Below are 124,998 nucleotides of genomic sequence, written 5' to 3' on the forward strand. Positions count from 1 at the left end.
TATATGTGTGTGTGTGTGTGTGTGTGTGTGTGTGTGTGTGTGTGTGTGTGTGTGTGTGTGTGAGAGGAAGAGCGAGGAAGAGAGAGGGAGGGAGGACTATTTGTCATCAGTCACGTATGACATGGCTCCACTCAGTGCTTGTTTGAGATTTATAGCTTTCTACCAGAGAGGCCATGTTGCCTTTGTTGCTCCGACTGAGCTGACTGACAGGGACTGAGCTGTCAATCAAACATCATCTGTCAGCGTTTACTAAAGCCAGCACAAAGTCCAGCACCAGAGCGGTGAAAAGAGCTGTTTATCCCGGACATTAGAGGGGAACAGTGACTTAGAGTTGGATTTACATAACTTTATGGGGCTTGTACACAGACACAGATTAAAAATGGATGGTCCAAAGTACCAACTGTAGTTCAGAGAGCCACAGAGGAACCCCATTTTTAGCTACCCTACTAACTAAACATAGCTTGGGAACATAGTGTTTCTCAACAGTCTGTCATAGGGTGAGCCTCAAGTTTAGATGAGTATGATTGTATTTCAAAAAACTAATCTTATTTAATATTTGTGTCCCAACAACCCAACAAGCCTCGAGTTTGGCATTTTGGTTGTCGCCATCTTGCTATTTTGGAGCCGGATGTGACCATATTTGGACAAGCAGGGGAGCAGCGAGCGGTGGATCTGACTCGATCTGATTGGAAACCTGAGGACACTACGCCCCGCCCCCACCAACAGCGGAAACCTGACTGCACCACAGGCCTGTCAATCAAACAGACACGTCCCCAAACATACAGGTCTTTGGGGCCCAGTATCTAATTAATGACAGGATTATTTTCAGATGGACCTCCAGAAAACCATGAAGAAGGAGTGACTTTAGCTAATAACAAGATCAAATATTTCATGAGAGAAGTTGAAGTTGGGAGTGTATGGAGACGGAGCCTTGTGGGAAGGCAATTCTCAATAGCTTCACTTTTCAGACCCGGAAGCTACGTCCACTTTACATACACTCTGTTGTTTGTTCCTGCTGTTAATTAACATCATTTACCATAACCTATATATGATACGTTTACACTATAACGCTTTTGGTGTAAAACGATTTCTGTCCACACGAGCAGTTACGCATTAATTTCAGAAATAACATCTGTCCAAACTGATGTGCCTGAAAATTTGTATCACATTGATGTACATCGAGAAGGCCACCCTTAACCAGACCGCCATGTCGGGCTGATAACACTCCTGGACACTGGCAACGTCCCAAATCACTCACACAGCTTGCCTCCTGCGCATCTAGACAGTTGTTGCTTTATGAAATGTGGGATTTAACTGAGCAACAGCTGCTTGCATAGATATCAAGGTCATCAACGGCTGTAATTTGTTGTTCATGTTCAATCAGCCCCTGGTAGACTAGACCGATGTAACTGGGTTTTTTTTCTGGTACAGGGTCATGTGTTTGCCGTGTGATGAATCGGGGAAGGACACATCATAACTGATGAGGCCCAATCAGGAAGGTGTCTCAGAAGTGACTAAAACACGATCGCACAGTTTTCAAACTAAAACGGGGCCAAATTGAACAAGCAAAGAGTTCTACTTAACATTATTACACATTGTTGAAATGAGAAGAGAAGCAGCAGCTGCCGTCTTCAATTGTCCGATGACTTGAACAAGTGATAAATATGAGAATCTCATTACTGTCCTTTATTACCTTCTCTCCCATGTGGCATGAACGAGGCACAAACATCCGGGCTTGACAGACGAGGCGAGTCCATGAGTGAGTGAGCGTGTTATTAACAGCAGGACAGAGAAGCGTTGGGGAAGTCACTCCTATTAGCTTAGAAACAGCTTAATAAATTAAGATCCAGAAACTATGACGGCTACATTTCCCATAATGCAACTCACAGAGGTTCCCAGCCTGGTAGACGCTAACATGTTTCATACGACAGTTTTGAACCCGTGTTTCTTTGAAAAAAAAAAAAAAAAAGTTTTTATATTGTAAAACATAACCTTGATGACATCATGTTTACAGTAACAGTCAGACTAATGACTGTGTGTAATGTGTGCGTCTCCTAGTGACAAACCCAGAGGGAATTATCGCCTGACTCTGTTGTTCCCATCAGCTTTACAGTCCATTTTATTGTCTTTCAGCTCATTGTTTTGGTTTCCTGGCACAAGTCTATTGTTTTGATTTACTCCTGTCAGTACTATTTTCCATAGCAAGCAGCTGTTTTGTGAAAAGGCTCTAAGAAATGCCTGCATGGCCTGCTAAGTACCAAACAGGCTCAAGAGCCGGAGATAAAGCAGTTCTAAATTGTAAATGGGTTTTTACTCAACAGTAAAGCCTATTAGTATAAATATTTGTTAATGATAACATAGTTTATAATCCATTTATTAAAAGTGAACCGCTGTGATTTGGCACATCAAACTCGCTTTATGGGTCTGTAAACAGCTTTTGTGGTTCAAGTGCATCAAGTGACTCTGATTCATGTGAAAATAAAAAATAAAAATATGGGGCTGCAGAGTTGGAAAGAAGTGACACCTCTATAACTACTCGTGGTTGAGCACTTGAGCTGTTTGTGGGTAATGTAGGAGGCAGACTTTGACATAGAAGAATAATGTGTGCAATAAATTAAACATAATCTCTGTTTCAGGATCATTTTGGCGCCTTGAAAGAAACAAAAACACGACGACCTGACCATTTCATAGGTGTACCCCAAACCTACATGTTACATTGAAAGCTGAGGTGTCAATCAAACCTCATCTGTTGCTGTTCACTAAAGCCTGCACAAGGTCCACCATCGCAGCTGTGAAAGGAGCTGTTTATGCCCTATCAGACACCCAGAATGAAAAAGTCTTCTTTGACCATACATCAGTCCGAAAGGCAAAATCAAAATCAAAACTGCCCATCCCTCCCACCCTCCCGCCCCTGCTGGATAGATGACTTTGATGGTAAAATGCTGTCAATCCCCATCAGATCAGTACGAGCAGGGCCTTACAGACAGACACACACACGGTGGCCTGAACGTCCAGAAAAATTGGAACGTTCTTTTTTTTTTTTTTTTTTTTTTTTTTTTTTTTATCCTTCTCTTTATCCTCAAGCTCACAATATCAAGGGAAAATAGGAAAACATTTTCACGCTAAAACACTCACTCACTCACTCACAAAGTGAGTGCTGACCACTGCAGGCTGAGAATAGATGTTCCAAGTTGGATGCAGTTGATGTAACTATTATTTCTCCTCTCTTTCTGCTCTCCTCTCCCTTGGTTCATGTTACACCTATCTCGTCTTCTCTCTATTCCCTCCTCCTCTGCTGCTGCTCTCTCTATTCATCTCCTCTCTCTCGCTCTCTCTCTCTCTCTCTCTCTCTCACTCTTCTTCCTCCCCTTTCCTCTCCTCTGACTAGGCTCAACTCACTCCAGTATTTTTAGTATTTGTGAGTAGGCGTCGCCAGGTCCTCATGAATTTTCATGGGTTTGTTTAGTGTGTAGGCTGACACGCTGCTCTCTCTCTCTCTCCCCCTCTTCTTCTATCCATCTCTCTTTCTCAAACACACACACACAAAAATCACAGCAGTGTAAGAACACGAGAGTACATGCAAACACACAAACACACGTGTTAAGTGTGTAGGCCGACTGCTGGTTAATGAGGATGTTTGGAGTCTTGGGAAGAGCCAACAGCCTACGGCGAGGCCTGTCAAAGTCAGCGCTATCACCCTCTCATCATCCTCCATCATCCTCTCCTCTCTGACTTACTCCTCTTGTTTTGCTTCTAACTCCTTTCCAGCCGGGGGGTTGCTCAGATGGAGACGTTCTTAATCCAGGAAATTAATTATCTTCATTTATCTGCTTCATCTCACACCCCTAGAGGGTGGCTATATGTAGCACTTGAGATTAGGTATCTGCAAGAGTATGCACATCAATTTGTGAGTGTGTAATATGTTGTATGTTACTGCAGGGGTACAAGGAACATGTATTATGCTCCTGTGTGTAACAGTAATTGCATTAAAGCCTGGCTTGCGGGGCAGCTCAATTCTATTAATTAAATAAGAGGCAGAGGCTTGTGTCTGAGTGTGCGTTGTTACTCCGTCCATTAGATGCGAGCATATGGATCACGTCAGGAAGAATTAGGCCGCTGTGGTCCTCACACCCCGTCTCAGAGGAGGCAACACACGGACGAGCGCGCGCGCGCGCACACACACACACACACACACACACACACACACACACACACTTATCCACACACTCGCACACACTGGTACGGAGCCGTACAGAGGCTCGGCGGTGAGGTTTGTTTTGTTTTCCATGTGAGCCATTTCAAAGAAAGTCTGGACGGCAGCAGCGGGACTCTGTGTGTCTTTGTTCTCCTCCTTCCTCCTTTTCCTCTGGCTGGAGCTGGTCTATGGCTTGTGACAGATCCTCCAGCCTCAGTGTGTGCTGATTTGCAGCATGTGTAAGTGTGTGTGTGTGTGTCTGTGTGCTCCTCTCTGCTCCCCTCTCCTGTCCCACTTCAGCCCAGATTAGAGCGTCCGTCTCCTGAGGGAGACAAAAATATAAAAATAAAGCTTTTTTACCAGAACACTGATCTAAACACACACACACGCACATGCTTATTGCACGCACGCACACACGCACGCACACACGCACGCACGCACGCACGCATGCACACACACACACACACACGCGCTAAGGGTGCATTATGAAAGCCTACAGAGAGCAGGGCAGAGAGCCCTTTTGCAGCAAAATCCAAAAAAGACCTTTTTCTCTGAGTAGACAGCAAACTGCAGAGATACAGACAGATAGACTCTGTCTGTATCTCTCGATAAAGTCTTTATAAATTGCATTAAACGACACCATAAATGAAAATTAACTTTCACCTTGTTAACATGTCCATGTTTTTTTTTTTTTACCTGCTAGAAGACATATCATGAGTGAAACAAGCAGTTAACGCCATGACTGAGCATTTCTGTTTAGCGTCATACTGAACACTCGGATTCAGACAGTCAGGTTTTCATACATCACAAACAGAAGGAACCAATCCTGTTGATTTGCCTGTGGGGCTTTCACATAGTCTGAAAGGTGGAGCCAATGAGGAAGTGCCACAAAGTGCAGCACCTCTGAGGGCTGATGGGGCTGGCTCAAAAAACCCTCTGGCTCCAATAGACTCGCATTCAAAAAGCATCAACTTCTCTCATGAAATAAAAAGGCAATACATTTTTTCCACAAGTCGTGGTGGTGTCATTAGCTCACTCACTTGTTCCGATCAGCGCTGTGGTGGTCCTTACTGAAATGAATACATCATTAATGATACATCAGGCCTCAGAGGGAGAAATGTTTGGAGCCGTTTCTAGTTTGATCAACATACGTGGGTTGCAGTCAGATTTCTGGTATAAGTAGGCCGACATAGAGTCCTCTGGTTCTCAGTCAGATACACTCCTCACTCCTCCCCCACTTAGGGAAATTAGGAGATGGATGGATGGATGGATGGATGGATGGATGGATAGATGGATGGATAGATGGATGGATGGATAGATAGATAATCAACAAGGTCCAGACAAGTAGAAAAATGTAACCTTTACTTATTTACAGATTGTACAGAGGTACTCAGTGACAAGGTATTATTTACAACACAACTAGTAGCTTAGAAACCCCTGAACTTATACACAAGTGAGATACACAGCAGGGAGACCCACAGGACTACACACCAACACACTCCCTCCACCCAGTACTGTGTATATGAATGTATGTGTATATGTGTGTGTGTGATCACCTGGGCCAAACTAAGATGTGTCCTTGACGGGGGGGGGGGGCTGGCGTTGTGCGGGAGCCAGCTGGGTGCTGACATCACAGGCCTGGAGCCAGGAAGTGTAATCGTCCAGGACGCGGTACACTGTGAGGGTGGAGGGTGTAACATGTTGGTGCATGTAGCCCGGTACAGGTCCAACTCAGGGAGAACTTAAGTGTTGCAGCAAAATAGGTACCACCAGAAACACGAGCACGTCATGCAAGTTAAAAAATCAAGTAAAACCAAAAAAGTCGGTGTAAAAATCTCTGTGATGGTGGACATACAAAACTCAGTCTACATGCTCTCCTAACCACAACAGTACAGACGCAACATGTGTGTGCGTTTGTGTGTGTGTGTGTGTGTGTGTGTGTGTGTGTGTGTGTGTGTGTGTGTGTGTGTGTGTAACTGTATTTGTGTTATATGAGTAAGAGCCAGGTCAAAATGTTGTGTGGGACGCAGGGAAGAGAGTACAGAAAAGCGCGCGCACACACACACACACACACACACACACACACACACACACACAAACCACAAGCAACCTCTAAATACACATATCCTCTGTCTTATATAAATGCCTGCACAGTGTAAAACACACACACACACACACACACACACACACACACACACACACACACACACACACACACACACTCGCTCACACTCAGAGGTGAAACAGCACAGACTCGTAGTGGAAGAGAACTATGTGGGTGGGAGGGGTTTTTTGTATTAACCACACATCCTGGACTATCATTATTCATTGAGTGTGATTCAGCTGAGAGTCCCAGCTACCTGCAGATAGTTAACTGGTTAGCTGACTGAGATCGTTAACTCAACCCAGCGGTGACGACTGTACAGTGAGGTCCCAACCAACAACACACCCGAAGGAAAAAATAAAATCTAAATAAAAAAAATCAAATAAAAGAAAAGAAAATCACAAGAATCTAAAACATGCCAGTCTTTTGTTTTTTCTAAAGAAGCAGAATAAAAAGCCACGTCGTTATTGAAATGAATTCAACACTTAATACCATTCAAATCAAACAAATGAAATCAGTTTCTAACATTTAAAACAAAGAGTTCTCTGTACAGAAGTATAATATTGCAACCTGATATTGTGCATATAACTCACACACCAAACCTGTTAAGATTACGCAAAAGAGGGGCAGCGGTCACCATTCAGAGGTGCGTTTTTTTTTTTTTTTTTTTTTTTTTTTTTTTTAGTTTCTAACGGTCTTGCATTCTTCACAGCCAAGATAGATAGATATATGTGTGTGCGTGTGTGTGTCTGTGTGTATGAGAATAGAGAATAGAAAGAATAGAGACAGATGCTCAGCGAATGGGATATCAAGTCCTTTTTCCATTAAAATCCTCGTGCTGAAAAATCAATGCCCTTACTGAGTAGATTATGGATTTCTAGAACACTCATACACACATTGCCAGCTTGTCGAGTGTGTGCGTGTGTGTATGTGTTGCCTCTGTAACGAGTCACTTTGCAAACTCTCAGCGTTGCCATGTGACTCTCTCTCTCTCTCTCGGGCTGAAACACAGCGCTGTGTTCTCGCCAACAGAGAGCCACACAAGTACCAGCTACTCTGACGTGCGTCCAGGAGTATTCATCTGATGAGTAAATCTGCAGCAGCGATGCACTCAGCCTCTTTATTAACGACGGAAACATAAAAAAAAAAAAAAAAAAAAAAAAAAAAAAAAACGGGCCGCCGGTTCTTTTGCTTCACCATAGAAAGTTTATAGAAAAGAAAAAAAAAAGTACCGTAACCTACGAGAGCCGGTGTTGAATCGGATGAGTTCTCACTACTACTGATATAAAGTGATTTCCAGCGATATGTTGAGTTTCGAAACACCACAGCTGAACTTTATTCTTCTGACACTCAGTCCAGTCTATAGAAAAAGAAGCAGGGAAAGAGCAAAAAAAAAAAGACGAATCGAGAGAGGAAACGAAACCTGACGAGGGGAGGAGGAGGAGGAGGCTCGAGATGAGGGATGAGCACAGTAGAAGGTAAATAAAAAGAGGGCTAAAGAGTTGGTGTTGTGTATACTGTATGTATGATGCTGTACCCATTATCTAACACTGTAAAAACGTCTGACCTCACAATGGAGACTGACAGAGCTGTGCCCCTGACAGTGCCCTAAAACCCAATGTCAAAGAGAAATAAGAGAAAAAAGAAAACATCTATCCAGCGAATGATCGAGAATATTCATATTTTTCAGTACAAAAGTGTTTTTGGTCAAACGTCTGTGTAGGTGGCAGGGTATAAAATCTACAAAGTGCACAAAGAGAAGCTATGTCATAGCCTCGACACACACCCACCCTAAACTAGTATCCTAGACTACTGCGTATGTGCGTATGTGTGTGTGTCATATGTGTGTGTGTGTGTGTGTGTGTGTGTGATTGTGTGTGTGTGTGTGTGTGTGTGTGTGCATATATGACCCTGTATAGGAGTTTAACTGGAACACAGGGCAGTAGGAAGCATGCAGTATGACCTGAAGGCTAGCTAAGAGAAGGAAGCGAGGATGCTCTACCGTACGTCTGTAGATCTATAAACACTCGAACACACACCCTCATCCTGAGAGGCTTCGACGGGTGGCCGGCGTTTGGTCCACTTTTAGTTTTTTGGAATGTTCAATTCGCTGACATCAACAATAACAAACAGTCTGTGTTTTTTTTTTTCTTCTTCTACATCCCCTTAACAACGGACACAGCGTGTGTGTGTGTGTGTGTGTGTGTGTGTGTGTGTGTGTGTGTGTGTGTTCCAGTGTTTATACATCTGCTGGCAGGACCTGACACACTTCTCAGACCTGTCTCCTGACCAGCTGCTCGCCTCCCAGTCTAGTCTATTACATAGATAGTAATTTCCATTCAAGTCAAGGAGTACTATAGTGTAGTTTACTACTCTTTAAGCCATGCTGGCAGTGCAGTTTGGAGACTCAGACAACATACGGGTTGACTGTAGAAATCATAGTGCAACAGGAGAGTCCTGGAGAGGGGCGGGTGTGTTTAGGAGAAATGTGTGTGTGTGTGTGTGTGTGATCTCAGAAAGAAAGGGGTTTTCTGTGTCCCCTTTATCTCCAAGAGGCTGGTGAGAGGGCGGGACAGGTTGGCTCGTCTTCCAAACACTCCATCGAATCTCCCGTCACGTCACACTGTTGGCGTTTTTAGCCCCCACGTACAGTGTCCCTCTTACTCCGCCAGGATTTCGATCTGTCTTGTCAGACGTATTTGTCAGTTCGTGCCTCGTAGCCCACAGCTTGAGGCTAGTACACACTAACATTCACACACTCTTCATCTCGTTTTGTGCCTCCAGGTGTCCCCGTGGCCACATCCCTGCCCTATAGAGGGTGTGATAAAGAAAACAATGATATATTTACTCAGCATCACTGTTAACCTTTTAGTCCCGAGCAGACCTTCCAAGTCTTTCACCCGTGTATGTGTGTATGTGTGTGTGTGTGTGTGTGTGTCTGTGTGTGTGTGTTTCTGTGTATGTGCTTAGAATCGGAGCTGCCTGGTCCGGTCACACACACCTCTTTCTTGCATGCGTGCGTGTTGGTGTGTTTTCGGTGAGAGTAAGTGTGTCGTGTGTGACTCTCAGACGTCAGACTCGATGCTGGGCATGCGGCGGTAGAGCCGGGGTCGGTTGCCGCCTGCGCTCGAGGCTCGTGGTGCTGTCACATAGCTCATTGGTTGAGAGGCAGCGGGTGGGACCATGTAGGCCACCACAGGAGGCTCCTGCTGAGGGTAGAACACCTGTTGGTCGACATGGCCGCCGTGCTGGTTGATGGAATGGCTGCCGTGGTTACCGAGGGTAAGCGACAGCGGCATTCGCTGCTTATAGAGCTCGTGGGCAGAACTTCTCTGTGGCATGCGTGTGACAGCCTGGGAGGCGGGATCTCGTTGTGTTGTGCCAGGGGCGGACTGGAGGAAAGGGTTGTGAGAGGGGCGGTCGGGCAGGAGACTCTTTGAGCGCCGAGGCAGAGGCATTGGGGCGTCCAGGCTGTGGTGGTGGGAGGGCGACGGAGAAGGCGGGCTGCGGCTGCTGAACGGACGGTCAGAGCGCATTGTGAGAACGTTGGCGTAGGCCCCCTCATCCAGGGTCAGCTCCCTATCCCTATCTCTGTCGGGCAGGCTCAGTCCCCGCAGGTGGGGGTGGGCCTGCGACTGCCGCTCGGGAATGCCGTCCGGAAGCATGTTCTCGTAGGAGTGCTGGCGACTCAGCTGGAGGTGCTGTACCGGCGAGGGAGTGGGCAGAGGAGAAGGGGAGGAAGGGGAGGGCTCGAAGTGGCTGACGAGCCCGTCCCCTTCGCCCACCAGGCCCAGCTCGCTCTGGGGAAGGTAGTGTGTAAACATGTCCCCGCTGTGTGGGTGAGTGTGTGCGTGGGAGTAGTGTGAGTGCAGGTGGTCTTCGCTGATGTCATACAGGTTTCCCAGGTGGGCGCAGGCATCACAGCGAGCTTGTGGTGAGCGAACAGTGTAGAGGCCGGAATAACCGCTCAGTTTAGTCAGGCAGGAGCGGCAGTGGCCGGGCCTGGCGGTTTGTGTACCCGAAGCTGCACCTGGAGCTTCGAATGAACCTCCAGCCTTCTCCTTCACACTGGAAGAAAAGAGGACGACACTGATTATACACAAAGAGACAATACAAGCACTTAACGCAGGCTTTTATTTGTGTTTAATGCTGAATACCCGCTGTGCGTGTAGGTGCTGTATTTCTTGTCCTTCAGGGAGTGCAGGTCGGCTTCAGCGCTGTGACTGTGGTGAAGAAGGCTGGCGCTCAGCTGCAGAATGGGTGCGTCCACTTGGTGGGAGAGTGTGTGTGAGTATGGGCTTTCAGGTGGAAACAGGTCAGGGGGGTAACTGAGGTCATCGCCTCCCCCCTGGCTGTCTCGCTGGTACGGGGGAGCAGAGTGGAGACTGGCCTGGTCTGAGTCAATGGAGTAGATCTTGGATGCTCCGCTGCCTCCCCCAGCCCCACCCCTCTTCCTCAGCTGATTGATGGGTTTAAATCCGCCCCTCGCCGCCATGGAGTCAGAATCTTTGTGTGATGCCGGCCGACTGGAGCACTCCGACATGTCAGAGTGTGGCGGCTCTTCAGGCATGTAGCGCTGGCTCTTCATTGTCGGAGGGCCGGACCCAGACGCCGGGGCGGGGCTCTGGCCTGGAGAAGTGACAGTCGGCTGAGTCTTCAGCGTCTCCACACTTTTCTTCCACAGGGCTCGAGGCTTTGATGCAGTGCAGGCCGGCCCGGGGAGGCGGGTCTTTCCGTTGTCGTTGGTGATTGACAGCTGGGGCTTGTTGGGGCTGGTCTGGTGAGCGGGGACTTTTTGTTGCACGGGAAATGGCGCAGCATTATTTAGGAGGTTTTTGTGTCGTCCGGACAATGACATGAAACCCTGCGGACCCGCAGCGTTGCTATAGAGACCAGGACCCTTCTGAGGCAGACTTTGCAGTGAGTTACCTAGGAGACAAGGAAAGATGCACCTCAGACAGCAGATACAATAGATGGATGTTTGGATGGATGCTCAGCCAGTTAGCTGATACATTATCTGCTGTCCTGGCACATAGTGTGTACCTTTTAATGCGTTTCCATATTCTATACATGACAGTCAATCCCATTACAGCCTGGGGACTATAACAAGGTGAAGGGAGTCACCTTTACTAAGGAATACACAGACTATATAGAAAAGGCAGGGAAAACTAAGTATGTGTGAACTATTCTATTACCCGATCTGGGCAAGTAGAATTGATAAATTTTGATTTAATGGCTACTGAAAATACAGATTGTATGCTGGACTCTATATAAAAGTATTCAAAGTACCTTTCCCCATCATGTCGAGGATGTTCGGCTGCAAGAGGACAGTATTGCGTTTGGGGGAGGACAATGCCATCGACTTGGCAGACTTGAGCAGGTGCAACATGTTGGCCTGAGGACTGAAGTCCAACTCTGGGGCCTTCTTCTTCATATCTATGTGGACGCCATGGATGCAGCTCCATATACCCTGAGAGGAGAAGGAGGAGGAGGAGGAGGATGAGGAGGAGGACGACGGGAGGTGGAGGAGAGGAGAGGAGAGGAGAGGAGAGGAGAGGAGAGGAGAGGAGAGGAGAGGAGAGGAGAGGAGAGGAAATTGCAAGAAAGAGATGAAAGGAAATGAGAGGGAAGGAGGAGGGAGATCAGGGAGAAAATAGTAGAGCAAGTGTAATTCGCAGCCCAGTGACTTCACAAAAAAAGTTCAGACATGCATGAGCCTAATTTCCTTGGGAGGTAAATTAGCAGAGACCTCTGTATCCTAGCTCAGCTGCGTTTCCTAACCTCATTCTGTTTTGTCATGTGGCTAGAAGAGATAATCGCCACTTTTTTAGATAAACTGCTTTCGGAGGCGCCCGGAAAATTTTATTTAGGTGATGATGTCACCGGAGGGGGGCCTCTGAGTGCAACGAGATGTTCTTCCTAGAGCCACTTAACCTCCAATATCGCGGCTCTTACGGCATGCGCTCGCCGAAAGACCGACCGACCGACCGACACACACGCACGCACACACACACACACACACACACACACACACACACATCGCACTCTTTTAGTAAAACACTTAATGTGTGAAATGCTGCTCGTCTGGAATAAAAGCCCTGCCTAACAGAGACATGACATATGAATAATGAAATAGTGGTCTGTCTGGTTGAGCCCATTTGTGTGTTGTGTGTGTATATTTAGGTTTGTGTGTGTGCATCTGTCTATTTGTCTGCATGTGTGTGTGGTCAAGTCTGTGGCTCACCTAGCTCCACAAGCAAATATTTGGGACCATTTTTAACTTTGTAAGACCTACTTTTGTGTGTGTGTGTGTGTGTGTGAGACAGAGGAAGAGAGAGCCTCATGTGTATGTATATGAGTGTGTGTCCACGTTCTCATCCTCTTAGCTGTTTGAGTCCATTATCCTGCCGTCCATATGTACAGCAGTAAATTCCTCTCTGCCCCAGCTTGCCTCGGTAATTACACCATCCCCCTTTTCCTCTTTTATCACACACACATACATACAAAGATTCCTTCTGTATCTCAAGTCACAGTTGTGTTTTTTCAGACATATGCATCACACACATACACATTCCTGTACATTTTCAGAAACAATCATGTGAATTTTAGACTCATCAGCCGTTCAACCAACTAAAAGTCCCATTAGCGTGTGCGGTTTTGCATTTCCTCTGCATTCGAAGAACCATGAAGATTAGGCAAATTAGACAGATAATGGATTCAAATTTGACTCCTTCGTTTGAGATGAAATGTTTGCCCAACAAGACAATAACAGAGAAGTTTTGTAATTTACTGTGATGTTTGAATTGATGTTGTTAAACCCCACAAAGGCTTGACGCCTGTCTTCAAAGTCGCAATAATGTGCTGAGTTGTTTTTTTCTGTCTATTTTCTTCTTCTGGGCATTTAACCACATTGAAACAATTTGTAAATTCAGTTCTGTTTGCTCCTCTTGCTGATTCTCTGTATTTAGCCCACTCTGCCTCTATCTCATGCTCTTTTAGAGTGGTGTGTGTCGGCTGTTCTGCTAAACATCAATAACATTACAAGAAATTCCCATCCGCGGCCCCTCATATTGATATTGCAACAACCAGCGCTTTTTTACAGTCTGGATCAATGCTGAACATCAGCGGTTGCACTCTGGAGGACTTTGTTTGATGAGTAAGTGGTGATCAACATTGCAAACTCGAAACATCCTAAAGTACTAAATGAGATGCAAGGGAGGCGAAAACTGTTACCCAGGAACCAAAACTGGGCGCACTTCCTGACCAAACTTCCTGCAGTGATGACGTTTTTATGAGATGTGTTTCTTTTTGCTCACCCTGCTGATAGTAAAGAGCAGACCCGGCCTTCCAGTGCAGACGCCGGTGAAGCAGTATCTCAGCCTCCAGTAGAAAAGGTGCTCTGAGATGAAGGTGAGGATGGAGAGGCCCATGGCCGTGGCCAGCATGTAGAAGACCCCCGCCATGTTGTCTACGTCGAGCTGGCTGGACATCACCTCGTTCTTCTCATTGTGGCAGATCCCAGTCAGCCACTGGGCCTCCAACTCCTCCATCTCACCTGTTGGAATCAGGAAAGTGAAGGTTTTCAGATGATGGCAGGAAAATAAGGGTGTGACGAATGAAGGAGAGCACAGAGAGAGAGACATAGAGAGAAAGAGAGAAAGGATGGGATGGGCGGCAGATGGTGAGTGAGATGTGTGGTGAGAAAAAGAGTGTATCATTATGAGGGAAGATGGAGAGGAGAAGGGAGGAGGGGCGAGAGGTGAAGTGGTAAATAGATCGTAATGGAAAGGAGACAGGAGGTGGAGTGAAAAAAAGCGGTTGTAGGAGGAGGGGGAAGAATTGATAGTGAAGGACTGATAAGGAAAGATGGGAGGAATTATTATCTGACTCAGTGGGCTTGTGTGTTGGAGTCCGTGTGTGCTTGCGCATGAGGGGTGTTTGCCCTGAATGAAAAAGGCCTGGATGTGAAGCGAAGCGCTTTAGTGGTTTCATCGGTTTGATTTGTGTCTGGCTCATTCTCTTTCTTCCATTCCCACCATCTCACAGCTTATTATACAGAACAATCTGGAGGAGTAAACATAACAGGACACGGTGGGCACACACACACACACACACACACACACACACACACACACACACACACACACACACACACACACACAGAGTAATGATGATGAAATGGTGTGTTAAGACTAGCCCCTGATAGCTTTCTGACAGTGGAAAGGGGGAGAGAGGGGGTGTTGGGGGAGGGATAGCTGAGCAATGGCACAACTGTTCTCATATTAAAACCCTGCAACAACTTAGAAACTTCACATTTTCACTGCAGTGTGACTGAGATGGTGCGGGACGCCTCACCGTCTCCGATGATGCCCAGTATGGCCAGATCGACATGGCGTTTCCAGTAGGATCCTTTCTGCAGGGCAATGCCGTAACCCGTGGTGGCGAAGATGTAGCCGCTGCCGATGGTCACCAGCTTACAGCCATCGTCCCTTCCCGCCATGTAGTTCAACACCGCGGCATCGTAGATGAAAGCATCCAGCTTTCTGTAAGAAAAGTAACAGAATAGGTCAACATGTCTGTCTTGCAGATGTCGGTTTTTCGATATGAAACTAAAACCAACTTCCTGAAGTCTTGGGTGTTTCTCAAACTCAAGGATGTGTCCTTGGCAAGACTGCTTCCCAGAACCCGGACAACATATAATAGAACAGTTTAGTTGTTAGCTAGTTTTAAATGATGAATTGCAGCCAGGTGGAGCATTATCGCTAACTACTGCGGTGTTATAGAGTCCTTATATGGTAGGGCTGCGTCTCTAATTAAGTATTAACTAATACTTGCTATTTTGAGTGAATAAAAGCGTTCAGACCGACAGGTATGGAAACATTGCACTATAAGTACCTGGATGATGGAGTCAAAACAGTCCACAAACAGAGTATGAAACGATGGACAGTTTTCACTCTCAACAGTCGCCATCATGTCTACGTAGCGTAAAAGGAAAAACCACAAACCTGTTTTCAAACTACAGTTGTTGCAGAAAGCTGCACATAAAAAAATACAAGTTGTACACATCCACTCCAAAGTGTTTCTTTCTTAGTGAAAGAAAGGAACGTGTTAATCAGATGTACATCAGGAGAGACGGCTGCTCTTATTGTAGTGAGAAGGAGACGCAGAGAAACCAAGGAATACGTAGAGAACGCGTTTCTCAAAACATGTTTGCGATGTCAGAGACAAAAATAATTCAGACACATCGTCTGTCCAGTGAAGACACTTTTGAGTTATCGAATGAACTGAATAATGACGAACAACAAGGAGGAGCCACACAAAACCAGCAACTCTCGCAACTCCCCATTTCCTTGCCTCTGGGTCATTCCAGCGTATCGCCACGGAGGTATCCCACCCAGTCCCGTTTTTCAGGTGCGCTGTCACAGGTCCTGAATGCCATGTCCCAGAGAAATCACAAGATAGGCAAACATAATGTTCCCACTGAATGAAACCAAGTTACCTGCTGATCACAGGAAGAGCTGAACCTGCTGCTCAGGCATCTCTTCCACCGGCCCTTCTGTCGTATTTGCCGACGTTTTATTATCAAGCCAATTTATCTTTTATTTTTCGCCTAATAGCTTGCCATCCTCTCTAAATTTCATCTTTTGATCTTTTTGTTTTTCCCACGGCATTGACTTTCTTGCTGATAATCTCCCATATAACATTTCTTCTTGTTATATTTATATCTATTTGCTGTAGCTCAGCAATGTGCTTATTGGCCTCCTCCACTAGCACCTTTGATTCAATGGGATCAAATTTCTTTTTCTTTTTGCGGTCATTCTGTTTTCCATCCAAACGGTCCATTGAAACATTTGAATAGAACCATTTGGACCTGATATCAATGATACAATTATATGCAATATAAATGTGCCAACTTGATGGAATAAACATGCAATTTAGTACCCGTTATTTGAGCTCTTAGTAAGTCAGGCCCCGAGTATACGAACATGTCCGTGTACTAACAGAAGCGTGAATTAAGACACAGCACAAGTGTGCGTCACTGAAAAGGCTCCCCCCTTGAACGTGAGCGCAAGATTGTAGGGGTTTTAAGGATGATACACCTGATACATCCTCGAAACCTCTCTGAACCAAGCACTGTGTCCTTGAGAGAATTTTGAAGGATCCCAGATATTAGAAGAGTGCTTCAGAGGATTTGATGACACAGCAGCCTATCAAGGCCTATCAACCCTTGAGATTGAGAAACACTTGTTGTCGCCGCAACCAGCAGAGAATCCAGGAAGTCACTGCAGCAGGCCGAGAAAATGTCCCACACAACTGTCATTTTTACACCTTGTTGTGGAACAACAGCTTAGTTTGAAGGACTAGTTCAACATTTTGGGAATCACACTTGTTTATTTCCTTGCTATGAGTTTAATGAGGTGAATGACACCACTTGGATGTCTGTTTCATTAAAAGCTGGAGATGAAAAACTTAACACACCACCACAACCACAGCTTGTTGTTTTTATGCTTTTCTTCTTTAGCTGAATAAACAGACCATAAAGGTTAATCAGACAGCTTTTGATGTGCTTCACTACAGATTTTGAAAGACGTAGACAGTCATTTATATTTTTTCTGCCTTTTCTATAATCCTTTGTTTATTTTCTTGTGAAATCTTGAAATACTTTTACCTCTTCAGGCCTGTAAAAATGTTTTCTGTACATGAAATCTGAGAAGGATAAATAATTCTGTGACATCTCACAGCTCATACTTTGAACAGGCCACAAACTGTAACATTGGGGCCATAAAATTACATTTTAAAAGGTGTCAAGACAGAAATACCAGAGCTTGTCCATTAAAATACACAGGACACCCAAAATTAAGGATGCAAATTGATCCTATGATCCCAAGTTTTTAAATTGCTCATTACAATGCCATTTCTTAAAAAACAAACAAACAAACAAACATTTCAAATAAAAATGATTATGAAAGAAAATGTCTGTAGCTTGTATTCACCTGATGGTAAAGCAGAACGAGATAAAATTTGACGCAGCAGGCTTCCACGCTGAAACCTAATGTAGGTATAGTGTTGTGACAGAAATACTGTTTTTTACATTCACAAACAGGCTTTTAGGATTACTCCCATCGCACAGTTTTCTTGGAGCTGATATATTTCATGCAAACCAGATTTGGACTCGGGCAGCGACGGAAATTACTCTCCCGTATTCATGCTAGCGCAGTAAATATTCACGCACGAGATGCCTTTGTTCACGCGTAGCTCTACTTCTTTACTCGCAGGTTTTTGTCATTATTCTGTCACGACAGGCCGCATTCAAACTAAGGAGCCACAATTTGTATCTGACACGGAAATGTCACGATGTGGGCTGAATACATGTGAGCTCAGCGAAAAAATAAGTCTGATGAATGGTTAAGAAAACACAATGTAGCACAGAGCCGCTACGACCCTCCTACATAACAGGAAAACCCTGTTTTTAACTTCATTATAAGGGAAATGGTTTTATATGATGGAATGAATAGACCCTGTGGCCCTCCACATTACATATGTATGCATAAATATAAGATAAGCACACAGTAAACAAATACATGGGCTCCATGTTGTTGCAAAACTTTGAATTTTGTTGTACTAATATTCAATAAGCATGTAACTTGTGTCAAAGAATATTTCCTGATTGGACTGAAAATTGCCTCAAACTCCAGAGTGTTTACATTTTCTTCTGTCAAAACAACCAATTTTGTGCCAAAGAATTCAGCTAAATACTGATGATTCGGCTAAAAACACTAATTATACAGTTGTATAAACAAAGCCTAATATATGAGATGTTAGAAACAAAGCCTATCTATTTGTTATGCTGTATCAATAAAGTAATTACTGCAGAAAGGGAAAAGCAACAAGTGAAATTATGTTTGGAGAAAATACCATAAAGATCAAAGCCCACAAAACTAATGAACAAATAAAAGCACCGCAGCCGTCCTTCTATTAGTGTGTGTTTAGGAAGAAGAACTGAAGGTAGCAAACTCCAGAACAAATTACACTCCCCTTGTTTTGGCAGCTCCCTCTGCAGCAGCAACAAGACTCCATAATGAGTCCTTGCAGACAGCGTCTGCATTTTACTGTCAGAGACAGAAACACTCAGCACAGTTACTGCAGCATTTTAGCATAAGCTACTGCTGGGCCACATGAGGTTGGGTTCCTGTGTGATGCATTGTCTTTTCCTATTCATTTTCACATGTTCTTAAGCATATATGCAGTTTGTAAAGAGAATTACGCCCCTCAAGTACAATAAATCTCAAGGGGATGTGAGCTGGCTCGACAAGTTTACAGTACCCGGTCTTGAGGGTGACCAGTGCATCCTGGACGCCGGTCTGATGGTATTTGGTCATGTACTGATGCATGTCTGGATAGTTCTTCCTGATGTTGCGCTCAGTGCTGCCGTTGGGAACCGTCCCGAAGCGGAATGGAGGGGAATAGGAGTATGGACTCTGGAACTGCAGGGGGGAAAATAAAGAAAGTAAATGAGAGACGTATAGTTTACAAGAGGGTGATGAACAGACGGGACATAAATACACAAAAAAGTAAAAAAAAAATAGAAACTTAAAGACAAAGTAGAAGTGCGAGACAGCAGGAAGAGACAACATAAGAAAGGGAGGGGAAGATGCAGAGTCCAAGAGGGAGTGGGAGCAAAAGTGTGAAAGAGAAGGAAAGACACAGGGGAAGGAGAGAGGAGGAAGAGTGGAGAGTGACAAGAGGAGACAAGGAGGAAAGAGGAGGGAGAGACACTGGAGTGGACTCATCAGTCATCATCATTGTGTGTCCAGTCTAGCGTAAGACTGGCTGGGGTTCTGCTGACACTACCAGCCTCTGCAAACCACACACACACACACACACACACACACACACACACACACACACACACACACACACACACACACACACACACACACACACACACACACACAAGTCCAAACACAAACACACACGTCTTTGATGTATGCATCCTGTGTGTGTGTGTGTGTGTGTGTGTGTGTGTGTGTGTGTGTGTGTGTGTGTGTGTGTGTGTGTGTGTGTGTGTGTGTGTGTGTGTGTGTGTGTGCCTGTAGGTCTGCTGTGCTGGCAGTGTTAGTGCGGTGACAGCTACGGCCAGAGGGTTTGGACTGTTGAGGCCTGAGGGCGCTCCCCAGCGAGTCCTGTCTGGCCGCAGGGCTGGCATCCATTACAAGAGCAACTGTGACTGTGAATGTGTTTAGTTTCTTCTGTGTGTGCGAGTGTGTGTCCGGATGTGTGTGATCCCACCTTCTTGTCAGACAGTCCAGTGACTTGGTCCACAAACTCTTCCTGAATCATGAAGGCAGCCAGGTTGGCAGTGTAGGAGGCCAGGAAGATGACAGCGAAGAAGGCCCACACTGAGACGATGAACTTGCTGGTGGTACCCTTCGGGTTCTGCACAGGCACAGAGTTGTTGAACACCAGACCCCACAGCAGCCATATGGCCTTACCGATGGTGAATGATGGACCATGTGGGTCTGACAGCGTGAGGAAGGGGAGTGGAGGGAGCAGTAAAAAAAAAAGGCAAAGTGAGAACAGATTAGAAGAACTGAGGGAGGTAAAGTTCACGAAACCTTAAATTTACATTTTCAGTTGTTGGTGAGGATGATTTTTGTACAAGACAAAATAAATTCTACTTTTTATTCCCTGAAAGTCGCACTTTAGTACCAACTAATTAAATGCTGAAAGGTTTTATCGTAGATATTCTATATTTTCACAAATCACCACATATGCTATAATATTTTCAACTACGAAAAAAAAAAATCCAAAGGAAAAATTTAAACGGAGAGTTTTATGATTCAGTTTGAGGCCATATTAGTTTTTGTATTTGATGTTTTTGTAATGTAACTCGTACTGTATAATGGGGACATTATCTGTAAATGGAGGAAGAGAAAGACTATTTAATATAATAGTACCAGAGGGGTGACATTGTAATATAATGTGACACAATTATTGGATTTCATTTATATTTATGCCGACAGCTCGCGCATTTTGTCATTGTGAACAACAGGCCATAGCTTCAGTTGGGAGAATAATAAGTGGGTGAAGACCAAAACTTCTCTTGGCCAAATTAAATCAAAGCCAGAAACAAATACAGTAAGACTGATCAGATTTAGAATTTGCAAGAACAACCAATCTAAAAGTGTTTTATAGACTCATATTGCAGAGAAAAAAAGAACAAAAATTACAAAACTGCTTGTAAGATTAAAGTGCCTGCAGATAGCTGCATGTTCAACATAACACAAGGATGAAATAAAAAACGCTCATAAACTGCACACTGTAATGTTTTTGATGCTGTGGTCGGAAAATCTTTATACTTGCAAATGTTTGCATGTGCAGTAAAGCCATGAGCTAACCACCGAAGGAACGGATACATGTATTTGCTGTTTTGCTGGAGATGAGAGGTAAGTAGATGAAGAAAAAAAATCCTATTGCTGTCATTTTATCGCTCGTTTACATGAATATGAAGTGAAAGCTGTTAACTTCTTAGCTTAGCTTAGCATAAAGAGTGCAAACAGGGGAAAATGGTTAGCCCAGCCGATTATGCGGCATAACACCACATTGTGTCGTTTGCTGATTCAGTTTTTGTGAACTAAATTTTTTTTTTTTTTTACCATTAGACAGAGCCAGGCATGTTGTTTCCCCCACTTCAAGTCTTTATGCTGAGCTAAGCTAATAGGCAGCTGGCTGTTCAGCACAGACATCAAAGAGGTATCAAATAAACATGTTTCCCAAAATGTCACACTTCTGTTTTAGGTCCTCAATGATAAGGGAATTAATGCTGAAAACAAATGTTAATTGTGTGTTGAGTACTTAAATGCTAATGACAGCAGCAAACCACTTTCTCCCAGAAAGTTAATAAGTTCATTGGAACAGTTCTCAGATACACTCAACTCCTTAATGGTGAGATTATGTGTAAAGTCGTTTTAAACTAGCTTTACATAGTTGAGCACTGTTGTTTCATCAGTGTGTAAAATTAAAAAACAGTAGACTAAACACATTGTACAGATTTATTGAACCGTGCTCAGAAGTGCTGAGAGGGAAATCAAAGAAAAAAAAACCATGCTGCTCCTGCTTTGCCCATGAGCTCATTTAAATGTTAAATGACTCTAAAATGTAATTTTGTGAGAATACAACTTTTACACAATTCAGAGCCAGCAGGGCAGCTCCAGGCTCTGGATTTTGATTACAGTTTTGGCAACTATAGCTTTGGGAGAAACATGAATGCTCTCTAACATTTCCTGGACTGAAGTCTGAACTATGAACACAGCAATAATAGGTCACTTCTTTTGCTTCAGGGGAAACTTGGATTTGTGCTCTCGGGAGAAACGATCGGTGTGATATTTCTGATTGTGTGTGTGTGTGTGTGTGTGTGTGTGTGTGTGTGTGTGTAACTCTACCTTTGCCTTGGGCCAAGTTGCGGTTGAAGCCCAGTGGACTCACAAACTCGAAGAGGAAGACGGCGATGGCTGTGACAATGAGCAGCATCACAAACATCATCACCCAGACCGATGCACTGAAGGGCTCTGAGAGGACAGAGAGAGAGAGAGAGAAGGGGGACAGAGTTAAAGAGAAATCGAGGACATGAGACAGAGAGACTGTATCGGAGACGCAGTAAAAACGACGGACGTAGAAGGAAAGCGGTAGACAGACTCGAGGAAATTAAAAAACAGAAGGGACGAGGGGGAGATAAAGCGAGGAAGGGATGATAGAGAAGACAGAGTGAGGGGAGACAGACAGACGGACTGAGGGAGGGAGGGAAGGAGGGAGAGTTAGTCACAGAGAGTTTGACGGAGCACATTTCCATATTTCTCATTATTCCCTTGGATGAGAGCTGAGAGAGGGAGAGGCCTGGGGCGGGGGAGATGGCGGAGGAAAGGGGGAGAGAGAAAGAGGGGGAGACAGACAGAGGGGGGAGAGAGAGAAGAATCAAACTCTGAGTGATCTGGTGTGCCCTGCTGTGGGCATGTGTGTGTGATCTATTTGTGTGTGTGAGTCTGCATGTGTTTGGTGTGGAGCAGGCAGGAGTTCAGATGAGTGCCACAGACGTTGAATCCAGACCAACTGTACATATGTGTGTGTGTGTGTGTGTGTGTGTGTGTGTGTGTGTGTGTGTGTGTGTGTGTGTGTGTGTATGTGTCACTGTATGTGTAAGTATGTAACTGCCAGGGTTACCCAACCCTGAGAGATTGTGCGCTGAGGTGCTTCTAATATGAGTGCAAGAGATACTGAACCGTCACTGATACCCTGGCCCAGGCTCAACACACACACACACACACACACACACACACACACACACACACACACACACACACACACACACACACACACACACAATCATACAATAAGTTCCATATAAATACGCACACAAAGCATTCACCCCTTAATATACGTACGGCCAAAGCACATTCATTCTCCACACATCCGTGACTCAGTACGTACACGTCCCAGTATATTTGTGCAGTATCACACACACTTTTTTTTGTTTTTTTTTGTTTTGCTTACACACACATACACATACTGACACATGGTCCAATACATTCCCTTGCTCCCCACTTCGCTCCAATGACAATACAAGACATTAGGCAAGCACAGAGGAGCGCTTCAGTTTCTAGTCATCTGAACAACTGGATGATGAGGTGGAGGAGGAGGAGGAGGAGGAGGAGGAGGATGAGCAGACGAGAAGAGGAGGAGGAGGAGGACAGGAGGTGAGTATCAGGAGTGCTTTGTCTGAGCTGATTTTTCAAAAAACAGCTGGCACGCTCCACTTGCTCTGCTCTGGTAGAAATATTAATGTGCTTAGGGTGTTGAGGCCCAGATAGAGTCAGAGTACAAGTGGAATGTGGCCAGCATATATTGTCTGAATAAAATATTGCATTTTATGTTCAGGATTTCGCCAACATGTAAGCACCTCTCCTTTATTCTGTCCCCAGTAGTCAGCTCACAGAGAGAGTGAGAGGGGGGGAGGCGGGGGGAGTGTAGTAGTAGTAGTAGGAAAAGAAGACACAAAAAAGAAGACAAAAAGAAGTAGACATTTACCGAGGAAGGCTGAAGGAGAGACGGTCCCATTGCTACGTGACACCATGACGCTGATGCCAGTCTCCACAAAGGGCACGGAGAAGTCAATGGCCTCTGACCTCTCCTCATTGATGGTCAACGAACCGACAGCCATCACCGCCTTCTTATACACCACCTGGCAAACACAGAGATGCACAGTTCAATTGAGTACATGACCTACTACCTACACTGACAGGAAATAAATACAGTGAAGCTCGGTAAATATTTGGACAGCATCGGACCATTTTTTATTGACTTGCTCCTCCGTTTTTATTTTGGATGTGAAATATCACAATGACTGAGGGTACAACACAGAATGTCAGCTGTAGTTGGAGGGCATTTCCAGCCATATCAGATAAAAAGTAAAAACACAGCTGTCTGTTTCAGAGTGCCACCATTTCTGTGTGTCTGAATGTATCCTGACAGACAGACATTCCTCTCGTAAAGATGTCATTTTGAGCATGTAGTCAAATGTTATGGTGTTTTGAGACATAATTGTCAGAAGGCCTCAAGCGGTCCGCTCCTTTAAACCTCACCACAATCTACGAATCACGTTGTCGGGCTCCGTTTATCAGATGGTTTACGTCTCAGTTTCAACCTTTAAGGATTTTACTGTGACAGCACTTAGCTTAAATTTTTATAAGCGACTGAATAAATCCTTTCCAGAGAAGAAAAACTATAGTGATGGAGTAAGCCTCAAGGTATCCTGCCTCTTTTTATAACCTCAACTCATGAAAGTGTACATTTAAGACTATTCAGTGATGTTTTACAGAATATTTAAAAAATAAATATTTGATACAGATGACAAATCAGCATTTTTGCGATGTTTTGCCACTAAACATATTTTAATTAAGCTCTGTTTTTGTTTTAATGTGTATTATAAAACCTAACAAATCAATTTAAAAGAGGATAGTATCAGTTTTGTGTTTTGAGGTTCGGTGATAAGATGACCCTAATCGTAAACATTTGGATCATTGATTGTAGCTCTTTAGAATAAAGCTGGTGATGATCCATACTTTCCACATTGTTAACAAACCCCATGAAACCAATAACAAATCAATTCCACTGATTGCATTGTTTGTGTAGCCGGAGCCTGATATATGTTATTCCTCTGTGCCACAGGGCTCCATCATTGTCCGAGCTGCATTAAAAAGACATCAATGATTGTTTATTACAATGAACACGGGGACTGTCGGTTATTTTCAGTCAATCTCATGGACACCACACTGGTGCACCAGATGTATATAATTCATAAAATAATTTAAACTACTGAGCCTTATTTTATAAAAATGAAATATTTGTGAGCCATTTGTAAAGAATGACTTCCTTAGTAGGAACACATAGGACACAAACAGGGCAAATATGTAGCCCTGTTCCCAAATCTTACACCTGGAAACATGCTACAAGGTAAAAAAAAAAAAAAAGGAAGGGCAGCGTTATGGAAAAGAAAGACATATCTAATGTGCTCCTTTAAATCAGCAGTTTAATGCTTGCACACAGAGTCAGACAGGCGCAGTAATACAATGATTTATTAACAGATATGTACCTCTCCAACCATGCCGTTCCAGATATTGTTGATCTTCTTCCCGTGCTTCCCGTTGGTGACCAGGTACAGGTCGTAAGTAAACTTGACGTTCCTGGCTATCTTCTTCAGAATGTCAATGCAGAAACCCTTGCAGCACTGCTTAATATAGGCACCTCCTGATGTGCTGTTACTGCAACGTACACACACACACACACACACACACACACACACACACACACACACACACACACACACACACATATACACAAACACAATGAGGTCATATCTTTTTTATATCGGAGGACATTTCAGTGTTATACGGATGGAGAGGGAGCGTCGATGCACAAGCTGCCGGCGCGCTCTGCATCTGGTGGTTCTGTCAAACTGTAAAACGAGAATTACGACAGTGCAGAGTAACCATAAATACTGCTAAAGGGCAGAGCGAGCTTGGACGGTGTGTGTCAGTGAGTGTGCGTTTCCCTTAGTGCCATCTAACCAAACCAGATGAAAACACAGGGGTACTGAGCAGATGCTGCCGGGCTTTAAATAGAGCTCGGCTCTACAGAACAACCAACCCACATGATTAAAATATCAGCTATCCTTTCCTCGTCTCTCTTCTGTGTCCTTTTCTCTCTGCTTCCTCTCTCTTTCTGTTTCTCTGCTCCGGCCTGAGAAGTGACTTCACCAAAACGTGCCGTATACCTACACACACCGCAGCCACACACAAAGGATGCACAGAATGGGAATCAATGTTTAAGTTAACGTTTCTGACAGCCGGCCCCCGAGGACTTCGGAGCAGTGAACTAAACTGAAATGTTGGATCAAATGATTCTCATAATCTATTAAACCCGACCAGCATTTTCAAAAGCATTTCTATGAAAACTTAATTCCGTTCCCATGTCAGCCATCTTTGATATAGCATATGTAGATTGGAACGGTAACTCTGCGACCTTTTCACTTGCTGTTTCAGCTCCAATTGAAGCAGAAGTTTATGAAGAACTGAGGGATTCACACACGCGGTACACAGAGAACGACTGTCAAAGATGTTATACATCAAAGGATTAAAAGATCTCTCAACAGCAGTCAACTGGTTCTGTGGCACAGCATAATATCTGCGTGAATATGTGTGCAAAAAGAGAGCTTAATATACAGTACACAAGTGTGTGTGAGTCGGAGTATCTACAGTATGTGCCCCAGGTGTTCTAATGCACACATACCATATACATTAGTTCTTCCCAGCTGAGCCCTCTTTGTGTCCTTATGTCACTATGTAAACACAAACGTGCGTGCGCACACACACACACACACACACACACACACACACACACACACACGTAGAGCAACTCTCTGCAGTGCACACTCAGTACATCTGTTTGATTCACGTTGTAACAACAAACACATACAAATGTAATGGATGTAGTGACTGAGTAAATGTAGCCCTTATGGATGGTTGGATGCGTGCACACAAAAACAAGCAAACGTAAATGAAGGGATAGAAGAGACCAGAGTTCCTTGAACTGTGACCGCTCAGATTTCTGCAGCAAATGCATCATCGTCCAATTGTCTGTGCTTACAAGGCTGCTGCCCTCAGCGGTTATAATGACACGTCTCTCTCTCTCTCACGGCTTCTTCTGTCCGTCTTCTTTATGTCCGTGTGACACAAAAGCTTTAAATATGGGGGATTCTGGCTGTTAAAAAACAAAATAAACCGTCGGAGGTGGTAATTACAGGTAAGTTTATCTGCACGTCCATTGTGGCTAACAATGAGAGCTCTGTCCTATCTTTACAATGGTACCGTGATGACTATTCTGAATTTGATTTCTTTTTTAAACAATTTTAAACCAATTTTCGAATGTCTGGATGGTATTTATTTGCGTCACGAGAACAAAAAGATGGATTTCAGTGAATTATCACTGTGTTGTGGCACAACCAGAAGCAAAATACAGAAACAGTACTGAGAAAGTGACAAATAAACCTCCATCAATTACGATTAATATTTATCTACTATCAACTGGCTGCATACCAATGAGCTCAGACGTGAGCTAAATTGTAGAAATTAGCACAGAGTAAAAAAAAAAAAGAAAAAAAAAGAAGCTGCCTTGTCTTGTCATGATCAGGCTCTTATTGAAGTGTCCATATGTTGAGACGATAATTGGAGCAATGTCACAGACTCCGAGCGAAGTTCCTTTGAGAAAGTTTCACTTCCACAGACTATCTGAGAAACATCTCTGCATTGTTTACACACTCTGAAAGGCCTGCCATATATTTCAGCCACTACAATAATGCCTTTTAAGTTCTTTCAAAAACAAGAGTCCATTGTATTGTTTGACGTGCTGCTGTTGAAAGAAGGCTCTAAAGCTTTCGGCTGGGCTGACTTAAAAGCATATGCTATACATGTAGAAAAACGCTGGACTGAAATATTAAGAATATATATGCAGGGATTAAAAAAAACATTACAACATTTTATTGTATAAACTGTATTTTAAATTAATCTATAAATGCTTAATTTGTGGCAAAATGAATGTTGTACATTCTGTATACAATGTTTAGTTTCATTGGTATGAGACAAATTTATGTTTGAATGATTTCAAATCCATTTGAAACTATTTAATTTGCACCCAAGGCGGATTTAAGGCATTCAGCCCACTACTGTTGTTGCAGTGAAAAAAACTGAAATATATGCAGCGAGGTGGTGAGTGGTGAAGTGGAAAAAAACCTGTATATATACATACAATTTATCATATTTGAAGAAGAAGCACCGCATAGTCCAAATGACAACATTTCCATTAGCTGATACTCTCATCAGGAGTGCTGATAAAATATCTCTGCAATGCAAAACAGATGTCAGGCATACACATGCTAAAAGTGAGAGGAAAAATCAAGGTAAATAGGTGAGGGATGTTTTTCAAATAGCAGCTTCTGAGCGAGGATACGGGAAAAAGGGATATTCAGGGCCAAGAGGTATTTTTTTTTACAATAGAAGATATGGAGTAATTCTGCTGTCCCGCCTGGAGTGGGAAGGACATTTCGCTATTGGGGAATAGCCGAAGAAAGGAGTCAAGGCCAGGTGAAACGATGATGAAGCTGCCGCAGGGAGCGGAGAGCTAAGAGGCCTGTTGTAGCAGAGCACAGAGCACAAGCTGCTGAGTACGGATAGACCATAGCCTGCAGATATGGCCGCACGACTCCCTGAGGAGCCCCGAATGCCAGGACCAGAATTTAGAATTTGATGTGAACAGCCACCGGCAGCCTGTGGGGAGGACGAGGGGCGCGGGGAGACCTAACAGGAGAGCATGGGGAGGTTGAAGACAGGGCAGGCTGCAGCCTTCTGGATGGTTTGAAGCTGCTGAACACAATACTTTCTGAGTCCGGCTTGGTGGGAGTTGCAGAAGTCCAGATGGGAGATGACAAAAGGTTGGGCAGCATCCCATATGAAACATCTTTTCATTTTCTGTCTCCAGGTAATTCACAGGCTGTTTTTTTTTTTTTTTTCCCCAGGATTACGTAAATTGAATTGAACTTGAACTGATAGAAATAACTGTAAATGCTCTAGAGATGGCCAAAAGGCTAGTTTTTATCGCTGGTACAAACACAAAGAATACTTGAAAAATGTTAACCTTATAAGCAAGAAATCAACTTTCACATGTCACGATGCATAATTGTGGTCAAGATGGTCTGCAACTAATGATTTTCAGTCTCTAATCTGCTGATTATTTATAACAATTATATAAAGATGAATTGTTTGGTCTAAAAAAACATCAGAGATGGGACAATGTTTTCGATTATTCAGAAAATATATTTAAAAAAAAAAATCCATTTGTATGTGCTACCATTGTTCTTCCTTATTTCCCCCGTTTTTACCAGCAACTTGTTGTAATACGTTACTCCTGTGAGAAGGTGGCCGTAATGCAACTAAAAAAAGCCTGTCAGGCTCCATTAAACAACTCAAAGTGAAGAAGAACACGCTGCTACCAGCTAAAACTGTTAATAGAAAAGTTGCAAGCAAATTTCGAACAGTATTGTTGCTTGAAATGCCCATCCCTCGTCAGAATATTAAACAAAGTACCCATCACAGTCCAAGGTGACGTCTTCTGTCCAAGCTATTGTCTAAAACCACAAAATATTCTATTTACTTGTAAATCCTCCCCACGGAGAAGCTGAAAATTATGAAGGGGATGTTTGTTGGTTTCTCTTAAAAGAATGAACGTTTTCTATGTATTTCTATATAGATCTTGATATGATGATGATGATCTTTAACTTGATAAATAAAAACTCATAACTTATAAGGTATATAATAGGTATAAAATGTATACAATATTGAAATAGGAAATGTACATAAACATGTATTACAGCGGAAAACAATAAGCAGCATTACCAATTAGTTATTGCAATATTTAAAACAAGCAACACGATCGGAGAATCTAAAAGAAAACACATCACACTGAACTAGTGGAACAATAAAACCACAGAGGCAATCACGTTAGTAGCAGAAACAAAAATCAAGTACACCGACACATTGGCATTAGCGGGCTGACAGCAACAAGGAGCAATCAATTATTAATGCAGACAGAACTGATTACCCATGAACCAAATGAGAACTACTCTGCTGGATTTGTGGGTTCTGTCTGACAGAAGAGTTTTACTTTTGTACAACATTGACAAAGAACACCAAATAGAAACTGATGAACACACTGAGCATGTATACATTGTCAGTTAAGCAATAAAATGGACCGTTGAGTGTGTGAGCTTAGTATGAAGCCGTGTTTCAGCACTGCGATGTGCAGTTACAGTATTACAGTGGATTTGGATTTTAGTCTCGAGGACCAACAGATGGTGAGTCATTATTATATAAAGTAAAAATGAGTGGGCCCAGTATAGATCCTGTAAAAGTGGAAGAGCAAAGGGCAGCTGATTGACAATTATGTTGTCAGACAGATTGAGACTGGTTAGAGAGGTGCGATTCAATTAAGTCAAGAAAATATTCAAAAACTGTAAATGCAGATAAATTACTGTAGAGTTAAGTGAGAGTCAAATACCCTCCTGAGATCAAGAATCAACTTTGATAACACCACCTTTATCCAACAGAGATTTTACTTTCTCAGAACAAATAAGCACCTGTCTCACCTCCTGTAACACCTCCACTTCAGGGCATGTGAACCTTTCCATGATACCTTTAAAAACAAAGGGGCTCCCAAACAGCTCTCCATTTCATGTGAATAGTCGTGGGTAGGTGGCTACATGTGGGTGTATTTGTTCACTAACACATTGAGTGTGTGGGTACTTACTCTTTGACATGTTTGCGGCAGGGAACAGAGTTTCTCATGCAGGTGCCGGTGAGAATGTCCACGTTGTCGACAATGACAAAAGGTTTCTCCTCCAGAGTGACGATGGAGAGGTGGTTTTCGTCAGCATCCTCGTCCCCGTAGGAGTTATACCGCGGCCACACTGGGAACATCAATGACAACGTCCCGTTCTCCCAGCGGCCCATCTGCGTGTGCACAGATACGCACACAAAATCAGGAACAGTCATCTTAATTAAGTGCTTTGATTTTTTAATTTCCTTGCTCCTTTGCAAAAACACTTCGTTCATTTGTTACCTTCTCCCACTTCCTTTCACTATTCAGGACGATGACAACCAATTTGGGGTTGGCCTGGTAACCATCTGGAGTAAAGGATAAATCCCGCCCTTCGTTCCACACATGCATCATGTGTCTGAAACACACGGGGAAAGATTAAGAAGAGAGTGTAGGATGCTGCCGTTCTGCATCTGTTTGAGTGTTTGTATGTGTGCACCGGAGCAGATACATTTGAAATAACAAGTTAAGCACTCTGTAATCACTGCAAGAGTATCCTCTTAAAATCAATGTTGTCTTCACCCACTGCGTGTGCATGCATGCCTGAGTGTGTGCGCGTGTGCGCATCAATTCTGGTGTGTAGGAGGGGGAAGAGTCAGAGGCCACATATCTCTCCCATCAACATTCTGCATTGATTTCTCCACAGATATACGCCTGAAAGACAAGTCACTGGTGCAACAAGGCTGCCCTCACTCTCTTACTCACTACAGCTACCCTGCATACGCAAACAGATCCTTTGCTGAAACATTTACACACTCGCTAAAGTGAAGCAATAGAGAGGAGTAAATGAACCAGTGTCACACACAGTGATATGGGATTAAGAATACACTCACTCCAGTAAAACAATTTTCAGTAGGCGAGGATGTTCTGAGTGTTAAGAGTGGGATAATAGCATGAATTCCCACCGGGGGAAAGAAGGGCTGTCTGAGGAAGTTTACTGGGAAGACCAAATCACAGGAGGGATAGCAGCGGCCCGGAACAGACAACACTTTTTCTTCAGTGCCTTGTGTTCGGTTTTATTAGAAATAGTTTGATTCAGTTTGACAGCATGTCAAACATGGTTTGACCGATGATGCTATATCACTAAACATCCCATGACTAAACCAGAATATTTCAAAAGCCAAACATCTGATTATAAACACTGTTGAAGATTCTACTTTCATATCTAAAGAGGAATATTATTGTCTTTACTATAGAGTCTTACTATCACATATCTAAACACCCATTTACTTATTATTCACAGATTCAAACGATCATTCGAAAAGAAGACTTTAAACAGAAAACTAAAACAACAACAACACAAATAGTTTTTATGTGAGCAGCACAGGGCGCGGGGCCATGGCAGATTCATGCATAAACTCAATTACTGCGACAGGAAGTCAAGATGCATAAAGGGAATCTTTTGAGTGCTTTTTAGGATGCGCCTGCAAGTGAGAACTATGATAATTATACCGCAGTTCAAACAGGTGGGATTTCATGTTGTCTCATCTGCAGGGGAGGCATTAGAGTCGACGCATATAAATATTGTTGTTGGATGGTGGATTAGACGGAGGTACAGTAATCATCTGTTTAGGCCTGTGCTCTCTCAGAGACGGTTCCACTCATGCTGAGGTAAGGCGTAGGGGAAGGTCCCTATGCAAGAATACTAAACAGCTCTGCATGCTGTGGGTACACCCTCTCAGTAAACACAAATAATTACATACAACCCTACTCAACTCTACACACGAGAAACACACCTCTGCTCAATAATCGAACCTGCCTTTGTCAACGTTGTTTTTTTGAACTATTAGTGTCATGTCAAGACAAATACATATTTTTGTGTTTAAAAAATCTTTATGGTGCAGCAGGTGATGCCCTTGTCACAGTGCATCGCCACGGCTGAACACATTTAGCGGGAAACACTGTTGCAGTCTATTTTGGGAAACTGCTGTCTCCTCCTATTTCATGTTTGTTACCATTTTTGGTCAAAGTTTTTGATGTTAACCGATGAGGCTAGTGGGTTTTTGGGGCATGCACAAAAGGCTAATTTATCTTTATATATTCATATCTATATGCATATGTATTGTCATGATATTTTGTGATCCCATGTGGTGATTTCAAAACAAAACGTACTTTACATTACTAAGGGCTTCGACGAGTTTTAAATAACAGTTTGAAAAATGATTTGCATTGAATAGAGATTCAGTGAAGGTTCATGCTCAGCTGCATCACACAAACATTAAATCTTTTCTGCTGTAAATGCTGTTTGTAAAATGTGGATCCTGCCACTACAATGTGGAGAACATTTTTCTATTAGCTGTTAGCTAAAATAGTTGGGCAGCCATTGTGCAAGTTTGTTTTTTTTTCTAAAAATGTGAATAAAGAAGAAAGAGAGGCCCTTCTCAAATTGTGTATTGTGGCAGAGAGCATCTTTTCAGAAAAAAAAAAAAAAAGCGACAGCTTAGGGGTTTGCATGGTACACTGGTTCCATCAAAAAGAATAACCTTTTGAAATTTACAACGAGGACAAACCTCAATAAGAAAAAAAAAAAAAACGTGTACCATTGTAGAAACGAAACACACTGAACCACAGTCTAAGATATTAATTCCTGTCAGGCAAGAATGACGGGGAATCCGACAGATTTGGTAGTGCCTTTTAAGTGCCAGATTATGTTGTCCTATTCCTCTCAACCTCACGTTGTTTATATGCACACTGCGGCAAGATTGTATCTAGACTAATGTATGCAGAATTCTGATCACAGCCTCACCACTTCCGAGTCAGGGCAGGGAAATCCAACCTGTCAGTTTATTATCACAAAAATTGGCTGCAGTTGTTTTGACAAATATTCAAATTCTATCTAATAAGTTAGGGAGACAAATGACGCACCGCTGACGGAGAGAATGAAGATTGCTGGGAAAAGGGTTTGAGTTCCCAGTGAGGTCTGAGTTATATTGGATCAACCTGTCAGCAACAGCAGTGTTGTATATACTTTGATATATACAGTAAGGGGCTAATAGGAGAGAGAAATGGGATAATAAAGCCATAATGGTAAAAATCCCACTTTGGCTCTCATTCTAATGAGGCAACTCATAAGTCATAATAGATTTGCAGAAACTAGCAACATGTCTTTCATGTTTATATAGACTTCTGAAATTATAATCATATTTTAGCCACTGTATGCCTCATATTCAAAATGCAGTCAGCATATCACACCAAGAAATAACTGCCAGGAAGCAGCACAGTCCTGCAGCTGTGTGTTTCTGCATGCATATGTGTCTGTGTTTGCCCCTTTGTCCTCCGCTCATCACAGAGACTTCAGAGAGGAGTACGTACACACACACACACACACACACACACACACACACACACACACACACACACACAAACCTGCTAAACATATATGGGCCACCCACAGAGCCATGCAACAAGAGGAAGACAGAATAAAGCTAGTCAAATCTGCTTTAATCCTGACTTAATGACAGAGTCCAGTCATGATGTGAAGCAAAGTGCACACACAGAAATACACATCAGACACAAATGAGGCTCTGGTTAACACTGGGCAGCAACAACACGGAGGTCTGTCTGAAGTTCAGCTCTTTGTCCTTCAGCTGAAAGACCGCTTACACTGAGCAGGCCTGTACACAACCGCTAATGGTGTTAAATGTCACAAAAAAATCACAGTGTTTAAACCTCCCGTCATCTCTGCTTCCTGTCTCCTCTCTACCCCCTCATTAGTACATTAAAAATAGTTATGTAAGACTGCTCAACACTCAGCTACAAAGGCAAACACAGTTATGCAAGTCCCTAGACCTTGATCTCCTCACTCTTATCACACACACACACACACACACACACACACACACACACACACACACACACACACACACACACACACACACACACACACACACACACACACACACACACACACACACACACACACACACACACACACACCTGCGCAGGGCACTTGGTGGGAGCTTCCCCGGGCTCCTGTCTGATGCTGTGCTGTAGCAGCTGCTCTGGGCTTCTGGCAGCTCTCCTTTCTCCCGCAGCATGGAGGTGGCTGCAGAGGAAATGATGCCCACCCCGTCCCGCACCCGCTGCTCCAGCGGGTACTCCCAGTCGTCGTAGGACACGGAGATCATACCGAGGGGAAACACCTGAGAGGAAAGCAGAGGAGAGCTAAGAAGTGGCACATATGGTGTGTAAGATCCAATTTGACTTTCTTATTTGATATTTTTACCCCAATTTTAAAAATCCATATGTATCTCTCAAAGATGTCAGGAGGATGATTTATTGGTTCCGCGTGCCATCCTGAAATAATTAATCACTGGCTATTAGATAAGAGTGAGCAGACTGTATGTCCACAAACTGAATTGCTCATTCAGGTTTCGCCTACATCTTGCAACTGTCAAAATAAAAAGAGTGAGCAAACATCCAAAAGTCCCAGCAATACTTTGTTTTTACATTTTGTCTTGGCTCTAACTGTCCAGGAGAGAAAAAAAACACTGAGGCATAAAACGTGATGACAAGAGAAGAAGGACTAAACGTTTGAGAGGATTTTGAGAAAAAGGTAAGCAAACTCTTAATATATTAACATGACGTGAGATGAACATTTGAGCTGCTTATTTTATTTATTAACATAATTGCCGTAAATGCTGTTTGGATAACTTCCTGCCCTACATTATACTGTTGAGTATGTCAGGTCGTTAAACAGCCTACTTCGGGGCTGCGCAAATGCTCAGGTAGAGAGGGTGTAAACAAAGCAGTTTTAAAGTGATTGCTGCTGGATTTATTAGGATAAGAATACGATACGATATGACTCATACTACACTAGTTGCCATGACAGCATGGTATCAGATGACTTGCAACTGCCTGGGATCAAACTCTCTGGTTGTCTTGTCAAACCACTCAAAAGTGGCCACCTGTGAGTACATAAGGAGTCGCGCTACCTCGGGGGTGAAGTCGGGGTTGCCGGTGGTGAGACTGGATACGATCCAGATGTAGCCAGCTCCTATCAGACCCAAGGACCGAGCTTCCTCCATTATATACCTGGAATATAAAGAGAAGAGACAGATCTATGGCTGAACTTAAGCAACGTATGATGAAGAGACAGAAGCGACACAGAAGACGCAAACACTCACAGAGCCTCATCCTTGGAGCAGTACAGCAGTATAACAGGACTCTGGATCCTCTTGAGGGCAATGTGTGATTTAGAGTTTGGATCGCCATCTACAGCATCCAGAGTCACCACACTCTGCATGTCCCAGCGCACAAAGCTGTAACAACACCAGGAAATAACACAAGGTACTTAATCTTGTCGGCTGGCATAATCAAAGGTTAAAGATGAAAACAATGTGTGTGTTTGTGTGTGTGTGTGTGTGTGTGTGTGTGTGTGGGAGTGCGTATTCATTACCTGTGATCCACAGTTACCCTCAGTGTGCTGATGAAATCCTGGTAACCGGGGAACTTGGAAGTGACGATGGAAAAAACATGCCAGTCGTACTCCTCCATGATAGAGAGCATGAGCAGAGCCTCCTGCTGCAGGGCCGCGCCGAACTGGAAGAACGTGGACTTTTCATCCTGTAACGACACACAGGCCAGCAGCACAGTCAGCAGATTTGTCTGAGGAACTGAATTAATTGCAGAAAAGAGAGAAGAAAGAAAAATAAAAAAAAAAACCCAAGAGCTGGAGTCTGTGAGCGCAAATCAAGACTCAAAAACCCGATAGATTAGGAACCATTTTCAATTTTGAAATCAGGGAGATGGACCAAGAAGGAGAGGCAGGGAGATAAGAGAGGGTGTAAGTGTTGGAGTAACGACAAGTAGAGAGGGAAAATAGAAAAGGGAGGAAGAGATACTGAGGGAGGGAGATTCAGTCAACAAGTGAGACTACACTGCAGGAGAGTGACTGCCAGCAACAGGGGGGGTCGAACGCTCGGCGATAACTGCCTCATAACTCACAGGTTTGACTCACTTCAACACTCAGGAGCCCATACAACAAACAGCCGTGCGTTGTCTTGAAAGGTAATTGAGCCAAATACTGGCGCTGTACCTGCTAACACATGTTGCATGGTGCTGTTGACTCAAAAAACATGAGTCATTATTGTTTCTGTGGTATACCAACTGCAAAAAAAAAAAAATATTTCATAGCCGTCTCATTTGAAATCATAAGACATCTTCGGAAAACTGTGGATCCAAATGTTCACAGTTTTGCAGCATTCAATCACAACGCCATGCACAGTTAAATCATTTAGTCTCAGCATCGGGAGGAAACTGAAGGCCAATGTGTGAGGCAGCGGTAGTCGTGAGAAAAAAACAAAGCAGCTATTAGACAAAATGAAACCCAAAGTGAGTGTGAAATAAGTTGCTAATGATTGCAGAATGTATGTTTGCATAAAGTGTAATCTGAGTTTCCCCCGTGGGACACAACAAATAGACAGCAGCTCTTCCACCAGAGAGAAGAGGGAGAGGAGGAGGAGGAGACAGGAGGGGGAAAGAAACGGCTGAAGGGGGGAGACTGAAAGGAAGAAAAAAAGATGTTCCAGTCTTCTGAGTGAGATTGAGATAACTGCTGCAGAAAAGAGGTGGAAAAGGACTCTTGGGAGACAAACTGAGAGAGATGCCAACATCCAGCCTGCTCACTGCCCCCCCCCCCCCCACCAAACACACACACACACACACACACACACACACACACACACACACACACACACTCTCTTTTTTCAGTGAGAACACGTACACACATATATGCTCTAACACCCCTTCAGCAGAGGGCATCAAAGAACATGACACATTAAACATCAAAGCCCCCATAAACACACATGGAGAATCAGCTGTCAGCTCCGGTCTTCAACCTTCACTTGTGTTGCTCTGTGTGTATGTGTGTGTGTGTGTGTGTGTGTGTGTGTGTGTGTGTGTGTGTGTGTGTGTGTGTGTGTGTGTGCGTACTGTATGCTATATATGCGTGTAAATCTTATATTGTGGTTGTAGTCTTGTCCCTTAGTTTAACAAAAATCCCTTGGCTACGACCATCACTCACATAAAGCAGGCCCCGTAGAGATTTAACCCTCCTCCCTCCACCACTACAAAAAAGGAGGAAAAGTGGGAAGGAGAGGATGAAATTGTACTTCAAAAAGATCTATCTCACTGTTTTCATATATCTGTCTGTGTGTGTGTGTGTGTGTGTGTGTGTGTGTGTGTGTGTGTGTGTGTGTGTGTGTGTGTGTGTGTGTGTGTGTGTGCGTAGCTTTATACATTACTCAGGTTTAGGAAAGAAAAACGATCCCTTTGTGGCAACAGGCGCATCCTCAGTTCTGCCCAGATAACAGCAACACACAAGCTCAGGTACTGACACACAAACGCCCTCGTACATAAAAGTAATAGTAATAATTCTGGGTCATATTTTTCTACCATTGGTAATTGCTTCTATTGATTATGATACTATTTTGCAAAAGATAGTATTAGTTGAGATCTGGGATGAGGGGGTGGGGGCTTTGGGTGGGGGCTGCGCAGCATTTGCACGAGCAATGATTGACAATTCGTCGGTGGCTATGGCTGGTTCTTGAGAATCAGACGCCATGATTCCAGCAAACCGCTGTAGGAGCGTTGGAGGAGTTTTTTCACAGACCATCTGTCTCACTACGATCAGGACATAGAGACAGTTTGAGCAAATATGGCAAAAAGTCATTTTTTTCCTACTTTGGTCAAAGTTACCTACTATAGCTTTAATCATTTTTATGTGAATACATAATAAATTTTTTTATTGAAAACAGCAGCTCACAAACCAATGGGTGAGGTCACCGCAGGTCACCTCTCGGTAACAATGCGTCCACAAAACTCCAGTTTATCAAATGTGATGATTTATTGTTCTTTGGTCTTTTTCTCCTCTTTAGTTTCAAGATTGTTGTTTAGACATAAGAAGTAATGAAGACTGAAAGACGGCTGAGATACCCAGCTTTAAAGTCTACGATGCGAGGAATCATATGTGCACATAAACAGAGACCCATATGGTGACAAGCTGAAGAGGCTGCCGAGGCGGTGCTACATGTCATACATGTTTTTAACACGTTTAATATTTACACCTGTCTAACCCACACACTTCCTTTTAAATACCTTCCCAATCCAAGGAGAGGAGAGGAGAGGAGAGGAGAGGAGAGGAGAGGAGAGGAGAGGAGAGGAGAGGTTACAAGGAGATTTTAAAATGAATGAGGTGAATGTCTTTTTTTGAAGGCTGAGGGGTGAAAGGGGAAGATGAAGATGATGGTGCGGTTGCTGAATTATAAAGGATAAAAAGAGACGTTGACACAGACCTGCATCTTCTCATCAAATCACACAAGTCCACCAAGAAGCTCACATGAATAATGCACAAATATAACACACACACACACACACACACACACACACACACACACACACACACACACCACAAACGTATTTCCACATTATAACCAACATACCAAGAGATTTACCGATGACACTGTGCATTAATTATACAAATACAATGAACTTCATGTGGAGTTTCACATCCATCCACATCCATGCACACTGCTCTGTGTGTACATGTGTGTACGCACACAACGGACCTTAAAATACGGCTTTACTCATGAGAAAGGATGCCAATGAATAATACACCACCAAAACCAAGACAGCACCTCACTTATTTTCTCTCCCCGGCGCACACACATGGTATTTCATGTCAAATTTAATTTTTGTTTACAGCAATCATAATCTAAATATGGCAGTGGGGTGGGAGATGTACAGATCCAGGCTAATGAGGGTCAAACTGACACATTTCTCGAAATCACTGGGAGAAGGAGCAATGTGGGGTTCAGGAGGAGGAGCTGAGTCTACAACCAGCGAGGTTGAATGAAACCATAACTGAGTAACTGAAGGAACGATAACTGACAGACTGGAAGAAGAGTAAGTGACATATGGCGGCAGAAAATAACAGGATGGAGATGGTATGCAGAATAATGAGAAGTAGATGGGGGTGAGGAGAAGGAGGGGGATGATGAGGCCAGCAATGTGCTGTATTAATATTTAATGCGGTAGGTCAGTTAGGATGGAGCAGCTACATTAAGCTGGCCTGACAAAGTATGGCCCCCAGATGCTGCTAAGTACTATCCCACTTAGGCGTGCACAAAAGTGAAAACAAACTGGCATGGCAAAATTAATTCTGTGTCAACAAAGTGAGGCTCGCCGCAGCTGTAAGGGTCAGATGAGAGGAGCCACATTGGCCAAAATGTAAAGGCAGAGTTTAGCTTTTGAGACTACTCGAGTTGTAGAAAATTAAATTAAAATACATCCACACATTATTCTGGTGGATTGAGCATTAAAATCCGCCGGCTGCACAGTGCAGAGAAAGTACTTCATTGATTCCCCTGAGGTTTGAGGTAGAGGCAACTGACAAAAACCCCATAACTAATTCAGTATATTAATTATATTAGTATGTGTTTCTTGTGGATTAGCTGGGATCAGTAAGCACGCTTGAGGACAACACCATAGCCACAGTGATTTATAGTTATTTCTCCCAGTCAAATACAAGTAATGTCAATGTGTTTCCACCAAGATGAACATAAAATAATAAAAACCTCATTAAACTTTGGGTCAGGTTCAACATGTAGGAAGTCAGGGGAATAATAACTTTAAGATGATATTTAAGAAACAATAATTATGTTAATTAGCTGTCGAGATAATTAGAAAGATAAATTCTCATGAAAAAACCCCCGCAGGAGCACAGCGTATGAGTTGGGCTGCAATGTTCTTGTGTGTTCCTTCAGAGCCCGAAACCTGGATGGTCTTATGTTCGGAGAGGGAGCCTTTTTACCATTGCCAACATTTTAACATGTCAAAGCGAGAAAATCAAAAGTATAACTACCTCATGCTGTGTTATGATTAGGTTCCAGGGTGCCAGAGCTCTGATGTTGTTCATGCTGGTACAGTGGGACTGATTAGACAAACATTTAAATGCAACAGAGCCATTGTTACAATAATGAATTACCTGCGTGCTTTTCCTGTTCAGAGGTGAAAATATCTGTAGATATAATATCTGTATATGTAAAAAAAAAAAAAAAGGCTTGTAGAGTATGCTAAACACAATTTCCAGTTTCCACAATACACAGAGTTTCGGAACGAGATTATAACACATAGTCACAAACTGTATGATGTTGTCTTTAATGTACAAATTGAAAGTAGACCAGTGCAAATTGAAGGTACTCATCCAGGCACAGGATGTTTTGTTCATAATCTACCTGTAATGTCGGACCTTATCGGTGTAATTAGGATGAATTAAACACTGCAGGTTAGTATGTTAGGAGGATGAAAGGTAGGCAGATGAAATGAGGGGCCTGTAAAACATTCAAACTGCTGTAAAGAGACACACTGGTAAACAAGGACCATTTCTGTGCTGCAGTCTAATTCTCTGTAAATGCTCAGCAGATGTTCTGCAAACCCAAGTGCTAACAAACACCACTCTAAATCCATCCACTAACAAAGAATTAGCTCAGGAAATCCACTTACAAACCAACACCTTGGGCAGACTCAGAGAGGAAGTTGTCACTTGACCAGCAGCATGAGAAATACAGCCAAGGACTTATCGTTCAGAGAGACATTTATGTTACAAAAGCTTTGGGAGGGAGGTATCTACAGCACAATGGCACATTTCGACTTGTTCTGTGACTTCTGACAACCCACCACTCACAGCTTCATGAGCATATTAGTCGCGCGTGTAACGTCAAACATCATTCTTCGGATATCGTTGAAAGCTGCATACAGGGACGGCGCGGTGGACAACCTGTGTAGCGGAGACGTAGCGTCAAAAAATTCTCATGACACTGGCAGAACGTAAAGGCAGGTCCCTCCATAGCTAACAAGCAGCGGCCCCCGGAGTGCTGAAAGCTCTTCGATTCAGGAGGTCCCAAAGCCCACATCCACTAACCGAACGTACGCTTCCTACATTCCCAGGATTGACGGCAGACTATAGCATTCGACTCACAGACATCGGCTCCCAGTGCTAACAAAGCCTACTTCAGTATTTAACAAGAGGTAAGTCCCAATGCTTAAGTCTACTGTAGTATTTAACAGTCTTCTGCTCCCCAGGCAAACACAGAATAGCATTTAACACGGCGCAGAGCCCCCGAGCTAGTATAACCTAGCTCAGACTAGTGAAGCATTAGGTCTCACCACCAAGTCATACAAGCATGTAATGGACGGCAGCTCAGCTTTGGAGTGACAAAGCGTACAGCATTACAGCCAAACCTCAGAATGTAATATGGGCCTGGAAACCGGCAGGTCTCCCGACACTTAAAAAACATTTTCCTCCTTCAACCAAACACTTACTTTTTCCACAGAAATTTGAAAACAGCTTGATGTCATTTTACTACCGAGTTATCCAGAATTCACAGTTCTAAACGGCCGTACTGAGGAGGCTTTCATTTTTAAGCACTTCACCGGGGGAACGAGAACTATAGAGCAAAGAAATGCTGCAATTATTATATTTTTTTTGTTTTTGTAGCGAAGGGTATCAAGGTAAATTTATGTATTTGTTTTTGACTGTGGTAAATACAGTGGACGGTTCAGAGTTTTTATGGACATTATGGTAATGTGAAAAAGTTTCCACGGCAGCTGAACACAATGGAGCGACTTCATGGAAGTCAAATATGTCTAATTATTTCAAGCTTATAAACTCCTGAACACCTGATTGTGAAATTAAACAGCCACTGAACACTTATTATTGAAATGAAAATGCCACCCGTAGAATTTATATAAATTTAGTTGAAAACCATTTTTCTGAATTTATGTGCTTTAATGTCCCGTTTTTAAAATTTCTAAGCTTAGATATAATATCAAGAAGATTGTTTTTTAGGTTCAATCAAATTGAATTAGGTTTTTTGTTTATGCTTTATAGCCTGAATGTCCAAGTTGGAATTTTTCATCTTGAAGATTGGTGTCTGAATAAACTTGACTTGAAATTTTAGATTAAAAAAAGTAACCTTAATATAGTTTGTGGAAGATTGGACACTTTTCAGTTTAAACTTGGAAACCTTTTTAGAAGTTTCAGAAATTGAATTCAGATAGATGTTTCTTAAAGTAAAATAATTCAATGCAATATATTCACCGTTGTTAAAGTCTATGTAAGTACTTAGTAGTAAGTTACCTTTAAAGTTGTTCAGTTCTTTGTAAAATTAAAATCTGTACAGCCTTGTTTTGCCTCCACAGCGAAGTGGTCTATCTCACATCTCACACTTCATTTGTATCTGTGATAGTCTACCTTGAGCATTTTGTGTACATTTTGGTGTCATTTCAATGTAATTTCCCATTGTCATTAATGGGAACAAAAACTCTAAACTAATCACTGCATTTGCTGCAGTGTAAAACGAATACATTCTGTATACTGCAGCTTTATCGTCTCAGGGGAGTCATAAACTCACATTTGTTTTCAAAAAGCCATTAAAAGTAGTTTACAGACATGCGGCTGCTTTGAAGAAAGGTACACTCATCCATCATATCCATGTAATATATTTCTTACCTGACAACATGTCAGTTTAGACTTTTTTTTAGTTTGTTGGGACTTTTGGTGAAGGAAAGACAAATGATCAGTTTCTGTTGTATGATGAGATTAGCAGATTAGTGGTTTATTAGTCCTGTGTCACACTCCCAGGAATGTGAGAAATACCTCGTGATTGAACCAGGTAAGAAACCTCTTCTCCACACTACTTCAATACAAGATTGTAGTTACTGTGTTTGTGATGTAATACTAAACTGTGGCTGCTGATGTTTTAATTTTCCACAAACTTCAATTAAAAATAAGTTGCATTTGGTAACGAGCAATATCGATAAAAGGTGTAAGTAATCATTTAGTAAATATATAATGAATGCAATCGAATTGTTACCAGTAGGAAACAACAAGGACGACATTTAAATAATTCCTTTCGGAGGCTGAATCAAGTTCTACGTTCTGGGTTCAAGAATGCATTTACATCCATTGTGTGCTAAATTTTCATCATTCATGATGAATTTAATAAAAAAAAAAACAGGAAAATAACAAACATACAGTGACTGCTGCAGAGGAAAAAGAGAGCCGTTGTCTGATCCTGACAAATAAGAAGTACAAATATAGAACTAAAGCAGCCTGCTTTTTAGGTCGAGACTCTGAAACACAAAAAGGCTCTTACAACAGTTTGATTTAATTAGCAAAACTTTCTAAAGCAGATGTTCTTAGGACAAAAAATATTCATAATTGGGACTACAAAGCAAGCTGAGTAGTTTTTTATTTTTATTTATATATCTGTTGTGGATTAATCAAAATGTAATCCCTTTGGATATTTTACCCATGGTAAAATAACTCCTGAGATCATTATATTCATCTGATATTGTAATCTGTTGATAAACACGGCACAAACAAGAGGTCATTCTTTTCATAAACCTTTGAATATATTCTGTGTTCTCAGAAATAATCCATGAACCGTCCTCCATAAATCACTCTGCAGTGCTGACTCTATCAACCTATGTTGCTTTAGCAGCGTGCAAAGAGTCAACTAGAAATGACATAATTATTTGGCAGAGGAAAGCAGAATTCATTTCTCGCAGAACTTTGACAAAGCACATTGTACTGGAGGGCACGAGTGCACTTGCCAAGCACCGGCGGTTAAATCTGTCTCCTGAGTGGTAGCCGATGGCTCTGTGCTTGGTTGGCCCTGCCTATCCAAGTGTCAGAATGCTGCTCACGGCAGAGGCTAATCACAACACCTGTTTAGAAGAGATTACAGCAGGATCCGCCGCAGCACTGAAAGGCCTCTGCTTTATTAAAACCAATGTGTCCGTCCGGGCTGTGGCGGCCACGTACACACGAGCATATGTGTGGCAGCACGAGAAGAGGATGCGTGTCCATATATGGTGTGTGCCTGTGTGCTGCCGCTGCTGGTTGAGTAATAAGAACTGTGACTTATAGAGCTTCAGAGGGAAAGAGATGTTAATGTTATTTCATCCCCCTACATGGAAAATAAATGACAAAGCCAACACCATTGCTCTCTGTTTCTCTCTTCCCCCATTGGTGAATGAATTTAAAACAGCTGAAGAACTGAGCAAGACCCTGCATCCTCCTCCCTGCTCTGGCAGCCTTCACTGGCAAATCAAAGAATTGCCAGTTTGATATTTATAGCTTAAGTGCCTTTGGGTGAAAAAAAAAAAAAAAAAATCCCACTCTCTGTCTTTCTCTCTCTCTCAGCCCACTGATGGTGACTCTGTTGGACTTTACAAACCTTAGGCCTGGTGTAAAAATGGCAGCAAGCTGTGAGTCAGCCCGTCCCGGCTGACTATCTCAGCGTTGATTGCTGGACCATGCTAAGCAGGTCGAGTGCCGCAGGTGTGAGAACAGGATGGGCAGTCAGGGATGGGGTCAGGGCACTTGTCCAGCACCACTGCAATGCAAACGGATCTGGCTGGTGAAGGAATACCACAAGCCAGAAGATTAATTAGACAATTCCCGCAGTGTTATTTCTTTTGCTTTTTGAGAAGAGCTGTGGGACTCGCTGAATACTAAAACATTGGTTTTGGTTAAAATTACATTAGGCCAGTGTTCCTTAAGTGAGTTGTTGACAGCCAAGGCATTGTGTTTACGAAATACCACAGAATAAGTTTAAACAATGACGCAGGCATCCAGGGGGCATGTCGGCTGGGTGCAGAGCGGATTTTTGGAGGAATGCTGGAAAGCAGTGAAGGGGTTTTGCAGAGATTGTTCGTGGGGGGAAAGGAGGGGGTTAGACAAATCACTAATTCTGCAGAGGAAAGAAAAACGGTAGCTGAAGGGGGATTCATTCATTATATATAAGCCTTACTCAGGTCTGTGTAAGCCTTTTTTATACCAAAAACACTCCCACAACACTATTGTGCGCACGCTCTCACTTTCTGAAATACACACATCAAAATCGTGTTGCTACATTTACTGTAGCTCAGCCAGCAACAGGCTGACGCACATTAATCCTCCCTCTGCTAGTCTCTGTTGGGTTCGTCCCTATGTGGTGGGTCCACTTCCTCCAGTTTAAAACCTCCACTGGTCTTCTCTATTCCCCATCTCCCCCTCCTCGTTTCTCCTTCCCCCTCCAATCCAGCCACTTGTTCTCATCGCTTTTGTTCACACGACAGTCACCAGCCACTGTTACCATGGCAAATCAATGGCCAGTCTACAGATGGGAGCAGATTCATTTCTCCCGAGTACAAACACGCACGCACGCACGCACGCACGCACACACACACACACACACACACACACACACACACACACACACACACACACACACACACACACACATGTCTGATCATACAATGTGCTTGCCTCCCACTCTGACATTCCACCACACTGGTAATGGATAGGTGTTGAGACAGATGTGTGTGTGTGTGTGTGTGTGTGTGTGTGTGTGTGTGTGTGTGTGTGTGTGTGTGTGTGTGTGTGTGTGTGTGTATGTGTGTGTGTGGCCAATGTGTCAAAGATCAGATAAGCAAATCTATTTCCTTTACTAATTAAAGGCAGGCAGTGGCCCTCAAGGAAAAGAGAGCATATCGAATGCCAAGACATGGTGTGTTAGATGTGGTGATAACCACAAACACAAACACACAAACACACAAACAAACACACACACACACACACACACACACACACACACACACAATACTTTTTACATGCACTCACACGTGCACAAATTACTTTCGGCAGTGTGTATATTATATGCTGTGCATCTGTGGGGGGAGATCGTACATGTGTTTATGTGTGTTCGTCTATCAGTGAATGCGCTGAGTTGTTAAGGGTCCATTGGGGGAGTTGGGGCAGCTACATGGCAGATGCTTAAAGCCAGTGGCTATTAGACAGCAGAGCAGAGATAATAGGCTATGGCTGCCATTACCTACTACGCCCTATTAGCCAGTACCCGACCTGAAGACAAACAGACAGACACACAAATGGGGCAAATCTGTACTTGCGCGCATGTATTTTTCTGTCTGTATCTGTGGGTGTGAAGGAGTGTGGTCTACTGGGCAGCGCATGCTCCGAGAGATAGATGAGAGAAGAATGGAGGAGACGATAGAGAGGGAGGATAGAAGGACTAATTTACCAGGCCTCCTATTAGTGAGACAGATCTTTTCCAGATGGGGAGGGAGCAGAGCAGAGGTGAGGAAAGACTCGGAGAATGGGAGGAAGTAGAGGAAATGCTAACACATTCAGAAAACAAAAGTGCATTACAGTACGTGTAAGCAAGAAGATGAGCCGAGAGTTGACAGGCAGAGCGGAGGGGAGGTGGAGGAAGAGGGAGAGAGTGAGAGTGAGAGTGACAGACGGAAAGAGAGAGAGATATGCAAGAAAACCCCCTCCGTGTGACGCTCAATAAAAAGAAACAAGAGAGGAACCTCAGTTCCAATATCTGACTGTCTGCGGCTGACGCTTCCTTATGTGCATGCGTGTGCTGAGTAGAGTGCGAGTATGACACACATCACATGCTGGCTCTCTATATCCATCTGTCTATCCATCCAGCCCTCCTTCCATCCTTCTGTCACCAGCCGGTTTGATGCTGAAGCTCTCGACGCAGACTTTGCCGACGTGGCTGCTCCTGCTCGAGTAGAGGGCTGATCGTGATCGTAGGTGCGCGGCTCTGCTGCCGGAGACTAGAGGGGGTTTACTCTTTAAGAAGAGCGCAGTCACTGAGCGGGTATTAGGCAGCGTTGGAGATGACAACGATGATGACGACGATCAGGCACTGTTCTCTACACTTTCACATCCGCTTCTCCCTCCCCCAATCCTCCCTCCCTCCCTCCCTCCCTCCTCGCTGTGCCTCGCTCTTCCTCCTTTCCTGCTCAACACTCTTTACAGAAGTTTGAGCCACTGGGAGATCATTAGCACAGGATCAAACCCCAACACTCACTGTCCAAACACACACACACAGACACACGCACGCACGTGCACACGCTGGCAAAAACACACAGAGCACGCACGCACGCACGCACACACACACACAAAGAGAAAAAGTACACAGACCACACACACAAAAATAAGAAATGGGGGCACACAGCAGAGAACTGCAGCTTAAAATCCAAAACACAGAGTGAGGGAGACAGTGCATTATAGTGTGTGTGTGTGTGTGTGTGTGTGTGTGTGTGTGTGTGTATGTGTGTGTGTGTGTGTGTGTGTGTGCGTCTGTGCGAGTGTGTGGTTGAATGGGGAACACTGACACACACTCTGGTGAGATTGAAGGGGAGAAAGAGGATTAATTGAGCACTATTTCGGTTTTTGAAGGGAAACTAAAAAAAACGAGCTGAACACAGAAAATGCACATTTACTTCAACAGACTTGACAGACGTGTTCACACACTCGGCCACATGCACGGAAAAATTGAGCAGCCGCCCACACATCACAAGCCCATTCAACGACTCCCGAGCAGCCTCGCTCTCCTCCACTCTTTCTAGCACACAAATACAGAAAAGTTACATTCAGGCACATGCGCACAGAACTTATATTCTCCTCCTTCGCTCTCTAGACAAATGCATCGCGCACTCACGTCCATGCAGCAGCCAGACATGCAGACACACACAGCCACAGTCAGTCTCTCCATCAGCGGTGAGTTGAATAATTCAGTCTAAGGGAAGTACACAAGACTGTTAGGAGTGTATTCAGCGCTGGCCTGAGGGCTGGCCTCTGCTCTAAAAGCATGATGTCACTGTCAGCCTTCTCCTCCTCCTCCTCCTTCTGTCCCTCTGCTTCTTCTGTTTTATCTGGTCCACTTGCTTTTTCCACCCTCTCCCTCTTACTCTAATTCCACCGGTTAAATTTTTGCCTTGATGGCGCATTTGATGCTTACTTGGGTCCATAAATGTGTGTAGCCATGCACAAAAAGGAAAAGAAGTTTAAACAATACTAGGAGTTGTCATGCTTGAAAAAGTTTATTTTTAACAACCTGGTCGGAGTCAGACTACCCACATTGGTCTTTTCCACTTCTGTCTCTCCAAATGTCTCCCTCATTTGTTCCATCTGATCCCTTTTTCTGCCCCTCCCCTTCCCTTCCTTCTGCAGGTTTACCAGCTGTTCTGCTGATCCACCAAAGCTTCTCTTCAGATGTAGGTCAGTCTCTCAATTAAGGCAATTAGCAGCAGCCGGGCAAGACTGAGAACGAGCCGCTCTCATTACAGCAACAGGAGCCATAGGCTTGCGTCACACGGCTAGCACTTAACACTCCACTTGGCACCTGCATTAGCCTTGCCTAGTTCCAATCTGCCAGTATTTACTTGTACTAGCGCTGAATTGGCCCCTGCAGAAGAACCGAGTAACGCTGTTCCAACTATAACGCCATTCAAAGTGGATTAGTTTTACTCTGTGTGTAATTTCACGGATCATTCATGCGGGATGAAGCATCTCATAGCCTCGATGTAAAATTTCCTGATCATTTCTGGTCTGACAGAAGAAAAAAAAGAAAAGAAAAGCACAAATTTAAAAAGAAAATTGAGCACAGCACTGGAGACGAGACACGAACACCTATAAGAATGATGCCTGTTTTTAAGGTCAAAAATCCCCCTCCAGTACATGTGCAATGACAATCTGCTCGCTGCTACACAGGAAACCCATTATTGAGATTATAGTGGTGTCACTTCAAACTGGATTGCTATTATCGGATGACATTTGAGTTGGATGTTCCACATTTTTTTGATTTTCCATTCTGTTAAAAAAAAAATGTGGACAAGACAGAAAGACTGTGGGACACGCTCCCAAAAAGTTAGCAAGCGGACTTTTAAACTTACATCATTTTGTTACACACTGTTCAAAACTTCCAAACAGACAAGTTTTTTGCAGGATATCAAAACATTTACAATTTCAATATATTGCAGTAAAACTAATTAAATGTGACTAGTGCTTAAAATAATCAACATAATGGCTGATCGACTTGTAATGGAAGCATCTTAAGAGTGCCAATCTGAACGACAATCTTTTCAGATGTGTCAGGCTTGTAGCACCGCTGGCCATCATTAACTTCCAGACTACTCATACCAATGATGGCTGATTAGTACTGGTCTGCAGAACAATGTTCTAGGATGCATCACCATCAGTAAGCCCAGCAACACCTCTGGCCATCATTAAACTGCTGTAGCGAGGTAGGCCATTTTGCTCCATATTGCTGATTTTCTCACACGGTCTGTGGTTGTGTGTGTTGTTTAATTAGTGGTTTAAATTTTGTTTACGACTTCACATGTTTACATAGTTCTTTCCTTTAAACAAGTCCATATAAACACATATTTTTTTAAATTTCAATAATCAAATATTTTTGCCAGACACAGCACATAACCAACCAAAAACTAGGAAACTATATATTTGATTTATCACATCCAACAGCATCTGCCATGATATAAGCTTCAAAAAGAAACATTGGAAAATCTGCATGTTTTAAGATGCAGACAATTAGCTGAAAATTCATGATTTTATTTCACATCTTAACTTATTACATTACAAATGGTTAATGGCAACTTTGTCATGTCTGTTAGACTAAATCTGACCATGCTTAATGTTCATCAAGGGAGGAAAATTACTACTTCATGTTAATTGCAGTGACCACAGTTACAGTAACTTTGGAACAATGTTGCTGAATGTTAAATGTAGGGGATGTTGCGAGACAGAAGGGTTCAAATATTTTGACTGTGTGTTTGTAAAAACAGTACAGTGTCACAAAATGGTGGCTTTATTGAGACATTTTTGGTGTTTCATTCATAGACTGTAAATACAAGCGGACGTCGGTTCCAGGTCTGAAAAATGAGGCCAATGCCGAAGTGCCATAAACTGCAATACCACCGAGGGCCACTAGAGGTTCCATAGACTCCAATTCAACTTCTTTCACTAAATATGAAGTCAATACGTTTTTTCCACAACTTGGTGTTGTTTGCTGCTCCAAACTAGCAAGATGGCGACAGCAAAAATCTGAACTCAAGGCTTCATAACTGCACTTCAGAAATCAGTGGGTGACATCACGGTTGGTTGTCAGTCAGATTCACCCCTTGCTCCTCCCCAGCTTGTCCAAATATGGTCACTTCTGGCTCCAAAAAGTTCACAAACTAATGGGTGACATGGAGGCGGGTTGCTGTTGGTTTTCATTGGAGATATGGACTTATAGTTCAGAACTTAGATTACTTTATGATATTCAACCGAGATGGCCTACTTTTCTTTCAATGTGTTGCATTTTAGTCTTTTAGTTACATGTGAATATTAGATTTTGACTTTGGTGCCTGGAGTCTTGATATTTTTTTTGTTTTTTTTGTTTTAGATCATTTCTAACAGGATTTTGGTGCAAGATGTGCTGTATGACTTAACTTGGTTTAATTACTGCGTCACTGTGACAATGCTGACTTAATTATTTGGAGATCTTGTGGCGGGTACAAGACGGGTTTCTGTCATCCCGAGGGAGGGGGATGAAGGGACACAATTTGTTTCTGCTCGAGTAAGGGAGAATATTTGATGGAAAAAAAGACTGATTTGCCACTTCATTTAACTTCAAACATCTTGTTGCTCTAACTAATTAACTTATTTTCCATGTAATTCAAAGAAGCATGCTGACATAAGAGTTGAATGGCTGCCATGTGTGGAGACATATGATTTGACAACTGACCTGAAAACTATAGATTGATATTTTGGGAGGATACAGGTGTGTGTGTGTGTGTGTGTGTGTGTGTGTGTGTGTGTGTGTGTGTGTGCGTGTGTGTGTGTCTTACTGTAAATGTATGTGTTCAATATGTTGAGGTCACATTTTTTTTAAAGAATCTTAGAATTAGCTGTTGTGCATGTAAGCAAAATGATCTAAGATTTTGTGTTTGGCAGTGACGAGCTGCTGCTGTATCTTTACACTATTAATTATCTTCCCCGTGACTAACGCTGATGGTGTCATACAAGTACCGCCAAAGACAGGCCATTTCAAGAGACTACACACACACACACACACACACACACACTCTCTCTCTCTCCTTCTCTCTGAAGGGTTCATACTGTACATCTTCACATCCATTTCTCTCTCACACTTGTTCTTTCTCTCTCTCATCCTCTCAAATCGCCTCATACTTAACTGTTACCATATATGGTTCAATTATTCTACAAGCCTTCTCCGTCTCCTCTCTCTCCCCCCACAGTTCTTCTCTCTTTGCTCTCTCTTCCTCTTGAACATCGAATATCACTCTGATCAACTGTGCTTCTCCATCCTTCTCTTTCACAATCTTGCTCTTTGCCCCCCCAACCCAAAAAAGAAAAAAACCACACACACTCCTCCCATCTCCCTCACCATTTCTTTCTCTGCCGTTATTGCCTCCCTCATCCTCTCGCTTTCTCTTTCTGTCTCTCTCTCTGATCTGCTCTGAGAGTGTTATTTATACAGCAACAACCCACGCAGAGTAGAGCAGAGCAGAACAGAGCGGTGAAGGGAGTTTGACTTGCCAAAGTGGGCATCACCTCAGAAACACAACAAAACTCTTCTCTCCTTTACTCCATCTATCCATACACCACTCTGTTTCTGTCGCTTCATCTCATCACAACGCCGCTGTTCGTGCTTATTTTATTGAGGCTTGGCACAAAATATTTAACAGTTCAAGGGCAGCAACGCAGATGTAGAGGGAAGTATCAGTAGCAAATACACAGCAAAGGTGGATGAGACATGACAACATGAAACTTACCAGATTTAACAGGCGATGTTAGCCTTCCTTTCCAATACAAAAACGTAATAAAGGGAGAATTAGGGTTTATTTAGGAATAATATTTTTACTATCATAAGGCGTTAACCATCAGTACGTTGAAAGCATCTGCTCTGATAAATAAATAAGCTTCTATACATGTTATTTTGTAGCCTATTTCTCCCTGATTTTGATATTAAAATACCATATTATGTGACGTGAGTCAGATCTGTGTATGGAGGGCAGAGATGTGGGACTGTGGCTCAAAAGGTTGCTGATGTGAATTATTGACTGTGTGGGAAAATCTAATGAGAAATAACATCCATCCTCACTCAACTTTGAAATTAAAAAAAAAAAATGAATGGCTTCCCCGCTCCTAGACTGTCAGTGTCTGTAGTCACTTTGACCGTTGCATATTGTCTGGTCATTACCTCATTTACAAACCCACTTTCAGTATGTGCTACATGACGAGCCCCCAAGTGGGATAATACATCATTTTAAGAAACTTTAGGCAGAAACCGTTTGCCATCTCTACATTTATTGCAGATAACAATAATAATCAGACAAATTATTTTCCTTATTGATTAATGTATCAATTATTATTTAAAAAAGAATTTGTTTTCAGAAAACAATAGAAAATACAATTCCACAGAGCCCAAGGTGACATCTTCAGCTGCTTTGTTGTTTTCTGACCAACAGTAAAAAAAAAATAATCTAAAAATATCAACATTACAATGGTATGATAAAGAGAAAGGAAAACAACATACATCATATGTCAAAAGCTGAAATAAGAAAATTGTTTTAAGAGGATAGATTTAATTGTAACTTAATTAATCAATTATCATATTTGTTGTCGATGCAGTGATTTCGTGTATCCTTTTCAAAATAAAAGCCTTCATTTTAAATTAAAGCACTCTAGCGTGTAATACAAAGCCGTATACTACGTTTTGACTGGTCTTGTTAAATCTGGTGTCTGGTGAGACATTCCCGCACAAGACGGATGAATGCATACTGGGAATGCTCTAACCTTCGCTATAGCCCCATGCTTACTTGGAGGGGGATAACAAAATTCAATCATGCATCTCTTCCGGACTTTCAAAATGGTATTGGACTAAATGGAAACATTTCTAATAAGGAAACAAGTAATTTCGCAAGAGGTTGTGATGCTCAGAGCGATGCATCTACTGTGTTCACTGTGGAGGCTGCAGGGGAGCAGTGTTTTTGTAATTTCTCTTAATGACAGAAAGCGGAAACAAAAGCTCTGCACTGCATGTTAATTTTTCTTTTTTTGGACTAGAGAAAATAAATTGACTGACCAACACTTCATCTCTTGATTGGCTAATTGCAGCAGAAAAGTTTACTGGTTATACCGTTCACAGGTAACTACTACAGCTACAGCACTCCCTGCTAGAAGTTTTTTTGTCCTAAAAACATTATGTAATGTTTAGTGATGTTTTCGGCAGAACGTTTTTCTTGGTCTGGGAATGTTCTTCTTAAATGTAGGATAATGTTCTCTAAAAATCATTTAAAAAATACTTTGTGTAACATTCATTTTTCATAACATTGTCAGAACATTCTTAAAATGTTTTCAGTAGCAAGTTTTTCCCCATAATGTTATTATTTTAGAATGAGATAATGTGCTTTAAAAACAATACACAGTTTTGAGGCACGTTGTCCCAATATTTAGAGGAACATTCTGGGAACAAAAGAAAACCTCTCTGCTGAAAACATGCGCAGAACATTACATCATTTCCAGCTTGGCTGTCTGTGCATAGACTTTCAGCTGATGATTGTTTTTAAGGTTTGTGCTTAAATCTGAGAAAATATGATGGACAGGAGACACCTTTCCTGCAAACTTCCTCCAGCTACTCTTCAAGAATCCAGTGACATTGTTGGGGAGTTGTAAAATATAATCACCTGGATTTCTTTTGTTTCATGTAGTCTCTCCTTCCAGGTGACATTTCCAGCGGGACGCATCAAGGACGCATTCTGCCTGGACACGACAGCAAACCTCTGGAAAATCGGATGTCTAATGCGTGTATGCACAATTCCCTTTTTTGGACAGAACCTCCAGCTACTAAAAATACAATAAATCAGGACTGAGGTGTACGTTGACCACCAAACTGTAACCCACTATTTTACCATCACATTCCGGTACAGCACCCATTTTACAGAGGAAACGGCACCTGTCCACCTCCCGGCCCCTTTTATACTCATACATGACAATGACCCATTGGCATTCCAGCTCCTCAACCCGACACAGCCACTCACCTCTCATCTGAACACAGCCAGCCTCCTTGTTCGTGAAAGAGCCACAACCTCGGATTTGGAGGTGGTAACCCTTTTCCCAGCCGTTTTACATTCAGCGGTAAAAATCTCAAGTGCACATCAAAAGTCAGAAACTGATGAAGCTAGAATGACAGCACCATCTGTGATGTGAAGGGGAAGATGGAGCGGAAGTGTTTTCCCACCACAGCTGCAACTCACTGCCCTCCCCATTAAAGTAGAGATCAGGAGAGGGGACAGTGAAGCAAATCTGTCTCGAACACATTAGTGTCTTGAACACATTGGTATACGATAATCAAATGCCTTGCATTAGGAGCTGTGGTACCAAATACTCATGTGTAATCACCCAGAAAATTCCCAGAGTTACCTGTTGTGCCGGTGCCAATCACATCCCTGGTGGTGGGGCCACAAGACAGCGGCTTCCTCTTGCATCTTCAGCCATGGGGGTTACTTAAACCACAGGCACCAGGAGGACAGCTTGACTCTAAGCTCCAGTCCTCAATGTGGTTTCAGGAGTAGGAGCCAGTCTTCACACACACCATTATTATGAGCACTAACTGCCACAATTACTGAATATAAAATTTCAGCAACACAATATGGAAAAGTCTAATTCAATAAATACAAGATGACGCCTCAGAGTGTTGCAGCAGCACCACTGACACAAGTATTCGTGTGTGTGTGTGTGTGTGTGTGTGTGTGTGTGTGTGTGTGTTACATTATTAGCGATGTCCAATTATTTGCAATGAGAAGACGATTTACTTTGGAAAACGGAAAGAGAATGAAAAACAGGCTGAGTGGATACAGGCTTTTCTTCCACCTAATTAATACATCAGGTGATTTCACTAACTGGCTGCATCCTCTCAGCTTGACGGTAGTTAATCAGCGATAGCAGCTGCTGGGGAGTGACTATAAAATCCCAGAATGCCAAACTACTTCCACTGTAGGGAAGAGTTATCCCAAACATGTACGATGATACTTTGTTGATATTGTACACGATCAATGACTTGCCATTTCCACTCTCTCTGCCCTGTAAACTACAGACTAAATAAAATGTCACGGGAGACCCGAGAACAAATATTGAGAAAGAGCTTGGATGTTTGGTTGAATTGAAATGCTGCACATAAAGAACTGAGCTCCCCAAAGCATATAATTGGACATCAGGGCTGCATGTAGTGTTATGTTAACAAATCTATCACTCTGCTTTTGTTTTGCCATCTCCTCTTGTACTTGCCATTATTTCTATTACTCATATCTCCTCTCCTTCTCTCTTTGGCTCGCTCTGTCTCAGGGCCAGTTGGTGTGTTCTCCCTCTGAGGGAGAGAAACTTCTTAACATGGAGGAAGAGGAGTGGAACTGACACCAACATGGTATGCCTCTGACACCAGCTTCACTCAAACCTCCCTTTCCCTCCACCATGTCTTTGTCTAGTCCCCTCTACTACCTTCTCCTCCACACTTCTAGTGTAACTATATTTTTTTTGTTTTTTTGTTTAATGTATATACTGGATATTTATACTGGTTAAGTTAGCTGGGTAAACATGTCCACTTTCCATTTACACTGAGACACATGGCAAGAAAAGAGATGACAGAATGCAGAGGCTAAATTAATTCAGAAACCGCACAATTTTGGACAGTTGTCATTAAAATTGATGAAGTGCATGATTCCACCAGCATTTACAGTTTTAAAAAAAGGCTTCTAAAAATCAGTCTTCTTCATCATCTGGCACTTGAGAGATGATGGATGCGAGACAGTGTAGCTGCAACGGCTACTAGTCCCTCAAGTCCGGCAACTTTGTCAAACACTTCCCTAACTATGATTGATTGGGTTGTATATCTGTTGCAGTAATTGGCTTATTAGACAATTGGAAAGTTAGGAGGTAGTACTGTATCTCTGGAGGGTATTTGCTCTGGAGAACACATCCCTTTGTTCACATACCAATTACAGTGAGTGAGCAGATGAGCATGTGTCTTTGAAGAAGTATTGAAAATTACAGTTTTAGGCTGCCCCCCATCTTTGTTTCAGTTATACAATAGTCAGCTCGTCAGTACATACAGTCGATCATCCTGCTGACAGTGTCTGCTGAAATGGGCTATGTAAGCACAGTTTTTTACTTCCTATGATTATATTCAGTTTTCATCCTATTTTTTATGGAATAACAAAGTTAATCTGAACTACTAAAGAAGATTAGGTCTCAGTTCGATTATTACTTCAAACAGAGAAAAAGACTTGGAAAATACTGTAGCATTTTGACGTTTGATATTTTTAACTCCATTGAGCTCTTGCAGTAGAGCACAGTCCTAATGCTTGATTAGCCGCCTCTGCCTGTCATCTCTTGCAGAAGAAAGAATGAGCTGCCAGTTTGCAAAGTTTAATGAATGCAATATGAGCCTGAGCCTGAAACACACACGAGTCCTACTTATTCAGGCCCAACCCCAGGCCAGGACCAAGAGCCAGTGTTTCTGCCTGGACTTGCCTTTAACTCTCAAACTGTAATGTTCTAATCGTTTTGATACTTTTGTAATTTAAATATACTGTAAACATGGGGGAGGGCAAGTGGCTTTAGGCATTAAGGCATTGTCCATGAACCGCAATGTTTCTGGTTTGCATCAGGCACTGACCTTTGCTTGAATGTCATTTCCCATTTCCTCCCCTCGTTTCCTGTCATCTCTCTTCCGCCATCGGTCTAATACATGTATACCATGCCTTAAAAATACACTCCAAAAAACTCAATGAACAGTGACACACTGTTTGTATTGTCTCAGTAAGTTATTGGCCTATCCTTAATGTAATATTCTTGTCACCCGTCATCCGCCAAGTATTGGCCAGCCATGTAATCCAGCCAAAATCCGCAATTTTGCCCTTAATACCCCTCCGAAGAGGAATCACTGCATTGTGCAGGGTTGAAGACCTCCAGTCAGGTGTTGGCTCAAAGGTCAGCCTTGCAGAATCACAGTTATATGAAACCTTGATTTATTTCAAGCCCTGTTTGTGAGAGGTTCTTTTACCCCATGTTTGTGTGGATGTAAATTGCTGCAGTTTTGTCTTAAAGGTATGACAGTGACTTAGCTTTCTGATTAAGCTGTTAGAAAAACAAATAAATGTCAAAAAAATAATATGAATATAAAGTCCCTGTGGATTGGAATGGTTTGTCTTGGTTTGAATTCCCACATCGCTGTCGAAAAACCTCCCAACACTGAGGCTCTGTAATGCTGTTATGAATCTGTGGTACTGAGCATACGACTGTTTCTTGTGACTCATCACAGACAATAGATTGAAAAAAATAACACTCATACTGTGAATTAAATTCTATACGATTAGTAACATTTTGGATATAAATCAGACACTGACAATGAACAGCTTTGTTTTTCAGGAGAGAGCTGCTTTAATTATACAGCAGATGTTTCCATTATTAATACAGATGTAATTTTTCTGTACCTATGTTTACTGTTCATTAGTGTGTTTCCACATTATCTGAATATTGCATAGAAGGCATAAAATATTTTTTGATACAAAATCTAATTACAGAAAATGACCTCAGTGTTGCTGTGATGAATATCACCTCCTGTTTCCCTACATCAGAGATAAACAAAAAGCTCTCTGTTTCACAGGAACGTCACTACTCATCATCAAATGCATCCTTGTCATCGTTACCATCATTGCTGTCATCATAGTTATTATCATCTTTGACATGACTATCATTATCATCAATAACTTCTGTATGCTGAAGATTTGGACTGTGGCACAAAAGGCTCTTAGGTTCTTTGTCCTGACAGACAGTGTTAGCCATCATCTTATAATCAACGATGCTGGTTTCCTGCTGCTGCTGAGAAGAAGTGCTCACTAAACACAAGTGCACGTACATTCACACATCTGCACATCAAACACTGTCCACTGCTTAGGTATGGAAATGGGTTTTGAATCATGTCTGATCAGAGCACATGAAAGAGAAGATCTTATACCTGTGAAACTGGGTATTTCAATAACCTCCACAAAGCAGAGGTAAAGACGCATCTTCCTTGAATGTGGGACATTAACTATGTGCCGTGAGCTAAATCTGCACTGTGGATGTGGAGGAACTGAAATTTAGGAGACAGGAGACCCATTCGGAGACTCTGTAAACAACAGCAGCAGTTTGTCTTCTAATGTCAGACCACAGTTGTGCTACGGCCGTGCAGGAGAAACATTAAGACAAGCCAGCAGGGAAATGTGGTCTACCTTTCTGTTTGAACTTGTAAGACTGCCAGAAATGTACTTCTCTAGGATCATGCAGGACATTTAAGAGCAACCAATCTGTGTGACCTCAGAAGAGGACAGAGGCTGTAGATGCTGGGCTCTGGATGCCCACTGATTCTAAGAAGTTGCGATAGCTCAAACGTAGAAGAGCGACTCCTGAAGAGGGTTACTAAAGTGTAAATTCAAATCTTCTGCCACTCAAAAATATGGTTTGTTTATTGTTATTTCACTTGGTTGTTTGACCTTCACTGTGTGTGCAGGTGGGTTTCATATTCATCCTCTATCTTCTGTTCACTTTTTAAAAACATGCTATCATAACACTCTTAAAACGTATTTCTGCTACGTATAATTTCTCGTGCATTTATCACAGACCACACAGCAGCTCAGTAGTTAACATGGTTACATGGTTGCCTTTCATGAATCAAATCCTGGGTTTGAACTTAATTTTGGTTGAAGTTGAAGCGGCACCGAGCTGCCTGATAGTTAAGATGGGTGAAATGCAGAGGCCAAATCTCCCCTTTGGGATTACTTAAGCTTGACTTTAATTAACCTAGATGGACATTATTTCCACAGTCTGCTGTTAGATTTAGTATGGAGAGCGCTTGTATTTTACAGGTTTTGCATGGCTGGCAAAATAAAAGCCTTTCACAGAATCATCCAAATCAATGTGTTTGCTGTGGTTCACAAATTATTTTAATTCCCTCAGAAAACAAAAACATTTGAAAAGTTACAGATGTCAGGCCTGAATGAAGATTGGTAAGCTTTAGCACAAACGGCTACCTGGTTACATTATCTATACATGCAGAATGTATTCAAAAACTGAGGTTTTCTTTTAATCTTCTGGAAAAAAAAATAAACATTCTGGGTCAGTTAACAATTAAATTCTGTCCTAAAAATAGTTTTTTAAAAGTGTAAAAATCAATGGGCTTTGGCAGGACAGACCGTACCGCTGGGTGTTGTCTACACAACAGAGAAAGAAAATGTACATTTTAAAAATATGACTCACTGATGCGGCAAACTAATGTAGAAGAGAAATGTATTTTGAATTGAACCCTGAGGGACCCCACAGCAAATGAAAAATAGCCTAAATAGTTCTGTTGCTTGCTTAGGACATAAGCTTATCCAGGACAGTGGTGTTTACACCAGCACCAGGCTCAAGACAGTCAATGTTAGAGGCATGATTTACTACAGTGAAGGCAGCACAGTCAGAAACAACAGTCGGTTCCACAAGAGCCAACTCCTAGAAGGAAAAATGTCCATATGTGATGTTACTATTCAGAGAGAACACACAGTGTACAAAAACAGCAATATGGAAATGATCTGAGGCAACACAAAACTGTATCATTTTTACAAGAGGCAGGTGTTTCATGTATGAAACACGATGGAATAGCCCCAGTGGCCATAGAGCTATTTACAGTGGAGATGACACTTAGGCCCACAATATAAAAAAAAACCCTTAAGGAGGCTTGTGGGGATAATGTCGAGAGGCAGGCTGTAGACTTCATGTAGTCTCTATTAAGAAAGAAAGAGCTCAAAGCTGTTGAAGAAGGCAGCATTTCCCAGTCATATACTAAATGTTTGGGGAAAGTTATGGGGCACAATTTGTGCAACACATGTATTTGTGTGGAAAAGGCCCCATGAGACTGTCCTCTCCAGAAAACAACCACACTGGCCATTTGTTTATTTGCAGCCCGATGTTCAGTGCGACAGCAGCAGTAATGAAACACAACCCCGAACATTTACTCAAAGACGGCACTTTGAGTGATTACAATTTGGAGGTAGTTTCCTTAAACCTATAGTGTGGGACCTTTCCATAAAAATTAACGTTTGTTACACTGGAGCCCTGACCAAACAAGTTAACAGTGTTAATTAAGCCCATCGCTGCCAGATAAATCTTTCTGTATTTCACAGAATACAGTTTTGAATTCTGGTGTCTGGTGAGACATTCCTGAGCTGGCTAGCTTCTGGTTTAACCCTATGCTAGCTTGAATAAAGATAAATAATTCAATCAAGCATTCTTTCCAAATGTTATCGGACTGAGTGGATCTAATTCCAACAGACAAGAGATTTTGCCGGTTGTGAAATGTATTCTGTCATTTATCCACCATTTATCATGGTGCTTCTGTACATTAAATATTCATATATATATATATTATTTTATTTTTTATTTTTTTTTATTGTGGCAGTGTGAGAGTAATTACAAAACCGTATTGATGCTGATGTCGCATGCCTTCAGTTGACCTCGCCCCGAGGAGGTTTTCCCACCATAGTGTTGGCAGCTGCAGCCGACTCCTCTGCGTCGCGACATCCCCACCCGTTGCGCCACACTTAACCTCTAACAAAATGATAATTGTTTTGTTTTGTAAAACACATCTCTCTACCGGTGCGTGAACGTCTCCTCAGACACCAGATTTTGAAACTTTGTACGCTGTGAAACGGTGATATGCTTAATTAGCATCGTATGAGGTCATTTGGAAAGGGCTTGAATGGAACAGATGTTCACATAAATGTACATATAAAAGTTCCACACTGCAGCTTTAATGCAGGGCTTTTACTGTACTGGAGGATTGAACACAGTGGGTTTTTCCTGTGAGGTCAGAAATGTGTATTTCAATCATGACCTTGACTGATGTTTTCCAGCAGTCTATTAAACAAGTGAAACTTCTTTTTTCCTACCTTTCCCTCGGAGGAGTCCAGGTACCGGCACCGAGCCAAGGATGGCATCTCTCTCCAGCTTTTATAAGTTAAAAAGGGGCAATCGACTCCAAAATGGTAGCTCAAGTGCTACTGAATAGAGATAATTGCTCATCTGTGCCGGTAACAGATGTATGATCAAAGACAAGGGATCAAACAGTTCAGGACTGGAGATAGTATATTGCTGTGGTAATACTGAGCATGCAATATACTTTGAGGTAGGTTTACTGCCAGTTTTATTGTCTGTTTATTTGTCTTGAGATCTGGCCTGTTTTATTAACATGACATCAGCTGTGCTTCTAAATATTCAACGTGATATTTTCTGAGATTCGAACAGTTATGTGACCCAGAATAAAATCAAATGTGCAGATGGCGGCCTATGAAATTATGCTATACTTAAAAATATCCCCCAAATAGAGTCACCCTGACTGGACTGGGAACTTGTGTTTTCCAGCTATACAAATCATCTCTATCAAAAAAGGCTTTAAATTCATGTCTATGTGACTCAGAATAATTTGGACATGAACACTGTAACTGCTAAGAATTGTGTGATCAGCTGGTACGACAGAGAAATAAACACAGCCATGCAAATATACCTAAATACTCTCTCCGTCACACTCAGTCCTTCTTACCGAACACACATAGTCTGTACACGGAGCATGGACAAGCTTTCCCCTTGAAGCTTCTTTGAAAAGGTTTATAGAATCTTAAAATAGCAGTGTGGTCTGTGAGCACAGGGATTAAAAAAAAAGAGAGAGCTACTATAGAGCTGCTGTAGTGTGACATCACACAGACAAACACAGCGCGCCACACCACAGCCCTGCCATTGCCATCTTATTGTACTCTCCAGCTGGGGCGTGAGAGAAGGAGGAGAGCAGGGGGGATGACATGAGAAAAGGACAGGGGATAAGGTTGGCAATATGTGACGGGGAGAAAGGCAGCAAGTGAAAGCGATGGAGGATGGCTGAAAAAACAAGAGGTTATAAGGGAGCGATGCAGAGGAAGAGATCCAAAGCACAGAGAGTGAGAGAGATGGTGAGAGATGGTGAGCGGGAGAGAAAATGAAGATATATAAATATAGGAGGCTGGTTTGTGTGGGATCGCCGCTGTAGAGTGACGTGTTTGAGGTCGAGTAGAGAAGACTGAGGACAAATCTGCTGGATTCTTCAACACGCACTATTTCATAAACACACAAACACAGGTGGAACGACAGCAGGTCTGGCGAAGGTGATTCTCTCACTGTGTAAGAAAGAGGAACCTGTGGGCTGAGAGCGACATCCTGCCGCTCCGTCATACAGCGCAGACAGACAACGGGACACACCAGCTCAGCCCGGGACGTCTGCTAAACAGCTGCAGCCGCTCCGCTGTGGAGACACGGACATCTTCAGCAGCCGTTCCCAACAAGCAAACAACAATAACTGAGACTCACTGCCAACACAGACACATAAACAGACAGTTGCACGAGTGCTCTTACACTGTCAACAATGTTTTCCTGAAACATCGACGCCAGAATCTCCTTGCTTTGTACGATCGAGGTGTTATTACACCAAACACACTGTCAGTAAGGTTAGACTTGAACTCAGCTAATATTAACTGTCTTGATGAGTGGACTGCTCACTCCTGTGAAGTTTCACTGGATTTTTGTTTGATACATCAAGGTTACTCAGATCAATCTCCAAGTTAATTAGGGCATGTCAGTATGAATCTGATTATCTCCTCCATCTCCTGTTGAGTCTGGACATCGCTTGCAGCACCAGACACGTTTGAGTCTCTGTGGCTGCTTCTAACTGTCATCACGGGTATCCTTAATTGAAACCAATAATCCTCTGGTTCCTGACACGAGTGAGACATTGCATGTCATGTCAGAGCATTGCTTTGCTACGAGCAGCATTGAGTGCGAACCTTTTCAGCCCTGAGTTTGTTCTGTCTCTGATTTCCAGTTGAGATTATGTAACGGTGACACGCAGGTTCAAATAAAATAGAGAAGTCACAACGTTTATCATAACTTCACACGATGTTGAGTTTTATATTAAAAATAAATATAACAGAAACACGTAAGCAGCACTGCCAGTAACATTTTGCTAGTTTACAACTTTATTGCTATTTACAGTACGAGTCAAAGGGGCGACACATGTTGTCCCTGTTATCACTGAGGCCAGATATGGCAGAGTGGTTCAAATCCAGTGACAAATTCTGACTTCACTTGATGGAGAAAGAACTGCAGGGGAAGCTTTTTGAGATAACATTCATCTTCATCCCTTCAGCCCTGATGAGCTAAGGGCACTTTAGTTGACATCGGCACTTTGGACAGCCAAAATGACTTCCCACTATAAGCACGCAGATGACGCTATGGATTATTTCACATTTGATAATACGTTGTCAGCGCCGCCTTGCTCGAGCACTTTTCAGGGGCATGAGCAAAAATAAATAAAAGCCTTAACTAGAACTCACTCAAATGGAGCCAGAGAAGATCATGCCCTATGAAAGGGCCAGAGCAAGGCCGGAAAAGTTTTGATTGCTACTTGAAAAGGGCAAATTTGCACCCAAGAGGAAAAAGGGCAACCCATTCCTGGCCCCAAGAACGCCACTGGTTGTCAGCGTCAAAGCTGGCTTCCACGAGCCAGAGTCACTGCTGAAGGAATAAAGCAGAGGCTGAGGCTGTTGCGGCTGGGAGGCAGCACCGCTAGCCAACACCATCAAGCCAGGCTGTCGGATATCAGCTGCGACTGACAGTATTTTTGCTCCGGTTGCCCAGCCATTGTCAACACAAACCGGCCCGCCATGATGCATTTGACCACAGGCTGTTTTTGTTTGTGGATTGTGAATCCAAACACCAATAGCAATTTTTCTGTTACCATAAAGGGCTTAAAGTAAATAAAGCAGATAAAAAAAAAAAAAAGAAAGGTCCCAGCAAAATGAATCTCTACATCTTCATGAAATATGTGGTTCCAGAAGTCGGTGAAGCGGAAATAACTCGCAGAGATACGTGCTAACTGGCAAATTAAATGCTAACGTGCAACAAGCTAGGAACATGCTGGTGCTGGACAGTCTCTAAGATGGTTTCTATTTTCTTTGCAGTGGGCCGTTTACTGGCATTTCCTTCTCTGGACTAAATTAAATTATGAGCAGCTGAATTTGATTACAATTTCTCAGAGCCAGTGAGTTAGCTCAGTAGCTACTGGGACAATACGTTCACGCAATTTGTCCAAAAGACGCACCGTATTATTGTCTCGTGCCTTCAGGAGTCAGTGGTACAAATGGCTCTGTCTGCAAACCTTTTCCCTTAAGTGCAGCAGTTTATACTACAACAGAAGAGTTTAAATAAAACTGGATGTTGCGGCACAGCGAATAACATGCTGCCGCTTCCTCCATGTTGGATTTTCACCCTAACTAAATACCAGTGTGACTCAGCAATAAAACAAATGATTAGTCAGCACTTTAATTCTGAGCATTGGTTAGGCGAATGTAACGTGGTTGGAATTGCAAACAGACAATGGGGATCTTGTGTCAATTGACAATTTCCCCATGCAGATATAGAGCCCACTATTTGGTCGCTGCATAGAGATGTAAAGAATGCATCAGCCTACCAGCCGTGTGCATTCTTGTCAGGTAAGCATAAATACATGCTTTCTATAGGTGGACATGAAGAGATGTTTACAATGACAGCCAGGTAAATACACGTATTCTCCAAATTGGCCTTGTGTTGGTAATACTGTATAAATATGTATTATAACTTACTATAATCATAAACCCATATAAAGTCAGGCTCTTTGTGTATGTAAACTATCATTTCTCTGGTACTAAAAAAAAGGCACCAAAATAGTACCAACTTTAATGGATTGTGTTGACCTTTCAGACTGGATGTCCACATTATTCGAGGTGAATCACTTCACAATAATGTGTTGCAGGGTACGTGCAGAGTGGGAGCAGCGCTCCTTTTTTCTTTTTCTTTTTTTTAAGTGGAAGCATTCATCCTTCAAGATAGTGATCAGTCCGTTCAACCGCAGATAAATTGCAATTTTTGTATTCTGCCTATATCTACAAACTCCCACTGTTAGCCTCGGCAGGGTGTGCATAAACATCTCCTCTTTGCTTTTCTTCTAAGACGCTTTCTTTGTGATACTCCAATATTTCAGTAATAGCTATAATACTATAACAACAAAAAACACTTCTGTGTTTGCAGCAGAGACGAGTGCAGCAAATTAAAAGATGTGCGTAAATTACATTTCAGCCAACTCTGCATTCTGAACCATAAAACCACAACACAATTCAGGAGAACACAATTGCAGAGGGGGTTTTTTTTCAAGAGGTTTTTGTTAGTTCTGTCCCTCAGCTTGAAATCTTTCTTGGCATTTAGCAGCTCGCAGGACGTCTGGTCGACTAAAATATTATTGAATCAACCGATCAGATACTTATATCAATGGATTTTTTTTTTTTTAATCTTGCAAGAGCAACAAAGCAGTGAAGGAAGGGAGAAAAAACATTTAACTTTAATGTGTTTCCATACTGAAGTAGCAAGCTCCCAGATATAAATCTGGAGGATCTTATCAATCATCTGTCAGCTTGTCAAAGGCTTATTAAACTGCTTAAGGCAAATATCTACTGAGCCTCTTCAAACACTTGGCTAAATCTTTCCTGTTATCAAGTGTGCAACTGTAATTCAGCATCAGAAAGGTCGGGAATATATAAAAACAACCGCTCAGGTTGTCAAGGACAGTTATAGTGACTGTGGCTGCAGAGCAAATTAAGACAACCTATAGAACATCATCAACAGGAAATTCAAGGATGAGGAAAGGAGGAGAGTTTACTGAAAAGTAAAGTGTTTGTCTCTAAGCCAGAGTGAACGTCAGTGTCCAGAGATAAAAAGCACTCAGAGTTAAAAGGAAATGATGAGGAGGGACCGTCTCAAAGCAGTGATGAGGAGGGACTGTCTCCAAAGATGAAAACAACTGCAAGACAAGACAACATGAGTAGGGGCGATGCCGCAGCTGTTCTTGCTTTAGGAAGGCTGACCTCACCCCAGCGTGTAGCCAACTTATAACCAGAAGTCCTAGTCTACTTTTGTTGTTGTTTCTTTTGTTTACTGTTTCAAGTTGTTTGGAGCTTTTTCCAAAATCTCTAATTGAAACTAAGTTTTCAGAGTAATGCCCACTAAATCTTAATTTATATTGCCTGGAAGAAGAAGCACAATTTTCTTCTAACAAGTGAAACGCACACAGAAATGTGTTGGACAAAAATGCTGATCATGTACGATAAGAAAAACCCCACATAGAATCAGATATATTGAGATCACTAAAAACTTTTTAAATACCTCTAGAATATGCACACAAAGGAGTTTTTTTTTTTTTATCATAATCACCGAGGAGACAGCTGGGATTCTTTTTTTTAAAATTTTGTCAGCCAGTCACAACAGCAAATACTGCAACAGGAAGGACATCCATATAGTTATTACTGTTGATGTTTGAAGCAGTAAAATATTACATAGTGTTCAGCTGGCAGAAACTGCAAAATATTTATCTTTGCAAATACATTTTAAGTAAAGATGTATAGTATCACATAAATGATGCTCTTTGACATATTGTATGAAGGAGCTTGAGAGTTAACCTGGCAGATGTTTTCTTCCACTGCAGATGGAAGTCGCATTGTGCATTCAGGTTAAGTCACAGTCTGTTCATCAAGTCTGGGTTATTTACATGTACACAGCAGAGTGCAGGCTACTTCCAGGATAACTGCCAATATAGATCAGATTTTACATGTATTTTACACATTTTCCATCAGAAAGTCCTGTCTGAGCCAACAAACACTGAAAACACACATTGTTCTCTTCATTTTGGCTCTCAAATCGGAGTCTCTGATATCACAGAACAGATTTTCAAAAATAGTCTACAGAGTGGCTGAAGCTGAAAACTAGAAATGCTTTTCGGTGTCGACTGGGAAAATAATACAAATGAACATCTATCTAAGTGTTATTTAATGGCAACAAAGCTGTGACTGGGATGACTGAGAATTGTGAGAGACATAACAAACATTTTATAATTTACTGTTTTACATTTCTACGAAAAAAAAAACCCAGCAGGTTTCTACTGGCTGCCTCGTCACCCTGAAAACCTACTGTGCCTGACCAGGAAATAGTCATTTACAAAACTCCCTGTAAAAGCCCCCAAAATTTTTACTCTGGTTTTTCTAAGATATAAATATGACTTCAAAGTTTTAAGTAGTTATGATTAAGCTTAACCAAAGTAGTCAGGCTGTGTTTGTCCAAGAGCTTCCAGATGCTGGCTGTGAATGTGTTCAGTAAACCAAAATAAAATGACAAAGAAGGCATGTTGGTGTGGATGAGGACCTTTTCAAAATTAACCATGTGTTGTGTGAACACACATCGTGCTCACATGTAAACAGAACTTTCTAAATTAGCCATCCTTGTTTGGCTGTGGTCAGAGTTGCTAGTGCATAGACCAGGAAATGATCCCTCACTGGCTTCACACTGACAGCCAGTTGTGTTCAGTGTGGTGTGTGGCCAAGTTGGAAGGAGCTGGGCATCGGGACCTGTGGTATACAAGTAGCCAGCGAACCTCAGCGGCCAGCAGTAAAGAACTAAATGCTCGAGTCTGGTTTAGTCACCATAGTAACCACGTTAACCCAGCTCTCTCTCTCTTTATCTCCCACACACATACAGGCACACAAAGCCATCATCCAATCATGCTTCACAGGGGTTCAAGGCTACCAAGACTTCCTAAAGCCCTTTAACATTGCTGGCTCTTCCTCTCACACACAGAGCCGCCAGAAAAAAACACAACCATGGAAGCGAGAGCAGTGAGACAGTGAGACAGTGAGACAGTATGAAATGAAAAGACAGAAAAGAAGGATGGGGTGGCGGTGTATATGGACATGTGCGCAACAAAAGAGAAAGATGGAAACAGGAGAGGAGGGCCGGACAGAGACATGGGGCTGAAGAAAACAAGAGGACATTAAGAACATCAAAAAGTAGAGCAAGACAAAAAATTAGAGGTGAAAGTGTGGAAGGACTTAGTGAGTGAATGACACAGCAGTGCATCTTCTGACAAGTGACAGGAGGTGAAGGGAGCAGGTGTTAAATATTAAAGCGACTCAGCAGAGAACCTGAGCAAATGGCCCCTACTGATATGGGACATCCCAGGCGAGGACACACACACACAAACACACAAACACACACACACACACACACACACACACACACACACACACACACACACACACACACACACACACACACATAAATACACACATGCGCAAATACACAAACACCAAGAGTAGCATCCCACCACAGTGGCAAAGCAGAAAGAACATGAATGTTTAATTCACAACCTTCCATTTTTCAGCATGTTCGTGTTCCTATGCTACACACTGTGACCCACCCATCCCCTATCCCCCACACACCCATACGCAGCAAGTCAAAAGAAGAGACAAACAAGGCTGGCGGAGAATGAGCGAGCGTGTATGGGGTTGAGGTAAAGCCAAACAACATTTCTTATTTCCCAAAGCGACCGCTCTGTAATGGAAGTACAACATTCCAAACTTATCCTGCTCCTCTCCTGGGCTTACACATTCTCCCCATCTATTCCATGCTCCCTAAACATGCCCCCCCCCCCCACACACACACACACCAACCGACTTCCCGTAGATGATGATGATGCCTCACTGACATGCATTGTGAGGGATGGAGGAGGAGGAGGAGGCAGATACTGGAAGACAAACAGGGTGAGAGGACAGATCTGTTGAGACATTCATCCATTTGTTTTCATTCAGGGGAGAAAGCGGTTCGGTTGGCAGCTGTCAGGTGCTGATGGGAGACTTAATTTCAGCTCAGGAGTTAAAGTGATGGTGTGCAATAACCATGTGGGGTTGATAGTGGATGAGGTTTCTATTGGGAGGGCCAGCCGATAATAGTTGGCAACTGCAGAATGATACCCAGGCATAAAGCTTCTTCTATAAGGAGTACAGTATATTACCTGCCTGCACAAGGGGTCATATTATTGATTTTCACGCTGCTTGTTAGCAGTGTTTCTACTCTAAACCCACACATCTGACAGAACATCCCTGATAGCACAAACCGGCTCACAAAGTCTTTCTGCTTGCCTCTTTCAAAAAGGCTGACCACAGCATCCTCGGTTGGTTCATATATGAATTGTTTTTAACATCCATTACATGGAAAGAATTTAAAGAAGATCACAATGCACATCATATAAGTATTTGGACACTTTATTGGGACAGTTTTTGTACTGCAGCATTTTATTTCAAAGTGAATGAGCCTGAGGAACAAATAAATGTGCAACTGGAATATACATAATGTATGCACACATCCTTAGGATTATGTCGACTTGTGAGGTATTTGAGGCGACGTGAGTCACTAAATATCAACTCTGTTAAATAAGCGTCTAACCTAATTGCCAAGACATCTGAAAAATGTAGAGGTTGAAAAGCATTATCGCTCACTATTTAGAGTTGGCTTGGAGCGGCGACTTCAGCTCCCTAATTTGCCTCGACAACACAAACACTGCGGACCCACAGAAGCCTTTATTGCCGTGTATGGTAGTAAAACAAAAACCACTGGTACTTGTGGTTTTCACATGACAGTTTCAAAATGGGCCCAAAGCAAAAATCCAAGAAAACTAAACCATAAACAACTTCACAACAAAACCCAGTGTTTGAAACCCTTGAAAATGAACACAACTCAAAAGCGACTAAAAAACATCTAGTTTCTGCGAAGAACAACCAAACTGTGACCGAGCTCAGATGTCACACTCGATGTAAACTCAAGCTAATATCGACAAATAAAACCTGTCCTTTCTTAAACCTCTTTGAAGACGAACAGTCGTTGCAGTAAGTTACTGTCTTCTCAATCTTGTTCATCAGTTTACAGAGATGCCCGCAGTGCCTGCTCCTGTTTATGTGATACAGTGTGATGGCTATGAGGCCAGCCATATAGCTGATGAAAATGACAACTGGAGAAAGCCTTTCCTTGAAATGTGACACAATCATGACAGTTAAGTTTGCATTTTTGCAGCTTAACATTGCTTTAACACAAAGTATTTCACACTTCCACTGCCCACCTCCATATATACATTATTTTAGAGTACTTGCCTGCCCGCTGAAGTCTTTTTCTGGGTTTTCTTGGCACCTTTTTCATCCTTCTGTTTTTTGCTCACCGTCGAAAACGCTGTCTTGAATACTACTGCAGCCCAGCAAGGATACTCCAGGTACCATGGGACGAGCAGCTCATTTCTCACTCCTCTAATATAAACTTGATTGGCAGATTAACACAGTGAGTGAGTGAGTGTGAGTGTGTGTGTGTGTGTGTGTGTGTGTGTGTGTGTGTGTGTGTGTGTGTGTGTGTGTGTGGTGACAAAGTGCACACCGCTCCACCAGCTCAGGCTGCAAAAAGCACAATATTGTTTGTGAGCACACAGCGATCAAGCTGAATTGTTAGCAGCCCACTGGGATTTATTTCGATCCTCCAGATTATCACTATGCCACTGACAGCAGGTAGGAAAGCAACAGTCACACAGCCAAGTATTACACCGACACACATTTCCCCAGAGCAAATTATGCTGGTTTCTTTTTTATAAGTACTCACACCATTGATGCTTAAATGCGCTTGATGTGAAATTAATAAGAGCTATTAGAACTGAGAGAAGTACTGAAGCGAGGTCATGGTGATGTTCTCACCATCGCAGTGTGAGTGTCAAGCACAAAACATGTGTCAACCTCACTGAGACCTCCTCACCCCTATAATGATCTGTTTTGTTGGCACTATCTATGCAAAGAGCTTGTGAATACTTTACTTATAAACGTGCACTTTTTTACCTTGTAAAAGGCGACGTGACGATTTGCTGATTTCATTGCTTTTATATGATTATAAATATTTATATCCACGTAGTCAGAAATATGTGTAAGATCATTTAACAAAACCACAACACAAACCCACATATCTGTCCCCCCCCCCCCCCCCCCCCCCCCCCCAAAAAAAAAAAAAAAAAAAAAAAAAAAACACCACCACCAGCAGGGCTCCAGTAAAATGAGTCGGGTGGAACAGCGGGGGTTCAGCCGAGGGAAGTAAAGTCCAGCCGCCTGCATCTCTGACTGCCTGCCACATCTTCATCAATCTCTTAATACTGTCATAGCAGGTACGTTATTGCTTTTGTTATGTGCGGCCCACCTGGGCAGTTAATACATTGCAATAACTTCAGATCATATCCCATCCAGGTGACAACTTTACGTCCTTTTAAAATTCAGTATCCATCCAGTATTTTTCCATACAAACAAATCATTTCTGTATCACATTTAACAGAGAGAATGTCTGCCTCCGAGAAACAACCCCTTAAGTCTTTTGTCAGCTTATTGCGGCCCACAGTTAAGTTATACAATTCAGCCATCTATAGTTGTTGTATAAAAAAACACACAAATTACCTTTGACCTTACGTGAACTATCCATGACCTCTTGACACTGCATGACGTGGTGGTAACGAGTCAATGCCACGACAAAGAAACAATGCCAATGAAAAGTCCATTAAGATCCTTTGTCAGAGTCACCACATGAATGTGAGGTGGAGAAGCAGCATGGTTCAGATGACATCTATAAAATGTGACTCTTTCCTTTTTAGGAGGCGGCGGGTCGTGTGAATGGTTCAATACAACAGGGAAGGAGTAAATGGCCGACACTGTATAGATTGGAGGAATAATGGTTAATAGATTGAGAAGAGTTCTTCCCTCACTGACAGCCTGTGAGCTATTTTAAATTGTGTCTGCGTCAGTTTTACAGCGAGGACAAGTTAAGGCGTTCCTTACATGTGTTCTGTGCAATCAATGGATAATTTTGAGTTTAATATTTTTTTATTAAAGAAATAATCCAAAGATATTGAAAACAACCCTTAGTTGTCATCCTAATCATAACTGCAGAAAAGAACAGGAACTTATTCACACCTGGATGCAGATCGGCACTGCGCCCCTACATATCATCACCACATACTTGAATTCCTTCTGGCAGGTAAATGAGAACAACAACAACAACCACACACCTCAGGATTTCACACAAATTAACAAAAACTGTTCAGTGATTTGCTGACTCACTGAGCTTCAATACCTGCCTGCCAGGGGCTGCTTTTGGCCTTAATTCAAACCAGGCAGGGAGACTTTTATATTTACAGGACAGGCCTGCAGGAACAGTTACGGGGGGGTTGGTTAGTTACACGCTACACACACTCATTTTCACACCTGGAAGCTGCCAAAAATGACCGTACTCTTGTACTTTTGGCCGCCGAGCTGTTCAATTAGAGCAGTTGGGGGTTAAGTACCCCGTTTAATGGCACATTAACAGCAGCTATTGAAGGCGAGAAAAACCTAATTTATATATTTTCCCTATCATTATATACTCAGTGGGGAGTTCAAGCACTGACCTTCACAATGCAACTGCACTCCTCCAACCTTCAAACCAACCCCCACTGTCTCACTCACTTCTCTGTCTTCTTTCTTGTCTTTTCTCTCTCTCTCTCACACACACACACACACACACACACACACACACACACACACACACACACACACACACACACACACATCAACTAGTACTTCAAAAGGCTGCTGTATTGCGGCAGTTATTGGTTCCTGTGTTTTGGCTGCTGTGCCCTGAGAGAATTAAAAGCTAAAGAACCAGTTGTGTTTTTATCAAAGCTTTTTCAGTCTGTCTGTCTGTCAGCGAGGTCTACTGAGTCAGAACCGGAGAGAGAATTCAGCTAAGAAAGAGACGTACATCCCTAACTTTGCACTGAGTGTCACACCAAAATATAACAAAAACCCAATCTTAAAGTATATCGTCTCTTTTTTCTTTTGAAAACGAGGAATCCATTTTTCTGGCATCCCACTGAGCACTCGACATAATGCAGCAACATACAGCTCATTTCTTTTCTTTATCTTTTCTATTATTTTGGGTTTTGCTTAGCCCAGTTTTAGACCAAGCAGAAAATACATTACTTCATATTTAAACAATGCTTGATCATCTGCTAGAATAGAAATGATATATCAGAAAATACAGTCTGTTCTATGCAAAGAGCTTGTGAATACTTTACTTTTAAACGTGCACTTTTTTACCTTGTAAAAGGCGAATTAGCATAACACTGCTTAGGGTGATAGCAGCCATCAATTCAAAGACCGATTGAAATTCTGCTATACTTACAGTGTTGGAAGTGTTTCAACTTTAAACTTAAGCAAAAAAGTAATCTGTCGAAGCCACCCTGATAGCACAAACACACTTCAATAACCTCCCAGTCATTTTCTGATCTACAACATCCATTTTTTAACACAAACAACCTCCAAACATCCACTAGACCACCATTGAAAGGAGCTTAAAGTAACTCGCTTCAGGCTAAATATAACAAATATCAAAAGCAGTGTTTTCTTATTATTTCACATACCTAAAGTATCTCTAAAGTAGGAAAAATAATCATATACAAAATATAGTTTGTGTATCATGTGGAGCTTGTCATTGTTCAGGCTGCATGCTGATATTTGCTGCATTTTTCATGTAGAGCGAGCTCCTAAATACCACATGGCTCAGGAGTCTGGCCAAATTGCTAAAGTGCCAGGACATCTGAAAACCATGTAGGATGAAAAGTATTATCCTTCAACGGCTGCAGCAGGCTCAGAGGAGGGATTACAACTCCCCAATTTCCCTTCAAAACAAGCAACACTGTATACAAAGAAGCAGGAGGAGGAATTTTTTGTGTGTGTGTGTGTGTTTGTGCTCAAACACACACTGTGCTCAGTGTCATGTCACTCACCTTGTCAGCCATAATCATAGAGGAGCCTCCGTGGACTCCCAGTACTGGAAGTTGTGTCTGAACAGACAGGAAGTCAAGCATCTGGGCGATGGCCTCCTGATCGGTGCCATCAGCGAACACAATGCCATGGAGACGAGTGCGAGACAGAAGCTCACACACCTTCGGACACAGAGACGCAAACTGTCAAACCAAGGTCTGTGTTTGTGTGACAGCCGGCGTGTGTGTAACGCTGCTTAATATACACCGCATATCTCACCTGTGTAATCACAGACTTTGGGTCTGTCTGGTTGATCCTCAGTGTGACCACGGAGACGTCGAGGGCATCGTCGGGGCGCCGGGGCGGCCGGACATCCTCGTCGGAAATAAAGCGCGTCTGTCCCATGATCACACCCACACTGAGCCCTGGAGGCTTTTGGGATGCCACAGGCACCGTCATCTGGGAGAGTAGGAGCAGCATCCAGCCCACTACACCCATCATACCCTACAGAAACACACACACACACGCCAAAAATGAATGCAAGTCACTGACAGGCAATTTCCATCCTGATCTGATGACACCAAACTCAAATATGAAGGCTACAGCAACTCATTTCTTTACTTCAACAGTTTCTGTCTGCTATCAGGAGGTCACAGGTGCAGTACCGTACACTGTCAACATTATATATTATGAACTGCTTTAATCTGATCAAAGTATCGTTTCTGAATAACCAGCTTTCAAGGTGCGTTTAAAGTGACTGCTTCTAGTCTGGACTTTATAAAACAAAAATATGTGTCGACACAGAAGGCACAAAGGGGGTTGATAACAAATATCATATGCGTGATAGATAGGAATAGAGAAGTGTATTAAATTGTAGAAAAAAAGTATGATGGAAATTAATCCAACAGATTAATCCAAATTAAGACCATAAAAATAGGTCATTTTACATTATTTTCTATTTTTATGGATACAATTACCTGCTCATTACTTCTTTGTGTGGTACAAGAAAAACAGGAATTGCTGGATTTATTTTTTGTTTAAAAGAAACCGAGTGATACCCTGAAAAACGAGTTGAAAGTCTACTTCGCTGAGTCGTAGGCCGAGTATATTTCAAACCAACAGCGCGTGAGAGTCTTGTATATTCTGAGCATGTCCTCAAACCGTAAATGCTGTAAAACGACCCGCCGGGCTCCTCAACAATGGGCGTGTACTCATCTTAAAGAAAAACAGCGTGACTTGAATTTAATTATTAGCATGAGTCTCAAGTGCAAAACTGAAGTTTACATGACAGGCGTGAACAGAGGCTTGAAGTTCAACTGTTCTCTTTCTGTCCCCTCTACTGTTCAGAAATCACTTAATTCAGTTTCAAAGTGGGCAAACCGTCGGGAGACCGGGTTTAAACCTAACTTTCTTTTTCTGCTAAACTGCTCATCGGGCTCCATGAGATGCCCCAAATCTCTCTTCCACTGTCTGCCCTTATTTAAACATAATCTATGCCTGTAGGCCATGTTCACAGCAAAGTGCCTGCTATTAATGGATAAAATAACCCTGAAATAAATGTAATCTGATTTTACCTCATTGGATTCTCATTCATGGGGCTGAGGGGAAGCATTCCAAATCGCTAAAGGCACACAAGTGTCTGCATCAATCAATAACACTTACTGCCATGAAAAATAACATTTCTTTCAACTCTTTAACCTAACCAAGTTCCAGCCACACAGAGGAGTCTCAACTCCTGTTCCCAGGTTCACTCTGTCTTAACTTCTCCTGTAACGGGAGCAGATCTAAGGGAAGCAGATGAGTAGAGGAAATGCAGTGTGAAATGCCTCGGGCTGAATGAGAGCTAATGAATCCATGATGTGAATTCTACGTTGCATCTCAGCCAATTTCTTACACCACCACAGTCCAGCAGAGCTGAAAACACCCCAGGAGGAAACATCGTGTCCACAAAATTAACCTACTGTCTCTACATCTCTTCATCCTGCTCTCTCCTCGGTTTCCAAGTTTGCATCCATAACTGCTGATCATCTCTATCTGTTCATTTTACGTTTATCTTTCTTCTTCTTTCTTTTTTTTTTTTCACTCTCTTTTTTTAATTCTGTCAATCTGTCTTTCCAGCTGGGTTATTTTGTGTATCTGATCCATGTCATCTCACACCCAGTCTAATCAGTCCAGTTAGTGAAGTCAGTACTTTTCCAGCTTGCTCTCTCTGCCCTGGTGCCCACAGACTAGCCTGCAGCTCCAGCAGCACTTAGCATACACCCCTAAATCACGCACCGCTACACTCCTGTCCCAGGGAATTACCGTCATCTCCAACCAATGGGACAATATTACACTACCTTTCCCTGGAGTTAGCATCAGAACTAGCATTACTGGGAGCCAGAGTGTGCTGTGCGACATTTTCCAAAATGGTCAACGTAGCTGGAAAGCTCTGGGTCACCGGGCGTTTCCCGCTTGTCTTGTAGGATTTGCATTCGGGCTGAAAGTCATATCCGCACAACCTGTGATCAGCTTCCAAAAGAGATGTCATGAGAGGTAACTGTTTCCATTCATGTTAGCATTTATGCTAATACTGCCAAGCCGATGAAAAATGCAAGATCTTAATAATGTAACAATATTCAGTGGAATAATTCTCTAGTATCCTGCCAACAGTAAAAGCCTGTTCAGTCTTTAAAAATGTCTATGAAAGGGAAAGGGGCTTTTCAACAGCTGATTTACTGCAGTGAAAGAGACTGAAAGGAGCTTTTGTTTGCGTCCATTTAAACATATTTCTTTTTTGCCTTTAAGCAGCAAATGAGTCTCGTCCAAAAACAATGTTTATATTTTTCGAGGCTTAAAGTCCAATCTAGATCGAAGAAAATGATGTAACTGTCAAAGGTAGATAAAACACACCCAGTGCTCGAGCTGCTTCACTGACAATAAATCAGACGACGTCTTTGTGCACACTGTAACACAACCCAGAGTCGTTTTCCACGCATATAAGCACATTTTTTTGGTTCAACAATGTTAGCCTTAACTCTTATTAAATTAAGCTTATGTGGGTGTAATTGCTTAAATCTATCAGTCCACAAATTCATTCCTTCATTCATCGCCAATGAAGCGGCGCTATCGTGTCTCGAGATGACAACACAAATTAGGCTCTTGGTTACAGGGTTGTTTCCCTCAATATCTTATAGAGATACTCCACTGTCTTTGTTACTTTGTCGGCTCAGACTGTGGTCTGAGGAAGTTCAAAGATGAGTCACTCACTGACTCACTTCATTGACTTCAGTAATGTAAATAAAATGTGACTGAATGTGCAAATATTTTTGGGGTGGAGTTTCACTTTAAGGCTTCAACTGTAGCATCTGTTACACAAAACCATCTCTCTGTGAGGTGGTCCGAAAAGTGGCTGAATTTGGGACTACCACTTCAATATGAATTCGTCCAGTACTATGGTTTCTAAGGGAGGGTCAGGATTTTGAAATAATCGAATAGTCATTAAAATATTTTTAAAAAAATATATTACAGTATATACAACTATCATTCCTCCTTATATTCTGTTTTTTACCAGCGCCTGGTTGTGATGCAGTACCCCATCAGAAGGTGGCCATAATGCCCCTTAAAGCTGTGTGCCAGCGGCCACTGAACAGTATGACGGGAGGAGGAACGTGTTGCTACCAGGCTCTCCAGCTTTTCCAGATACTCTGTGGTGCAAACAGGAGAAATATGCAAAGATGACTAAAGCAGTCGAAAGTTTCTGTTTGGAACTTCATAAATAAATGAATGAGATGAGATGAGGTGCAGTGCAAACTCTGCAGGTGAAGCTAGCAGATCATTAGTTTACCACAGCTATGCAGTCTTTAGAGTGAAGCACTGGGCATCCACAGATCAATAATCAATGGCCAGACGAAGTGAGTTCAGTGTTGGATGTGCAGCGCAAACAACGGCCCTCGTCTCAAAGATGAAACTAAAGACAGGCTTCCCTTCAGCTCTGTCCCACGGTGTTAAAAGTTTGATGGCATTTGTTGAGGCAGAGTTTGTGTGTGTGTGTGTGTGTGTGTGTGTGTGTGTGTGTGTGTGTGTGTGTGTGTGTGTGTGTGTGTGTGTGTGTGTGTGTGTGTGTGTGTGTGTGTGTGTGTATGCACGAGTGTTAGGAGTTGAACAATGGTGAAATAGTTCCGAGCGATCATCGAATATTATTTTAGCTTGAAATGCCCATCGTTAATGGCTTCATGTTAAATTTGATCGTATTTGTTTTCCTGTTTAAGTTCATTTTCTTCACTGCTTATCTGTTATTTTCTCTGTATAAAATAAACTCATGTTCAATGTGATGTAGGAGCACAACACCGAATTATACAATTAGCTTTAAATTTTCTCTTCATGCTGGTCAAACCATAAATTTTTTTTTTTTTTTTTAAAATAGGTCATTGAGCTTAAATTCAGCTGCAGTGGTGAGTTTCTGGAGAGGGAAGAAAAGACCTATATCATAAACCAGGAAAACAAGTCCGGTCTAGTGCTGCTCTTCATCATCTTATGGTCACAGTATTGTTTCCTTGACTCAACAGCAATGTTAAAGAGCTACTCGAGACATGTGCTGTTGAACATATTTTTCCCAGAGAGCACGGAGAAGCCATCACTATAAAATCAACAATCGCTCGAGGGCGAGTTTGTTGAGCAGGAGAAAAAGCCAAACTGCACATTAACAATAAACCCACAAACCTTGTGCATTATATGAGATCACGTTTGCTGTAAGCTCTCTCCATTCTCAGAGTTGAGAAGAGGAGAGCAACTACCACCCTAAAATAATATCCTACCACTCCTGTTCTGCTCTCAGTGGTGCACTAGGAGCATTTTTTTCATTATCAAATGTTTTTTGTTTTTTTCCAATTTGGTTTGTTAATCCCCATAATACCTAGTTCCAAAACTCTGAGCAGCCAGGGCAGATTTGTGTACATATTTGAACTGGCAATCTGCATGAAATTAGCGTCTGATTTGCTAAAGCAGTTGCTAATTATCAGCAACTGGGACTGTCTTTTTGGGTGCATCCTGCATGTAAACGAGAGCTCTGAAGATGCAGCTCGGTAGTGAAATGGGGATGCAAAGGGGTAATAAATCAAGAAAGAAGTCAAGCCTGGGAAAATGTAAACTTTCCAAACCATTTGCTGAGGTCTTGATTAAACGCTGAGAAAAGTATTTTAACGTTTATTACGATTAAATAAATCTGAAAGTCTGTAAAGCCAATGCAGTGCGAGTTATTACAAAGATAAAATAAAAATAAAATAAAAAAACTCAATCCGCAATAACTGAGAAAAAGATGGCACAGAATACATGAACGTCATGTCCAGGTCAGATGATCACAAAACTACAACCCTCGACCTAATCTGAAAAAAAATAATGGTGGCAATATTGTTACTGGCCCACTTGTCACTCTAATACTTTTTTAATTCACAATTTTACATGTTTCTGTTGTCATGGTGATCGTTGTAGTTAATTTTTGTCTCCCCAAACACAACCTTCTTTTACCTACCATTCAAAATCAGAGAATCGTCCTTGTAAAACTGACCCTTGCATATTGAGTGAGCCATAATAAATGTACCAGAATGTGCAGTCAACCGTATTCATCCAATCTCCCGTTACTTGCACAATCTTTTAAATGCTAAATGCATTTGCATGAAGAAGAAAGGCATACTTCACTGAATGCACGCAAGATATATCTCAGATGACTGGCAAACTGTGCTTCCAGGCCTGTCTGATACATAACATGCACAACAAGAGTTTGTAGTGTTGTTGTCATGATATTTGCTTATGCATTTACAACACTGGCAAAGTTATCAGTGTTTTACCAAGAAACTAGTAACCAGTGTGTTCGGTGCTCATACAAATGCACGATTTGCAACGCTGTACATGTTACAGAAAGATACGTATAAATGGTAAACGTGTTTTTTTTTTTCCCTATCGATGAAATGTTTTAAATTATCATTTGAATTTTCCTTCCGCTCACACTGAGGACTTCATGTCTCTTTTTAGAGGACAGCAGTGTATCGTTATGTCTGTTTGGAAAGATTCAGAGTGTACAGAAGTAAAAAGAAGAGGTGGCCACCCACCTTTATTGTTTCTTATTTTTATTTGGCTGCAACCGTACTGTGAGAAGCTAACCATCCTCGTCACATTACCGAGCAGACTCTGTTAAGTTGTGTCTCAGTTGGGTGAAAATAAATAAATAAATAAATAAAACAACTTGCAGATGGTGGTGTGACGTCTTCAGGGGCATATTTCAGGAAAATATTTTAAAAGGTGTAGGATCGTTGGAAAGAACATTTGGTTAGCTTTCTGTGGTGCTTTCATTTTCTATATTTGAAGTGATTGGCATCGATCAGCACGTGTCTTTAACCATTTCAACAAAGTTTAACAACTTGTATTTTAACTATAAAACAATGCACTGTGACCGTTATATTGGTTATAATATTGGCACACACTACAGAGTTTGGACACGGTGTGAGTGGAACCTGTGATGTTCACACACACACCGTGGGAAGACAGGAACACTAATGTGTGACTGATAGGAGCAGAGCTGCACACAATCACTAGCATGTTGGATATGCAACAGCGGTCAGCGCCTGCGGTGAGCATGTCAGGTTCGCTCTGTCGTAGGTCTGCAGCAGCTACACCACCTGATCCGACTGCTGTCTGGCTATTTCAAGGGCAGGTATCACCACACAGCTGTCCCAATATATACGCTTGGTCAATAAAATAAATGGGTGAACTCATTAGTAGCCGAGGAGGCTTTTATCACCCATTTATTTTATTGATCCAATGATCCGACTGGGCAAACTGCACCTACAAGTAGGCCTAAAGGTGGAGGGACGGTTCAAACACAGGACTTTCATCACCCGTCTCAGCTATTAATGTCCTGTGTGAAAGCAAAAGTCAACGTTAGGTGAAGTACTGAGGTAACTTTTTTTGATTTTATGTAATGCACAAAACACCACTCATTTGAACCTCCTCCTCAATCGTTTAATGACAGTCAAACCAGGCGGGTAATCAGGCGATGGCATCTCCCTTCATCACTGTAAGAAGATTATGGTCAACTTTCAGATGTGGAAAACATAAGTTTAAAGGAAATACTGTAAATGGCTCCTTCCACTTTAAAGAAAACTCATTTCTGGGATTTTGTTACCATTTGGAGAATATTTTTTCTGTAAAGTAAATATACCAACATATGTATATGATTTGTGATGGACTCGAGGCGATGCTGGAAATGCATGAAGCACAGCTGAATGTACTGAGAGATCACAATATTCATACACACACAGACACATATACACACTCTCCTTGCTACATCTACATTTAATGGGTTTGGATAAAGTCTTTGAGTCTGACAGCTTAACATCTAGCTGTCATTTAGGATTTCATCAATTTTAACGAAAAATGTTCATTTAAAAAGTCACTCGAAATATTGTAATTGCCGCTGACATTTGACATGGTACAGTCATTGCCGTGAAAGTGAAATGATCATCATCAGATATAATTACTTCAAGTTAATACACATCAAGTGATTGATGTGTCTTTTTTTTTTTTACTTCATACAAATATGTGGCACCTTTTCTTTTTCCTTTATGGAAAGTCAGATCAATACATTTATCACACATTACATACTCTACCTATACGTGTATTCACTCAGCACATAGCAGCTATGTATGACCCGACAGACAGCAGCGAGTTGGTTATAGCTTAGCTTGAAGATGACAAACAGGGAGGGAAACAGATGGGCAACATACAGAGAAGATGCTGAAGAAAATAGCTGATGAGGTAAATAGAACAAGGAGCTGTTTGTCGGGCAATGGGACCTAATTGTGTAGATCAATATCAGGCTTAGGAAGGACTCTGGCCTGGACATCAAGACAGGAGGAGAATCCTTAGTTTGCCTGTTAATTACTGGGGTTGCATTCTTCACAATAACCTAGTAATGAGGTGCTGCTCCAGCTTAGCCTGCTTCCACACCTCCGAATCTCGGTCCACATGACAGATTTGTAAAAAGGATGGTTTGCTGCTCAGGGATGGCTCCCCCCCCCCCCCCCCCCCCCCCCCCCCGCCCGTCGCACATAACTGACAATAAGGTCGTCAAAATCTAATTTGAAATCAATAATAGGAGCAAGCAGTATGATTAACGAGGATCTCCTGTCCCTACACACCTTTTCACCTTCTACATTAATGAAAAATGATGACAGAAAAATGGAAACAAGTGTGGAAAAGATCAATGCAGCTTCAAGCTGCTGAAAGTCAACACTAAGAAGTAACAACTCTTAAATTAACATATCGGTTTGTCCACTGAAAATGACATCGCAGGACGTTGCCCCCAGTGTTGGATCATTTAGCTGAAATATGTAATCAATCTCTCATTGTACCTTGCTCACTGAAAAACTAATTATGACAAACCACTTCAAATCATGACATCTTTCGTATTTAAATATGCAATAATAGAAGAATAGATTGTGGTTTAACGAGCGAGCAGCTCTCCATCATAGGTGGGTTTATTGATCCAGTGGGGTTTTTTTTATGCTGCTATTCCAGCACAAAAGAAAGAGCAGAGTCATGTTGGCAAACGTCAGTTTTTACAGCTTCACAGGCTTGAAGTGGGGGACCGAGCATGTCATATTCAATTAAATACACAGTAGTGTTACATGGAAGTGCACCCAGCCAAATTTACCATTATTTTAAGAGTGTATGAGAAGTCTAGGCAGCGCTCACTAATACAATTTGAATATAATTTGTATTTTAGAATCTTAGAATCTTAAACTATGGCAAGCAGATGGGTGACAACTTAAACGAAAAACCTGAATTAATGAGTTAGACATAAAGAATGCAGGTACTTCCACACAAGGCACTGCATTATACAATGAATCAATTAACATTCAATCCTGCTCTGTGGCCCGTAGACAAATGCTGAGCAGGTTTCGCTCTGCCTGAAGAGAACTAAATGACTTTAAAGGAAGGTTCATTATTGGGGCACGCATGGCAGGAGCTTCAGTCACAAGACTGCTCAACTGGCTTTATGTGCTTCAATAAGTAACAGTGACATCTGCATTTAAATCTGTCGGAAAAACATCAGTAAATTGGGTCCGAAATTCTGGTCGAAAGCACACATTTGTTGACCGTGAAGCTCAACTATTGATATGTGAAGACAAACATAAAGCAACTGTTCCTCAGGTGACTGATGATGTCAGTGCAGGACGCGATCAGACTGCGCAGGCCACAGCGATTACATAGAGGGGGATACTAAAGTGCATAAACCCCTCATTACAAAGATGAATGCACATTTGAGAGTTCAGTGGAGCAAAAACCAGTTCTAGAGATGTGGAAAAATGAAACACGGTCAGATGAGTCATTCTTCACCATATTCTCGACAAGTGGGGGAGTGCATGTGTAAAGATTGCAATATTCAGGTATTTCTGCAATAACAATATTCTTTACTATCTGAGAAAATACCGAAAAATGGTCTACAAATTGGAAAAAAAAGTGCTATTGGTTTATATGTCAGCGTAAGCGTAACAGTTTGCCTTTAAATATTGCATACAAATGTATTCAATATCATTGGATATTGGATCCTTTGGAACAAAACCACTTCCACTGAAGTCGCTCTTAACGAACTCCTCCACAGCGGAGCTGCTTTCAGTCGTGAGGGTCGTTGCTGTGTCTATCCTAAGGAAGGTCGGGGAACTCTGAAAGCACAATCAAAAACTATAGATGCACAGTTCCATGCAAAGTGTTGGGTACCAATAGTAAAGATGCTTTCAAAAATTAAGCCATTTACAGTTATCTTTCAATTAACTTCATACAGAGTAGAGTAGGCAGAAAAGCCCTTAATCAAATCAATATTTGGTGTGACCACCCTTTGCCTTTAATAATAATCTTAAGCTTTTCAAGGTACTTAGCAGGTAGGTGGTTTTAAGCCTCTTGGAGAACTTGCCATAGTTCTTCTGTCGATGAAGTCTCAGTGTCTCTCAGTGTTCGGGACTCTTTGTTGTTCCTGTTGCCAAAGATACTGATGTACTTTATGACTCTGGCTGTATGTTTGGGGTTGTTGACATTCTGCAATTACTAAAGTGCAGTGTGTGTATCATTATCCACCCACCCAGACAAGGAATTGAAAAACAAATGTTTGTTGTCTTGATTCGACGGCAGAATATGGTGGAAAGGGCTTGTTTGAAATATAAAATTTGTATTTGTTTAACATTGATGTAAGTTCCAAGTGCCTTCCTGCTTGTCCTCGATAAAAAAAAAACGCCTGCCTGCTCCCTGCTACCCCAAACACAGTCCTTAACAGCCCAACAGCCTTTTTCCATATCAAAATTTCAGCAACGCAGAGAAATGTGTGTATGTGTTAGGGCGACAGACTTTCGTCCGATTCTATCTTTTTTTAACTTCTTTTTTTTTTTTCTACATGCTCGTGGTATGTGTGGAAACAGCGGCACAAAAAATGTCCACAAGAGTTCTGTCATTTATAATTCATTGGTAATAAATATGAATAAACAAGGGCAATGCCAAACACCAGAAAGGACACACTCCCCCCATGATTTGGGGACTGCATTCTGTGTTGTTGTTGTTACTCTGTTTGCGGTTATGTCTATATCTCTGTGTGTGTGTGTGTGTGTGTGTGTGTGTGTGTGTGTGTGTGTGTGTGTGTGTGTGTGTGTGTTTGACTTTGAGGACATTCGTGTTTTTGTGCTGCAGTATGTCAAGCAAGAGAAAGAAAGACACATCCCCTGTGGAGGAGACTAAAAGGCAAAAGGTGAGGGTGGGGCAAGAAGAGGCAAGAGGGGGCAAACTGAAAGTTATTATGGAGCTGTGCTGAGGCGGGGAAGTATGTCGCCTCTCAGACAGGACAGGTCAGACCTTGGAGATGGAAAGAGGACATTTTATGAGGTCGTTTGAAAAGCTCTATTTTATTTTACATTACAATTGCACTTCATACTGTATTTAGGCTACAGTGAAGTAAGTTGTGAATGTAAGAATATAACCTTGAATCCGAGAACCCAAATTGTTACGTCTAGCAACAAATTAAAAGAATATACCAGACAGACAGACAGACAGACAGACAGACAGACAGACAGACAGACAGACAGACAGATAGATAGATAGATAGATAGATAGATAGATAGATAGATAGATAGATAGATAGATAGATAGATAGATAGATAGATAGATAGATAGACAGACAGACAGCTAGATAGATAAAAGGAGCTGTTTGTCTGCATAAAAAACTTCTGTTGGAGAGTTATTTAATTCAAATTTGCATATTAAAAGTGGAGTTGACCCCAAACTATATAAAACAGGGTTACAAGAACATTGCAGGATAGGCTGAGCTGAGACTGGGCACATCCTTATGAATATACGATGGAATTTTTTCAAGCGTTCAATTATTGAAAGGACCTGAAACATTAAAATGACACAGGATGGTTGTAGACGATCATCGGTGAGCCTTGTTAGACAATCTGATGTAATGACGGAATAAATTCACCCTTAAATTTTTAACTAAAAACTAAATTTGTTCTCATTTTCATGCATGACAAGTGCACCAATCTCTTCAAGTATCTATTATTGATAGAGGTGAAGACATTTATTAATCCCCCAAATCTCTTTTGAAGACTACATAACATTGTTAAGCTTTAAGAAAATAAAAGAAGTTGTTTTTCAAATGTGTAGACGTTCGGTCCTTTTATTCTTATGTAATATTCAGACTTCAGACTTGGGACAGACTGGGCATGTGCACCGAGCTGCATTTAAAATGACTCTTTTTTTTCTTTCCTTTCCACGATGAAAATTGTCCTCGTAGCACGTTCTTTTTCTTTTCATGTCTTTTTGCTCCCGCTTCTGTCATACATGCACGTTATAATGTCGTCTCATGTTTGAGCAAGCTTCAGTCCAGAACCACTTCTCTGTAACAGTCACAACTGTAATATGTCCTATGTCCTGTATTTAACCAGGTAAAAGCCTCTGAGAAAAAAAAGGGACAGCCAGGAAGAAGGCGCAGCGTATTTCAAAGCTTACAAAGTTGGGCCTTGTTACCAAAACAACAACACATGGTCAAATACATGTTTTCTTCCAAGTTTCCAAGTTTCTCTGAACTAATTATTAAGTCTTGTGCACAAAGACAATAAAATCAACAAACCACAAAATATTATAAATGTCTTGCTGTCTGTTCGGAAGATTCTTCTGATGTCAGAAATACCACATCCTCATAACGAAACCATGAATTAGCTCACAAAAACACACGCCAAAGAAGTAGCGGACCGTTTTCATCACTGTTACCATAATAAACGGGATTAAAGTTACAATGTGGAAGATCTCCGTTTTGTTCTCTTTGGCGACACCTGTGGTGATAAGCGGTAATTGCAGCTGTGTTTTTGGACTTCTTCCCAGCTCCGCCTAATTCTCCAGCAGAACAACCACTGCTGGAAATCAGTGAACTGTGCACTGCTTCTGACGCCAAAGAACCCCAGACCATTCACTTCGTAACACTCCCAATGAAAAGGCTTTCATCAACCACTATTGTGCTTCTGCTAGAGATCATGACTTAGTGGACACTTATTGTATTTGAAAATGTTTAAGATTGTTACTTTAACGTTGTGAAAAGGTCTGGGTTAAAATAAGTACGTTAGTAAGTTATGTTACGTACGTGACAAAATATAAATACATTTCGCAAAGTTAACTTCCGTTGACTTTTGTTTTCACACGGGACACAAACAGCAGTTTCCTGGGTGAAAGTCCAGCGTTTGATCCATCCATCAATTTCCTCCTGAAACTATCTCCTAAAAAAGAACAATACAACCACAGATAAAAAGGAAGAGATATAGGATACAGGATAAAAACATGTGACATCTATTACAATAGAAAAATGTATACTGGCTCAAACTGGTTGTGTATTACATCGTCCTCTCCTCCCCGATGGAGCCAATAATAATCATAACATGGTGTCTTGCCTTTCTAGGCCAAGCGTAACAAAATAGTCCACTGAATTCAATAAATTGTGAAAGTGACCTGAAAACGTATTAGGTGATTTACTACTGCGAGGTAGTGATGAGCATCCAAGTTTCAATAAGTAGTCAAATCTATCTCTGCTGAGAGAGACCTGAGAAGGCTCAATTATTATTTCCATCTCATCACCATAGTGACAGGCCATTGGGGCTTTTTACATAATGGTCCTGTCATTGCAGCACATTTACATTGAGAAGACCTACTGTGTGAACACGATAAACTTACAGGTGACGCTTAAACCTGACAGGTCAATCCAGCAATTTTACACATTCAGATTCTGAAATATTGTACTATGAAATAATGTAGCTTTGAGGGGAAGACTTGCATTTAATGGCAGCTTCTCAAAAGCTTGATCATACGTCTTCGAGCACCAAAAGTCTAACCGGACTTTTTTTGATGTGTCTCTCACTGCTGTTAAAAAGTACACTTCGCAGGAGGAGAGAGAAGCTTTAAATATCCCCACATCACCAGATGCACCGTCTGGCTGAGACGGCACCTGTCGCCACTGTGGAGGGGAGCATTATACCTGGCTTAATATATTTTGGATGAACTGTGTCTGTTGGGGGAATATTTTTGGCCTCTGCATCGAGCTGCCTGGCAGAGTTCACAACGAGATGACGTAGGGAAAAAAAAGAATGGAAACTGGCTGGATGCTGACAGACTAAAATCATGGAGTGATCAAGGTCCCATTCATGTGGAAATCTGGTGAAAGTCATTGCATGTTGTGGATTACCAAGCAGATAGCGGCATCATTTCATTTGATGATGCCTTAAAAATGTGCCTGCACTTATGGAAAGATACATCTCAGTTCCCTTGATTTCAATTCGTTTTTAATATACCAAATAATCAGGAGTGCAGAATGGATCTCAGTGTAATTTGTTCCTTTCACGTTTGTCATACTCTGCAATATTTGATTATCACGTTATATTTTATGGGCATTTATTGGTATGCAAATTGGCTTTAGATCATGAATCCAGCTCCCCATATTGCAGATGTCTGTTTTTTGTTTACATATTTATCAAATCAGTGTGTGTATCTCCAAGGTAGGCAGCATATCCACACAAAACTGTGCACTGGGGTGCGAGCATAAAAATCTACTTAAGCACAACAATGCACCACTTAAATCAAGGCCTGGGCTTTACACAAATGCAATTACTATCCACAGACTTACTGGTTGTTTTAGGATTATATAATTAAAGTCATAATTATATTCTATAGGACTTTCACAGCTTCACTGCGTTTCACAAACAGGTTAAATAACACAAAAAAAGAAAAAATAGAAAATCTACAGCAGAATCAATAAAAGCAGAGCCAGTGCTCCAGGAAGTCTCCTAGGTGCTATGTTTGTACAAATTGGAGGCAAGAGAGACCTCTGACTGAGGCAAAAACGCAGAGTTACAGCAGTGTAAGTGAGACGAGATAAAAGCATGGGAGGTCTTTATCCAAATCAATAATGGATAAAAGGGCTTAATTCTGAAAACATTCCTTTCTTGTAAAAAAAGAAGCTCAAACTCTGGAACAAGTCTTTCCCAAACTGGAAAATTATTCTTTTACAGTTCTCCAGTAAACATCGCAGTGTCTGTGCATCTAACTGCAGGCATGTCCTTGGGTGTCCATCCACAGGTGGAGAATTTACCCGCATTTACCCCGTCAAAACATTTGATCTTAAATCCTGTTTGCATTAAGCAGTAACGTCACTTTCTTGTCACAGTGTGACAGTGTGACAGTGATTGTGGCTGACAGGCTGACAGCAGGCCGAGACAGGTGGAAGGCAGCAAACCTAAGATTGCTTGGTCCGGTGTCTGCAAATGACAACTGTCTGACAACTTGGCTTTCTGCAGTGCACACATCAAACATTGTTACATAGGCTAGATGTGTAGATAGCTAATAAGCCTTTTACCTAGGGCAACAGAATAATTGATCACAATTAATAGTAATAAAATTGCAATCTCGATTCATGCCTAAATACATTTTTAAATCATTGAGAAATCAGCTAAATCGAAACAAACGCTCCTACTCGCCCTCAACAAATAACAGCGCAGCATTACACCATGAGATACAAAGCAGCAAAAAGCAGCAGCAACGTGTGAACGAGAGACACGAAGAAAAAGACAACGCTCTGAAAAATACTGGTTTCAAAGGTTAATAAGAGACGACAACAGACTAAAGCTGATTGTCTTTACGTCAGCGATTCATTGTTGAGAACAGATCATTCCATTCCTGTTGTCGAGAGTTGATATGCAAGTTTCATGACGGGTATCATACCGAGTTCTGCCTGCCTGCTGATAATTACATGCACCTCGCGGGACAGCACAATATTTTACGATAATATCTTATAAACATCGAACAAAAAGTTCGGAAATTTGTGTTTGGTAGATTATTTCTCTGTTGTAACAATGCTTCTTGGCAATAAATTGTATACCGTTGGAAAGCCTGTTAATTTCCCTTTTAAACGGTGCCCCATTTGTAAGGAACATGCATTTGTGGGATGAGCAGCACAGCCGAGTATGTGGGTTGCGCCCATGAAAAATTTGCCAAATCTTTTCTGCCGATGCCAAACAGCTTATTCTGCTGTTGCTATAGACTCTTGTTTTGAGCTTCCGGTACCCACAGGCGCTGCCAATCAGGTGCCAATCAGGTGCCTGATTGACACCTGATTGGCACCTGATTGGCAGGACCTGTGAGCATGGGCCCTGCTACAGTGGTCAATTGGTGTCTGCTCCAAGAATCGGCATGCCACGTTTGTCTGATCTTGATAAGGCAACTTCAAGCTGGTGTTCCACAAAAGCAAGTTGCAGCATTATTTGGAGTGAGCCCTAGTACCATCTCCAAACTGAAGGCCAAGTTCCATGAAACGGGGGATGTCAGAGACATGGGCGTCCCAATGGGAAGTGGGCGTCCCAAGAAGACGACACCCCAAGAAGACCGGTTCCTCACCCTTTCAGCACTTAGGAACCGTAGGCTGTCTTCTACAGATTTGCAGTCAAGGTTTGCAGGACGATATGGCACACGGCTCTCGGCCCAGACAATCCGGAACAGACTGCTTTGTTTCTTCCTTGTTACTGATAGACTTCAATCATCCAATCCACCAAACAAGAGTCTATAGCAACAGCTATTTTTTTTTCATGGGCGCAACCCACATACTCGGCTGTGCTGCTCATCCCACAAATGCATGTTCCTTACAAATGGGGCACAGTTTAAAAGGGAAATTAACAGGCTTTCCAACGGTATACAATTTATTGCTAAGAAGCATTGTTACAACAGAGAAATAATCTACCGAACACAAATTTACGAACTTTTTGTTCGATGTTTTATAAGATATTATCGTAAAATATTGTGCTGTCCCGCGAGGTGCGTGTAATTATCAGCAGGCAGGCAGAACTCGGTATGATACCCGTCATGAAACTTGCATATCAACTCTCGACAACAGGAATGGAATGATATATTCTCACTAGTGTTTTTTTTAGTTGTCTTCTGTATCAGGCAAATAAAAGCAATACACATTTAAATACAAAAAAAAACGTGAGAATTGTGATCGCCATGTAAAAAAAACCTTGATTTTCATTTTGTCCAGAATCGTGCAGCTCTACTTTTATCAGTAACAGTGTACAGTACCAACGAACCAGATGAGCAGAACCCCTATTAGTCCTGGTATTCTGGACATCTCCACATCTGGATGTAGCCGAGCTTACCTTATGATTGGGATCATAGCCGGCTATAAATCATAGACTGCATATATAAGTGGACCCAAGTATCCAGGTCTGAAAAGTGAATCCAATGCAGAAGATGACTGAGGGCTACAAGGTGTTGGCTCCTGAAAACCTCTGGCTCCAACAGACTTCAACAAAGAAAAGAAAGCACCGATTTCTCTCATGAAATACAAAGGCAATACATTTTTCAACAAGTCATTATGTTGTCATTAGCGAAATTCAATCCTCCTCATCAGTGTTTAGGTGCTTCTGCTAAAAAAAAAAAAAAGAACTCCATCATTGATAATACATGAGGCCTCAAAGAGAGGTATGTTTGGGGGTATGCCTGGTTTGATGGTTCAGTCAGGTTGCTGTATGGGTGCAGGTCGACGGTCAAAGCGTTCTCAGGTCGTTGTCCCCCCCCATCTTGGTGATGTCACAAAGGGCCTTTTGTACAGTTAGACTGTACAGGTAAACTCATTCTTCACTCCAGGGATTTGCCAGGTCTCCTAATTCGTCCTCTTTGGACTGTGGCAAGCACCCTTGCATAAAAAGCAGCAGCTGGCTCTCAGTAAAGCAAAAACAAGTGGAACCCATACATCACAATTAATTTGCTTGACCGCTGGGAACGTGCCATGTTTGTTGACAAAGCTGCATCCACCTCGCAAATCTAAATAATTTCCTCATTTGCATGATCACAGACAACATCACACTTAGGCACTTAACATGACACATATTACCTAGTTATGTTCATGTGACAGTACACAATCAAATACATCATAAACAAACGTTTGTGATGTCATTTCAACATTAAAAACATTCAGCCAGAGGAACTCCAGTTTGATCTTAACCGGCTCAGCTGGGAAACAACTCCGAGCACATAAACATGGAAGCTTTGGGAAGCCCGCAGACTCTTCTATAGACGCTACTATAATTTGTAGCATCTTAAAGCATGAATGGAGGACAGTGATAGTGAGTTACTCGTAACAGTTGCATTTTTATAATAGTTAGTGAAAAAACTGTGGAAACAAAAAATAATGGGAGGAGCAGGAATTTGGAGCCACCGAGGGACGCTTCAAAAGAATACCCCGCGGGCCGTATGCAAATTTATCCCATGAAGTTGTGACAGGAGATCTTCCCTGGTTCTGTCTTTTTCCCAGAGCAGTGCCGTCCGTTAGAGGAATTGGTGTCTCCTCCAATAAACAGAAAAACACAAACTACCGTGCCTTACAGTCTAAAACTGCCCACTTGCAACTTGACAAGCTGAATTGCACGCAACACCCTCAGCCAGCTCGAGTCGAGCCGAGACGGGGCAGTTCACACTGCTGCAACTTTTCTTGCAATGTTTTTCAAATAGTTTCATATCATCTCAAATCTTTGGTCTGAACTGGGTTTAAGAAACTTTCGTGGAAGAGAATGAGACGTCTTTTTGGAATTCGATATGCCAAATTATGAGTGCTTTTTGTTGGTTAATTAAGTTGGCAAGTCATGTGCTTGTCAGCAGAGCCAGACAAGCTTGCAGGTAAATTCTTTTGACTGTCAAACACAGAATAGGTTTCATTTCCGCTACAGTTCTTTCACTGAAATGTCACGAAGACAAAGTTACAGGAAGCCTCGGCTCACTAACAAAACCAAGTAGTTTTGGTTTGTAATTCTTGTATCCTTTTAAATGCTTTTTTTTTACCCTTTTGATTTAAAAGAAAACCCTCAATTGTGGGTTCTTTTTTTTTCTTTTTTTAACTGTAGTTTCATTCATTGTTAATTTGGGAAAAAATAATACAAGGAAGAAAATAAATACATGTCACTTGGGCTAAAACTAATGAAATTCCTTATTCCTAATTCCTTAGAAATTCCTTTGGCAATATTAGTACTGTCCACACATCGCCAGCTTTTTCCTTTTCCTAATGTAGCTGTTGGGTTATCAAGATAATTTAAATTTACAATTCTTTCTACACTGTCTTTTTTCCAACAGAATGATGGCGTTGCAGTAAAAAAAAAAGATTGTGCAGCTCATAATACCATTGTTTAAAGAAGGCCCGACTGTGCCTGTTATCTCCGCTGGTATAATAATGTCTGATTCACTGTAAAAACGTATTAATCATCTCAGTCACACGTCGAGCTAATTGTGCCATAACATATGTAATACATGAAATTTTAACAGTGACAACAACATTTTATGGAATCAGTGAGACTTCAGCCTCTCGCGATGATCCCTGGTGGAGACAAACAAAGTGATGGAATAACACTGCTCGATCTATGTGACTGATCTGTTCTTTAAAGCCATGCAATACCGAATCAAATTGGATCAAATTGGATTTAAACAGCTAAAGCGTGTCTTAACTAGGACAGTGTTATATCCGTCTGAACCCAAATTTGGTGTCTGTAAAAGCATAAAAATTGGAATATGGGTTTTGGGTTTTAAGTTGGCCAAAATGACAGGAGCCACACTGGCCACGCTTAGACACCTCCTAAGCCTCTTTTTGAGAATGGGGAAGAAAGAAAAAAACAGACTGACAAAGTATGAAAGGCCTCATTTAGGGTAACAACTGAGCCTCCTAGGAAGCTGGAAACGTTCTCGCTCTCAAAGCCATATGTTGAGCTTAATACTGATCAAGCCAATTCAAAAGCACAGTATTCAAATTGGAACAGTGTGTGTGTGTGTGTGGGGGGGGGGGGGGTGTTACAATCCAAAATGAAACATCCACCATCTTGAAAGCCTTAAGCTTTCAAATGAACGATGAATGCTGACATCAAAGGATGTATGTGCACCTTTTTTTGAAACAATGACCACTATTAGCATTGAGATTGTGTTATTTCCTGTTAAGAAGGCACGTATCTCCAGAAGCTATAATCAATTTGCCTAAATGTTAAAAGTGTTGCTGGCTGTGCCATCTCCACCGGAAATTATCTCTGTGGCTCCTCTCAGCTCTCAGAAGTGTTTTAGAGACGTTTTTGTTTTTCCATCCCGCAAATGGACTGTTTTGGTTCAGCCTCTCCGCTCTCATCATCCTCATTCCTCGCCACAACAGGCAGCTGTTGTCAGTGAAAAAAGCTCGGATAAACCCAATGTGTGCGATGTGCCTGGCAGATAACAAGTGCCACATACAGTACTTCACTGGGGAGTTACTGTGGTCCAAAGCAGTCATTAAAATGAGCGCAGATTCCGCTTACTTCATTAACTAACTAGAGGCACTTTTCAAAATGAATTCCTATGTTGCGCTGTGTGGCTGCTGGATCTGACAGGAAGAAATTGTTTGCTAACGTGTTCGCCATGAGATTCTAAAAGGATGATTTTCAGCGGGTTTGCACGTTTTTGCGCTTCTGTCAGGTGGCCAAACAATTTAATTGAAACAGCTTATAGAATGATTTATTTGACAAGCAGCTTTACTAGTGATTGGTAAAGACACAAAGACACTACAGGCCCAGAGCATCTGTGTTAGGTTCTTTAAGCCAATAAAAGCAATGATCGGTGCCGTTACAATATTATTTTACCTCTTGATACATATGTCTGTTGGCTCGTTCCCAACATTAGATAGCTGTCACTTTTCACTGAAATTATGGCTGTTACATTTTGTTCAATAATAAACAACTGGCACATGTGTTGTCGCACATCTGACTATCTGTCAATACAGGTCAATAAAGAATATAAATTACTTAACATCCCTTTAACCTTTAGCTCACCGTCTGTTAAACGAATAATGTTTCCAATAATACCCTTCACAGCCCAAAAGACCTCTCAACAAATAGAAATGGTACAATACACTATTTTCGATACAAGTGTACTGTACAGTGAATAAGATGCTAAAGGCAACAATCAAGGTGTCACTAAATGGCTCCCACATTCTGCAACGAGAAAAAGTAATATAGAATAATGACCTCATAACAATAAGACATGAACAAAAGAAATGGCGATAACATGGACCATCCAGCTGCTGTCTGCAACAGAAGCATTTTGGGATCAAAGTGTTTTGACAGTTTTATTGACTAAAATAGAAACATGAAATGATAATTCATACTTTAAATGTACAGAAGGCAATTTCTTGGTTACAGCTCTATTAAGCGTGTCATGTCTCTAAATCCAGCCTGGAACCACCTCTCAAACAGCATGAAGATTATCCTGATTTTCAGCATCACAACTATCTGCCTTTGAGTCATGAAAAACACAAATACAAGTTGTGAGATTGATTAAAAAGGTAGGGTATTATATTCCCAAATCCCAATCCTCGCCTGAGCAATTGGAATATCCTTTATCACGTTTGAAAACCCCAATTTTCAGATTTATTCCAATCCGATTACTTAAATCTTGTCCATGAAGTTTGGGAAAAAACTGTGCTGGAAGTGGATAAGACTTATCTCAAATCTGAAGCAGATGGAAACACTTTGAAACCATTAAAAATTCACAGATGCAGGTGTGCATGAGCCATAACCATTTAGAAATATGCGCATGTGCAGGTCAAACCGCTAACAGGGCCGGCGTTAAATGCAATATGAACGTATTTCACGAGCCATAAATAGCACAATGTAGCTATCTAAATTATGAATGAAAAACCAACATCTTTTAATCCATTTTTGACCAGGGGTTCACGAATATCTCTCATCCCCTCTTATCAAAACAAGTCTAGATGCAGGGATTCTACTAAATATGTAAAACACTAAAACTGTGTGTGAAATGGTGCCACAGCGTCACCACAAGACAACATCTACTCATTTTAACAGGATCACTTCAAAAAACAGTATTAGTCAAACGCTACTTAATATCACTATGGCTCACTAACTCATTAAATGAGACTACCAGCTGCGTTTTGATTAAATGATTAAACAGTGCACGTTCGTAAGAGGCTTCTGGGTTATTAAGAGACCGCACTATCACACATCAACATATACAGGATCAGCGGGGGTCAAATGAATCATTATCATATGTCACTCAGTCCTTTTTGCTGGTAATTACAAGGAAATATAAAATGAAAACACTCATTTTCATCCTCTCAAGCCTCGTGTGAGCGGCGTTTGACCTGTGATTGTATGTACAGAGAAAGCAGCTAGAAGGGCAGGGCGGGCGGGTCTTTTACACTCTTCTGACGGTGAGCAAGAAAATGAGTTAAATCTGTCCGCCGCTGAGCGTCACACGTAACCAAATTTCATTGGTTGATGTCGCGGCAAGATGATCTGAAGCAGCGGAATACAGGCCCAGCAGCTGGTTTAATTGACTCTAAAGAAAGCACTCAGTCAGCAGATGACAGCTAAAGGCCACGCCAGAGGCTTGGTGGCTGCACGGGGTGTAACACCAAAGAGCCTTAAAGCATGTTCAAACATTTGTCAACTTCGGTTGATGGTGAGCTCCAACCCCCCCCCCCCCCCCCCCCCCCCCCCCCCAAAAAAAAAAAAAAAAAAAAACACATTGCAGATAAAGGGATCATTTGCTGTAGCTCTTATCACAGGATATGTCAATACCGCCTTCAGGACAAATATAGCTACAATGCCGGGTAGGACGGGGCATATTCCACCCACAGGTTATTGGGCTTCTCTCTTTTTTAAGCATCTTTATAATGATTCTTCATAAGCTCGAGGTGTACTCCTACCTGTTAAAATCCTCTATGAAGAAGAAGAACAAAGAAGACAATGTGTCTTTGTAAGTTTCATCTTTGTGCTTGTGACTCAAATGCATGCAGCAGCATAAAATACGTTGAAGGGTACTACAGTAATATTGTTATGGCTCGGTAATTATATGTTATGATCCGAGAGATCATTTAAAAGGTGAAGCTATACTGCCGACAATGTCACAGTAAGCACAGCTAACTCTGATACGTTCGTATCACTTCAGTAAAACCAATAGTTCAGCAGAGGTAAAAACTCGATGTACCTTTCATGAAAAGCGCGAGACTTCTGCGTGATCGCTCTCTGAATCTTTCCCCACTTGCAGGCATATGTAGATTTGGGGGCCAATTCTGGGCTCTAGCTCTAAAAATGTCTTGCACAATATCAAAAACCAAAACACAGAGCCCCGGATGACACGGGGTAGACCGAAAGCTCACCTTTTTGTAGCCCCTTTCTCTGCAGGAAACCTCTTTGGAAGAAAAAAAACCCCATGTTTTTACAATAAATTTGTACTCAGCAGAACCACAGGAGAGAAAGACACCTTTGAGTTTTTGCTGCCGGTACAAGAACTTAATGTTAGTGTGAATGTCGCTAATGTGAATGTCACTAATTCCACTTAGGTGCCATCAACAGAGTCTCAAGAGGGCCATCTTGTTAAAGGCAGCACGATAACATGTTGACACCGGCACATTTAGAGTGAGAAATGATATCGATTTAACTGCAGATAAACAGAACGAGTCTCCCTTCTGACGACACTGACAAGAAGCTTCAACACTTCTGAAGTAGCTTCTTTACCAGCAATAGAGTTGCTTCAGTGAACAGCTCACTCAGATGCATCTTGGCATTTTAACACTATGTCATGCTGAAAGCTAAGGTGGGACTATGGGACTAATGTGGTATGCATCACATCACTTTCTTTTTCTTCTTCTTTTCATCATGTTTAGCTTTGTTTCAGTCGCTAGTTTATAGCAGAAGAAATGGAGATGAAAAACACAAAGAGCAGGAAACGCTCTCTGGAGTGATCACAACAAAAAAGAAAGTGAATCGGAAAGTAGGCCTGCTACAAAATACCGTGGAGGTTTTAACAGTGTTATGACATCACACTTGAATTTGTTGCAGCTTTGCAGAAGATATTTCGAAGATAGTAACAGCTCCCCACATTCACTGCTCCCCACTCTATTGCGTTTATGCCCTACAGAGTTGATCTCCTTTTGTGTCATCCCACTATTCAGGAAAATAGGCTACTGCTGAGCGCATCATCAGTCTCTCTGCTCAGTTCTCTACAACACCACGATGACTCTGGTATGGCACGGAAGATCATTTACCCTAAATGATCACGATTAATGTATTAACACACAATATTTAGTATTAAAATGGGGGGCACTCATTTGTCAGCGGGATGATCGTGATGGAGATTAATGGGATTCAGGGCTATATATATTCTGTCATGTCAGACTCCTATACTATTAGTTACCCCCCATGTAACGTGCATGTGTGTGTGTGTGTGTGTGTGTGTGTGTGTGTGTGTGTGTGTGTGTGTGTGTGTGTGTGTGTGTGTGTGTGTGTGTGTGTGTGCGCGCACGCGAGAGGAGGCTTCTATGTCCCTTAGAGGAGGAGAAGACACGTTGTGTGTCTGACTTGGCACAGGAAGCAGGAGGAAAACGGAAGAAAATGTGTTTCTACAACGTGACTGCATTCAAAGCCTGAAAACTGTAATTTGAGATATGAATTCATTACACGGCATCATCAGCAGCCGGGGGATCATGTGATGCAACAGCGCCGCTTAGCGTCGCACGGCCACTCCGCCTGAGCCGCTCTGACGGCGCGCCGCCGCCGCCGCCGCTCCCCTCCTCCCGATCGCGGCCACCAGCCGCCGCGGTCCTTACCTTCGGTGTCACAAAGCTCGGCTGCTGCAGGTTTGCGGTCGCGGAGGGTTTGCGCCTTCTTCTGCGGAGTCCGTGTGATGAATGTTGCGTTTTCCCGCCGTGGTGTGAGGGCCCGTGCAGGCAGCCACCGCGACCTGTCCGTTTACTGGCATTTTGGTTCCTTCTCACGGCGTCAGTGAAACCAGAGGAAAAGTGTTCAAACTTGATCTGGAAAATATGAAGACACCAAATATTATTGCTTCCTGCGTTGCAGCTCTCAACAGCGCAGACTTGTTGACTTTTGACTCTTTTGCTATAAATGGACGCGCGCCCACAGGCTGGTGCCTATATGAGCTCTAAACAATTTTACCCGGTGTCATTATATTCCTCATGACTCATTAGCATTTAAACAGTTTGAGTGAAGTGGCTGCGCGCGTGTGCGCGCGCGCGTGCGCGGGCGTGTGTTACGTTATGCTGTGTAGGAGCAGAAGTGCGCACCCGCGTGCGTGCGTGTGTGTGTGTGTGTGTGTGTGTCTTTTGGGGATTATTAGATGGAAAGCTTGCGTGACGAAAACAAGTTAAATTCAAAGGTGGAATGGTGTACGGCGAGAAAGACAAATTAGTACTGAGTATATTTGTGAGTGTGTGTCAGATAGAGAGAGGAAGAGAGGAAGAAGGAGAGAGAGAAGAAAAACAGCCTGTGGCTCCTCAGTGAATATTCCCCTCACGCTCCTCTCCGGTATCAGGGCTCGTCTATGTAGGGCATGCAGCAGGTTGTGTGTGTGTGTGTGTGTGTGTGTGTGTGTGTGTGTGTGTGTGTGTGTGTGTGTGTGTGTGTGTGTGTGTGTCGAGGACTCGGACGAGCGAAGGAGCGCAGAGGAACACAAACCAGCCACCCGACCTCTGCTCCACTTTAAGGAGAGTGAGTGCGCGGCAGATATTAAACCAACGAACCCCGAAATGCGCTGCTCGTTCCCCGCGTCACCCTCTGGAGAGGAGAGAGTTGGGCTAGTTCCGAACTAAACTAAAAAAAACATTTAAAAAACATTTCCTACTAATTAAGCTCACCCCATTCCCGTGACACATCTCTCCAGGCGGCCAGGTGGAGATGACATTGCAGCCTGTTACTCCATTCGGGTGCCCTCGGCAGGAGTGGGAATCACACACGACTCTCCTCCGTCAGATTAATCCATCAATTTCAACTCCATCCAACCCCCCCCTCCCGCCCCCCAAAAGATACCACCACACGGATAAATCCACCTGTCTGGTTCTGAAGACCTCCACACACCCCCCCTCCATCCACCGCCACCTCTTCCCCCCCCCCTCCAGTAGATAGGTTAGTATTCCTCTCGGTTTAGATGTCAAACGCAGTCCAGTCAACGGCGGAGACGGACTGGGAGAGCGGGAGAAGGAGGAAGAAGAAGGAAGAAGAAAAAAAAAAAAAAAAAAAAAAAAAAAAAAGCCCGTTGACGTGCGGGGATCAGTTTGACTCTAGAATCCAAAACAACGGTTGGTTTGGGATCTCCAGCGGCAGCCCGGCGCGTTCCGCAGTGAGGGCTCGTGGACAGGTCCGCGCGCCTCCTCCTCCTCCTCTCCTGTCCTCCTCCTCCTCCTTGCGCCGCTCGCGGATTCTTGGAGACTGAAGGGGGGATTCCGTCACAAATAACATCAAAACACACACACACACACACACACACACACACACACACACACTCTCTCTCTCTCTCTCTCTCTTTTCTCTCTCGCCCTCCCCCTCCGTTTCTCCCTCGCGCGCTCTCAAAGCGGCCCTAAACAATTCGGAACAAGTTGAAACGGCTCGAGTTATTTTTCGTCGCTTTCTACGCCGCGCGGCAGATGTGATGCTCGGCAGCGGACCGAGCGCACGGGCGGAGAGGAAGAAGGAGAGGTTCTCCCGGTAGTCTCTTTACCCCGCAGCCCGCCCGCCTACGCTTCGCTGGCTGAAGGTACTTACACATCAGCCTTGTTAATTAAACATATAGGAGGTGGGGGGGGGGGGGGGGTATTGGTGAGGGGTTGCTGACTTGGGTGACTTCATCTTCCCACTATAAAATATCCACACCAAAAAAAAGATATGTGGCGAGTTAAGAGGGCGCGCGCCAGGGACATTTCGCCATATCTACCCCTTAAAAAAAGGCGACTTCAACTTCACGGCTATTTAAAACTGACATGTCGCTTCCCTCGTCTGTCCTCCTCGGGTTCTCCGTGTCTCTTGTTTCTCTCTGGTTTGTCGCTTGTCCCGGCGTGTCTTCTCCCTTCGCTCTTTCTCTCTTTCAAAAAAAAATGAAGGCGCAGGAGATGTATGGCGCACAGCATCATTCGTCGGTTATGGCATCATCTGGTGCCATCTCGCCGACCGAAACCGCGTGCGCGTGTTCGTTCAAGCACCTCTTCATTCACTATTGTGTGTGTGTGTGTGTGTGTGTGTGTGTGTGCGTGCGTGTGCCCGAGTGTGTGAGTTTGTGCGCGCTGTGACGACTGTCTCGGCGTCAAACAAGTCGCCGCTTCGCGCCTCGGCTTCTCCTCGACTGCGCACTGAGGGGGGAAAAAAAATAAATAATAATTTCAATATCCGCTGATCTGTTGTAACCCAATCTAGTGGTCCCTGTGCAGATACCCCACTCTTCCTCAAAATTAAAATGACGATCCCTTCAAAATGACTGCGCCGAGGCGCTTATTGCTGATGGTGTGTCACGTTCCCTCGTCAGCGGCAGAGTTTGTTAAAAGCTACGATAAGGCAGGATAGAGGCAACTCTTGTGAATTACACAGCCTCAATTAAACATAATTAGCAGATCAAAAACTGCAGCGGGGGTGGGGGGGGGGGGCCCTAGGGGAACGCTGACAACCCCCTCCATCCCCCTCTCTGCATCTCCCTCTGAGTGTTGGCTTGGAGTCCCATCGCAGACAGATGGTGTAGATACTGCATGAGGTCATGTTAGCAGGCCGGGGACTCTACTAGGACTGGCTGCCATGAGCCCAGTTCTCCTTTGAGGCGAAGAAACAGCGCAGAGAAAGCAGATCAGAGGGCTTATTATTAAGGAACAGTTCACTACCCTCGTCTTCCTCCTCCACCTCCTCCTCTATCCCGAGAATAAAAATCTCCACCTGTTGAGGTCCTCTATCCTCCTCCGTCTGAGCCCGAGCCTCCGAGGCTTGGAATAAAAGAAACACACTATTGCATAACGTGGACATAAAAGAGAGGGAGAAAGACCACACGAAGAGTGGATGATGGTCTACTTTTCTTTTGAGGAAAAGAAAAACCTGGGGTTCCAAATATAATAGTTCTGCTTTCAATTCAAACCATCTCACCCGCCGCTGTCTCCCCCCTGCTATTTACCCATTATAGAGGCGTCCTGTTGGGACAGGCCAGACTTGGGACAGCCCCCTTGGGAATTTGACAGAATGCTGGGTGGTGCCTACGACTTTCATTCTTTAGTCTCTGAACCCAAAAATGAGCCTCAATGGAGCGTGGCTAAGTTTGTCTTATGCTATATTTAAACATTAAGCTGTTGCCAAGGAAATAAAATCAGGCCACCATAAATAAGGGTTTAAAAGCTGTCCTTTTCTTTAAGTGTAATCTTGTTTATGGCCTGCAGACCTCCCTGGAGTCATTCCTGGGAGATGACCTTTCTCAGGGTTGTACGCCTACCGTAGAATGGAGGATCTCTCCGTCTCATTTTGTTTGCACTCATCTGCTGCACACCGGGACAACGCTTTGGACAGTAATACGAGTCAGCTCGGCCCCGTCTGTATCGGAGGTGTTCAGGCAGCGGGGTGGCTCAACAGTGTTCGGAACTGTCTGAACATGGCTCCCCGTTATTATAATTGATTTATAAACGCCGGTCTCGGTCGTCATGCATCTTTTCACGGGCCGGCGGCACATTGAGCAGAAGTTACCCGGGCATGTCGTGCTGCAGAGACAACGCCTGGACACACAAATGCGGACGCTCAGCTCAGGTTCGGATCTGGCTCCCGGCATCCAAACAGCCCGCTGAGCCGCCTTCACCTCTTCATTTCTGCTCTCTGATTACATTTCACAAAGCCGTTGCTAATAGCTCATACCAGAGTGTGATTCTAAAATATTTGAACAACAAGGGAGACCCATTATCACCGTGCAGTGCGTCAACAGTGTGCTAACTATTTTGTTATGACTCTGTGTAATTATTCAAGACAAAAGCTCATTCTATTCATGTTATTTGGCCAATAGTCAAAGCCCGGTACTCTAATATTCCTGCATTGAATCAGAGGAAAGGAAAATAAGTCCAATTGAAGCAGCTCCCACTACAAAACCAGCACGCAAGCAACTGATAAATAAATAAATAAAACGAATAAATCGATAAATAAACCGAAAGGAAACGATTACACAAGGCCTCTGACAAAAAAAAAAAAAAAAAAAATGATGTGGGCAATTTTAGTATCCATGGTAACTGACTTTTTCAGTGTCACCACTTTCGTTATGGCAGAGACACAACCCAGATACATATGGTGGATGCCTTACCAACGGTGCTGCGCTACAAAGTCCCCATTCATAAACAACTGGCCGCGCTTACCGCTGCAGGATGCCAGCCACTCATTCAGACAGAAATACGCCGGCCCCAGTGATCACACCTACCCGGCACACGCAGCCCGGCTGCTGCCTGACCACTGCCGATGCAACTACTATGGAAATCTTTTAAAGCGCACCCGGATAATGAGCTGCAAAGCTCACTGAAACTCAGTACAAACACGCCTGCAACCGTCAACTTCACTTAAAAATCGTTTGAGTAGGAAATGCATTGTTTCCATGACAACTGTACCTAATGACAGACGTTGGGTTGTATTTTTTTTTTTTTTTTACTATCAATCTGTATGTGCTTTAAAGAATAGCATTGTGGATTTTGTGCTTTTTACATGTTCAGGCAGTTTGCGGCGAGTCCTTCTTTCTCATTATCCAGTCACACTTAACACATGGTCGGCTACCGCGGCTCCAGCAGCAACACAGACTTGCTCGGTTTTTAAAAATTCACTGGCAACATCACACCAGCACAAACTAAAGATTATCTGACAATCATCAGGACTTTGATTGTCAGGCAAACACAAAAGAAATCCACAAAAGCATGATTCACTTGGAAACTTCTATGCAAATGGCAGTAAGCTGGATGGTAAATAAAGTAGGTGGGCTGCGTTCAGCCTAATGACTGCAAGATGAGCTCAGAGGAGAGGCAAGCCTACAAGACAAATTTGTCTTTTAAACAGTACAATGACTGTTCTTCATGTTCCCCTCAGACGAGGCACTGCCATAGCAAAGACACTGCATTGTAGCTACAGTACATGGCTTTATATAGACTCAGGAAATGAATCACTCTGTCAATAAATGGCAGCAAAATAAACTGAAATTTATTCAAGGCTCTCTATCTGCAACATAGCGGCGTGATATCTGGCATTTACTGAGTTATAGATGTCCTCTCCCTCTCTAGTCTGTCTTTTTTACTTTGTCTCCCTCCCTCTCCTGCACTCTCCACCCCTCCCTCGCTCTCTCGCCCACAGAGAGTGGGTGACCTGGAATGAGCTCTCCTACAGACGGCTCTGCTTCCAGCCAGAGAGGGGCAGTATGCGGCGCTCAGATCTCAGGCGAGGTTTAAGCCGATTCTACCTCGGCTCAGAAATTGATGGGTGATTACTTCATGTCACAGTGCTGATCACAGTGAAAAGTTCATGTGTGCAGCAGCCAAATCAATTAGTCAGGAGTGATGCACTGATGTGTCTTTTTCACTTGGCTACATCAGCAATTATCTGTAGCTTGAAAAGGTCAGTCAATTATTTTATAATTATTCACAAGTGAGGAATTAGAAACTTTTGAAGCTCATGTGAGACCTGTTTTTATTAAAATGAGCCCGATTCATTTTCACAACTGACCACCGAGACATTTTTAGAAAGAGGTGAACTGAATATGCATAAATGTGAAATTCTCTCCATTAACAATCTGGACTTTTTCATGAAGTTAAGTTAATTGGCCAATAAGTTTAGGGATTTGAATAATTCATTTTCTGAATATATCTAGGAATGAAGGAAATAATTCCAATAAAAATGTCCATGAAGGTTTCAGCTTGTGGGAGTTAGCATAAAATAAAATAAAAAGTTTGCATTAAGACAGTTGCAGCTAATCCCATTAATCATGTGAATACACCTGTGGGTTGTTTTTTTTCTTTTGGGGGAGTTATATAAGTAGATTAATTCCAGTCTCGCAGCTTTAAATATAAAGCTAACTATAGAAAAGGGCAGAGAAAAGTATGAGAGTATGCAGCTTTATTCAAGTTATTTATTTTAATGCCCCCTCCAGACATGTATTAAGACCTAAAAATACTCTGCTTGGAACAATCAGGATTTTTTTTTTTTTTTTTTTTTTTTACAAAAAAAGTAAAATGATCTAAACTACTGGTTAAACTACTTAAAACTACATCTAGTCTTTCTACCTCATTAACATTTCCAGAATCTATTAATATGCAAATGTGTTTTATTTCTAAAGTTTAACTCCTGGACATAAGATGTCTAACATCCTGGTCAGGTCCGTTTTCAGTATTTGTGCACTGGAGGCTTCAAGTTTACTCATCATACAACTTTGCACATACAAAATATCATTCTGCACAGTGAAGCAAGAAGAAAACAACAACAAGAAGGAAAAGCACCCTGTTTTCATTTGCGGGGCGTCAAATAATGTTTTATCAAAGCAGTCAGAGAGTACACACAATGTGCCCTTCAGCGCTGGCAAGGAGTTTTGGTGCTTGAACCAAGTCACATTAACCCAAACCATTTGATTTTTATTCTACCTAAACACATCTAACTTTGTGTGTATGTATGAGACAGCATCCATCTGATGCACTGAGATGAAAACAGGTTGGAAAAACGCATTCATTTTTGGTAGTCATTTTTTAAGTTAACTGCAATAACTTGGAAGCATCTTACGGGCTTTTTCCTGCATCGAAACGATGAAACAAAAGTGTAATCACTGACTAACATCACCGGTAAAACTGAATTTGTTCTTTGCTGTGTTCACGTTTAGTCTCCAGCGGAGATTAACCTGATGCCATGTCAGATCCATGGAAAGTCATCGTTGTCTAAAACCCTGTATATGGCCGCAGGGCGTTTACACTTATTTCATTTACCCCAACAGAGTTTTAACATTTTGTGAAGTGCTACAGTGTGTAACAGTCGGCTGCTTTTGTTTTTGTTAGAACCGGAGTTCAGTGCTCTGCTCTGCTTAATATAAAAATAATTCACTTTGGTTTTGTAAAACTAATTATTACATCATTTATTCCAAGTTGTTCCCAGGTACTTCTTTTTGAAAACACAATAACTACTGTTTTTTTTTGTCATTTTTGTTTTGTCAGCAAAACTTTATGAACTCAATTTATTATAAAAATAAATTATTGGCAGCTGAAAGCCAATTCAGAATCATAGCAGATAAGAACCATAATCGGAGGAGAGTCGATTTTTTTTTCACTCACCGGTAACAAATATTTTATGTCTCATTTATTTAATGCATACACAAACTTACATCTAAAAATTACATTTTACAGTGTTTGTTAGTTGCCTGGCAACCTAACCGAGAAATACTCCAGTACATGTTACTTGTTCCTGATCAGCAGGTTTAGTTACCTCTGGACAGACCCAGGCTCCCTGTTTCCCCCTGCTTCCAGCTAATAAATACATTTCCAGAAATGTCAAACTACTCCTTTAACGTAAGAACTGACCTGCAGGTATGAAGCCTTGACCCAGCTGCTGCAGCTGACAGTCACAGTGGTGATGTGGAGGTCGCAGGGTGTCCTGCAGCCGTGTGGCATATCAACTCCCAGAGAAGCAGAGAGTCCACTGACTCTTCAGTGAAGCTCATGTCAAGTAGCAACCTGGAAGACACAGAAATATGCAGAACTGATGCCATCCAGTTGATCTGGGGAAGTACACATTTAGATGGCGCGGGTTAATTTGCACTTAAAGCACCAGGGCAAACTCTGGCACCCAATTTGACAGCTTTGAAATTCACAGTGCTACAGGAAATCCCATTTGTACATTCAGAGTGTTAAACTCTTCAGGTGCTCAGAGTGTGCGTTGGGTACTCGGGGCACTGCAGCCACAGAGTTGGTGCAATAGAGCGTTTCAAAGCTGGAGGCAGTAGCCAAATCAAACTAATTGGTCGAGTCCACAGAACAATTTAAAATAGCTCATCTTGAGGCTGTAACTTTTTATGGCCTTTCTATTATCAGCCTAGCCAGAGGGTGCATTAAATATCTTACTGGCAATAACAAAAGCCTGACTGGGAGTTTGAAGCATTATTAATTTTCAGATTAACAGAGATCTCTTGATAAGGACGGTGTGACCTCTTAATAGAAGATTAACAGAGATGTTTAAAAGTTTGTCAGAACTTACTGGATGTTCAAGGTAGACAAAAAGTAACTGGGCTGTTGGTAAAGTGTTAGAGAGGCTGTTAGTCTGTTAGCACACAGGATGGACCTCAGTCAGATGCTGGATGTAACTGGGAATGAACACTCAAACCTGCAAATATTTACAGCTGAACCATCCCACTTCCATGAGATATTTTTAGGGGCCCCTTGATCTCTTAAAAAGCCACAAGCACATTTGTTTCAAACCATCCATTAATGTTGAAAACTGAAAAAGTCCACGTCATGATTTCAATCAGGGGATTAGCAGAAACGTTCAGTGCTGGTGATTAGACATGGACTCGATTGGCATGACTTTATCTGGGGAAAACTCACCGATTATGGGGATGAATCCAATAATCAACCAATAACACAAACTCCCAGCTCGACCATCAGACAAATGCTGTTTGTGTCTGTGTCTTGGTGGTGAGGAGTGTTGTGGTTGGATGCTGGCATCAGCATACTGGGTTAATAAAGAGAAAATTATCAGTTATTGGCTTCTCTGGGGGTAAGAAAAGATTGTTGGCTTATTTGTTTGGATAACCACAGAGACTAACCTCTTCCACTGTGAAAGTCTAAGTGGGAGTAATTCTTGAAACAGTAAAGATGGAAGAATTGATAATTAAGCAGTTTTCCTGATTGAACATGAGGCCTTAATGGAGGGATGACTGCACGATTACCTAGATCTGAAATCCGACAGAATTTACCGCTGATCAAGCCAGTCTGTAAATAATTGAGCTTATGCTAACCGTCAATGTGGGTTATTTACAGTGGAGGAAATAATTATTTGATCCTTTGCAGATTTTGTAAGTTTGCCCACTGACATAGAAATGAACAGTCTATAATTGTAATGGTAGGTTTATTTTTAACAGGTGAGAGACAGAATATCAAAAAAACGAATCCAGAAAATCACATCATATAAAAGTTATACATTGATTTGCGTTTGATTGTGTGAAATAAGTATTTGATTCTCTACCAACCAGCAAGAATTCTGGCTCCCACAGACCGGTTAGATTAGTCCTCTAACCATCGGCAAGCAGCTCGGTGAGATTGAGACAACTGTTGGTGCGATTATTCGGAAATGGAAGAAACACAAAATGACCATCAATCGCTCTCGGTCTGAGGTTCCACACAAGATCTGGCCTCATGGGGTATCGATGATCATGAGAAAGGTGAGGGATCAGCCCAGAACTACATGGGAGGAACTTGTTAATGATCTCAAGACAGCTGGGACCACAGTCACCTAGAAAACCATCGGTAACACACGACACCGTAATGGATTAAAATCCTGCAGCGCTGCAAGGTCCCCCTGCTCAAGAAGGAACACGTACAGGCGCGTCTGAAGTTGGCCAATGAACACCTGAATGATTCAGAGAAGTTTTGGGAGAAGGTGATGTGGTCAGATGAGACCAAAATCCAGCTCTTTGGCATCAACTCGACTCGCCGTGTTTGGAGGAAGAGAAATGCTGACTATAACCCCAAGAAGACCGTCCCTACCGTCAGGAGGTGGAAACATTAAGCTTTAGGGGTGTTTCTCTGCTAAGGGGACAGGACGACTTCACCGCATCGAGGGGACGATGGACGGGGCCATGTACCGTGAAATCTTGGACGACAACCTCCTTCCTTCAGCCAGGACACTGAAAATGGGTCGTGGATGGTCTTCCAGCACGACAATGACCCAAAACATACGACCAAGGCAACAAAGGAGCGGCTTGAGAAGAAGCACATTAAGGTCATGGAGTGGCCGAGCCAGTCTCTGGACCTTAAACCCATAGAAAATCTGTGGAGGGAGCTGAAGCTTTGAGTTGCCAAGCGACAGCCACCTTAAGGATTTAGAGGATCTGCAAAGAGGAGTGAACAAAATCCCTCCTGAGATGATTCAAACCTGGTGACCAACTACAAGAAACGTCTGACCTCTGTGCTCGACAACAACGTGCTCCACCAAGTACCGAGTCACGTTTTGCTAGCAGATCAAATACTTATTTCACACAATCAAATGCAAATCAATTTATAACTTTTATATGATGTGATTTTCTGAATTAAATTTTTTATATTCTGTCTCTCACTGTTAAAATAAACCTACCATTACAATTATAGACCGTTCATTTCTTTATCAGTGGGCAAACTTACAAAATCGGCAAGGGATCAAATAATTATTTCCTCCACTGTATATTCCTCCATCAAAAAAGTGACAAATCAGTAAGCATTTAATGTGATGATTAAAATGTGAACTGCTGAATTAAAACAAAATAAATGACTTCACAAGGTAATTATTACCATGAACTTAAATACAGATTATTGTGACTTTTTTTTTTTTTTTTTTTTTTTTAAAGGGAGCCAATCAGCTGTCAATCATTTCCCAGATATCATCATGAAAATGATATGTTTTTTGGAAGATATTTTTATTCAAATGTATCTTTATCTTTTAATTTACGAGTCAATCACTCAGATGTTTTGCTCAAATAGATGTCCCCACTGGCAGTGTTGGTGTACCTGTGTGTTTTGATTCAAGTGTCCCTGTTTAGTTTCTCACTGTGTGGTGTTTGGGACAGTTTTCTCCAGAATGGGAAGCTCTGCAAGAATTTTGTCCATCTGCTGCAACTCCTGAAAGACCACCGAGGGAGAGAGCTGGGTGGCTATATTTTGCAGTCACACATGCAAGCACACACACACACACACACACACACACACACACACACACACACACACACACACACACACACACACACACACACACACACCTTTTGTAAGCATTTTCTTGGCACATATGGTCGGCTCAATGTGATCAGTGAGGGCCACATTAACATGGCTTCAGTGGGACTATTTGTCTCTTATGAAACGCAACATGCTTTCCACCTGCTGTTTAATCTTCTTTGACACTTTGTACTTCGATACCTGCCGGCCAATATTACGCTCGTTACATCACACACATGTGATCGGCACAAACAAACCGTTACAGACTGTCACACTGTCACTGTCACGGACCGAGACAGACTTGTGCGTTGACAGCCGTTTGCATTGGGAACATACTTGCCTATGTACTGTGTGTATTAGTGGAGGACTTCACTGGAAGGTACGCCAGAGAAACAAAGATATCATTACAACATCCTGATTTGCCTGATGTAAACAATAAACATGGCAACAATCACAGATCACTAGATCACAGGGGAACCAAACACTCAGTTTTTACAGCTTTTTCCGCCGTGCACGGACGCAACAGTCTCAGACTTGTTTCCGTTTAGTTTCGCAGGTCCCTGAGCCTGTCACATCTCCATTCTGCCCCAACACCACTCTCACCGGACGCGTGTAGATCGCATATGGCGGACACAGTGTGTTGATTCCTGAGGATGTGCACAACCAACGCACCAAACAGATGGAGGGTATGCGATCCATCATGCGCACGTAAATAAGTAGTTTCAAATAAGTATTTCACCAGCTTATCCTTATTTTTCCAATATCTTAGACAGTAATGTCAGTGTGGGGATTTTTTTTTTTTTTTAATGGTAAATATATATGAAAAACATGTTTGTCCAATTTTTTTTTTGGCGTGCAGATGTTTGGAAAGCTAAAACTAAAACTTCTTATTTGCACAATTCTATACTTTTCTTTTAATTCGTCAAATGTGCAGCGTCTGTCGTCACGAAGATGATACAAAAAATATTAGTAAGTGCCCTTTAGTCACATTATTATGTAATAAACCCACTCTCAGAAGTGCCAGGTTTAAAGTAAACATTTACCCAAAGTGGACAAAACTGTTACTGTTAAATTATCTTTTTTTAAATTTGAGAAGCTGCTTGGAGTGCAAGTACATATGCTGTATGAAGGCAGAGTGGATGTTATACACTCAAACAGAGACTTCCTGCCACTGCATCGTTGCTCTCTCTGCTGCTAAACTCTCCTGTTAAACATCCTGATATGCACATGCTGAATAAATGCAGCAATTAAGTAACTCGTTTGCTTGAATTTACATGTGACTCAGCAACAAATGCAAATGTGTGTATATGTGAGTGATGAGGAAACAAGTGAATGCGTCATGCCTAAATGAGGTAAACTCACTCCAACTGTTTCTTGACGTTATCTCCGAGTTTCTCCGGCTACTCTTGGAGGCAATGCCTAATCATTTACTCTCCCCACAGAAGAGGGGAGAGAGAGGCAGACGAAGTGAAAGTGTAAACAGCCTTTGCAAAACTGTTTATACTAATTAATCATGTGCCAACATCAGGGGTCGTGTGTTTAAGGGGGAGGATGTAGAATTTGCTACAGAAATACCTTTGGTGGCTCCCACTCTTCTGCATCCTGACTGTGATTGTTGTGCATTTCTGCCTCTGGCAACAACACTGTGGCGTAGGTGGACTGACCATCATGAGTGGCCAACTGGGACCTGGAGGTCAGCAGTGAGCCGAAAGAGCCCCGTGCCTTCCCCACACAGAGAGAGAGTCGAGTGTGGGATGTGGGGATGTGGGGGTGTGGGGGTGAGGGGGTACTGAGGGCATCACTTGTCCATGAATCTCCTTTTAAACTGTTTAGTTTCTGTAAATAGAAAAGAACACAGAACTAATGAATATGAAACGCCAAAGAACTAAGAAATGTATCCGGTAAAACTCAGCGGGAGAAGCTCGCTTCGAACAGACATTAGAACTACTACCAACAACCAGTGGATGTATTATGGGATGTCAGATGTGCTAAGCTTCCATATTCTATAATTGTCCTGGCAGCAACTTGATCTTTACAGTGATGTTCATCTAATCAATAGTTCTGTTTATCAACAGGCCCTTTTCAGACCAGACATTTAGAGCTGTCATATTATGGCAGGTGTTATTGACAACATCAATGGCACAGTGAGTAGGCATGCACAGTAGCAGGACCCTGAAACTGAAGCAGCTAAATCAAATTCAGCCTTCAATAATTTCATTGTTTAAAGCCCTCTTCCCCTTAAAACAAGCCTTCCCGGCCTTCACTGTACACAATGATCTAGGTTGAGAGTTTGACACTTGAAAGCTGAGTTCAGATCCTTTTTTTTTTTTTTGAAAGTAAAACGCTTCTCTGACCTCATCTAAAACCTGATTTCAAGGCTGTGTACCTGTCAGCAGGATTTCAACTCGTTTGGGAGCAAATCTCAGTGCAACAGACAACTTACACGAGTGTGATGTGGAAACCTGAATCCTGCATTGCACCACTGCCACACTGAAAATGGCTTTCAGTGATGCAGGAGTCAGAGAGTAGTAAAACATTATATTTATATTCATAGATTGTTCATTTTTCAATGAGGATGAGATATAAAAATTTCTAACAAGGTAAGGTAAAAGACATACCAGACACAGTCAGAGCAGAATATTTTTACATCTCTTCAAACATGTCTATAGGGGAGCTTTAAAACCGTGCTTTTCCTACTGTGATATAGCTTTCATAAAAAAATTTAAAAAAAAAAAAAAGCAAGACCTATACACCAACCTCTGCCATCATCAAACAGATAACTCATTAAAATGACTGACTCATTCAAATCACCTTCACCAAGCTGGATCATTTCCATTTCTGCCAAACATTTTGTGACACTATGTGGAACAGATGTTGCGTTGTGGAACAGATGTTGCGTTATACTGTTAAAAAAAAAAAAAAAAGCTTTGAAGACATCCCATCTTTTAAGAAACATTATGGGCAAGAGTGTCAAAATAATTTTACGTGCTTTTAATTTTGTGATTTTTTTGTTGTTGTTGTTGTTGTTTTCTCCAGCATGTTTGCCATCACTGAGAAATACAATTCTTTGATTTGTCAGTTATGTTCTTGATCCTCCACCTGCACACCAGAAGTATACCAGCCTTGTAATGACACTTGGTGAAATTTAAATCCCATGCTTAAACTGTTTAAGTTCCCTCTCTATTCCCACTATCAGCCCATCACATCAGCTGACGAAAGGCATTTTTTTCCTTAGTTAAATCAATCGGATTGTGCTGTGACCTCTTCCTGTTTTTTATCTGCTGCTGGCAGCTGTCATTTTTCCTTCAGATCAATGCAACCTTTGTCCACTTAATTCACTTCCACTTTTCCTTAAAACCAGCCTCCAAAGGTCCAACAGGCTCTGAGCTCACCAGCAGTCCTTTTCCACATCACTTCCATCCAGATCTTCAGTATCGCTTCAGCACCACCAGTATCTAGACTCCACTGGATATTCTTTTACAGCTTGCGGCACAACTACCCCCTTAAGATAATGATGTCATGATGGGGTCTAATCAGTGAGACTCTTCCTTATTGTGCACACCACATCACATTAATTAATTTAATTACCCGTTAAGCCTTTCTCTCAATTGACTCTCTCCTGCTTGAAATTCAAGTCACTTCCAGATCATCTATAGACATTTGTCACGGCAGGCTTTTTGGCTAGTAATATTGTCTGTACATGGGTAATTAATAACATTAAAAATGACTAAATTTTATCGAGCTGAACTATGGCATGCAAAATATCTCCAGTAAAAAAGGTCTGTTACAGTCTTGTTTTCTGTCTCTAGCTGCCTGCCTTCTTCAGTGATTCTCATCGCAGCTAGTTTTTGGGCTTTTTGCCTGCCTGGTCTCTTCAGGCCGTGTTTGCATCTGATGACTGCCTACCCGTTGCTGACCTATATCCAGCTTTTTGACAAGAAAAACCTTATTTTTGTGCCATTACTTCTACCTGCCGAGTTTGCTTGTAGGTCTCACTACAGGTCTGTTACATTAAAAACCAAACTTTTGGGGCTTCAAAATCAGATTAAGAGACCTTGCCAACAATAGTGAGAGTATTGTTCAGAGCTTGAAGTGGAAAAAAATAAGTGCCAGTACTCCTTTTGTGTGTATTGACCGGTATTAACACATCATTAAGTATTACATTATGGATTTCTACAGTACATAAAATGTTCACAACATAAAGAATAATTAAGGGGACATCCATTATAATTATTAGAGTAACACGTGTAGTTTGAAACCGTGTATAAAACACTAAAGGGCTTTTAATTTGAAACAAGAGCTTTTAATTTGACACAGATTCAAAACGTGGTGGCATTTGGCTGACTAATGGTGACTTTGGCAGTTTTCTCATATAAACTCCAAATAGTGAACTGAACAGTGGCATAAATTCAGCAAGCACTCAACATGTTTGGAATCAATAAGATGTTCACATACTTACAGAAATGGTGCCATTATGTTTGGATGTTAAACTGAATTGTATCTGGTGCAGGTGTTTTGCTGATGCTAACTTTAACAAACTCCTCTCTGCAAACATTGGTGCTGAAGTTAGCTAGCTGCTCCAGGAGTCACTACTTGTTGGGGAGAATTTGACTTTAAACTCTGCTGTTTAATTCTCTTACTCCGTTTGAGTTGTCTTTGTGCCCTTTGGGAGCCAGGCCAAGATTTTTGTAAGGTTAATGTCACGAGCGGACCGAGAATCGCGACAAGAAACTACGTTAATGGCTTAATTAGATCAGCTGATCACCTGGAGGGAAGCAAACTCTACGCTGCTGTGATTGGTTGGTTTCACTGTCAATCATCTGTCCCCTAGCCCTATTGGTACATTTTATCTCCCCCACAGCGCAACAACCAATCAAAGCACAGCCTCCTCCCCCCCAGCCGCCCTGCTGGCAATCTGGCTAAAACTCTACCATTAGTCGTTGTGTGCGAAAGTGTCAATGCGAATTACGCCAAAGAGTAAAAGACAAGTGCTGGTACTGTGTACTGGTGAGTACAACACACCACATTAATTAGTTTTTATCCATCCTTTGTCAACCGTTGGCCCTCATTATTCCCACCTGCTCCAGTGACCTGATCTTCCACAACCACCAAACATGAACGTCATTGCCCCATCAGACCCACACTACATAAAGTAGGCTATAAAACTACCCTGTAATTCTGTTCATTTTTCCACATAGTCTATTGCAGTCTTGTTTCCTGCATCTATCTCCTTGCCTGTGTTGGTAACTTTGAACCCAGCTAGTTTTTGGACTTTTGGCTGCCTGCCTGGTCCCTTCTGGTCTTGTTTGCCTCTGCTGACTGCCTACCTGTTTCCGACCTATATTCTGCCTTTTGCCTAGTAAAGTATTTTTTCTCTTATTTAGCAACTCCTACCTGCTGTTTTGTGCCTCTGGGTCCTGTTACAGTGATAACCTAAATTCTGAGACTCCAAAATGTAGGGGCAGAGAGCATGGAAACCATGCCAACTGTGGCAAGAGCGATGAAGTCTAAGAATGTACTGGTATATTGAGTTTAATCCATCCATCTATCCATTTCCTGATTATCTTGGTGCAGGATGGGTTGACAGCCAGCGAAGTATCTATATCTACAGTATATGTGCATCTCCTCCAGTTCCTCCAGGAGATCGATTTTTTAATCTTTATTTAACCTTCAGCTGTCATACACTGCCTATGGACGACAATAGCATTTGGCTAATACATTATTTAAGTAAATAGGCTATAACATGATAAAGAGTGATGTTTGAACTCCACCCAAAACTGTATTCACACTCAAGTTGGAGCTTATAAAGAGTGCTGAAGGATAGTATTAAACCTTTCTGCTCTACTGCTCATCCAAATGTTAAATTTCACACTAAAATTCAGCAACTGTTGAGGTTATTTAAAATGCTAGGTGTGTTTTAAACATTTTACTTGAACAATAATTGTACAGTGTCTCTGGAGGCAGTACAATGGTACTTTTACTACTCTGTGTGGTAGGGTGTGAGGTGACTACAGGTCTGTTGAAGTCATCCCTTCTGAATATAAATGTGTGCCCAAAAAGTATCAGAGTGCAAGAGAGAGAGCAATTCGATAAATTACAGCTGTACATCTTCCACATATTACGTGTACTATGAATATATGTCACAAATTGCTGTACAATTAGTCAAAGCACCAAGTCTGCCAAGTGAGGCCATAGGTGTCTCCTATGCCACGCATCTCTGCCTTGTGTCTAAATAAGAATACATCACTGTATGGGTGGACTGCCCACTTTATGCCATTTAAAAAGACCTGAAATTGTAATTTGGCTTCACATAATAGGTTTGAGATGCATCTGTTTTAATATAAATTTCATTTCTGTGCTTCCGAGTGCCAAGACAGGTGTTATCTCTTTTCCACAGTGCCATCACAACATGAAAGCATGATCTCAGAATCAAATGGTTCCCGATGATCAAACAATCCCCTGCTGTGCAGAAAACAACATGATCATTTTATCTCTGTTGCCCCTTTGCTCTCATAAACTCGAGAGTGGAGTAAATCTAACACTACACTAAGCGAAGTCCTTACAATGTTGTACTTTCAAAACACCTGGGGGGAGAGATGCTGAAGCTGAATCATATCTAATAGCCATTAAAAGAAACACTCATTTTCGTATATTGGATCTAATACATGTTTTGAATGTGGATAAATATCAGGTTGTTGTTTTTTTAAAGCCCAATACTAAAAGCTGGAGAGAAGACAAATATTTCTACTTTACATTACAATGTATGGTACAACCAGTCAGTCAAATATCCAGTGATGGGGTGGGGGGTCACTCTGTAACACAAAAAGCTACAATTGACACAGAAATATAACACTAATCTTACTGTAAAACTCCTAGACCTCACTTACATTTACTTTGAGTGTAGCTTCCTCTCTTCTGATTATACTGCAGGTTCCTGAAGCTCATTGTCAATATAAAATGACGTATTCATTAATTCCCCACAGCCCACGGCTCTTTAATAAGCTACTGCTTTGAATTAAAAGCCAAACAAAGTTTGACAAGAGTTTTCAAAACACACTTAGTACGTACCTGCTGATTCAGTCTTTTATTTTTCTTAATGTGTGAACATTTAGTGATGACAATCCAAACAGGAAACAAAAACAAAATCAGTGATGATGGGGTGATGGTGTGTTCACCTTAAAAGGATTGCTTGAATTTTTTTTTTTTTTAAGTGGGCTTGTCAATGGTAAGGTACTTATCCATACATGCAGTCGACGGAGGTCAGCACGTCCATAGATTGGAGAAGCAGGCAGCTGTACTGGCATATCAGCTCAGCTCAGTATTGCTGTATCTGTGTCTGTATCTTAACCTATTTTAGTCATCTAAAAAAAAAAATCACTATTAGTGTAAGTGTATGGTGTATTAACAATATTTACATCGCTTTAACTTGCCATCAGACAGCCCTTTCCAAAGGGCAATTTTTCTCCCCTTAAAGGCAGCAGACTCCTGACACAAAAAGTCATTTTACCGGGAGTTGCCGCTGCCTTGATCGGTTAGTTTGTTTTTGTTATTGTGGGACCGTTGTGTTAGTTCACCACCAAGATATACGCAAAGTGACTGGCACATGCGTAATGTGTTGTATATTGTGTGGTAGTGTAGCACTCTGTATATAAAAGTGGATGTAGCTTCCCGGTCTGAAAAGTGAGGCCAATGCGGAAGTGCTTTAAACTGCAATACCACGAAAGGCCACTAGGTCGGCTCTTAAAAGGCTCTGGCTCCATAGACCCCAATTTAAATTCTCTCAAAGTCATAAATGTCATAATGGTGTTAATCACTGAAGTCAGTCCTTATTAGTTTTCTGGAGATCCGTCTGATAAAAATCCCATCAACAATTAGTAAAAAGGTCTGTGGTGCAGTCTGGTTCCCACGGGTATAACTGTCAGATCTTGTCACATCCACCGCTCGCTCCTATCCCCAAATATGGTCACTTCTGGCTCCAAAATAGCAGGATGGTGAAAGCCAAAATGCCAAAGTCAAGATCTCAGAACAACAGTTCACCAACCGATGGGTGATGTCACAGTTGGGTTGCCGGTTCACTGTAGCTAGATATAGCTCTAGATATAATCTATATTTATAGGGCCTGAAACAGACTAAAAAAAATGTAATTATTTTTCCGTGGGTCCACACGAGGCAATAATATTGCTTTCTTTATCTTGTCTCTCATTCTTCGTGTCCTGTGTTGTTTTTTTACAGCACTTTGAGGCATTGTGTGACCCTCCCTGAAACAAAGATTTAATATGTCTGTGCTGTAAGGTGTCTGTAATTGATTATGCAAGTCCATAAACACTATCTGCTGCTACACATTCCATTGACATCCTCCTAATATTCCCCCAAAAAATGAAGATTCTTATCCTCTTCAGGACTATTTGTCATTGTTAACTAAACCCTACCCCTCGCACGCATACCATCGAACATTCACACGAACTCCATCCATCATGAAGTGAGGGTTTGGCATGTGTTGACTTTGAGACACGGGGGATTCTGCGGGTATGATCCATGTTTGGAAAATCTGCTCTGTGGATAAAAGACAGATGCACAAAAGCAGCGTTTTTGTGAGTTTGCTGGGGTTTGGAGTGCAGCAGCAGTTAGGTGCGTCTCTGCACAGGTAGGGGTTCAACATGTGAGTCAAGGACGCTCCAGCAGCAGCAGTAGGGATTATTTGAAACTGATGGACACACAGCAGGGCCCTCACTACTGCAGCAGTCTTGTTATCCTCCACTATTTGGCCTATCCAGGTGGAGCTGCTATCAGGTGGATGTAAAAGCTTTTCTCTATCTATCTATCTATCTATCTATCTATCTATCTATCTATCTATCTATCTATCTATCTATCTATCTATCTATCTATCTATCTATCTATCTATCTATCTATCTATCTATCTATCTATCTATCTATCTATCTATCTATCTATCAATCAATCAATCAATCAATCAATCAGTCAGGCATCTATAGCTTCATCTGTTCTGTTTCTCTCTTACACACACACACACACACACACATATATGTGGGTAGGTCTTTCCGTGAGTGCTCCACAGTCACCCTGTGACCTGCTGCAGGGACTGGGTGTCTCGGAGCAGCTGTTCCAGCTCAAGACTCAGCGGACTCCTTCAGGAGGAAAACTAATGCTGGCCATCCGCTCACTGATGTCGTGCCTGCTGTCCGACCAGCAGCGCCTGGTAGCGGGAAATCTCACGACTGCATCCATTTTAACACTCAAACAAGGTTTCCCTAGCGGCAGAAAATTCCTGAGAAAAAGTTGCTCTTCCATCACTGGCGACAACTTGTTCACAAAGTGCAACCAGGGCGAAGCTGCCGCACCGCTTCTGAGTGTTGGTCTGGGACGAGGCGTCACCCTGATGTCAAGGCCATCAGACTTATAGGTTCAAACTGCCTGGAGTGCTTGGCTTAGGTGGACATGGTTGGGGACCCAAGGTGATGACCGGTAAGGAGTGAGGCCAAGACTAGTTGGATGTTTGAAAACGCATGTCCTCCCCTGCCATAGCCTCCACCTCTGGTCTGTGTGGAGGGGGCGACAAAAGGCCCAGGTAATGATGGATGCTGGGAGACCTGCATACAAGCCACAAGGAGAACCTGCTTGTAAATACTGTATGCTTGTGCTTGTCTGGTGGGCGAGGCTTAAGAGAGAGAGCTGGAGATACATTTTCATATTGTGGCTTTTTTTTTTGTGTCTTTTCCAGAAAACTGTTTACCCCAGCTTTAAAGAAAGCCATGACTGCTCGCAACCCCCCGCCATATGTTACGCAGATCAAATGAATCATTTTCAAATCAACCATAAACTGATGTTTTCCCCTTGTTTTGCTCAAATCATTTTTAGAGTCTGGAAATTATCCAGCCGTTCATAGGAGGAAAAGCAACGGTTAAAGGAAAGTCTAAAGAAATAAGCACAGCGCTCTGAAGCGGAAGGCTTTTTGGCTCCTCACCTAACCAGCTCATAACCTCAGACCCCTGAGGAGGTCCTGACCCCAAGTGTGGACTATAACTCATAACTGGATCTTAAGTTTTGAATCAGTTCACTGCACATCAGTGGTTTTATATTTAAAAAAAACAACTATTTACATTGACTAGTAATTGGATATAATACTGTTTGAATAGCAAAATGATGAAAAAGGTGCTCTGGATTTGGTTAGATAAAATTAAAAAACAGGAGCTGCCAGATGGGACAGCTGACTGCAGGGACCAAGGCTGGCTGTGCAGCGTTTTGCTGCCAACTGCAGAATAACAAACGCACTGTGTTAAACCGAGTCAACGTGAAAACATGCCTGTTGGTTGCAGTCTATATATGTTAAGTCACTGTTTCAGTATCGGCGCTAAAAAAAAAAAAAAATAGCTTGAACGTAGCCAAAGGCTTATTTTTCTATCAAAACCCGGCGAGCTCGCGCGTGGAGGTTCAACCGCAGCAGGTTTGATATGAAAGCCAAACCCTGTTTTTGATAAGGGCGGCCAGCCGGTCGTGTGCGGGAGACCGGCAAGGTCGTCTGGGTTATGGAGGGACTCCAGTGGAGATGCAGCAGTTTGTGGCTCCGCAGTTTGTTTGTTGTCAGGCGGGTCCATCTGGCGGGCAACAGAAGGATTGCTCATGTGGAGACGTTAATGGTACTTTTTTTTTTTTTCGGTTGAAACTCTCACCTTCATCTGTTATGCTCCATTTGCCCCTTGAGCCATATCATGACACACTTTCCCACCATGTTCAGTCCGGATGAGAGGAAGTGTTTCTTTTTTTTTTTAAGCCAAATATATGGCAAAACCTGCGGCCAATAACAGGCAGGACCTGCAGGGAAAACGAACTTTTTTTTTTTTTACACTTAAATGATTCTACCAGCTCGCTACTGAATTAAGGTCATTCAAGAGCTCACATAAATTTAATTAATGTTAAAAAAAAAAATTATAATTAAATGTGGCTAAAGTTGCACCTATCTTGTGTATTTACCCCTACATATATCAGTGTATCCTCGTGTATGCGCGGCCCTGCCCACCCGCGGAGCTCATCACTCTCACCGGGACAGGGTGGAACTCAAGCCCCCGACCGGCCGCCGAAGAATAGCGGTCGTTAAATATTCATCCTCCGTTCCCGGTTGCACACTTTTCGTCCCTGCAGACCGACCCCTGCTGCCTCAGAGCCCCGCCAGAGGCGCGCGGAGCAGTGTGAGTGATCAAGGTGAAGGAAATGTGAAAAGGGATTTTGTTTTATTTGTTTTGTTTCCTTCTTTGTCTTTTTGACCTGTAAGAGGATGGGGAAACGTGACTATGGAGCTCCAGTGACGTGAGGATTTGCAGAGGTTGGGTGTGCAGAAAGAAAGGTATGGATCCACCTCTCCTCCCTCATTTTAATCCACACAGTCTCTCTATTTGCCTGATTTGCCCACATATTCCCTGCAAGATACATGTTTCTCCTGGAGTTTAATTGTCTGGTGGATCTGGTCTCCTATTATGAGACTATAAATCATGAGGAATAATGCAAAATGGTGAAGCAGTTGCTGTGTGTTGTGCAAGCTTCTTGCTGCAGGCTTGTAAACTTACCTGATCCAACCAACTCCAAACTAGCAGAAGTGCTGCAGGTGTAATGCTGCTCCACTAGATAGCAGCAAATTACTGTGTGTGTGTGTGTGCGTGTGTGTGTGTGTGTGGGTGTGTGTGGGAGTGCAGGTGCGCATACATGCCTGTCTGAGTGTGCAAAGTAACAAAGATGGTCCACTGCTTCCCCTCAGGACCTAAATGCTTTTGATGAGCCTCATCAAGTCCAGCTCTGTCATAAGTCTGCTTTTTTTCTCCTGTGCATGTATCCAGATTCTCTGTGTTCTCTCATCTCTACAAATTCTATCAAAAGATGGAGGACCACCTGCCAGCAGCAATTGCTTTGGGATGAGGGAGATTGGCTGCAACTCAGAGCTTTTCAAATTTGATAGGGTCTTTTCATTCTCCTTCAAAGGCAGATGTACAGGGAGACAAACCGTGGGAAATCCAGGAAAAAAATGTGCTCTTTCATCACGCTCAGTCTTTTTTAATGCACACGTGCACCCACTCAAAAGGCATAGTTATGAACATACAGCGCACACACACATACGCTCTACATGTGCTCTTTGCTGTTTGGTAATGATCAGATAGACTTACAAACAGCAAAAGATCAGGATCTGGCAACCTAACACCTACACACTTTTAACAGGACAGATCTGGCAATCTGACCCCATCCAACTGGGAGAGGAATAATTTGGTTGATGGCACTAATAATCACAGCCGTGTTATCGATCCTTCACTGGCTGTGTGTGTGTTTGCGAGAGTCCTTCCTCTGTCACTGATACCCAGAGAGGGAAGACGTCATATCTGTAACAAGTGGGTGTTTCTCATGGCTTGGCCCTCCTTATCCTGTTGTTACATATGTGGAAGTAGGTGGGAGGGGCCTGCAATGTTCATTTTGAGGCCGTTTTGAGGAGGATATTTCTTTGGAAGGTGTATCCCTGATCTTAGCTCACACACATTTATTCACACACACACACACACACACACACACACACACACACACACACACACACACACACTTTACAGTGTTTGTTACTCTGGAAAAAGAGGAAGAGTAGATTTAGGGAGAGACGGCACAAATGTGAGTCTACGGGACTTCTCTCATGCACAACACAAAGAAATCTGAGGTTGTAAATTATTGCATATTTGTGGATATGATGACATCTTCCTGCCAATCAGCCTTATCTTCTGCATCCCATGTCTGTCTGTCTCTTTCTCTCTCTCTCTCTCTCTCTCCCTCCCTCCCTCCCTCTCCCTCAACCTTTTGTATTATTTATGCCCCGCCCCCTCAGCCGCCCAGAGATCTCGAGTTTCACCTGTAGAGCCAGATGACAAATTAAGACTCCTTCTACGGCCACAAGGAACTCTTCAAACACACACATACACATATATGCAAACACACACAAACAGGTGACTCATCTGCCCTTCTCTCTTTCTCCCTCACACACACACACACACACACACACACACACACACACACACACACACACACACACACACTCTGAGGAGGGCAATGTGAACGGAGTGTCTGTTGAGTGAGGGAATGTGTTGTAGTGAGCAACAGAGGACAGAGTAGGTCAAGGGAAGGAGCTCAGTGTGACCTAAAGACGTTGGCCCAAAGTTTTTTGCCTTTTTTTTTAAACTGCTAAAGAAGAGACTTGCCACCAGGAGACAGCAAATTTGAAGACTGCAGACCAAGGCCACGAAAACAGCACTTCCTTTTTTGTTCCGTTTTGTCATTGAAGTGGAGGTGACTATGATGGAAAGCTTGATGAATGAATTTGGTGACACTGCCACGACAATTTTGGCTTCAAATACAAGTCCACAGGGAAAACAGACCCGATTGTAGAGGAGGTAGAGCTCGAGCTGGAGTAACAGCTGCATATTTTGTTTGTGTGTTTTCAATGCTTGTATTCAGTTTTACAGAAAGCAAATGCTGCAGGGATCATACTGCGTGGAAATTTGTAAAAACCAACACAGTAAAAAAAATGTGTTAAGAGTTTGCAGTGAGGTTAAGCTTGAGTCAATGATATGTATCTTAGCAGATTCAGATCTATAGATGGTATTCAATGCTCTGACTCATTAAACCCAATAACCTTAAAGCCCTATGTAGACCTGCACATTGAGGGGTAGAGTTCTGCAATTTTTTGATTGGCTCTATATCTCTATATAGGGGTTTAAAGATTGCAGCGTAGAAATTGAATGTTACGAGATAGAGGTTAGATCTCAATCGGTCAAAGAACTATGAGCTGTCTTTGAAGCTAAAGTTGGGGTTTAATACGGGTGTCTGGGTCGGGTAGCAGCTCCATCTCAAGTGTATAAGACAATTTGTGGTGCTAAGACAGGAGCATCTACTTAATATTATGAGTAAATGCATTTTAGGACTGTTCCTGAATGGGCCAATAATATTGATGTCAGAGTTAACTACTTGTGTATTACACATGTCTATGTCTGTTTGGGGTGTTGTAAAGGATTGCTGACATTTAGATATGTATATTTGGTCAGGAGCCTTCATGGGGACCACATTTGGGCAGTGTAGAACTGCTTTGGCCAGGTGGACCTGTCCTCACACAGATACTGAAGCTGCGAATAGTGCCGACACAAAGTCACACAGGCATTCCTAAAACAAGGACTATTTTAAAGGTCAGATTTTTTAACACATCTCAATTTCTTTATGTTTAACTTAAAATACTCTCATGGTGTTCCCTACCACACACTATACATGTAATATCTCTGTGTTTGTGTGTTTGAAGGTAAACTGCATTGAATCCTTTGGAGAGGGCATGGTGTGCTCCTAGCCACCTGTCAAAATGCCTGGCAAGAAAGACCCCAAAAAGGATGCAAAGAAGGGTGGAAAACCTGAACCAGAGAAGAAAAAAGAGGAGGAAAAGAAAGGGAAGGATGACAAAAAGGGAGGAAAAGATGACAAGAAAGCCAGCAAGGATGATAAGAAAGGTGGAAAAGATGACAAGAAAGGAGGGAAAGATGATAAGAAAGGAGGGAAGAAGGGAAAGGAGGAGCCACCCAAGGGAAAAGATGACGGAAAGAAGGGAAAGGATAAAGGGAAAGGTAAGAAAGTGGAGTCTGAGGAGGAAGAGGAGGAGCTCCTGAGTGATGAGGAAGAGGAGGAAGACTTCAGTGAAGAGGAGGATGAGGAAGACTCAGAGGATGACAGAAGAGGGAAGGGGCGAGGAGGCAAAGGGGCTAAGGGAAAAAAAGGGGGGAAATCTAGACGTGGGGAAGACTCAGAAGAGGATGATGAAGAGGATGATGAGGATGAAGAAGATTATGGCAAATCCAAGAAAAAAAAAGACCATAAAGGTGGGAAATCTGATGCTGATGCAAAGAAGAAGAAAGGCAAAAAGAAAGAGGAAGGTCCGGCGATTCCAATAAAGGAAATCCCAAAGAAAGGTCTGAAGAACATGTCCAAGATGTTCATGAAGTTCTCCGGCATCAAGAGGCGCAGGAACAGCAGGAAGAAGCTGAAAAGCACATCGCGTTTGTTCCTGGGTTTGGGGAAGAGAAAGAACCGCCTCGCTAAGAAGAAACGCCGCAAGTCAATGCTGAAGAACACCTCTCGATTCATGATGAGGTTTCAGGCCAGCAAAAAGAAGAAAAAGGAGAAAGAGGCTAAAGAGAAGGCAAAGGAAAATGGTGGGAAGAAGCCAACCTACATGCTACTTCGTCTGGGAGGAAATGATTCAGATGAGAAGAAAGGGGGCTTCTTCAAAGGCTTATTTGGGAAAAAGGGTGGTGACGGGCCTGATGATAACTTCAAGAACAGAAGCATTTTGCTGGGTAAGGTTGCGGCGGCAACCAACTGGCTGACCAATCGCTTCCTGTCCAACAAAATGCGAGGGAATGCAGGACATCATGGCTCGCAGAGGCGTAACGCACACAGCCGACAAGCCAGCTCCAGAGATTATCTCCATGGTTACCATAACAATGGTTACGAGCATGGGGAGGAGATGTATGGATACGACCAGCAACATATAGTCTACCAGAAAGGGTACAGTGGCTATGAAGATGGTTATGGGGGGTACGTGGAGTCGGCTGCAGCATATGGTGATCAGGGTCAGTTTGGTCACTATGACAACGAGGCAGGCGGAGCGGACTATCAAGACCTAGGTTACTATGAGGAAGAAGGACTCTATGATCCAAATGCAGAATATTATGAGGGTGGTCTTTATG

The 124,998-nt window shown here is 42.4% G+C and overlaps 1 protein-coding gene across 1 annotated transcript; it reads right to left on the reverse strand.

The window, feature by feature from the left end:
- Positions 1-5,540: 5,540 nt before the first annotated feature.
- On the reverse strand, positions 5,541-99,336 carry grin2ab (glutamate receptor, ionotropic, N-methyl D-aspartate 2A, b). Its single transcript, XM_069166625.1, has 20 exons — positions 99,175-99,336; positions 98,128-98,334; positions 74,220-74,444; positions 73,964-74,122; positions 35,677-35,843; positions 35,405-35,539; positions 35,213-35,312; positions 34,215-34,420; positions 30,522-30,636; positions 30,210-30,412; positions 24,946-25,114; positions 23,382-23,535; positions 21,743-21,868; positions 19,590-19,819; positions 18,624-18,784; positions 14,655-14,842; positions 13,616-13,854; positions 11,589-11,769; positions 10,457-11,228; positions 5,541-10,367 (listed from the first exon to the last, which is right to left on the reverse strand). The coding sequence occupies exons 1-20, from the start codon at positions 99,190-99,192 to the stop codon at positions 9,365-9,367; spliced, it is 4,758 nt and encodes a 1,585-aa protein (XP_069022726.1). The 5' UTR covers positions 99,193-99,336; the 3' UTR covers positions 5,541-9,364.
- Positions 99,337-124,998: the final 25,662 nt, after the last annotated feature.

The sequence above is a fragment of the Embiotoca jacksoni genome, unplaced genomic scaffold, assembly GCF_022577435.1.
Source record: "Embiotoca jacksoni isolate LCO1_2020_lvr unplaced genomic scaffold, fEmbJac1.0.p SCAF_4, whole genome shotgun sequence".
Lineage (NCBI taxonomy): Eukaryota > Metazoa > Chordata > Actinopteri > Embiotocidae > Embiotoca > Embiotoca jacksoni.

What these genes read in the sequence shown, in the direction of transcription:
- grin2ab (XM_069166625.1), bottom strand. An exon ending in CTATGATTATGGCTGACAAG is followed by an intron (nt 35,844 to 73,963) that starts GTGAGTGACATG and finishes GTGTCGTTACAG; the next exon opens with GATGAAAAGTCCACGTTCTT. An exon ending in ACCCCGACTTCACCCCCGAG is followed by an intron (nt 34,421 to 35,212) that starts GTAGCGCGACTC and finishes CTTTCCTCTCAG; the next exon opens with GTGTTTCCCCTCGGTATGAT.